Below are 125184 nucleotides of genomic sequence, written 5' to 3' on the forward strand. Positions count from 1 at the left end.
ATAATTCTGTGATACTTAACAAATTTTCTTGAAATGGTTTAAAATTAAAACATTATGATAATTGAAAGCTGATTTAGGCTGAGGAGTTAAAAATTATTTCCTTGCAAAATTGTAAGCAATATCAAGGAATTGCTTAGGGTATTTTAATTCTAGCCCAATGTCAAAACATTTCTGATTTCTTCATCAATAAATCCAGGACTACAAATACGAAAAGCTCTTAAAAACATAGACGCAAAGACTGTACGTTTAATATATATATATATATATATATATATATATATATATATATATATATGTATATATATATATATATATATATATATATATATATCTGCTTCGTTAGTTTCTTTTTCCAAGTGGTCTACTTTGCATAAGTGAACACACGTACCCGTGTTCTTATTAGCATATATATATATATATATATATGTATATATATATATATATATATATATATATATATGTATATATATATATATATACATATATATATATATATATATATATATGAGAGAGAGAGAGAGAGAGAGAGAGAGGGGGGGGGGGGGAGGGAGGGAAAATTGGTCATGTGTGGGTGGATAGGATTGGGACAAATAAAACAAACGCAACGCTCAAAGGTTGATAAGGGGGGTTGATTACAGAATATGAGAGTTGGGCTAGGTGTTCCGTTGGGAGGATGACAGCACGGAGGTGTGGCGTCTCGACAAATCCTTCGACTTATGTCTTCATTGCAACTCGTGTGGTGCTAATGCAGACTGCTTCCACAAACAGAAGGTGGTGTTTTCCTCCATGTTGATTATATCTGTGTTTTAGTGTAGTGTAAGGTGGGAGTTGTGTGCTCATGACTGTCACTCCAAACCGCCCCTACTCTCATTGTCACTGTTTCGACATCGCTCTTCACCTCAAGGACTTTCAAGAACTGAAGGATCATCGACGCCTCGGGGTTTTGGTTTCACTTTTGAAGAAGCCACTAAAGGTCGCCTCCGCTTCATTTTATTTGATGGTGTTACTCCACCAGGTCAACACTTAGTGTCTGCCTCCAAGCTTCTGCAGCCCTCACAAGGGAATTTTGTCCATTTGGGCGACCTGGGACATCTTCTAAATTAACCAGGACCATATCCAGTTGATGTTTGAAAGAGTCCACTGAGCAATCTGTTTTATCTCGTATATCTCTAGGTGTGCAGTTAAAGTCATAATCGACATACTTAACATACTCATTTACCCACACAACACAAGATTCAAACCCACAACACCAAGTATCTGACCGTAGGACAGTGCCTGAGCAGAAATAGGAAATTATGTCCCTGTGATCCACCATCAACATTTCTAGGTAGGCGACAGAAATTAAAGTATGTAGATACAGTGGCCTTGGTACCAGTATGAAATAATATATTTTTTACGTTTAGCACTACTTTCAACCTAATTCATCAACCCTTAACATACAGCACAATACAATAAGTAAAGAGGGACAAAAAATTATGTAAAAATATGACGATACCTAATAATTAAGTGTGGCCCAGAGTAGAAGGCAGGAAACAGAATATATGTTCTTAAGAGTTGAGAAAAGTGGCGATGATGATGAGTAGACACGTTGTTCAGCCAGGAACAGGGGGCGACGTTTACGGCTCTTGTGGTAGGGAGGCACAGGCACGAAGTCTTCAACCGTAAAAAAAAAAAAAAAAAAAAAAAAATCTTAAAAGGATGCCCACGTTGTAGGCTGGAGTGAACAGCACCAGGGGAAGTGTACAGGAACGATCAGTTACCGGAACCGGGGCAGGTATGAGCAACCATCTCCGAATTGTAGACAGTAACAGGTAGTAACTATAGATGGTGAAGGCCAGGTCACGGAAGGGAGACTGAGGAATCGCGCTCCGTTGACCCAGCATTCGGTATTTCCTCCGTTTCTTCACTTGCGATGCTTTCTACTGTGAGGATGAAGTCTTGATCGTTCGGGTCCTTTATATGTTATGACACAGGGCATGTAAGGCTATAATACCACCAGAAATCATGATACATTCTCCTTAGAGAGAAAGAAAGATAATTACAATAATTATCTAAGTGAGGCAGCACGGACAGGGTAGACGTGACGGTGAGCACACTCGGTTAAGGTGTCGGCACACTATAGGCGGTCCTTACTACGTCAGCAAACGGTCACCACTCTGTCCTCAATATTCTATGCTCTCGCTACGTTAATTTTGAGCAGAATCGAAACTGGTCCACGTTCATGCCGTCCTTGGAGTCCCCACTGTGTCCAAGCCGGTCCTCACCACGTTCTGGCAATTTTGTTAGGACGTGGGCGGGACAGGCTCTGGTGTGATTGCCCTATCACATCACCACACCAGATAAAAGATACTGGCCCACAACTGAAGTTACTGGACACAAGGCAATATGGTTACGTATCGTAAAGGTCTAAAACGAAGTTTTATAAAATTCTAACTTACTTTAACAGCTAACCTAACTTTGGTTACTATAATGAAGGTGCAAAATATGAGAGTAACCATGACGTCACGATTTCCTAGTACTGGGCGCGAAAATTGTGTTACTTCAATGAGCACATTATCATTCCCGACATACGAAAATGACATGGCTAGGTCAGGATTCAAATTGAAGAGGGGCATATACGACTTTCCTAGCTAACAATTGTTTATTTCTATATCCGTGCACCAGACTAACCGTTCCAGTTAGTGACGTCATCGTTGTGGGCTGGGCGTCCAGACTATGTTTCTCCGTCAACAAATCACGTAGGCATTTTTATTTTATTTTTATTTTTTTACTTATACATTTAATTGCCAGGTACGGCTGTTCTAGTAAACCATGTTCGTTTTCATTATTGCAATGCTAGATTTAGATCCCCATATGGGATACTGATTGCATAAATACGCAGCAAATATTGTAGAACCTGAGAAGACTTCGCCAGGGGATGTGGAGCTGCCTCCGAAGCTTGACATTTTGTCCTATACACTTGCACTGTTGGGACAGGTAACAATCACTACTGGGAAACGGAGAGGTGTACGGGATTCGAACCCACAACTAAGCAATTCCGAGACCAGCGCGCAATTTGAAGACTTTAGTAAAATCCCTTACGGCCCAGAGCTACGCAGCATTCCTCCTTAGAACTCTACCATCTCTACGACTCCACATATTTGATGCAATATTGTCTCAAACAATTACCGCTGACAGAATATTAATACTCCTTTTCAAAATATGTAGCCTATCACATCAGGTCACCACACGACAAGTAACCAATTATTTCACTTTGACTAATACATCCATACATGCTCAGACACGTGCATGCGCGGCTTGGTAGTGTAGTGGTTAGAGTCGGGAGCCACAAGGACGCAAATATGAGGTCGAACCTCGCTCACGAACGCTGCAATTTGTTACTATCCCCTTGAGCAAGGATATGGGTTGTACATGTAAGATCACTCACGGTATTGATCGTACATTTGTCAATATACGGTCTATGAGTTATCACCCGGAAGAGTAAAAGTTGTTGCGCAGAAATCTAGCAACGATGCAAGACCTTGATGAATCACACACACATACGCATGGAAGGGTTTTACGAGGTTATGAAAATAAACTGAGTGATATAACCCAAGTTAGAACAATACATGATTTCAAATCGAAGTATGACAATTAAGAAATAAGGATATAACCCAAATTGAAACCATACATGAATTTGAAGCTAATTATGACAAAATGGAGAATAAGAGACAGGACCCTGAATACTACAAAGTGGTCCGAATGCCTTGCCCCTACCAATAGAGATACAAGTATTACAGTAATACAAAATACATATCTTGGATTCAATTTATATACTGTAGGAACAATAGAACAAAATAAGAACACTGGAACAAAATGTTCCCTTCGCAGTAATGTCATCTTCGGATGAGCTGGTTTGCTGAACCTTTCAATGACGTCATGTCGCACAGCCCCAATGTTCTTGCCTGAATGCACACGCTCATGTGTCCATACACTTACAAGCAACCTGAATCCAGGACATGCATTTTGTATTACTGTTGGTAGGGATAACAAGATATTCGGGACACCCTGTGCAATTAGGTAAATATACACAAGCACCCTCAAGTTCTGTAAATCGTTAGAGAGTACTCGGTAGAGAGCGCCTATATCCTGTTTAATACTGAGGAGGTGACAGAAATCAATATGCTTGCCGGAAGGTGCAAGATCGAGACATAGTAGACTATCTTGGGGAGGTGGACAGTATTGATATGGGGAGTGGCTGCCAACCGCTAGGGAAGAGGCAAGATGAAATAGAATTTAACTTCTATTCTACCAGTGAATGCCGTAAAGATATTTCAATAGCTTTCAGGCGGCAGCTAGAATGGAAGGTATGGTGACACAAGGTACAGAAACAATTGAAAATCTACCCTTATCTGTAAAAGGCGTTTTCAATTAAATTTAGTTATTTTGTGTATAAATCTGTAATAACAAAATTGTAGTTTTAAATTTCATTATACAAAATACTGGTTTTCTCTTAAAAAAATTATCTCATGTTTTAACTTTTTTCCAATATAATCTTGTATGCATTAATAAAATTTGTGACGACATATAACCCTGCAACTGTAGTGTCAAGTCATTATGGTCCCTTGATCTACTAATGGTGGGCGTCTCATGAATCACAAATCACGTTTGAATTGTTTGAATAGTCTCCAAATCGAAGTTCGAAAGAAAAGAAAAAGAAAAGAAAAATCGTTACACCTCATCAAGGGAAAAAGTTGTCAGTCTTTGGAAACCGTATGGTACTGTGGGAGCCTGCACTGAATTACGTCATCGCTTCCTGGCCCGTGGATGAAGCAACAAATGATGTTCAGCACTCGTTTCCCATGCTCTAGCACACATTGTGCGTCGTGTGGGTTTTGTCGACGACTTCCGATTACAGTCGACTCAGGTGCCGCCGACGTCAATCCCACCTCCACTACCCCATCGCCACACTCCCATCCAGTCACCAACGGTCTGTTATGATCCATTTTCCTTCATGATATCCATCGGGTCAAGGAGGCGTCTCTAGTTTTGATAAAACCGATACCCAGTCTCTAAAACATATTGCCAGCTCTACGGATTCTATTCTGTCCAACGAAAGACAGAATTCTACTCAATTTATTAGAAACTCGTCCGATCTTTCATGTGTAAAAATGATCTCGATTAGCCCCTTAGAGCACATTATTCACACGGACTTTATTCTGGATAAGGTCATACGATAAACGTAGAGAAACCTCTGCCTTCGTGGGTGAATATATAGAAAACACACCACCAGTTCGAAGGACAATTCTGGCGTCGTTTAGTCCTTGCTGGACTTCCAGACGTTTCACCGGGAGCTAAAATGAACGGAGTGAAGTAGTAGATAGGAAGAGAGAAAAACAAAACAAAACAGGAGAAGCAGCAGATGTTTGTTAAAGAGAAGAGTGGGAGAGAGAGGAGTAAGGAGGAAGATACATACAAATAAAATGGAGGGAGGGAAGATAAAGCATGGCAGAGAAAGGAAACGAGACCTGGGGAATACGGGAGTGTGGGAGGGGAAGGACGCGAAGAGGTGACGGGAGAGACCGACAACTCACGAGCGGGGATAATACTGACTCTGCCGCTTCGTCATAAATACAACGTAGTTTCCAAGGAGCGTGGATGATAAAGTCGTAAGATCTTACTGTATCCTGCTTATTGTGACACGGTCTGACCAGATGCTCGAGGGTGTGCAGTGAGGAAGAAGGAAGAGGGACTTTACTGGACAGATATCTATTTATTATTATTATCATTACTATTGAGGTTATGATCACCATCTTATCACAATAATTATTAATATTATTATGACCAAGGGCATGGTTAATTAAATTCCACGTTACAAAACCCTCTGTAAGGGGCACCGTCCCAGCCTCCTCATCATCATCATTATTACTAATACTACTACTATCATTACTAGTGTATTGGTTGTATGGTAACAACCAGTCATTACTTTGGGGGACTGCTTTTAGGATATCACTACATACCAGAGGCACATTTTATTAGCCTATGTTAGAATAAAATCACTATTGATAAAGAAATTACAACAAGTTTTCTACTTCTGTCCTTCCTTTATGCTGTCCCCTTTGAATATATCCTTTGCCACTTCTATAACTCTTCTTCTTCCTTCTCTTATCCACATGTAGTGCCACCACAATATCCATTGTGTGTCATATAAAACAATTAAATGGGGCGGAGTGAGGGAAGTAGGGATCCCCCACTTTGATTTTTTTTCTCCTACCAAATGTCAAGGCATAAGAGTGTCTGGGAGGACTCCAAACAGAACACTATTAATTGGGTCACTGAATATGGGTGGGTGTGGTACGGATGAGATTCAAAGAAAAAATATATAAATGTTTATAAGAATAAAGAAGGATATGTTAGCGTTGAACGCAACGAAAACGAAAAGGGTGAGTTGGTATTTGGGTGTGGTGGTAGGGAGTCGGGACTGGCGAGGGGCCGGAGGGTCTGAAAGCGTATCTGTGTTTGTGTGTATGTGATTCACCATGGTCTTGGATCACGTGTTGGACTCCTGATCGACTGCTATTTCCCTCCCGGGAGAGAGCTCAGAGCTCGTATATGACCAATCTATGGGTAATCCCGTGACCTTACACGCACGCACACCCCTAACTCCCCGCCCACGAAAGTTGAGATAACAACCCGCAGCGCAGCGATACTGAAATTATTTCAGCCCTGGGCGGGATTCGAACCCGGACTGCCGTAGTGGCAGCCGGGAACTGTGCCATGAGTGTCTTTAAGTGTGTGCATGTAATATGACACCATTCAACGGCGATACCAATCGTACCACCAGGAGGCCTATTGCGTACATGGTAGTGCTGATAATGTCATCTTAACAAAGTAAACATGATGAATTGAAATAAAACAAATAATCCACCGAATAGTTGCAAGAAACGGAGCAAACCCAAGAAGAAAAGGGGTGAATAGGGGAGTTTGTGTATAGATGATGCTGTGATGCATGAGGGGGAGTGGGTGATGAGGAAGTATGTATGAGAAGAAAAAAATTGACGCAGCCTGAAGGGATTTCTCCCCGTCTTCTCCTTTTCTGCATGGGTGGACGGAGAGGGGGGGGGGGTCGCCGAATTTATGAAGCGGCCTTGTTGTGTATAGATGATGCTGTGATGCATGAGGGGGAGTGGGTGAGGAAGTATGTATGAAAAAAAATAATAATAACGCAGCCCGAAGGGATTTCTCCCCGTCTTCTCCTTTTTGTTCATGAGGGACGGAGAGGGGGGGGGTCGCCAAACTTATGAAGCGGCCTTGCTGTGGATGTGCAGTGTCTTGCGACACAGGGCAGTGGACAGGATACAGGGATGACCCGTCATCCAGGAGATGCCAAGATAAGAGGGAGGGGAGTGGAATATATAGGAAATGGAATGGGTCGGAGTGGTTTCTATGCCTTTTTCTTTTTGGCTACCCCCACCCCCCCTGTAAGGGGAGAAAAAGCCTCTGGTATATGTATGTATCTATCATAATAAAGTAGTAGCCTCTGTCTGATTGTTTATTTGTTTGTTTGTTTGTACACGAACTCCTCCTAGGGTTTTAGAGATAGACCCCCATAACCATATATATTCTGATACCCTATCACTCCAGGTACTTGGATAACTATATTTCATTTCGAAAAAAAATTGGTTAGGGTTAAGGGTTAAAGTTAGGAGGTTTATGTAGTATCCCCTGAAGTCGCGTAGTATTTTTTGTGACTTAAACAAACCATTGTATGTATCCATATTATTTACATTTGTGAAATTAATGTTGACACAAACCATGATAGCTTTTGTAAGAAGAAAACATGTTTATGGAAAATGATTGTATAATTTTACCAAATGTTGAAATATTGGTTATTTTCATTTAACTTTTGTACGGGCGGAAATAGTTCATTCACAAACTCCTACGTTTTTGCAGATAAACCCCTATAACTATATATATTCTGAAGATACATAAACTAGATACATTTCTTCACCTTTCAGCTGTAGACATTTATTGTCAATCCACACACACATTCACACGCACACAAAAGAATGTGTACCAGGGCTGCCGTTTCGTAGAATTTTGTACCAAAACGTAGAAAAACAGCGGCATGTGGCAACTGCACAAGGACATGAGGAAAAAAATTCTACATATCAGCGGGCTGTTCAAAACATTAAAAAACTCAAACTTTTGTTTAAAAATCATAGAACTATTTATCAAATAATAAATGGTACATCAAAATATGACTTTTATTGGTAATTGTGTTACTTATAAAATATTGTACCCCAAAAGATACGTTTTTACGGCGTAGAAAAAAAATTCTACGCTAAAGTTTCAGCTTTCTTTTAGCGATAATAATATAGAAAAAATATATATATATATATATATATATATATATATATATATATATATATATATATATATATATAAAAATATATATATATCTTACTGAATATTTAGGGCATGGGGGCCTTATATACATTCAAGAATAAAAAACTAGAACCAACATTTTGACCAAAGTTTGAAAAGTATATCTTGCTATGAAAGTCTGCATACGCCCGAGAAAAATGTATGCCCCGGTATGGCAACACTCCCATTCTACACGGCAGTGTAGAAAACGCGGCAACCGTGATGTGTACACATGATATTTGTGTTTGTGTATGCATGTATTTTCAAACTAGGGTTTCCCAACCTTCGGGTAAGGGGTCGCACATCTGGGAGGAGTGTTTAAAGCTATATTTCATTTAAAAATATATTTTGGTTAGGGTTAAGGGTTAAAGTTAGGTATGGTATGCAGCAACGCGCGGGTAATTGGCTACTGTAAGAATATAATGAAATCTGAAGGCAAGTGTCTGTCATTGTGTGCCTAATTGTGTGTATGAGTTTCCGTATCTGTGTCGTGTGTTTGTTGTGGTTCCGTGTGTTTGTTAAGCTTGTGTGTCTGTCCCTTGTGTTTGTTTGTCTGTGCTGTGGAGACGATGGGACTATGAATTTAAACATGGTCTTGAGTCACGTGTGTTGTTGCATATGCACGTGTATCGAACATATGTGTGTTTTGTATACGTGTGTGTGTGCGTGTTGTATACGTGTGTGTGCGTGTTGTATACGTGTGTGTGTTGTGTACGTGTGTGTGCGTGTTGTATACGTGTGTGTGTTGTATACGTGTGTGTGTGCGTGTTGTATGCGTGTGTGTGTGTGCGTGTTCATGTGTTGTATATATGTGTGTGCACGCATGTGTTTATGTGTTGTATATATGTGCGTGTGTGTGTGCGCGCGTGTATGCATATGTTTGTACTATCATTACTATTGCTATTCCCATTACCGTTGTTACTAATATCATTGATATTTTGGCCACCCCCTTATATTGGAAAGGGGACCTTTGGTATATTATTATCACTATTGTTATTGTTATATTATAAATTCTATTGCTATTACTACTATTATTATATCATTATCATCATTATTACTATCGCCATTAGCTGCTCTCGTATTCGCTTAGTTGCGGGTTTGAATCCTGCACTTCTGCCCCCAACAATCCAAGTACAAAGAAATATATCTTTATTATTACAATTATTTTTTATTGTTATTACTATCATCATCATTAGTAGCCCATCGTAAAAAGTTTCTAAATATTCATCCTAACTCTACGGTACACCGATAGACGGAAAACAGTCAAAGGTAGAAAAATAATGAGCCTCCCCCTTCCCTCCCCCCACTCCTTCGGGGGGAAACCATGCCCCCACCCAAACGATGGCAGGTCGCTCCCACAGGACACTTGTGATGTCACGGGTTGTACAAGGCGGTTTCCGGAGTCGGAGTAGTGAGTGCGTGGGACAGGATGCCAGCCTACGGGGACACGGTGGGAGTGCCACGTGAACAGTATTTTTTTTTTTTTTTAGTGTGCGCGTGTGCCCATGGGTACATACACACACACACACCTGCATGGAGAAATGCGTACATATGTTTATTTCTTGATTTATGCAAATACGCCACATGTTTATGGTTTGTATTGTATTGCCATACAGAGATTCATGCATTCTTTTGGAAGTGGGGGATGGTGCCAAATTCTGCTGGGAAATGCTTCCTCCATTAGCTACCGCGTTTTCCACAAAGGGAAACGGGTGAAATATCATGACTTCTTTATACTCTTCTATGTTTACCATACCATCAACAATGGCAAGTCGTTCAGGGCATGCAGCAGTGGAAATACCCTAAACAGGAAACATATGTGCATATGTAAAGTATGCACTAAAACACAATAGAGGCCAAATCAATGGATTCGTTGTTTCATGATGAGCCTTGAAAAAGAGGAAGCCCTGTTCCCATTGTATAAAATATATTCATTAGCACTCCCAGCCCGCGGTCCTCCCGCTGCTGGGTTGAGACCCTGTTCAAGGTGATGTCTCTACGGCCGCTGCAAGGACCTAAGAGAAAATGCACTGTTAATGTTTTCTCTATTGTACACCAATGACTTCTTTCCGTGCCGGCTGATCCTTGTTTCCTTCCCTTGCTCTGGCTGCCGCCAGCCTGTTCCGTTAATTTACGCGGCACCTTCCCCTTCGGTAGCGTAGAGGTGAATTTCTGATGGCAATCTCTTTTCTGATTCTCTAGTACAGTAACCCCCACCCCCACTTGTCATTAGCCAGACCAAACAGACAAAACTCCCCAAGTTCCTTAAATGTACTGTCCGGCGTGACGGCAGCCAAAGACTTCGGTTCTCCTGATCACAGCTATGGATGATCCCACAGAGGAGCTGGTGTCCCTCCCGCTCCATTCAGAGACCTTCGATCCGATGAAAAACTCGGTACTTCTTCTCCTGCACAATACGGGTAGTGAATTACTTAACTGTAACTCATTGCTTCCTTCGCTGTCGAGGGTGGAGGGATGTACCACATAGATGAAAGAATTAGCCGAAACATAGGTGGAAAAACCACACGGCACGGAATGGGTTGGTTCCAAACAGGCTGCAATAACAGCGTAGCTATTGAGAGGAGGAACAGGATTGATAGTCTGAAAAAGCCCCACCGAAGGATTAAACAAGATGTAATATACACATTCTGCTCTGGCTCCTGAAGAGCAGCCTTGGCCAATGCCAGCCTTAGTGATACAGTCGTGTTAGTGCAGTGGAGCTAGCGCGGGCACACGTACACACAAACAAAACATCCATATCTACCCGCCTAATCTAACGGTAAGAGTACAATAACTTTGCAAAATCGAAACAAACTCATTTGTTCATAAGCGTAACTAAGAAAATTACCAGAGAAGACACAAATATTGCTTAGAAGTTATCAGACCATTGCGAAAAGATAACGGGAGGAGGCAAGTCGATCGTGAGAAGAACGACGTGACTCTTCACCTAGACCAAGTGGGGGAATGACCGGTCGGACAGAAGAACCAGTCTTTTTTTTAATTAATGTGTTTTTGTTTGTTTCTGGTGTCTTCATGTTGTCACATTAAGGGCCGTAAAATGACACAAAAAAGCGAAGCGTATATTTACGTACTAAATACTGCATGGGTTAAAATCGAATTTGACAAAGACCGATGCTGTGGTGGGAAATGGAGAGTTGGCTCACTAAAAAGTGGGGAATTGGAGAAAAAAGGTTAAGAACCCCTGACCTAGACGGAAGGAAATGACGAGAAAGAACCACTAACCTCTGGTTGTGGAGGTTTGCATGAAAGACGACAGTTGGAAGTAAACAGGTAGCAAGTTTTCGCTCACTCTTCTGTATTTTGCTCAAGTAATTTTATTATTTTTAGCGCTATGATAGGAATATGTAATTTGTGATTTTAGATATCAAAACATATATCACCAACATTTACTAAATTCATATTATGGAATATATATATAAAATTATACGATAATGATACTGTAGGCACCGTAACGACGTCATAGGTTGGCTTGTACCCGACTCATGCCGGAATTTCCCTTATTTCTCTGATAATCAGGATGAAGCTGTCGCGAGTACTGAGAAGGGACGATGTCGGTGCGGTGGTACCGATATCATGAATGAACGGAGTAAATACAAATGTTGATAAAAATACAAATTTCTTGGTGCAGTCCAGCAGCCGTATTCGCTGTAGATAATTAAATATGGCCAAATGAATAATCAATAAATACATATAGACCTACATGAATGAATGAAATAATACAATTAGATTATTTATCACACCAGTATATGGTATCTGTCTATAAAATAAACAAAGGAATTAAATAAACAACAGACAAATGAAGACATGAACATGGAACAAATAAATACATACACAAATAAAGAGTAAACAGGTAAAAAATAAACATGAAAAATAAACTGATTGACATATAAGTAAATACACAAGTGAATAAATAATTTAAATAATTCATAATTATATGAATAAACTAATTGATTATAGCATATGTGTTTTAACACGAACTTTTGGCCACCAGTGTTCCGCGTTGTACCAGATAACCCAAACATATAAGAGGGGCTCGCTACGAAAACCTACCCCATGGTGGCGTCTCTGTCAATGACCCGACCTGCCAAGTGCGTCCAGGTCAAGTACACCTCGGGTGGCGGCACGTCGCATTAGCCATGTTGCCAAATCAAATTTAAATTTTACTGCCACTTTTTCCCTTCAAATCCCAGCCCGTTAACGCCATGCAGTCGTGTTATGGAATATATATATTCCATAAACAGATACTGAATAACAGTGAGGCAGATAGTCTTGTGCAGGTCATCGCTAAATATGTAACCAATGGGGGTTCCCCGGGTCACGGCAAAAGGGTCAAGTTAGGTTACATTTACTATAATAATTAATATAGGAATTATACATCCGAAGTGTGTCGTATTCTTCCCATGCCGCTTGCCTATTCACATATTTAAAATACATAATATATATATACATAAGCATCCATATACAACATAGAAAAATCACATAAATGCGATTCTGAAAAAATGCAGAAAAACCCGAAGGATAGGCGATTTCGTCTTATTTGGACACACAGGGAAGGTACTGGAGAAGCTTGTAGCTTCCACGCGTCACCGTGACCTGACACCATGTCTCTTCATAGGTCACGGATGTTTGGGCAACAATTTTCTAAACAAATGGAATTACCCAATTTGCACAATTCATTACTTAACTACAATTTTTCATTAGTTGAATGTGTTATTAAACGGAATTCACCACAACGATTTTCTTAAAAATAGAATTATCTAATTCGTTCAGTCCATGATTCAAATAAAAAAAATCCATTAAATGTATGTTTTATAAGACTGGATTCAATTACTGTTTCTACATGAGCAAGACTTACTTTTCACAATCTATTTTGAATCTTTCCAGTGGATAGAATCCCTTGTGGGCACAAAGAAATCGTTGGATATTTGCCCACCTCCAACGCTATATTTGTATTGGTCTATCCTCATTTCAAATTCTTTTCTAGTCTGATTCATACAACATTTGTCACTGTTTACATGGTGTCCGATTGTCCGATCCACATCCTTATCATTCGAGAAATTTTTAATGATAAGGTTTTTCACTGTGTTGAGGAATGTTGCTTCAATGTTGAAATTCTTAAGAATATGACAGAGTATCACTAAATTCTCTTGAAAAGGTAATACTAGAAGATTTCTATTTTTTCATAATAAGTCTTCCTGGCTATTTTGAGTTAACTGTCTACAAATGTATTAGGATATTTCAACTGATACTGCATTAGACATTTTTAAAAGTCATTAAAAAACTCCGGACTAGCTGGTTCTTACCACTATCCCTAAAGATGAAGTACCGACAATATTTAAATAATACAATTATAAATGGAAATAAAATATTTCAATATTTTATCTACTATCCACGATATTAGGCCTATATAAATGAAATCTAGACATATGTACTAAACATGATATATCCCCCAAAAGATGAAAAAATATGCAGTCCAAATTGTAGCCATTTTATTAATTTCACTTGTGCTTTGTAAAATATGTCAATATTATTCTTTGATAGGATATAAATGTAATTGTTTATTACAAAAAACATTTGCTATTTTCATACTACCTCCCGTGGCCCAAACGTCCTGGATTACAGAAAACTTACAGAATTGAAAGACAAATGTTCAAACAATGTAAACATTAATCAAATAATGCTCCACACTGCATATTTGTGTCATATCCTGCCTCTGGTCGGTTTTGGTAGGTTGTTTGCGAGACAACCACCATAGAATATTAATAAATGTACTGCATAAGAATAAATAGTGAGAATGAAAACAAAAAATATATAAAATAAATATTATATATTTTGATATGCGATCTACATGGCCAACATAATCTACACGACAACACCCTTCAGACCATATAAAACAAAGACCTAAAGACAATTACAGGCTGCACAAGTACTACACCTACAGACCTTTTACACCATGAAACAAAAGTCCTCAAAATCAGGAATCACCATGACATGAGAAGCACACAAACACTTTCTGCAGCCTCCACAAACACAGCACTTCCACTTCACTACATAGCAGAACACCCACACACACCAAGAAACATTAAAACTACACCCAAAGACCTTTATTACGCACAGATTACTCTCTTCTCTTCCTCCACAACCACCAAAATACCAGCCTCCGGAAACATATTCATAATCATATCACTCACCGCTCCATTAACACACTGAAAGACAAACACACTGCTGCATGCCAGACCCCCTGATATCCACCCTTGGCCAGGACTGCGATGCGGTCACCACCCAGCACTTCTAAGCTACCAGAAGAGGCTGGACGACCGTGTTGTGAACAGCTGCCCAGGATGTAACACTTCACCCCATACCATACAACACATAATGGAAGACTGCATTATACACAATCATGCACGCAAACAATACAACATACACTCTATAAAGGATTTGTGGGAAAACCCAGTTTCGGCTGGGGCCTTCCTTGGGGAGACGGGACTGCTCGGACAGACAGTCTAGGGAACGACAACAACAACAACAACATAATCTATGTATAACTTGCGTGGATACCACCAAAGAATGTTGATAGATTTATTGCATAATAATAAATATTGAGAATGAAGACAAAAATCATATGATATAAATATGATATACTTTGTTATCCAATATAAATTGGAGATTGAATACCAGAGTACCTTTATTACAGGTACATCGCAAAAGATTTTGAACATTTGTCGCTTTTTCCATGAGCCTGCAACCTAGATATACAATTTCTCTACATATTTTGTGTTGGTTATAATAATCTAGTCCAGATAACTTGTTTGTACACATTATCTACAAGCTATTCATATTTATTTCTGTAACTTAATTATTATTGCTATGCTTTTATAATGTTTTCGGTATTTTGGGTTTCGTTTCATTTGAATTCGTTATTATGACGTTCGGTATTGAATTTCGTCATTCCGAGATGATACCGGATTAGCATACAGTATTTGTAGTCTGGAGTATTTGGATGGTTAGCAGCTGTATCGTTTCCTAGTGTATAGCTACGTCTTGCATTGGAACATTACGACTAATCCTAATATACTGTATACAGGTGTATACTTTTACGCTTAACGTCGCTGAAAACATTAGGAATAATAATCGGGTGAACTAAAAACACCCTAACTGAACACCTACAAAAAAAAAAAATCTCCCCAGAGTCTAACGCATGAAAATGATGGACATGCAGTTCTATGGAAGAACACTCAACAAAAGGCCACTTTTTAAATATGGTAGTCACCCTTTTACTTTTTTTTCAAAAGTGGGCGGCAGAGAGGTTTTTGCAGTACGTAAGACAGAATGAGTGGTAGGGTGGTGAGGTAAACTCCAAAAATCGTTGGAGTTTTATTACTGACGTTTCGTCCTAGAAGGACTTCTGAGTGTACGCAAAGAAATAAATTAACAGCTTAAATACTCCCAGCTTATCCTGGTGATCGGGGAGGAACAGGATAAGCTGGGAGTATTTAAGCTGTCATTTTATTTATTTGTGTACACTCTGAAGAAGTCCTTGGACGAAACGTCAGCAATAAGACTCCAACGGTTTTTGGCTTTTACCTCACCACTCTTTCACAGAGAGGTTTTTTATTTTTATTTTTATGAGAATCTAGGGTTTATGATCTGATGACACCACCCAGCCTTTACATAAAACTTGCCCTTGCGATAGAAAATTAAGGGGGAACTGAAATCCCTAAATGGTTGTGCATGGAACTACAAGAACTAAAATCAAGATTCAAAACATATAATATCATTTCAAGATTACATGCTAATCACTAATGAAATAATATAAAAAAAAATTGGGAACTAATTTCAAGGTTGGTTTGATCCATGGAGTTCGGCAAAATCAGTTTCTGCAGTGACCCTTTAAGAATGTTGTAAGACATCAAGAGTACAGTAGGCGGCAAAGACTTATGATAATAATAACAATAAAATGGTCGGGCGTATTTTTATAAACGGGTGGGGACAATCACCAATTATTTTTTCCTATGGCCTAAATATAACCAACTGCACGCAAAAGAACATACTACTCAAATATCTAGAACTTGCTACCTACTGTATATCTTACAACGCATCACACTCCGATCACAAAACAAGTGTCCTTGTATCTAAAATGTATGAAGAAATATTTTAAAACTATTGGACCCACCAAAGGGAGGGGTTATTGTTGGTGGTGTTGTTTTGGTGGCAGTGTTCGGGTCATCGATGAGAGCAGGTAAAAACATCTCTTGGGCCAGTAACCGAAGAGTCACATGGTCATGGAAACATTGAGAGATCTCATGTCTGAAGGACGTCGAGATTTTTTTTTTTTTTTAATATAGATGCTTCAACTCAGACGAGTCCAAATTAATATAATAAAAAGGACCAAAGAGGTGTTATACTTGGGGTAAAAGAGACAAGACTCTACAAGTGTAACCCCTGTCTTTTATATGTTACTATCTCTCTTGAGCAAATGTATAGGTATATGTATACAGTTGTACTAATACGTACTAAATTTTTATTTGGAAGGTTAATAGTTGTTGATCAAGAGTCCAGCACTAATAAAAAACATTATGCGGATTAATAAACTATCGGGCATTTAATTTCTCCCACGGTAATCCTGAGATCGTGGTGTTATCGGAAATTGGTTCCAGCAACACATCGAAAAACCGCGTTGGGATTACTTTTCGTGTTGTGGGAACTGCTCTCGCATTCGTCATGGCGGGGTTACCCAGCACAGGACTCTGTAAAGGTTGCCAGAGGTAGGATGTTGTTCTTTTTATTGCTGAATTCTATATAAAAAAATATCTAAGATCATCACTGTGTTAATAAAAACTGATTATATTTAATCTCGTACTACGAGTCGTTCATATAGAATGTTCTAGTCTAGCGCACGACTAGAATGTGTCACTTTTTGACAAGATATACGATGCGCGCGTACAAAATTCTGTGCACGGCAACTGTTACGACCATAAATACCACTGTGCAGGTTTGTACCGTCACAGTCTCCCAAGCTTACGCAGTAGCAGGGCAGTGAAATATCGAAAAGGGATACAGCCTTTGGGTCAGAAGTAATCCGAGTGACATTATTTAGTGACAACATTACCCTTACTTGGAAATAACTTTAGCAAAAGAAGAAGACCTTGCGTACTACGGAACCAAAGACTACAACGACTGGCAAGGAGCGATCCAAGGTGAAACTTCAGTTTATTTATTGAAAACCACACATAAGGTCATTATTGTGCCGGTAAATTTCTCCCTTCTAGGGCGTCCGATGTGTGGGGCGGTGGGCAGTTGTCCTCCCCCAGGAAAATTATACGATGTTTGTGCCAAAAGTTGTTTAAACCAGTCATGATTCATGTGAGAATGGTCGTGCTCAATATTCCGATTAAAATGATTGTTGATCTAGAATTTATATAGACAAGAGGTAGTGTTTATTTACAGGGTTCCCCCATCCTTTGCGAAAACTCCAACAACGGGTGTTCCCTCTAGTCAATGTTCATAGTATTCAGTTTCCACCCTGCTAGCTCTAGTACCGCGACTCAGGTTTTTTGTGGTTGACGAATTCACTCTGATTCACCTCGGTCATGACTTACCTGATGAAATCTGCTGCTGTCATTTTACCTTTGATATTCACAAAGAACGTATCGTGCGTGTGTATTTACCTAGTTGCATTTTACGGGAAGGGGAGCTATGCTCGTAGTGTCCCATCTTCATATCTCATTTTATCTAAAGTGTGTGTGTGTATATATATATATATATATATATATATATATATGTATATATATATATGTATATATATATATATATATATATATATATATATAAATATATAAATAAACACACACACAAACCATTCAGCGTGTCTTGAAGAGTAGATCTTTCAGTCCATAATTCAGTGTTTATGTGCTTGGCCTTACCCCACTTGCATGGAACCCAGTTATGCCTCATATTATGCCAGCATTTTTTTTTTTTTTTAGCTAGACTGAATGTGTATGTGTTTACCTCATTAGCAATATACAGGGAAGGAGTTGTGTCCATTATATCGCCCTTTAGTGTCTCCATCTGTCATGTGTAGCCTTGAAATAATTTAGGGATTTCGTTTGGGAAATTATTAGCATAGAAGTTACTTCTGAGGTTTATGCCTGTGGAAAGCTTTCTGACACCCTTTAGCAACCAAGGTGATGACACTCATCGATTTTATTATCTTTAATATACCCAACACTATCAAGTAACCTCTCTTCCACTGGTGATTTCCTCTACATATTATAGCATCTTAATATAAATACATTTATGGTTCCGATCGGTTTATCTTCTCCGAGGTTACTGCATTTCTCGATGCGCGTGTGTGACCGAATGAGTGTACGCGCGTCTGTGTCAATGTACGAGCTCGCTGTAATGTGTGTGTGGGTGAGTCGAGAATGTTACCAAGACTAGAACTGTTCCTTCCCCCGTTACACGACCAACGGAGGAATTCTCCTTGCCCCATAAACAGACCGTACTAACGTTGCACGAGAGCTGACCTGTACTTAATACATTCATAAGACCCTTTGCCTCACACTAAAAGTGAATCTCCCCCAACTACATATACCCAAACAACACCGGTGTTCGGTCAAGCTGGAGAAAGTAGTGGTGAGGCGGGGTGGGGTGGGGGGTGGTTGACCGGATGCCCTGGAGATGGATCGAGTGGCCAGGGATTGTTTGGACATCAGAACTATTCCCTGAATGTGTGAAACGATATACTAGCCCCCTAGTAAATTGGTATTTTCATACCCACGTATCAAAACCAAATCCCTGGTCAACAGGGCATGTTTGTATCTGAAGATCGAATCGTTCGTCTGTAGTCTTGTGTATGTCTTTTATGAAATAATGATGGGTGTGGCGAATGAATATACATGAATTTGGAGAGATCACTACATAAATATTTTCATGCTCAAAGTGAACCACAATAACTGAATGAAATCCATGCTGATTGGTTAATGTTTGTATTTACCTAGGCTAATTTTAGTATACACGAAAGGAGCAACGATAGTCGAGTTCTGTATCGTTGTGTTCTCATACAATTGTAGGCGGGAACAGTCATCGGGCTGTATATCACAGATGTGATCGTAATATACGTATCTTCATACGTTTTCCACTTTTCTCCGATAGTGGAATCTACATTTCATCTTACCAATGTGATAGAACACATATCGCTTGGATGTATTGTACATTTTCGGGATTCCCTGAATCAAGTTGATAACGTAACCTTTTACGATTGTGTATAAGTTGGTAAACAAAGGAGAATATTCAGTCACCCTGTTCTGTCCACTCTTGTCCACACTTGTTCACTCGGGTGTAAGACAAAACTAGACAACCGCTCAAAATAAGACGTTTTATTTTTGCTCTCATAAAGGTAGATAACTGTGAACCCTGGAACGATTGTCATAAAACTAAGCACCTGGTTACCGACACTTCTATTTCCATTATTACCCCCACGCTTGCGCGCTCAAGTATATCACATAATGTCGGAAGTGGAATGGTGTCAGAACACCATTCATCCTCAACAGTTAAATGAAAGATTTACAACGTTTCAAGTTCTCATTCTAGAACAATTTTATAAGTCTTGGTGGGAGAGAAAAATAGTTTAATATCTAACGTGTTCGTCCCTCTGTAGCATAAAATCAATTGGCTTTTGATAGGTGGAATATATACACAATTGTAGTATACGTGGTTGGACTGGACTACATTTGCTCTGGGTTGTTCCATCTATAAATCTCAATTTGTCAAACTTTGCTGCTAGCCTGGATTATTTCTTCTTTTTTCCCATAAAAAGATGCATATGTGTGAAAAACTACTGTCTTCTCATCTACCATTTTGCTAACCTCTTCATACTATACTTACAGCCTGTCATTTTTCCCTTTTTTCAATTCTTAGTATACCTATCCTCTTCTCTTCTTGCTCCTCCAATATGTGGAGCAGCTTTCCCAGTCTGCCCAGTCTTGTTAGACAGCCTTCTGGTTGCCACACTTTGTATTCTAACATTTGTGTGTTTATCCATATTTATATAATTTTCTTTTTTTTCAGATACTGGATCATGGCGAGATATCTTCTATTAGCTGTGCTTGTGGTTCTGGAAACCTGTTGGGCCATGCCACAAGTTGGGGACTTCAGCAATTCTTTCCATGCCTTCACACAGCCTTCCCCTCCTATAGTCCCCAGGGCTGTGCAGAGCCTCACCCTCGACCTAGCGTTTGAGTCATGGGCCGCAGGCAATACTGGGAACGTGATGATGTCACCCTTGAGTGTGGCCTCTGTGTTAACACTGCTTATGTTAGGGGCCAATAATTCCACTCACAATGAGTTGCAGGTTCTCCTTCACTACAGTGGAGCAGTAAATGAGGATGAACTTCATGAAGAGTATGCCGACATCCTTAGTGAACTAGCCCGCACAGACCGTGGTATTATAGTAAACTTGGCCAATCGTATCTATGTACAGACCGGAATCCAGGTCAGATCATCATACACCAGAATAGCTGAGTCACATTACGATGCCAAGGTGCGTGCTCTCGACTTCAAGAGGCAACCTAATGAGGCAAGAAATACCATCAACACTTGGGTCAATAAGAAAACAAAGGGTAAAATTCCTGATCTCCTCAAGCAGCCACTGTCTTCTGATACAAGTGTAGTTGCTGTCAATACATTATTCTTCAATGGTTCCTGGTTGTACCCCTTCCCAGTTAAGGACACTGCTATTGGAAACTTTAGGGTAGGGAACAACAACAATGATGTTGTAGAGGTCCCAATGATGAGAGCACCTATCAAGGCAGACTATGCAGTCATTTCACAGCTTGATGCAGAGATCATTGCCCTTCCCTATACGGGCAACGAGTTTGCCATGTACATCCTTATGCCCAGAGGGGATGACAACCTCTTGACACGCTTGTATGGAATAGAACAAAGTCTTACACCTGAGAGCCTCCAACACATCTTAGCCTCAATGAAGCCCACACTTCTGAATGTTCACCTGCCACGCTTTAGCCTCCAGCACGAGATATATCTAAAGGACACTATTTCCAAACTACTGGATAACAAAGTTAGTATGTTTGGCACATCTGCAGACTTCTCCAATATGGTGGTGAGCAGAGATACGTATCTGACTGACGTTGTGCATAGGGTAGTTGTGGAAGTAACTGAGACAGGCACAGTGGCTGCTGCAGCAACAGCAGCCACCCTTACACGCCTGGGCCCTTCTGCTGAATTTATTGCCAACAAGCCCTTCCTAATTTTCATTAGGGATATCCCACAAGATCTGACCCTCTTCTGGGGTCGTGTTGTCAACCCTGAACCTGTAATCTAAGTCAGGCACTATTTGATAGACTGCTGTGAAGGTCTTTCCCCTCCATCCTCTTACCCTTTTGTGTGAAGACAAGACATATCCTGTCCCTGCTGGATCCCAAGGAGCACCCTTGCACCTGGAGGTGCCGCCGGCCGGTTAACCCTGGCCTTAGTCTAGATACAGCCAGGTTCCTCCTTTGTACATATTTATATTTATTCATTGAACATAAACACTGATGTAGTGAGTCTTTGGTTTTGCACACATGCACCTGTGGTGGTAACAGTCTTCTCTTGTTAACAAATGTATACCAAATCCCACAGTTATAAACAGTGGTGAAAGTTTTGACTACAGTGTGTACAAATTATGTGAGAAAAATATAATTTTTTTTATATATTAAGGAGTTTGATTTAAACCAAGTAGTCAACAGAAAATGACACATCCTTCCACTGTCATTTGTTATATTAATAAATTGGTCTGGTTTTATCCTGACTACTATCAAGCAATCTGATTCAGTTATATACTGATGTAGGGGTGTTGCTATACTGGTGGGCCATCAGTCTATCATAAGTCTCTTCAGTATGGTGATATCCTATGTCAATTTCATTCTGGCTAAAATTTAGCTGAGATGTTCATGTAACTGCCATCTAGCTTTAGCAAAAATATTTGCACAATGGCATTTCAGTGTTCGTGTTAACACTGAGGTCTCGCTACAAGACTGAAATGGATAACTAGATAATGAGGGAAGAAGGTTACCACATAAATGAAGTGGTAGATGATGAGGGAGGAATGTTGCCATATTAAAGAAGCCATACAGATGGCAACATCTAATGGAATCAATAACGTATTATGCTAGAGGTGTAATAAGAAATCCAAAGTCAGCTGAAATGAAGGACAGTACATGTTGAAAGTGGCCAGCATTATTTTTTGAGAGTTCCGTCTCCAATTATGATGAAATTATGTCTATGGTTTGAAGGAATGTCAAGCACAAAACATGCAGTCCATACCCTGTATAATAGGAAACAGGAGTGAGGGTTAAGATTGTTCTTGATTTCCAAAAGCAAAATTATACAAAGTTCAGTATTGTTTTCAAGTAGTTATGAACCTGAAGCATCATTGCTAATGATTCACCAATTTCACAATATGCAGACTCCCAAGGAGTGAGGAGCTTATGCCAGAAGGCACACAGCCATGGCAAAAGCAGTATTTATCTACTCACCTGGTTGTAAGGAGCTCCATATGAATATCTGTTACTATCAATAAAACTTAACCTTATATTTATTTGTGGATTTTGACTGGGTCATTTCCCCTTTCACTGTTACAGGTTTTTTTAAATCTGTACTGAACTTTTTTTTATGTCATTCCAGCATGAAAGACATTTTCCCCATCCCAAACCAAGATACCATCTTTGTCAATTTTGTCTATTTCCATTCACCATGGTTCTTCAATGCATACATGGATTAGGTGGTACAGGAAGTAAATGATGGTTATGGTCGGGATTGGAGATATTTAGTGTGAATTGAGGGAAGGGGAAGGTGAGCCAATAGTCGTTTGCACATGACACTGCCTGGGTCAGAGAGTTTACCTCTCGCACCACCCCATATATACATTGAACAGCCATGGCGACATGACACATCCCTGGTGAAGTCCCATCTTTACCTCAAACTACTCACTCTCTCCATTTCTAATTCAAACATAGGCTCCACTACTCTTGTAAAAATTCTTGACTGCTCTCAACAGCTTTCCACCTATCTCATATATCTGCAATACCTACCACAGTGCTTTCCTGTTTACCCTGTCATAAGAGGGAGTTGCTGATTAAATGAAGCGGTCTTGCTGTGGATGTGCTGTGTCTTCCTGTATTGCTTCTGACCCAGGGCAGTGGGCAAGATGCAGGAATGACCTGTCATCCAGGAGGGGCCAAGAAAAGAGGGAGGGAGGAGTGGAATCTGTGGGGATGTAATACGAGGGATTGGATTTATGCCTTTTGACTTTGCCTACTCCTATAAGGGAGAAAAAGCCTTTGGTATATGTATGTATGTATGTATATACATATATGGAATGGGTAGGAGTGGGTGTGTGCCTTTGACTTGTCTACCTCCCTAAGAATCCCTTGTTGTCTGTATATGAATAAATGTATTACTATATTTTGGCAGAAATTCAAGCATAAGTACACATGGGAGAGGGTGGTGGATGGAAGGGTGGTAGTGTTAATGGACTATATAGTGGTGACCAGGAGTATAGTAGGAAGAGTTAAGGATGTACATGTTTTAAGGGGAGAAAGTGGGGGAATATCAGATCATTTTTTGGTGGAAAGTAAATTGAGAGTGGAGAATAGGTGGAGAAAGAGGAAAAGGGCAGAAGGTGGGGAGGTACTTAGAGTGAACTGCTTAAATGAGAAAGAAAAGGAGTATAAGAAGAAGCTGAGAGAAGAGTGGGAGGGAGTGAAGGATAGAGTAGAACTAGGAGTGGAGGAGGAATGGGGATGGTTCAAGGAGGGAGTCATAAGGTGTGCAAAGATGGTATGTGGAACAAGGAGGGCGGGAGGAAATAGAAGGAAGGGTAGTGAATGGTGGGATGAGGAAGCAAAGAAGGGTGTAGAAGAGAAGAAGCAGGCTTTCATAGATTGGCTACAAATTAGGATGAGGGAATCAATCGTATGAAAGGTCAAAGTAAAGAGAAGGGAAGTCAATCATAAGATAAAGGAGGCAAAGAGGAGAGCAGATATTAAATGGGGAAAGAGTATGACAAAATTTTGAAAGTAATCAAATGATGTTTTGGAAAGAAATTAAAAGAGGAGGCGAATCAAGTAGAGAGGAAAAGGTAAAAGGTGCAGATGGAGAGATGATAATGGAAGAGAAAGCAGTGAGAGGAAGGTGGGCAGAGTATTTTAGTGAGTTGCTAAATGTGAAGAAGGATGGGGAGGGAAAGGTAGTTGCAGTGGGAAGCGCTAAGAAAATAAGAGTGATGAAGAAAATGGAGGAGAAATAGGGAAGGATGAAGTGAAAGCAGCTGTTAAGAAGATGAGAGCAGGTAAGGCACTTGGGTTGGATGGATGTCATGCAGAATGTCTGAAAAAAGGAGGTACAGTTATGGTGGACTGGCTAGTGAGGTTATTTAATATTTGTTTAAGAGAGGGTAGAGTGCCAGAGGAGTGCCTGTATAGTTCCACTTTACAAGGGAAAGGGGAACAAGTGTGAGTGTAGTATTTTCAGAGGGATCAGCTTGTTGAGTGTAGTTGGGAAGGCTTAGGGAGGGTCTTGATTGAGAGGATTAGGAGAGGAACAGAGGGAGTAATTGGTAAGGAACAGTGTGGTTTTAGGACAGGCAGGGGTTGTGTGGATCAGATTTTTGTGGTAAGACAGATATGTGAGAAAGCTATAGGAAAAGGTAAGGATGTTTTTTTGGGCTTTTATGGATTTGGAAAAGTCTTACGACAGAGTGGACAGGAGGGCACTATGGGAGGTATTGCAGATATATGGGATAGGAGGAAAGCTATTAAGAGCAGTCAAGAGTTTTTACGAGAGTAGTAGAGCTTGTGTTAGGATTAGAAATGGAGAGAGTGAATGGTTTGAGGTAAAAGTGGTACTTCGCCAGGGATGTGTTATGTCGCCCTGGCTGCTCAATCTATACATGGATGAGGTGGTGTGAGAGGTAGATGCAAGGGTTGGAGATAGTTAAAGAAAATGGAGAAAAGTGGGGAAATATGCCAGTTGTTGTTTGCTGATGACTGTGCTTGTAGCTGGATCAGAGGAGGGATTGAGGAAGTTAGTGACAGAGTTTGAAGTGTGTGAAAGAAGGAAACTGAAGATAAATGTGGGCAAAAGTAAGGTGATGAGATGTACAAGGGGAGAGAGTGGCAGCAGGCTGGAAGTGAGTATTAAGGGAGACTGGAGGAAGTGGATAGTTTTAGATACTTGGGTGCAAATGTGGCAGGAGAGGGAGGAGTATAGGTGGAGGTAGAATGTAGATTGAGAGAAGCGAGTAAGTCTTGGTGGATTAAAAAGTGTAATGGAAAATAGACATTTGGGAATGGATGCTATGAGGAGGTTATATGAAGGAGTAATTGTGCTGACAGCACTGTACGGGGCAGAAACATGGAACATAAGAGAAGAAGAGAGGAGTTTGAATGTGCTTGAGATGAGGTGTCTGCAAAGTATGATAGGGGTTACTAGACTAGATAAAGTGAGAAATGAGGTGAGGAGGAGAACAGGGGTGGAAAGGGAGTTGAGAGATAGGGTTGATGAAAGAGTATTGGGATGGTTTGGACACATGGAAAGAATGAGTGAAGAAAGATTAGTAAAAGGTGTGGAAGGCAGAGGTGGAAGGAGTGAATATGAGGGGGGCATCCTAGGATGAGATGGATGGATGGGGTAAAAGGAACATTACGAAAGAGGAATGTCTGTTGAGGAAGGATGGGAGAGGACAGAAGATAGGAGTGAATGGAGAATGGTTGTGTATGGATGATGCTGTGATGCATGAGGGGGTGGGGGATGGGGAGTGAGGGAGTATGTATGAGAAATAAATTGACACAGCTGCAAGAGGCCAGTAGATAGAGTAGATCGAGGGGTAGAAGGACAGGAAGGATACATTTATAGTCTTTTTATTAGGATGTTATGATACAATCGCCAACAGGAAGGGCTTGTCATCCACGAGCTTGCTTGCGCCTTGTATATATAAAAAAAATGCTGAGTTGCAGGTTGAAGGAGAGTGTCGCCTGGTGTTTTGCAATATTGTTCAACAGAGGTGACTGTTTGTAATATCGCTTATGTAGCAAAAATTGTAAGCGTACAAGCCATTTCTGTTGCGACATAATGCTTACATGGTGGTATCGTTTGAAACAGTATAACAGCCTCTCTGATTGGAGAAAAAGGTGTAGAAAAATTATTGGCGCAGGGAGGAAAAGTCACGCCCTTAAGGTGTGGCACTTCATTGAGAAGTAAAAGACTATTGGATGAATGAAAGAGTGACGTCAGAACGAAGGTGGCTTGATGTAATGTAGAGGGATCCCAACGGGACTCTCGGGGTGTATATCACAAGACCAAGAAGCATATCTAAAATACACCCTCCTTTTATTCACCCCTTAAGCTTAAAGAAGAAAAGGCAAGGGGCCTTAAGAATTGCACAAGAACCACTCTAGAGAATTACTGAATCGGGTAGTGACAGCGGTGATGGGGGTGACACAGCCCAAAGGGGTTTCTTCCAGTCTTCTTTTCAGCATGAGGGGACAGAGAGAGGGGGGGGGGGTGGTGGTCGCCAAATTAATGAAGTGGCCTTGCTGTGGATGTGCTTTGTCTTGTGACACTGCTTCTGACCCAGGGCAGTGGACAGAGATGACCCATCATCCAGGAGGTGCCAAGATGTGAGGGAGGGATGAGGGTGGAGGGGAATGGAATATGAAGGGGATGGAATAGGTGGGAGTGGTTTCTATGCCTTTTTCTTTTTGGCTACCTCCTGTGTAAGGGGGAAAAAAGCCTTTGGTATATGTATGTATGTAAATTTTCTTGTAGACATGTCTTCTTAAAGACCAGAGGTAAGTCAGTTTTGATTATCTTATTAGTCCTTTTTCCCATTCATCTTAATGTTTTTTATATTCCAGGGGTAGATTAAACACAAGTGTACTGAGGTACATGGTATATTGACACTAATTCTATAAATACAATGGCAAGCTTTTGGTTGTTACATATAACCAGCACATGACTTAATTCCACAACAGAAATCCCACAATAATAGACTTAGTTAACAATACAAAAATACTCAAATACTGTAACAACCAGAAAAAACTCACAACACATACCAATCATTAACATATAAACAAACACATTAGGAACCCTACTCCTAACAAAGAATCCACAGCATCTGAACAAAAACCTCTGGACAATATAGTCCATAACAAAGAGTTCATCACTATTTATCTATATACCAAGAGTATTTTCCCTTTTATAAGAGAGGTAGCTAAGTTAGAGGCACGTAACTATTCACATCCATTTCACTCCCCTCAACCACCCTTTCCACTCCTTCCTCCTTCCATCTCAGCTCCTCATGGATGACAGGTCATCCCTGCATCCACCAACTGCCCTGGGTCAAACGCAATGCAGTAAGACACAATACATCCACAGCAAGGCCACTTCACTTAATCAACAACCCCCCTCTCCATTTCCTTATGCAGAAAAAGTGAAGACAGGGAGAAATCCCTTCGGGCTGCATCAAAATATCATTCACACATAAGTGACCTCTACCCACCCCTCCCCCTTCCTTGTATAACAATGTCATCCATACAAAGTCATTCTCCACTCATCCCTATCTCCTGCCTTCTCCCTTCCTTGCTCAACAGACATTCCCCTCTTACTCAAAGCCCACTTTACCCCATCCATCCATCTCATCCTCGGCGTTCCCTCAAGTCACTGGCTCCACCTCTGCTTTCCATACCTCTTTTATTAATTTTTCATCACTCATTCTTTCCATGTGTCTAAAACATCCCAATAATCCCAATAAGGGTCCAACACACCTGGACAAAACTCCCCAGACAATATGGCACATAACAACAACTGACGAACTGACGCTAACCTTTCCCAGTTCGCTGTCACCCCCCCCCCCCCACCCTGTCCTTTGATCTGACTCTAAACTCTCCCAGTTCCATCTCAGTTTGAACCATGAAAGGCCTGCCAACTTATAACCTTTTAGCATATTTGACATGGACCTTTTCCTGTCAATTTATTCACTTGAAAATGTGAAAATGGTTTTATGTAACAACAGAAAGCTTGCCATTGTATACATACATATGTACCAATATATAAGTATACAATGGTGAGCTTTCCGTTGTTATGTACAACCATTTTTACCAGCCAGTCCACCATCACTGTACCTCCCTTTTTTAGACACTTTGCATGACATCCATCTAACCTAGGTGTCTTACCTGCTCTCATCGTTTTGATAACGGCTTTCACCATTTTCACATTCACACCAGCCAGTCCACCATCACTGTACCTCCCTTTTTTAGACACTCTGCATGAAATCCATCTAACCTAGGTGCCTTACCTGCTCTCATATTCTAATAATTGATTTCACCTCACCTTTCCTTATTTTTCCTCCATTTTCCTCATTCATCACTGTCATTTTCTTAGTGCTTCCTACTACAACTATCATTCCCTCCCTATCCTCCTTCACATTTAGCAACTCACTAAAATACTCTGCCCATCCTCTTCTTACTGCCATCTCTTCCATTATCATCTCTCCATCTGCACCTTTTACCTTTTCTTCTCTGCTTGATTCGCCTCCTCTTCCTCTCTTAATTCCTTTCCAAAACATCTTTTTATTACTTTAAAAATTTTGTCATATCCTTACATTTTATATCTGCTCTCCTCTTAGCCTCCTTTATCTTATGCTTTACTTCTCTTTTCTTTGTACTTCTCATATGATTGTCTTGTCCTATTTTGTAACCAATCTGTGAATGCTCCTTTCTTCTCTTTTACAACCTTCTTTGCTTTATCATCCCACCACTCATTACCCTTCCTTTTATTTCCTCCCATCTTCCTTGTTCCACACACCATCTTTAAACACCTTGTGACTCCCTCCTTGAAACATCCCCATTCCTCCTCCACTCCTAGTTTTACTCTACTCCTTATCTTTTTCTTTCTCATTTAAGCAGTTTACTCTAAGCATCTCCTTACTTTCTGTCCCTTTCCTCTTTCTTCATCTATCCTTCACTCTCAACCTACCTTTCACCAAAAAATGATCTGATATTATACCATTCTCCCCTTAGAACATGTACATCCAAAACTCTTCCTGCTCTTCTACTGGTTACCACTATATAGTCCATTAAAGCCTTATATACCACCCTTCCATCCACCACCCTCTCACATGTGTACTTATGCTTGACTTTCTTCCTAAACACTGTATTTACTATCATCAATTCTCTATATACATCTCCACCATCATCTACAATTTTTTCCTGGAACTCCACACTTCCCAACCACTCTGTCTATTGGTTTCTCTCCTACCCTAGCATTGAAATCTCCCTATACCACTACACTGACATTTCTCCCTAAACACTCATTCAAATTTATCCAAAAAAGACTCCCTTTCCTCTACACTCTTCTCACTACCAGACCCATATGCACTTAAAGATTCATATCTCCCTTCCTAGTTTCACCTTCATCCACATTACCTTGAAGAAACCTCCTTCCACTCTACCACATACTTACCTATCTCTTCACTTACTAATATAGCCACCCCTTCTCTCCCTTGTCCTCTCGTCACTCCTGACACCCTCCTAACTACACTCCCAAACTCAAACTGACCCCTCCCTTTCAACTTACTTTCACTCAATGCCAATGCATCCATCTTCACACAAACATACTGCCGATCTCTTTCCTTTTACTCTCATTTGTACCACATCCATGCACAATTAAAGACCCAAACCTTAGGGTTCTGGTTGGAAAACTCCTCCCAGACCTTCTAATGCCTTTGCTTTTTAAAGGAATGTCTCCTTCGGGCCTACAGAGAGTAGGATGCCTAGTCCTGTCTCTTGTCCTGTTTTTGTTGCCTTTTACACCTCAAGTAGGAATATTCAGTGGCAGTATTCTTTCTCCCCTACCAAAGGGTTTGGCAAAAAAGAAAATGAATATCCAGAGAAGTGGTACAGGATAGTATTAAGAGTAGGGGAACAGTATAACAAAGGAATAGTCACAATATAATACATATATATACCAAACCTTTTTCCTCCTTACAAGGGAGGTAGCCAAAAAGAAAAATGCATAAAACCATTCCCACCCATTCCATCCCTAAAACACTCCACTCCCCTCCACCCTCCCTCTTATCTTAGCACCTCCTGGATGACGGGTCATCCCTGCACCCTGTCCACTGCCCTGGTTCAGAGGCAGTGTTGCAAGGCACAGCACATCCACAGCAAGGCCACTTCATTAAATCGGCAATCCCCCCTCTCCGTCCCCCAATGCAGAAAAGGAGAAGACGGGGAGAAATCCCTTCGGGCTGCGTCAAATTTTGCTCATACATACTACCTCACCCCCCATCCCCCCACCCATTCCACCTCATGCATCACAACATCATCCATATACAACCATTCTCCATTCACCCCTGTCTTCTGTCCTCTCCCGTCCTTCCTCAACAGACATTCCCCTCTTCCCAAAAGCCCCCTTCACCCCATCCATCCATCTCATCCTAGAATGTCCCCTCATGTTCACTCCCTCCACATCTGCCTTCCATATCTCTTTTACTAGTCTTTCTTCATTCATTTTTTCCATGTGTCCAAACCATCCCAATAATCTTTCATCAACCCTATCTCCTAACTCCCTTTCCACCCCTGCTCTCCTCCTCACCTCCTCATTTCTCACTCTATCCAGCCTAGTAACCCCTATCATACTTCTCAGACATCTCATCTCAAAGCTAACACATCCATCTTTCTTCTCACAAACATACTACCTATCTCTTCCCTTTTACTCACATCTGTACCACATCCACGCACATTAAAAGACCCAAACCTTAGGGTACTGGTTGGAAAACTCCTAAACCCTCTTATACCTTTACTTTTTTTAGGAATGTCTCCCGTAGGGCTACAGGGAGAAGGATCCCTGGTCCCAATCCCCGTTCCTTTTTTCTTATAAAGTAGCATAATTTCTCTATGAATAGAGATTTCCTCTATCACAGACATAATGATGTGTATCTCTGGTCCATAGGGGTGCCCCATGTAGGACCTAAGGTATCAGCTGCATGCTACTGAGCAACTTTTAACTCCACAATAAAATGCAGCCAATACCCCAGGCAGGGACCATAGGGGACTAGACAGAAACCATACTACTGATGCATATTCCAGTCTTGGACATATCAGGGTTTTGATGAGTTTTTTCATCATCTCTTCATCCATATAATGGAATGCCACTTTAATCTTCTGCAGTAGTTCATATGTCTCTCCCACAATCCTGCTGATATGTCTGTCAGGTGACAGGTTGTCTTTTATCAACACTCCCAAGTCTTTCTCCTCTTTTGCTTTTGTAATGGGTTCACTTCCCAAGGAATAGTTTAAGGATGGTCTTTTGCTGCTATTGCCCATTTCCAGTACTTTGCATTTTTTGGTATTGAACTTTATTTCCCATTCTTGGCTCCATGCAAAAATAGTATCTAGATCTTTTTGCAATAGTCTACTGTCCTCCTCATTTTTCACTCTTCTCATGATTTTTGCATCATCTGCAAACATGTTGGCATAGCTTGTTGTTCCTTCCATCATGTCATTAACATAGACAAGAAACATTATTGGTGCAAGCACTGAACCTTGTGGAACTCCACTCATTACTGCTCTCCAGCTTGACATCTTGTCCTTTACTACTGTCCTCATGTATCTTTCCTTCAGTCTTTAATCCATTCTAGTAGTTTATGAGGGTGGGGTTGCGCTGGGGCTGTTATGCCACCACGGCATATGTACATGGACATAGGTATGGGAAGTAAATGTAAGGGTGATGGGCAGAGATGGTTAGAGAGAGTGCAGGGAAGTGGGAGGTAAGCCAGTTGCTATTTACCAATGACAGTGCACTAGTGGCCACAACCCTATGCGTACAACTACTTTCCTCTCTTTTTCTTCTTTGTTTATACTCCATCTTTTCCTTTGCTTGGGACTGCACTTACTTATCCTCCTTAAACTTGTTCAGTCCAGTGGTAATGCTCCATAGCTCCTTTCATGTGGACCACAATTATGTAAATACACTGAAGTCCCAAAAATGTTATCTTCCATGGTCCTGCACTCTCTCATTCTAGAGTTTCATAAACACTCTTCAATGAGTGATCTACAGGCTGAATCAGTGACCAAAGCCATTTCCTAAGGACTGTAGATCTCTTAGAGACAATTGGGGCAATGGGCTGATCACAAAAAAATAAATAAATAAATGAAATAGAATAAATAAAAAGTACAACAAGCAGACGTGAATTAGTCACAGGACAGAGTATAGTTGATACATTCAAGAGTGGAAGTAAAACCATGCTGAAAAAATAATTAAAACACAACACAAAGTCCCATTGGTATAAGTAAGTAAATACTAAAATGATGTCCTGATGTAGAAAAAAAAAAGTAATCTTGATTTTCAGTTGAACTTAAGAATTCAGAGAGTTGTAGTTCCCAGTTTGAATATTCACTGCTTCATCCCGTCTTTGTGCATTGAAGTGTTTAAACTGATTTCCAAATTTCCTTGCCCTTATTCTGCTTCTCTGTTCCTTCCCCTTGGTTTCTCTTGATGGTGGCCATGATATAGTAGAGGGGTGGGAGGTAGAAACTTGAGGTCGTGCATGCTGTGGGAAGAAGTGCATAAGTTGAGGAAGAGACAAAAGAGTGGGATTTATGACACCATTTAATCAATCTGCTACCCTGGTTCTCTATTGCTGGTGACCCATTGTCTCAAGGAAACTGGCCACAGCTACCACTTCAGTCTAAAAGAGACTTGGTGAAGAGATTCATGTTCCTTCTGGAAAGAGCGAGTGTATAACAGCATTGTATAAGGTGCTTCAACTCCTCCATGTGGTGGTTGCATCTGGGGCAATTACTGAAAGGATGATTCTGTGTTGTTACTCTTTTAATGCTGGGTGGCAACCTTAATGCAACTGTGCCATTGCAGTTCTCAGTTGTCTTGGAAATTAATTTCCCTATTAGGTTGACTTATGAGGGCATTAGAAGTGCTTGTTTTGTGATCCGAGTGTTTTTGTACAAGTGATATGTTTTGCTGCATACCTCTGAACACAGCAGTGAGGCAGGAAACATATACTCCTTTGTAAAGACAGATTAGAAAGAGAGTGGAAGGGCTAAAAATTTAGCCCTTATTTTGAAACAATCAACAACAAGGACCTGTTAGTGGTGGTCTTGCAGGAATAATAGCAGAGAGTTTCATCTCCTTGGTACCCATATTCCATATCTAAAACTCATCCATACCCTCACCACCTGAAGGTGCAGATCCAAAGGGACACCTGGTCTTCAGACTAGTCCAAAGATTGTTTGCAAAATATGTTTATCAACTCAGGACACATTTACTGTATACTAACCACACTAATGGAATGATGAATGAATTCTTGCTGCCAGAATATCTGAGATAGCTGTACATCCCTTTATGATGTCCATTGTCAGTCATAATTATACCAGTCAATTGCAGCAGCCAAGTTGAATAACTATCATTTGTTTGCATAATCAAAACCCAGCTAAATAGTCTGTGACTCAGCTTCACTGGTTCCGTATTATACAAAGTTTAACTGTAGAGTGAACTCAATGAAGTCTACATGAACTGTGAACTAAACAGATCCTGAACTGGTACTGAGCTGTCCTAATAACTGGATGGACTCCACTGATGAGTTAACTTACCAATATGGTGATAATCTTTACAATTATGATGAATGTATGTATAATGGTCAAAAACTTAACAATCTATATCTAATAAAGAAATTCTCAAGCTATGCTGTTTTGCATTTTCAACTAAACTTGCTACAATTCTTATGCAATTTAACATTGTTCTCTATCAGTTTTGGTTGTATTTTATCTTTCATTATGAAGGGCTAACATTTAGTGACTGTTCCCCTCCTACTGTTATAACCCAATGGTACAAAAAGTCCCAAACTAAAAAATCAAAGGCAACAAATGAAACTCAGAGGAAACAATTATTACAGTCAACTACAAATCAAAAGAATAAGTAAACTTTTGTTTTTATCATTTGACAATTTTTGGAAATAGACTCATCCACTGGGATTCGAACCCTTGCCTAGGCGGCTTACGTCTTATAACGCAAAGGTCTTACTGACCATGCTATCACGACCCTTAAAACGAAACGACTTGGTTCACGGTCCAGTCATTCCGCCAAGGGCACTTGTCGGAAGACTAACCTGCATAAAGGATTCGATGAAATACATTACGTAGCATGTTCTGTCCGAGTGCCCTTGGCGGAATGACTGGACCGTGAACCAAGTCGTTTCGTTTTAAGGGTCGTGATAGCATGGTCAGTAAGACCTTTGCGTTATAAGACGCAAGCCGCCTAGGCAAGGGTTCGAATCCCAGTGGATGAGTCTATTTACAAAAAATAAGTAAACTGTCAAGCAAATTTAACCATATATTTGTGCACTAAGGAACACCTAGATTCTTGCCTTAGGTTTCTTGTTGAAATGATGTGTGAGGTGAGAGATGACATCACACCTAATATCACTGAAGGGCTCCAGAGGGTCTGATTTCAAAGAGGACAAGAGCTTGTCAATCTCTTCCTCTACCTGTAATGATAAACCTAGATTACCTAACAGCATATATTGAGGCTTAACTGAGTTTCAGTAAAAATATCTATTACTGAATTTGTAATTCTAATCCCTTCAATTTATGAATTACATATCCATTTGTTATCCTGGATCCCCCTAAAACTGGAAACCCACAAGTCCAAAATCCAGCCAAAGCCACCAGGTGAACCTACATGTTACACACTGATAAGATTTTGTGGAATTATCTCATGTCATAGTATTTTTTCTAGTTCTACCAATGGATAAGGGGTGAGTTTATGCCTGGACTTAGCCACCCCCTCATGAAGAGAAAAGGTCCTTTTGGTATATGTATGTACATATCATCTATACATATAAACTAAAAGCTCACTGGACAACAAAAGTAACATCCACCTAAAACACCTCGGACCACATGGAACACAGGGTGTTCGGGATAAATTGGATAATTTTTTTGAGAGGGTGGGAGATGGGGGTTAAGGAGTGGTTATGTGTGAATGATATTTTGAAGCAGCCCAAAGGAATTTCTCCCCTTCTATTTTTCTGCATGAGGGGATGGAGAAGGGGTTCATTGATTAAATGAAGCAGCATTGCTATTTACATGTTGTGTCTTGCTACATTATTTCTGACCCAGAACATGAGGAGCTAAGATAAGAGGGAGGAAAGGGTGGTGGATGGGAGTGAAATGGGTGGGAGTGGGTATATGCCTTTTGACTTTGGCTATCTCACTGTTGATGGGGGAAAAAGCCCTTGGTATACAGATAGATATATTCCAAACTACCCAACCACTCCATCTATTGGTTCATCCCCTAGTGCTTAGAAAGTTTTGTGAGGTATGCCAATATAGCAGTATTAGGATATGAAGTAGGATGGAATGAGAAATATGGCAGCGAGGCAAAGAATGTAGGTAGAAAGAGAGCTATTGCATATGGTAAATCAAAGAGCAAGAAGTAAATGATGTAAGAATTACTGACCTGGCTGCTCAGGTTCTCTGGTAGAAGGGCTGGAATGGGTAGAAAGAGCTGAGTAGGGACATGTGCCCGAAGAAGGAAGGATCCATCTACACCTGAAAACACCAATTCATAACATAAGTCTTGATGATGAGGAGAAGGGTTTCATTCAAAATAAGGAGAAATATGGAACCCCAGAGAAATGCAGCCACCACAAAGAAGACACAGAGCACATTATATTACACTGTCCCATGCTCACTGACTATACAGCTCAAGAAAACCTCTTCATTGAGAGACTTGTGTCCTGAAACTGTGGCTATGACTAGTTTCCTGTGGGCCATGGGTCTCCTACAAGAGACAATGGACTGATTGATTAATAATCATACAGAGCCTGCTAGTGGTGATACTGCAGAGGAAAAACACTTTTCCTTGCCTCCATTTGGTGTTGCTCCAAGAGGCCTGTACATTTTCTCCAGAAGAGCTCCATAAACTTATTCATTATCTCCCATCCCAGTTTCACCTTTGCCTACATTAATCTAGAAGACATTTCCCTCCACTCCACCACATGCTTTCCTATCTCATCAATTATCAGCTGAGCCACTCCTTCCTTCCCTGGACCACTCATCACTCCCGACACTTTCCCCACTAACACTCCTACACTCAATCTTGCCCCTCTCCTTTACCTTAGTTTCACTTAATACTAACACATCAATCTTTCTCGCAGTCAAACTGCCATCTCTTCCCTTTTGCTCTCATCTGTACCACAACCTTGTACATTTAATGAACCAATTTCTAGGCTTTTGACTGGGACCATCCTTTCAGACCCTCTTATGCCTGCATTTTTTGTAGGATGATTATGCAGAGAGCAGAATCTCTAGTCCCATCATTATGCCCCATTTTTACAACAGGCACGGGAAACATGGCAGACTTCTTCCCCTTGCCCCACCACAGGGAGATCCAGAAGAGGTACAGTCATAGAGGCAGTACAGTAAATAGCATAGAGGAGCTGTAGTACAAAGGAAGCATCATTCCTCTATGAGTGGAGATCTCATCTCTAACATAGACAAATGATGTACAGCTCCAGTCCACAGGGGCACCCCAAAACAATGCCTAAAACATTGGCTGTATGTTACCATGCCAAAAATGGAAATTAAATTTGAGTACAAGGAAATGCAAAGTATTGGAAATGGGAAATAGCTAAAAAAGACCATGATTGAATTGTTTACTGGGAAGTAAGCAAATTACACAGGCAAAAGAGGAGAAAGCAAGTTTGCCAACTGTGTAGTTAATGAATGGAATGAGCTTCCTGCAGAGGCAGTGTAGTATAGTTCAGTTTGAGGCTTTGGAATTAATTTACATAAGCATCCATAGTTGCAGTGAGAGGCACTGGGAAAATGACTGTGGTGAGGAAAATGGAGGAGAAATAAGAAAAGATGAAGTGAAGGCAGTTGTTAAGATGATGAGAGCAGGTAAGGCACCTGGGTTAGATGGATGTCATGTAGAATGTCTGAAAAAAGGAGGTACAGTGATGGTGGACTGGCTGGTGAGATTGTTTAATGTTTGTTTAAGAGAGGGCAGAGTGCTGGAGGACTGGAAGAGTGCCTGTGTGGTTCCACTTTGCAGGGGAAGGGGGGACAGGTGTGAGTGTAGTAGTTTCAGAGGGGTTGGCTTGTTGAATGTGGTTGGGAAGGCTTATGTGGGAGGGTCTTGATTGTGAGGATTCAGAGAGGAACAGAGGGAGTAATTGGTGAGGAATAGTGTGGGTTTAAGACAGGTAGGGGTTGCATGGATCAGAGTTTTGTTGTAAGACAGATATGTGAGAAAGCTATAGGAAAAGGTTAGGGTGTTTTTTTGGCTTTTATGGATCTGGAAAAGGCTTACGACAGGGTAGATTGGGGGGACTGTGGGAGGTATTGCAGATAAATGGGATAGGAAGAAAGCTGTTAAGAGTAGTCAAGAGTTTTTATGTGAGTAGTAGAGCGTGTGTTAGGATTAGAAATGGAGAGAGTGAGTGGTTTAAGGTAAAGGTGAGACTTTGTCAGGGATGTGTTATGTCACCATGGCTGTTCAATTTATACATGGATGGGGTGGTGCAAGAGGTAGATGCAATGATAGTGGGTCAGGAACTGGGGATGGTTAAAGAAAATGGAGAAAAGTGGGAGATAAGCCAACTGTTGCTTGCTGACAAAACTGCATTTGTGGCAGGATCAGAGGAGGGGTTGAGGAAGTTAATGACAGAGTTTGGGAAGGTGTGCAGGTGATGAGATGTACAAGGGGAAAAAGTGGCAGCAGACTAGAAGTGAGTATTAAGGGAGAGAGACTAGGTAAATACACAGAAGGCAATGAGCATCTTATATCCTGTCCTATGTTCACTCTTTCCAAATAGGAACAAAAAATATATTCCCTAAGTGACTTTGGTCTGAATCAGTGTCCATGGCTTGTTTTCTAGATATTAAGGGTCTCTTATGAGAGAAAACTGATATGTTTTCATAGTGAGGGTTGGAACTACTGAAAGAATGATATTAGGTGGCTGATCAATCCACTGATCTCTCTTGCAGCAGGTTATCGGACTGACATGGTCGATTCTAAAGAGACAAAACCAGTTGGTAACTGAATTTGGCAGGATGTGTGAGAAAATAAAGATATATGTGAGTGTGGATAAAAGTAGCCTTACTATGATATAAACCATCTGACATGAGCCAAAAAAAAACATGACAGATCACCTTTATACAAGTTTCTTTTGGGACTTCAATTGTGCAGGCATCAACAAAATCTAATTCTTTCTATTTCCTGGGATTTTCACAGGAACTAAAGAGTAAAAAACATGTATGAAGTGATAGAAGAAGAACAAGTTATACAGCATATCTGTGCAACCCAAAATAATTAATAAAAACTAACATATTGTTAACTGATGTGCAATACCTGGAACCAAAATAATTGTAGCAAAAAGGTTGTCCTGCTGGGAACTAGATGAGTTCTTTCCTCGTCCAAGAGATGCACCTCTTAAGGCACTTTTTGAAAGAACAAGGTAACCAACCAATACTTCCCTACACGCCTGCAGCTTTTTAGAAAGTCCAATGAATATCTGCAAGAAAAAAATACATGCACATTCAATGAAGCACACACAATCGTTGTTTGTCATAGTGACAACACGCATAAACTGGTGTTCCAGAGAAATGCATTAATAACAGAATGTCTTAACAGTGCTACAACTATAGAATACCTGGGGTGTGATATATGGGAAGGGGAGTGCTTGTGGATACCCAAACAGTTAAATCATAATGTAAAAAGTGTGAAATTGAAGCAAAATGGAAGAAAATGTTGACGGGTCAGAGAAACCCCAAGATGGCCATTTCTTGTGTTCAAATGTAAACAGAGGTATCAAAAGATTTCTATATAACAATGGTGATGAAAGTAGTTTTTCTAGATTATGGGTATGAAAGAAGACACTTTAGTAGAATTATAGGTATAAAAAAGAACATGAGAAATATGAATGATTCATAGAAGAAACAATTTATCTATGGAAGACAAATAAGGAACAAGGAAGTGACTGACTTAAAAAAGTAAACACTGAAACAAAAGAAGAGATAAGTGTACTAAAAAAATAACTGGCCAAGTTGAAAGGTGAAAACGAGAGGTTGAAAAACAATGAAAAACAAATAACGAGACCATAAGGAAAGAGATAGATGAACGAATTAAAGAAAGGACCGTGGAAGCGGGAAAAAGCATAGGAGAAAATTAATTGCAGCAACTCAGGAATGATTGGAAAACAGACAATGAAGATAATAAGGTAATTTTCAAAGAAATAGTTCATCAACAGATGTACGAAAAGGCCAAAGATACAGTTATTAAGGTAATTAAACAAAAAAAAAATCCAGTAAGAGATACAGTAGACAAAAAAAAAAAAAGTATATTAATTGATGGTCTAAAAGAAAGACATAACCCAAATTGGCTCCTGAGAGAAAAAGAGGACAAAGAATTTGTAAAAAAAAAAAAAAAATCTAAAAGTAGTACAAGATAATAAACAAGAAATAGATAAGGAAATAGAGGAAATACACAGAATGGGTATGTAGAAGAAGGAAAAAGTCAACCACTAAAGATCAAATTAAGGTCACACATGGCAGTAGAAGAAATCTTAGCAAGAACAGGAAAGTTAGCAAATAAGCAAACACTACAAAAATATATGGATAAAAAGAAACATGAATGATGAGGAAAGAGAAAGAATTAAAACATTAAGAAGCGAAGCTAAAGAAAAAACGAGAAGGAAACAGACTGAGAAAATGGTTCTATTGGAGAGTGTTAGACATGAGACTGAAAAAATGGTATACCCAAGGGAAAAAATGAGAACAAGATGGAGGGAGTAGAAAATCAAAATCAACTTATACTAACATAAATGGACTGATCTCGGGATTAAACGAGCTTAACAATTACCTGTCAGAAGCAAAACCAGACATAATGGGAATTGTGGAGACAAAATTAGTACCAGTGTTGGATATGGATTATATAATCACTTAGAAATAGATAGGAGAAACAGGGTGGAGAAGTCCTGTTCCTGGTTAAGAAAATGTAATGAAGGTCACATAATGGAGAGAACAGGGTGGAGATGATCACAATAAGAGTTGAAGACAATGATGTGAAAACCAGAAAGTTTGCAGTTATTTATGTGCCCCCAAAAACAGGGTCTTGGAGAAAGATTACTTCATAATGTTAGATGATACAAAATCTCAATCAAATGAGATGCTGAAGGATGGAAGTAATGCAGAACTCATAGGTGATTTTAATTGCAAAGAAATATGTTGGGAAGAGATGACAGTGAAAGGTGGAGAGGATCAATGGGGAAATGTATTACTCAACATGACTATAGAACATACAATGACACAATGGGTAAAAGAAAACACTAGATTTAGATATAATAAAGAATTATCAATCCTAGATTTATTATTTATGTCAGAACCTGAAATAGTAGACAAAATTTAATACAAGACACCAATGGCGCAGAATGACCACATACTACTTGAGTTAGGACTAAAGGAGGAAATATATATATAAAGAGAAATAAGAAACACAGAGAAGACTGATGTATAGTAAAACAGACTGAGAAACTTAGGATATTTTTTCTTAAAGTGAGCTGGGAAAAATTCTACAAGGAAGAAACACAAGTGGAAGAAAAATGGATGATTCTGATGAAAATCTATAAAGGAGTGGATAAATATGTCCCAAAGCAAAAACAGGAAAAGGTGTACATTAAGTGCTGGTTTAACAGAAGGTACAGCAAAGTGAATGATAGAGACAGAGCTTGGAAGAGATAAAGAAAAGACCAGAAATCTAGAAAGTGGCAATTATATGTTCATTAAAGAAACATATATGTACAAATATGCAGGGAAGAAACATGTAACTGTGAGAAAGACAATAGAAAAATGTATGGATCACCCAAAGCTATTCTATAGATATGTAAATGAGAAACTAAAAAACAAACAGGAAATAGTGAAGCTACGCCAAGGAAATACTGTGCAGAATACAGAGAAGATACCAAAATGGCTGAAGTCATGTGCAAATACTTCAAGTCAGTTTTCACTAGAGAAAAAGTACATCTAGATGAAGGGAGAAAAGTGAAATCCCTCCCATGAAGGAAATAATAGTAACACAGAAAGAAACAGAAACAATGGATCAAATAACAAACCTCGATATCAGGATATCGCATGGCCCAGAATAGCAAATTGGATATTAAAAGAAAGTAGAGGAACTAGCAGACAAAATATACAACATAATAAGTTGCCTCCTCAAAGGAAAAATGCCAGAAGACTGGAAAAATGTTGATATCATACATGGAACATAAGAGAAGAGTTTAAATCTGTTTCAGATGAAATGCCTGAGAAGTATAATAGGGGTTACTTGGCTGGATAGAGTGAGAAATGAGGACGTGAGGAGGGAGAAAGAGAGTGGGGTGGAAAGGGAGTTGGGAGATAGGGTTGATGAAAGAGTATTGGGATGGTTTGGACACATGAAGAAAGATTAATATAAGAGGTGTGGAAGGCAGAGGTGGAAGGAGTGAACATGAGGGGGCAACCAAGGATGAGATGGATAGATGGGGTAAAAGGGGCATTGGGAAAGAGGGGAACCTCTGTTGAGGAAGGAAGGGAGAAGACAGAAGATAGGGGTGAATGGAGAATGATTGTGAATGGATGATGCTGTGATGCATGGAAGGGAGTGGGTGGGAGATGGGGTGAGGGAGTATGTGTGAATATTTTGATGCAGCCCAAGGGGATTTCTCCATCTTTTCTTTTCCTGCATGAGGAGACAGAATGAGGGTGTCACCGATTAAATGAAGCGGCCTTGCTGTGGATGTGCTGTGTCCTGCTACATTGCTTCTGAGATGAGTGGGCAAGATGAAGGGATGTCCCATTATTCAGGAGGAGCCAAGATAAGAGGGAGGGAAGGGATTGAGTGGGAGTGGAGTATGTGGGGATGGAATAGGTGGGGTGGATTTTATGCCTTTGTTTTTTGGCTACCTCCCTTATAAGGGGGAAATGGCCATTGATATATGTATGTGTATAAACAACATGTATGTGTACTTCACAATGAAGTAGCTTTTTGATCAAATATTATTTAATGCCTCTCCTGAAATTTTCTCATTACTTACTGAACATACCTCATATACTACAATTGGGTAAATACAATTAGGCAAATACACACACATTCATACATAAATCCACTGACCTGTCTGTTCTTCCAGAGCTGATCCAGGGTGAGGGATGTGCAGGCTGAGGGATGCAGGACCAAGGAGGGACCAACAATCCATTCAAGACCAATGTTATCATGTGACACACGCTTCAACACTGTGATCACATTCTGTGGCCCTTTGAATTTCAGAAAGAGATGAAAAAAGTGAAATACAGAAGTATACAACTCCTCCTTCTTTGTTTTAAAGAAATATTTGCAACACTTGATTACAGCACTCTTTAATTTGTAGTTTTAGAACCTCGTCTACAAGAACCCTGCAACATTCAGAGAGCTAGTGAAAGACACCAACTGAACTTGATGATCTCTTAGTTGAGTTCCTGAACCTGCCATAGGAAATGAATGGTTGTCCATGGGGCTGCAATCCCCAATAAGACTGAGGAAAGGAGGAAATGTCCATGGGAGGGAGGTACCTCCAACTCCTGGACAGCTGAGGCACAAGTGCAACCCCTTCCAGTTTCAACCAGTGCAGTCATTAAAACAAAAGCTCTAAGAGTTTTTATTCTTGCGACACTGCCTCTGACCCAGGGCAGTGGACAAGACGCAGGGATGACCTGTCATCCAGGAGGTGCCAAGACAAGAGAGAGGGTAGAGGGTGGAGGGGAGTGGAGTGTATTTAGGGGTGAAATAGGTGGGAATGGTTTTTATGCCTTTTTTTTTGGCTACCTCCCTAGTAAGGGGGAAAAAGCCTTGGTATATGTATGGAATTGAACCTAGTATTGAAATAAGTAAGAGTACTAACCACATATTCTCTGCAGTGTAGAAAATAATGAAAACCTATGGGGAACAAAAAAAAAAAAATGAAAATAAGAATAATAACAGGTTACACCAAAAGAATGGAAGAATTGAATAGTCTTTAGTATTTTGGGTCACATATAAAGTCTGTAAGTAAGCTCTATTGGATTTTCATTTTTGACAAAATGACAGAAAGACTTGAACAACTCTACTGCATCAAATTTTGTGTAAAGCTTGGCGATTTTCAAGTGAAAACAATCCACAAGAACCAACAAGCTTTTGGGGTCAAAGCAATGGGCACCACACAGATAAAGGAGTGGTACAACTGAGCAAAAGTTGACGCAGCCCGAAGGGATTTCTCCCCGTCCTCTCCTTTTATGCAATGGGGGGACGGAGAGGGGGGGTCGCCGATTTAATGAAGCGGCCTTGCTGTGGATGTGCTGTGTCTTGCGACACTGCTTCTGACCCAGGGCAGTGGACAAGGTGCAGGGATGACCCATCATCCAGGAGGTGCTCAGATAGGAGGGAGGGTGGAGGGGTGTGGAGTGTTTTCAGGGATGGAGTGGGTGGAAATGATTTTGTGCCTTTCCCTTTTTGGCTACCTCCCTTGTAAGGGGGAAAAAGCCCTGGTATATGTATGTATGTATGTATGTATGTATGTACAACTGCTTCAATAATGGCCAATCAGTGAAGAGTTGTTGTTGTTGTTGTTGTTGTCGTTCCCTAGACTGTCTGTCCGAGCAGTCCCGTCTCCCCAAGGAAGGCCACAGCCGAAACTGGGTTTTCCCACAAATCCTTTATAGAGTGTATGTTGTGTTGTTTGCGTGCATGATTGTGTATAATGCAGTCTTCCATTATGTGTTGTATGGTATGGGGTGAAGTGTTACATCCTGGGCAGCTGTTCACAACACGGTCGTCCAGCCTCTTCTGGTAGCTTAGAAGTGCTGGGTGGTGACCGCATCGCAGTCTGGCCAAGTGGACTCTGTCCTTTCGTGGGAGAGAGGATTCAGAAGGGTGGATATCAGGGGGTCTGGCATGCAGCAGTGTGTTGTCTTTCAGTGTGTTAATGGAGCGGTGAGTGATATGATTATGAATATGTTTCCGGAGGCTGGTATTTGGTGGTTGTGGAGGAAGAGAAGAGAGTATCTGTGCGTAATAAAGGTCTTTGGGTGTAGTTTTAATGTTTCTTGGTGTGTGTGGGTGTTCTGCTATGTAGTGTAGCGGGTGTGATGTGTTTGTGGTGGCTGCAGCAAGTGTTTGTGTGCCTCTCATGTCGAGGTGGTCCTTGACTTTGAGGACTTTTGTTTCATAGTGTAAATGGTCTGTAGGTGATGTATTTGTGCAGCCTGTAATTGTTTTTAGGGCTTTGTTTTGTATGATTTGAAGGGTGTTGTGGTGTGTCTCACTGAGATTAGGAGCCCATGCAGGACTCGCATAATTCATCACTGAGCGTATGCATTGTTTGTATATTGTTATATTAGTTTCTTTGTTTTGTCCAAATGTTGTTCCTGTGATTGACTTAAGTGCGTTAAGTCTAGGTGTGCATTTGTTTTTTATGTTTGTGAGGTGTTGTTTGAAAGACATGGATGTATCGTATGTTACACCAAGAATTTTCGGTGTGTTTGTGTGTGGTATTAGAGTGTTGTTGATGTAGAGATGAGGTATGTATTTGTGTTCTTTTGTCCAGTTGGTGAGAAGTGTTGCTGTAGATTTGGTTGGAGCTATTTTGAGTCTGTTTGTGATGAACCATGTGTTGAGTGTGTCAAGGTAAGGCTGGATTATTTCTGCAGCTTTGTCTGTGTTACGATGTGTGCATGTGATTGTTATGTCGTCTGCGTAGGAAGAGATTTGTATTTCTGAGGTGTCTGGCGTGGGTAAGTCATGCATGTATTTACCTAGTTGTATTTTGCGGGAAGGGGAGCTATGCTCGTGTTGTCCCGCCTTTGTATCTTGCAGTGTCTAGTTTGTTTTTAAACTCATGAATGGTTTTTGCGCATACTATTTCATTGTCCAGTTTGTTCCAAGTGTCCAAAACTCTATGAGGAAAACTGTTTTTCTTCAGTTCTCTTCTATAGCTATGTTTTTTTATTTTCTTTCCATGTCCTCTTGTGTTTCTTTTGTCCCAGTTAAGTAAGTTCTCACTATCGAGTACCTCTGTGCCTTTCATGATTCTGTAGATGGTCAATAGGTCACCTCTCTCTCTTCTTTGCTCCAGTGTCGGTAACTCCAGTTTAGCCAATCTCTCTTCGTATGATAGGTTTGCAAGTGCAGGTGCCATTTTTGTAGCTGCTCTTTGGATTCTTTCTATTTTCTTTATATTCTTTTTGGTACTGGGGGACCACAATGTCGCTGCATACTCTAATCTAGGCCTTATCAATGTAACCAATATTTTTTTCATCATGTCTTCGTCCAAGTATGTAAACGCCACTTTTATTGATCTTAGCAAGTTGTAAGTCTCCCCGACAATTTTGTTAATCTGTATATCATAGGACAAGTCGTTCGTGATAATTACTCCCAAATCTTTTTCGGATCCTACTTTCTTTACTTCTTTGGTTCCAATTGTATATTTTCCTGATATTCTGTTTTTGCTTTTTCCAAACTCCATTATGCTACACTTCTTAGTATTAAAGTCCACTTCCCATTTCTGACTCCAGTTCCATACCCTATTTAGGTCTTCTTGCAGTGCTTCACAGTCCTCATCAGTTTCTATTTTCCTTAGCAGTTTGGCGTCATCGGCAAAGAAGCTCATGTAGCAGTTCACGTCCTCATCCATGTCATTCATATAGATAGCAAACATTATTGGTGCCAGCACAGATCCTTGCGGTACTCCACTGATCACCTCTTTCCAGTCTGAATATTTTTCTCTGAGCACTACTCTCATCTTTCTACCAGTCAGAAAGTCCTCTATCCATTTTAGTAGGTTTCCCTGTATTCCTCCTATGTGTTCCAGTTTTTTTAGTAGTTTTCTGTGTGGTACTTTGTCAAAGGCTTTTTGCAAGTCTAGGAATGCACAATCAGCCCATCCATTTCTTTCTTGCACTATGTCTATTAGTCTTGAGTAAAAGCATATTAAGTTTGTGGAGCATGATCTTCCTTGTCTGAATCCGAATTGTCTTGGGTTTAATATGTCATTGTCTTCCAGATGTTTTACCCATCTATTCTTGATTATTTTCTCACAAATTTTGGCAATGGTGCTTGTTAGTGATACTGGCCTATAGTTGGTGGGTTCTTCTTTGTTTCCTCCTTTGTGTATTGGTACAATGTTAGCGTTTTTCCAGTCCTCGGGTATCTTTCCTTCTTTGAGTGAGCTGTTTATTAAGATGTGTATTTTGTCTGTTAGTTCTTCTTTGCACTCCTTTAGAATCCAATTTGCAATACCGTCCGGGCCATGTGATTTTCTGACATCCAGCCTTGATAAATGTTCTGATATTTCCTTTAGTGATGCTGTAAACTCATTCATGAGGGGAGATTTCTTGTTTTTGTCTATGTCACAATTCGGTATTTTCTCTCTGGTGAAAACAGATTTAAAGTGATTGTTCATGACTTCGGCCATCTCTAAATCTTCTGTGTATTCTATGTTTCCTTGGCATAGTTTCACCAATTCCTGTTTGTTTTTAAGTTTACCATTCACATACCGATAGAATAGTTTGGGTTGCTCTTTGCATTTGTCTATAATATCCTTCTCATGGTTCCTTTTCTCCTCTCTTCTCACATTAACATACTCATTTCTATAGTTAACATAAATTTGCCATTTGCTTTGTTTTTTGTCTTTTCTCCACTTTTTCCAAGCTTTGTCCCTTCTGTCTTTTGCCTCACTGCATCTTTTGTTGAACCAACATTTAATGTACTCTCTCTCTCGCTTTTGTCTTGGTACATGCCTGTTTACCCCTTCATTGTAGTTTTCCATCAATATATTCCATTTCTCTTCCACTGCTGTTTCTTCCCTGTAAAATATTTCTCAGTTTGCATTCCGGAAGAATGTCTTTAGTTTTGTAAAGTCTGTTTTGTTGTACCTCAGTCTTCCTTTCCTATGCTTTTCGTTCCTCTCTATGTCTATTTCTTCCTTTAGTATAGTTTCGATGAGTACATGGTCACTCTTTCCAATTGGTGTCTCATACTGGACTTTATGCACTATTTCAGGCTCTGTTGTAAATATTAGATCTAGTTTCGATGGCTCTTCATTATTTCTGTACCTTGTGTTTTCACGGACCCATTGGGTCATTGTGTACTCCATGGTCATATCTAGCAGTACATTGCCCCACGAGTCATCTCCTCCTTGCACTGTCATGCTGTCCCAACAAATTTCTTTGCAATTGAAGTCCCCCATAACTACCAGATTACCCTTACCCATTAGTATCTCATTGAGTGATTTTCTTGTGTCATCTAGCATTTTTGTATGTTCAATTTCTTTCCAAGCGCTTGTTTTTGGAGGCACATAAGTCACCACAAACTTTCTACTTTTCATATTCTTGCCTTCGACTTTTATCATGATCAATTCAGCATTACCTTTGCCCTCTGCAATTTTTGTCACCTTTAGGTCTTTCTTGGCCAAGAACATGATTCCCCCTCCCTGTTTCTTGTCCCTGTTTTTTATCCAGTAGTTGTATAAACCTTGTCCGATAACAGTGGATGGTATTTCACCTCTTAGTTTAGTCTCTACAATTCCCATTATGTCTGGTTTTGCTTCTAACAGATAATCATTGAGTTCGTTCAGTCCCGAAATTAGTCCGTCAATGTTGGTATAGGCCACTTTTAATTTTCTTCCTTCTCCCTGGTTTCTTCTTCCCTTGTTTTGTTCGTTTTGAAGCGCCATTGTCTTAATCTCAAGTCTATTACTCTCCACTGGAATTCTTTGCATTCTGTCTCCGATCTTTTCAAGTTTTTTTCCTTTGCTTCTTCTCTTAGCGCCCTTTCTTTTTCTAATTCCTCAGTACTCATTTCTCTTTTTATCCATATCTTATTGTATTTTTCACTCTTTGCCAAGTTACCTACTTTTTCAAATATGTCTTCTACTACCACTTGTGACCTTAGTTTTATCTTTAGAGGTCGATTCCTATCCTTAGTATAGCGACCAATTCTGTAAGTCTCTTCTAAGTCTGTGCCTGAATCACTATCTCCCCCCTGAATTTCATTAAGGATTTCTACTGCTGTCTCTTTTTCTTCTTTTTCTCTCATGTACCTCGCCAATCCTTGTTTTTCTTTAAGCCCATAAACCACAATACATTTCTTCCTATCTACTGTGTCCCTGACCCAATTTGCTTTTTCGTTAAATAATGTGGGGGATAGAACTGAGCCCTGTGGTACTCCGTTCTTAATGTTTCTGATGTGCGATGATTGGCCATTATATGACACATGAGCATTCCTGCCTGCCAGATAATTGGCCAGCCATCTTTTGGTGTTATTGTGCATGTCTGTGTTATATATTTTATTTGTTAGGTTGTGGCGGGGGATAGCATCAAAAGCTTTACTAATGTCCAATGTTATAAGAAGTGTTCTGTGGTGGGGCCTATCTGAATTGATGCCATCAAAAATTCTTTGTGTGAGGTTTGTCAGAAGAGTGTTTGTGGAGTGTAGTGGCCTAAAGCCGTGTTGTGAGTCAGCAAGGGGAATATATGGTGTGACAAGTTGAAGTATTAGGCGTTCAATGACTTTAGAGGGGGTGCAGAGAAGTGTGATTGGGCGGTGCGATGTTGGGATTGTTGGGTCTTTGTACGGTTTTGGAATGGTGATTATTTTACCATGCTTCCAGATGTCGGGTATAGTGTTGTGTGAATAGCTGTAGTTTGCAATGTTTGTGAGTGCGTGTATACCTTGTGGTCCAATGTGTTTTAGGTGGATGTTGCTTATGTTATCAGGGCCACAGGCAGATGAGTGCTTGAGATTATGCATTATGAGTTTTGTCTGACTGTCTATGAAGGGTGTATAGTCTGAGTCTGTGGGGAAGTCTTTCTTACGTCGAATGGTGCGTCGGTCGTCAGGGTGAGATGTAAGATGGCTCGTCTGTGCAAAATGACGTATGAGTGCGTTTGCTTGTTGTCTGTTTGAGGGTAGATTATCTGTTGTTGTGATTATTGCTGCGTGAGAGCGTGTAGTGTTAGTGTTGGATAGTGTGATGCTGTTGAGTGTTTTGTACAATTTGCTGGTGTTTGTTTTGTGATCAAGTGTATTGATAAAGTTTTGCCAATTTTGTGTTTTTTGTTCATGTATTTTATTGGCAATCACAGTGTTTAGTGTTTGTATTTGGTCTGCTATGTTTTGAGGGATAGGTGTGGGGGTATCGTGTTTAAGTGTGTCACGTTGTCTGATGAGGTCTTGGATTTCTGGTGTGAAGTTGGGGTTGTGTGATTTTCTATTGCCTCTCGGGATGTATCTCTTGTCTGCGTTTTGTATGATTGTATTAAAAGCGTGCACAGCATTGTTTATGTTTGTGATTGGTGTACTGTTAAGTGTTTCAAAATGTTGTTCTGTCTCTTCAGTAAAGGCTTCCCAGTTAGCTCTCTTGTAATTGGTGTAAGTGTGTCTGTGGCCAGCTGGGGTGCATCTTGTTTTGGTGGTGATGATGATTGGAAGGTGGTCAGAGCCAAGGGCTCCGACCACTCTCCATGATGTTGTTGGGGTTAGGCAGGGGGAGCAAAAGGTGATATCAGGAGAGGAGGGAGTGTAGAGGGCTTGGTATGGGATATGTGTATGATTATGTGTGTTGTTCATGATAGTCAATGAGTCGAATTGAGTCTGTATATCAAGCCCTCTGTCTGTGTCAGGGTTGTCGACAAACCAGGCAGACGACTTGGCGTTGAAGTCACCACCCATGATCAGGTTGGGGATTGAGGTTAGTTGGCTGAGTTGAGGTCTGAAGGTGTTTGGAACTGTGGGGGATGATTGGGGGGGAATGTACATGTTAACTATTGTTAGTGTTGAATTGTTGCCTGTGCGGATACGAATGGATTGGGTTTCTGTTGTGTTATCTGTGGTAGGGAGGAGAATTTTGGTTGTGGCACTTGTGTCCACAAAACAGATGGAATGGTGGATCAGGGTGATGAGTCCACCGCCATTGCCGTCAGTCCGGTCTTGTCTGATGGTGGTGTAATTATGAAATGATGGTGTTTTGTGTGAGTGTCTTAATTTTGTTTCTTGTAAAATTGCAATGTGTATGTTGTGTTGTTTAAGAAAGTGTTCAAGTTCATGTTTTTTAGTGTTAATACCGTCAATGTTGTGTTGTAATATGTTGATGTTGTGTGTTTTGTATGTGTTGTATGTTGCCGTTTGGGGTTGAGGTTGGGGTGGTAGTGGGGAAGGTGTAGGATCTGGGTCAGAGGGGGGGAAAGGAGAGATCGGGGACAAAGGAAGGGGAGTACTAATCGGGGGTAAAGGCAAAGGGAAATTGGGAGTGGGTAAGGGTGTTGGCTGTGGTTGGGGAGGTGGGATTGGGGTTACTGGAGGGCAGGTAGAACATGTCCAAGTGTTTGTGTATTGGTTTGTGTCAGCAAGTGTTGTACAAGTGAGGTGGGCCCAGTTTTTGCACATATTGCACTGAACTGAGCCCCTTGTCTGTCTGCTCGAAGTAATGGGTTTAGAGCATGTTGGGCATGTGTATTTTGTGGTGGGCCCAGGATTGCTCTCTACATCTCCGGCTAAAAGTAGAAGAAGAGGGGTGATCGCCGGAAAATGACCCCTCAGTGCAGAAAAAACGTAACATTGTGTGTTGGAAAAAAAGGATTGTGGTACTCCCCCAGGTAGGCGTAGTTCCTCCTTGGGGATCGGTGCCATCTGCGTAGAGCTGATGGCCAGGGGTGGTTGCTGCTGATTGGCCCCCAACTCTTGGGGTTGGGGGGTGGTCCCACGACGTAAACGTTGCAGCACACTGGTAGGCCTTCAATATCCCAAAATGAAATCATCATTAACCAATTGAGGATCCTAGTGATGCAGGATTGTCTAATCATGATCAGATAACTTGCAGATGAGGTGGGCATCAGCATTAGATCCATTCATTCCATTATGAAGGAAGATTTGGGCTTCAGGAGAATATCAGCAAAGTCCATTCCAAAGCTGTTAACAATTGAGCAGAAGCAACCCTTTTGGAGATTGTACAGGACATGCCGGAGACTATGAACAGCAATCCCAACTTCTTCAACACAGTCATCACTGGTGATGAGTCCTGTGTTTATGGATTCGATCCAGAAACCAAGTTGCAATCATCACAATGGAAGCATCCAACATCCCCAGGCCTAGAAAAGTAAGACAGGTCCGCAGCAATGTCAAAGTCATGCTGACCATCTTCTTTGAATCCATGAGGAGCTGAGATGGGAGTGATGGAAAGGGTGGCGGAGGAGAAAGAAATGGATGGGAACAGGTGCCTCTGACTTAGCTATCTCCCTAATAAGGGAGACAAAGCTCTTGGTATATAGTGTAGCTTTAATGATTCTTTTCAACAGTGCCACAATTATCATTATTATCTTTTTATTCGGTAGGATGTCTTCTACCTATTATGAAACTAAACCTACATCAATCAATCTGTTATCCATATCTCTCATGCAGAAGACCCAAGGCTTCCAGGCAATCAGCTATAGCCACCTGGCAGGCCCATAAATCCCTAAGGGAAGAAATCTTGTGTTGTTGTTTAATGATTGTTAATGTGAGGCATTGTAGGATGAGGTGTTCAATGCCCTCTGTGTGGTGGTTGCAGATAGAACCTATGACTAGACCTTTTCTGTGTTGATACTGTTTTCATGCTGAATGGTATCCTGTATACAGGCATGCCAGTGTGGTGCATACTTCTCTTGAGAGGGGTTTTTCTGTGGGGTCAAGGTCTGAGGGTTGTAGGTTCACCATACACCATGGTCTTGGATCACATGTTGAACTCGTGATAGACAGTTATTAACCTCCTGGATGAGAGCTCAGAGCTAGTATGACCAATCTATGGATAATACTGTGACCTTACACGCACACACACCGCCAACTCCCCACCCACAAGAGTTGGAGTAATAAACCACAGTGCAGCAGCAATACTAAAATTATTTCAGCCCTGGGTGGGATTTGAACCCGGACCACCGTAGTGGCAGGTAAGAACTCTAACCACTGTGCCACGAGGTTGTGTCAGAGTACTCTGTTGGTCTGAGTGAATGTGTTTATGAGTGGATGCATTGTGTGGTACTGGTGGTAGATTGATGTATATGTTAGAGCAGTGGGCATTCCCCCCCCCCCCTCCAAATTCAGCTGGTCATGCTTGTGTGATATAATGAAATGGAAGATTACAGTTTAGCACTCTAGCATAGAACTATGTACCCATCATATTCATATATCATTCTATGAGGTGGATTTTTGTGTCTGTGTTCAGTTTAACCCTCAATCTTTACCATGCAATATAATTATACTAACTCATTTTAGATATTGCCAGGCAAATTTGTAACAAAGATTATCTTCTGATCTCAATACAAGAGTAAATCATACATACATACATACATACATACATACACCAAAGGCTTTTTTCCCCATTACACAGGAGGCAGCCAAAAGAAAAAGTCATAGAAACCACTCCCACCCATTCCATCCCCTAATACTCCACTCCCCTCTACCATCTTCCCTCCATCTTATCTTGGCACCTCCTGGATGACGGGTCATCCTTGCATCTTGTCCATTGCCCTGGGTCAGAAGCAGTATCGTAAGACACAGCACATCCACAGCAAGGCCGCTTCATTAAATCAATGACCCACCCTCTCTACGTCCCCTCATGCAAAAAAGAAATGGAGAAGACAGGGAGAAATCCCTTCGGGCAGCGCCAATTTATTTCTCATACATACTCCCTCAATCCCCATCCCCCACCCACTCCCCTTCATGCATCACAGCATCATCCATACACAACCCTTCTCCATTCACCCCTATCTTCTGTCTTCTCCCATCCTTCCTCAACAGACATTCCTCTCTTTCCCACTACCCCTTTTACCCCATCCATCCATCTCATCCTTGGATGCCCCCTCATGTTCACTCCTTCCACACCTCTTTTATTAATCTTTCACCATTCATTCTTTCCATGTGTCCAAACCATCCCAATACTCTTTCATCATAACATCATATAATCAACATCAAGGAATCTAAACGAGTTAAAATGGTTTCTTTTAAAAGTATTCAGTATGATAAACTCTATTGGCAAAAAAACTTTACAATGGGAAACTATAACTGTCTACCTCACCTGTAGCTGGCATTGCCTGAACCATAGTACAAGGCTGTAGCGCAGTGTAAAAAGCAAGATGTGCTGGGAAAGATGACGGGTCTATACAGTTTTCCTTCACATCTGCAAACACTAAAAGCATATGTACTAACATTATTAACGAAATAATCAATTGGTGGTTATGCAAGGGATTACAAAGGATTACAAAGGCGGAGCATGCTGACAGGAGACCTTTTGGTCCATAACTAGGTCGGATGCAAAAAAATATATAATAATGATAAAAAAAATAAAATGAAAATTATGATAATATAAATAATAATAAATAAAATAAATAAATGCATGGGTATAGTTAAATAATAAACAAATGGGTAAATAATAATAAATTGACATAACTAATACTAAATGAAAAGCAAGCAAATAATAAATACAGAGAAGGAATCATCTACTTGCCACCTGGTCTTCACATCCCAACTACAACTTTACTTCCATCAGGATGTGCAACCCTACACCCAGGTCACCATCCATCATTAAGACAGTACAACACAGTGTAGTTGTACATGAGTTACCTCTGGATTCTGTCAACTGGATTGATCATATTTTCTATGTTTATTATTACTTAGAGTAAAAGAGAATGAGTAATACAGCAGTGACTTTATATATTTTATGATACAAGTAGTGTGATGCATCTTACATATGGCAGCTGATGCTGTGTGAGAATTTGACTCGTACTGAAGTGATCTTTTGTGATTTGGTTTTACGTCACAGACTCCTCCTATCAGGAGGCTAGGACGGTGCCCCTTACAGTGGAATTTGTAGCGTGGAATTTAACGTACTATGCCCTTAGTTCAACTCACTCCGAGCAGGATTTGAATTGTCATCATCTCAACCTCCACTGAAAATGATGACGCCCTAACCCGCTCGGTCAGCGAGCATCCTTATCGTACTGAAGTGGTTAATAATAAAAGGTTCAGTGGCAGATCTAAAGGGTCTTTCCTGGAGCAGCCACTACACCAGGTAGGGCAATTGGTTTTAGGAACTACAATTTCACCAAAATCAAGCCGACTCCAGACAGAAGTAATGACAAAACCACTACCACCATTCATCCCCTTACCTGGAAGGCACAACTTCTGATTGCAGCTAAAAACTTCTTATTGTAACTAAAAACTCTTTTCTTTCCTAGGCACTATTACTAAAACTTACATGTGCAAGGTTCCACAGCTTGGTCAATAGAACAGTTGAAGTGAATATTGACATCACATTCAGTACTAGGTTCAGGCTGAAGCCATTGCTGTAAATAAAATTTTCCAATTAAGTAAAAGTCCATTATTATCAATAGGTATTGTGAAACATATACTGATGGAGCTAATACTGGGTTGATTGGTCTGTATAAAATTATTTCTATCTATATACCAAGGGCCTCCCCCTTATAAGGGAGGTAGCCAGCCAAGGCATACACCTACTTCCACCCATTCTCCTCCCATCCATGACCCCTCCTCTTAGCTCCTCAAGGATGAAAGGCCATCCCTGTCTCCTGCCCACTACCTGGTTCAGATGCAATGTAGATGACACACTCTGGTCAATGGGTAGAGTTTCAACCCATTCATTTCAGTGATATCCCCCATGCAAGTAAAATAATTCAAATATTACCACATTCAATTCTGCAAAACCAATGTAAAGTCTAAGTATACAAAGACATAACAGGACCAATTCTTACCCTGAAGTAGCGTTCAATTGAATAGAAATCACAGGTGATCTCTGTCTTGGTCACTGTCACATTGACTTGAGAAAATAAATCATAACTCAGGTTTGCTGAGGAATTCTTTTTCTCCTCACTGTAAAAGGAGTGAGAAAAAAAAGTAAGGATTGATGTGTTACCATAAAAAAGATATAGAAAAGTAGTGATTTTAAAGAATCTCAATGCCAGTGCAAGAGATGAAAAAATAGATGGTAGCAGGGAGGTACAGGGTGTCAGTTAAGAACTATACTGTAGAGATATTGGAGATGCATTTAGAAAAGGATTTCATGACAGTGAACACAGTGTATAAGGAGAAATACAATCCAAGTACCCAAAGGAAAGGTGGTGGATGGGATGGTGGCTGAAAGGGCATAATCATATTAAATGGTAGTACCCAAAGGGAGATTTGGAAGAGTTCTGGATGTAAATGTTTTCGGGAGAGAAAGCAGGGGACTGTCAGATTTATATCTAATAAAAGGTGAATTAGAAATGGAGGTAAAGTGAAACAGGAAAACAGAGGGAGACAGAGAAGTGAAGGTGAAAAAAAAACAAGACTAAATACCAGAAGCTGAGACAAGCATGGGAGGTAGTGAAGGACTAAAGAGAAGCATTGAATGAAAAGCAGGTATGTTTCAAAGAGGAAATGAAGTACACAAAGATGTTGTGGGAAAAGGAGAGGTAGTGAATGGTGGAATGAAGAGGTAAAGGCAATGATGAGCAAAAAAAAAAAAGACCTTATGAGGATTGTTTACAAAATAGAAGTTGGTAAGCACATTAAATGTACTGAGAGAAGAACCAAAATTAAGAGTGAGGGAAACCAAAAGGAGAGTAGGCAAAGTTGGTAGGTGTTTGGTAATAAATACTTAAAAGAATAATATGTTTTGGAAAGAAATGACAAAAGTGAGGTGAGTCAAGTAAAGAGAAATAGATGGACAGATATTAATGGTTGCAAAGGTAGTAAGGGAAATGTGGACTTAATATTCCAAGGACTTGTTGAATGTGGAGAAGGATTAGGAGATTTTGATTGTGGCAGTGGGAAATGCCAAAAAACAACTGTAAATGAGCCAAAAATGGTAGGGCTATGTGAACTCCTCATCTACACTCACTGCACTACTCTTACCCACCACATACAACACCACTACACTCTCTTTCTCAAGTAATTTATGGGCCTATTTGATGGTTGTTGCTGGTTACCTTGGAACTATGAGTCTCCTAAATGAGCTCTCAGGAAGTGCTGTATCTCACTGCCTTGTATGATCTAAACAGAAGGGCAAGGGACAGGAATGTTCCTTCATCCAAGATTAGGTGAGATGGGAGATGTATTAAATTAATTTTAACTATATATGGGATGAGTGTCTCCTTTGATTTGGCCACTCCCCTTACAAGGAGTGGGTTATTGATGTATATAACTAATTGTTATATACAAGGGCAGAATTAGTACAAAGAAAGCTATCTTGTAAGGCAGACTAGAGTGATAAGATGGTTTGGGCGTAAGGCTGCGTTTAGAATTGAAGCAAATGACAGGAATGAAAAGAGAACAGAAGGGGAAAAAACGAGTTTTTTTGGAGAGTGCTGGACTTGAGACTGAAAAAATGGCATATCAAGAAAATGGAAACCTAATCCAAAAAAGAAAAAAAAATGCAAAATTAAAAGTGGCATATACAAACATTGACAGCATGATCTCTGGATTCAATGAACTGAATGACTACTTAGAAACTGATAAACCTGACATCATGGGCGTAGTGGAGACGAAATTGAAAGGACCACTATTAACAACCATTGTGGGACATGGTCTATATAACGTATGGGCAAAAAACAGAACCGAAAAGAGAGGAGGAGGTGTCATGATACTAACCAAAAAAGGATTAAATGTAACCAAGGTTATTGAAGGAAAAGGAAACACAGAAACTATCATGATTAAAATTGATTATAAAAAGACAAAAAGCAGAAAGTTTGTAGTACTGTATGTACTATCAAAGACCCATGCATGGTAAGATGGTGATCATTCCAACTTATTGGAAGAAACAATGGAGGTGCTTAATGAGTTGCTAAAAGAAGGTGGAAACTTAGTAATCATGGGCGATTTTAACGCAAAAGAAATAATTTGGGAAGAAATGACAGTCAAAGGAGGAGAGGAACTTTGGAGCAACACCATACTGGATATGACTATTGAGGACACACTAACACAATGTGTTAAGGGAAACACTAGATATAGAAATAAGGAAGAACCATCAAAACTAGACCTAATATTAACATCTGAACCGGAAATTATAAACAAAATGGAGTACAAAACACCTATTGGAAAAAGTGACCACATACTAATAGACTTTGAATTAAAAGACCATTATAATACTTACAGAAATGATAAACATAGAGAAGGAAGATTTATGTACAACAAAACAGACTGAAAAACTAAGGAAATTTTTCCAAGACGCAAATTGGGATGGGTTCACTAATGACGAAACAAAGACGGAAGACAAGTGGAACATGTTTAAAGAGAAGTACAATGAGGGAGTAAATAAATATGTACCAATAAAGAAGCATAATGAGAAATATATAAAATGTTGGTTCAACAAAAGATGTAGTGAGGCTAAAGCTAGGAGAGATAAAGCCTGGAAAAAATGGAAGAAAAATAGAAAAACATCCAAATGGCAAACATACAAAGTACTTAGAAACGAATATGTAAACATACGCAGGAAGGAAAAAAGGGAATATGAAAGGGATATTATAGACAAATGTAAGGATCAACCGAAACTCTTTTACAGATATGTAAATGACAAAACAAAGGACAAGCATGACATAGTAAAACTACGTGAAGGAGACAAGGAATACACAGATGATACAGAGATGGCAGATGTTATGATCAGACATTTCAAATCTGTATTTACAATCGAGAACTCTCAACCCTGGGAGAATGATCAGTTAGAAAGTTCACCCATTATGAAGGAAATAACAATAACACAGAAGGAAATAAGAGAACAAATAAAAAGCCTAGATGTCAGAAAGTCGCACGGACCAGACGAAATTGTAAATTGGGTATTAAAAGAGTACATAGACGAACTGACAGATAAAATACACAAGATAATAGATTTCTCATTAAAAGAGGGAAAAGTACCACAAGATTGGAAAAATGCAAACATAGTGCCAATACACAAAGGAGGAAACAGGGAAGATCCTACAAACTTTAGACCGGTGTCCCTCACAAGTAGGGTTGTGGAGTCAGATGGTATAAGGACCGACGTATATTCATATAAACATATATATATTAAATATATAATGGTATTATTTATGCTCATGATCATCTACTGGCTTATGAGCACTTTCAAATCTGTCATGGCAGAGTTGCCACTTCAAGCTATATATTTTCTTTTTCCTTTGTGCCCCTACCCTCCCCCCAAAAAAAAATCATCTGTTATTTCATTTGTCCATTCTCATAAACCTTCTATCACAATATTAGGAAAAAATGTGAGGAAAGGTTAATGGAGGATGCCCTACCTAGTACTTACTACAGAATTAATTTCACCATGTTATCATAAAAACCAGGAATCAGTTCAGGAAAGAGAGACAACCTTCACCTGTACACACTGTTCATAGCTGCTGTTGTTCCTCTCCTTTTCAGTCATCACCAAATGCTGTGACATATGCTCTAATGTCATTCCTATCTGGTCTCTGAGACTGGTAAAAGTTTATCTCAGGGCATTATCCCAGCATGACATAGCTCCTACAAAACAGTAAACCACACAAAAACACTTCCATTGACTTTTACATACATGAAGATGTACGTGCATAGTGCATACGTAGTGGATATTTATTGGACTTAAGGAGTCGGAGTCCGAAAAAAAATTCCGACTCCGACTCTGACTCCGATTCCCAGCTAAAACCTCCAACTCTCTCCGACTCCCCAACCCTGCTCACAAGTACAGTCGCTAAAATATGCGAAAAGATCATTAGAAGCAGATAGATAAAAAATTTGGAGGAGAACAATATAATAAATCCCAAACAATTTGGTTTCAGAAGTGGAAGATTGTGCACCACAAACCTAATATGCTTTTACTCGAGACTGATTGAAGTAATACAAGAAAGAGATGGTTGGGCGGACTGTGCCTTCCTGGATTTGCAAAATGCTTTTGACAAGGTGCCACATTAAAAATTAATAAACAAAATCGAAAAAATAGGAGGAATTCAAAGCAGGCTGTTGGAATAGATGAAGGACTTTTTAAATGGAAGGAAGATGAGAGTGGTTCTTAGGGATAAAAACTCGAAATGGGAAGAAGTAAAAAGTGGCGTTCCCCAAGGCTCTGTTTTGGCCCCCTTAATGTTTGCCATATACATAAATGATATGGACAAAGGAGTGAATTGTTACATGAACTTTTTACCGACGATGCTAAATTGCTCAAGAGAGTGAAAAGGGAAGGTTAACTCAGAGAGGGACCTAGGAGTAATCATCTCAAGTGACTTGACTCCTGACAAACATGTAAACAAGATATTTGGAGAGACTTACAATCTGTTAAGATCTATGAAAATGGCCTTCGACTACATGGATAAAGAGATAGCTAAGAAACTAATTGTTGCATTGATAAGACCGAAACTAGAATATGCTATATCATTGTGGGCACCAAGCACAAAGAAAAACACAAAGAAATTAGAAAGAATCCAGAGAGCGGCTATCAAGATGGCACCTACACTATCAAATTTGACATATGAACAAAGATTGGAGAAATTACAACTGATAACACTAGAGCAGAGAAGGGAGAGAGGCAATTTGTTGACCATCTTTAGAATTATGAAAGGAATGGAAGTTCTTGATAGAGATGACCTATTAAAATGTGACAAAACAGAAACAAGAGGACACGCAGAGAAACTAAAGAAAGACAGTTACAGAAGAGACCTGAAAAAGAACAGTTTCCCACACAGGATGATTGATGTCTGGAACAAATTGAACGGTGAAACAGTTAATGCCAGAAATATACACGAATTCAAAAGCAAACTAGATGTAGAGAGATACAAAAACAGGTCAACACGAGCATAGCTCCAGTCCCATAAAATACAACTAGGTAAATACACCAAGCGAATTGAAGAATCAACATGACTCATGAATCGTGTTGATTTGGCACACTAGTTTCAATGTAACTGTTTACACCAGACAAATCAGCAGGATCTGAATTAACTCAATTCGCCTGGTGTAAACAATTAAATTGAAACTAGTGTGGTGAATCAACTCAATTCATGAATTGTGTTGATTCTTCATGAATTGAATGATTCACTTTGCTTGGTGTAAATGCAACCTACGGAAAGAATTAACATGAAATGACAAGCAAAGCACAAATAGGTGGAGTGAACTCAAAGAACAAGACAAATGGATGGATAGGGTAAAGGGAACTTTGGATGTATGTGGTATATCTGATGAGCAGAGAAAAATGAAGGGGGAGAAAAATAGTAAGAGACTGTGAATAGATGAAAGGATGATATGGGCTCTGGTATGTTCTTATCTTAATGAGCAGATAAGGACGGGCATCACCATATAGTGAGGCAATGATGATAAACTAGCCTTTGGCTACCAGTCCCTACTATACAAGAGCTGTGCCTCATTGCCCTGCTTATGACCCATTCAGTATTACCCAGGGACAGGGCAACCCTTCATCCCCAAGGTACTAAAGTAGAAAGAGTGGTTGAGTTTTGTTTATGATGAGGGTGTGTGCTTTGATTTAGCCAGCTCCTTTCAAGAGGGAAAGAGCCTTTGATACATATATACCACATATGGTCACAGGAGAATATGGGAAATGCTGACCAGTGTTGTTGTCACAGACCCAAGCTAAAGAAATCTTGAGATTCCCTTGACCTATCATAGTCACTGTTCCATTTTCCCTTACCTGTTAGAGCAATTTTCGATACTGGAAGTACAAATGTCTGGACAATTTTCAACACCATTAGAACTCGCAATTGAGGATGAGGCTGTGACCAAAAGGTTCTGAAGAGGAGACAACATTTGTACAACCTGTAAAGATAAGATCTCATGAAATATAAAAAAATTCAGTCAAACTTCAGGACAAGGGAAATTAAAAATAGAGAATACACTTTTGTAGGGACCAATAACAGACACTTGCTAATGGTTGTCCAGCATGGTGGTCACTAAAGTATAATCTTGTTGTTGTCTTTATCAAGACCAGTCTATCCCCTTGCAATAAAGTGTTATTACTACATGGTACAGATATTCGTCCATGAGAGAAGGATTAGAGAAATTCAGAGTCTCTCAAGACTTGTTTATTGGAAACACAATGCAACTCTGGGTGAATCAGACTGCTGACTTAGCAGTGAAACTCAAAAAGGGCATATGTTACATTTAGAAAAATAGTGCAAAAATTAGTTTACAAAATATAATTATTACACACAGAATATTAGTATATACACTCATACATATTTACATATTGCTATTGGAAGCATGTAACTGTTACTAAAGATATAGTTGCATAATTAATTGATACAGGAAATTATATATGCTGTGCATAAACTAAAGAAAACAATTTCTTGAAGGCTCGACGTTGCTACACCCTTCCCTCCATGTGGAGGTAAAGCCCCAAGGGAACGACATTTAGAGTCTGGGCCAGGCCAAAGATTCTCTATCACCTTAACCCAGGGCCCTCACATAGGTGGGGATGGGGGTGGGGGCATATGCCCTGGGGTGGCACATTTAGGGGGTTGGCAATTCTAGTCTGGACATGCCTGACAAGATAATTATAATAAAAAAAAGGTCAAAGGAGCCCTGAATATTTTACCGTAATATATGAATTTTGCATTAGAATCAACAGAATATGAAATATTTTTTCCCTTATCCTTCCTGCAATAGGGACCTTGAATACAAATTTTAAAATCCGTTTAATTATTTCGCAAGCCAATAGCTAAAACAGGCTGTAAGGGATGGTGGAGGAGAGGGTGTCACTGAGAACTTTGCCATGGGGTGGCACTTTGCCCCGGGGTGGCATTTTGCCCCCAGGCAGCACTTAGGTACCACTTCGGTACGATGACATCTATGTATTTACCTAGTTGTATTATACGGGAAGGGAGCTATGCTCGTAGTGACCTGTCTTTGTATCTTTCAGCATCTGGTTTCTTCTTAAATTCTTGTATGGTTTTTGCACATACTATTTTTTCATCTAATTTGTTCCAGACATCTATCACTCTGTGTGGAAAGCTGTTCTTTTTCAGATCTCTTCTATAACTATCCCTTTTGAGTTTCTTTTCGTGTCCTCTTGGTTTTCTTCAATCCCACTTTAATAGATCTTCTCTATCAAGGATTTCCATACCTTTTATGATTCTGTAAATGGCCAATAGATCTCTTCTTTCTCTTCTTTGTTCCAGGGTTGTTAATTTCAGTTTGGACAATCTTTGTTCGTATGCCAATTTTGAAAGTGTTGGTGCCATCTTTGTCATTGCTCTTTAGATTCTTTCTAATTTCTTTATATTCTTTTTTGTGTTGGGTGTCTATAGTGTCACAGCATACTCCAATCTTGGTCTTATCAGCATGACTAGTATTTTCTTTACCATTTCCTCATCCATGTAGTTAAAGGCCATCTTTATTGTCCTTGGTATATTGTAGGCTTCTCCACCTATTTATTTTATATGCTTGTCTGGTGACATGTCTTTGTTAATAATTACTCCTAGGTCTTTTTCTGAGCTAACTTTTGTTACTTCCTTTGTACCAACCTTATATTGCCCTGATATTCTATTTTTACTTTTTTCCAAACTCCATTATAGTGCATTTCTTGATGTTTAAGTTCACCTCCCATTTTTGGCCCCATTTCCAGTCTCTATCCAGAACTCTCTGAAGTCATTCACAGTCTTTCTCTGTCCTTACTTTCTTTAGTAGTTTTGTGTCTTCTGCAAAGAAGTTCATATAACATTCAACACCTTCATCCATGTCATTTATATACTGTATATGGCAAACATTATTGGAGTTAGTACAGAACCTTTTGGAACTCCAATTATCATTTCTTCCCAAGTCAAGTTTTTGTCTCTAACTACCACCCTCATTTTTCTCCCATTCAAGAAATCTTCCATCCATTTCATTAAGTTTCCTTGTACACCTCTTGTTGTTTCAAGTTTTCTTATAAGTTTTTTGTGTGGTACTTTATCAAATGCCTTTTGTAAATCTAGAAAGGCACAATCAGCCCATCTATCCCTTTCTTGTATTATGTCTATTACATACATACATATACCAAAGGCTTTTTCCCCCTTACACGGGGGAGTAGCCAACAAGAAAAAGGCATAGAAACCACTCCCACCCATTTCATTTCCCATACACTCCACTCCCCTCCCTCCCTCCTATCTTAGCACCTCCTGGATGACGGGTCATCCCTGCATCCTGTCCACTGCCCTGGGTCAGAAGCAGTGTCACAAGACACAGCACATCCACAGCAAGGCTGCTTCATAAATTCGGCGACTCCCCCTCTCCGTCCCCTCATGCAGGAAAGGAGAACACGGGGAGAAATCCCTTCGGGCTGCGTCAATTTTTTTCTCATACATACTTCCTCACCCCCCCATCCCCCACCCACTCCCCCGCATGCATCACAGCCTCATCTATACACAACCCTTCTCCATTCACCCCTATCTTCTGTCCTCTTCCGTCCTTCCTCCACAGACATTCCTCTCTTTTGTAAAGCCCCTTTCACCCCATCCATCCATCTCATCCATCCATCCATCCTAGGAAGCCCCCTCATATTCACTTCTTCCACCTCCGCCTTCCATATTTCTTTTACTAATCTTTCTTCACTTATTCTTTCCATGTGTCCAAACCATCCTAATACTCTTTCATCAACCCTATCTCCCAGCTCCCTTTCCACCCCTGTTCTCCTCCTCACCACCTCATTTCTCACTCTATCTCGCCTAGTAACCCCTATCATACTTCTCAGACATTTCATCTCAAACACATTCAAACTCCTTCTCTCTTCCTCTCTCATGTTCCATGTTTCTGCCCCATACCTTTCTGTTGGCACAATCACTCCTTCATATAACCTCCTCTCAGCATCCATTCCCAGATGTCTGTTTCTCATTATACTTTTTAATCCACCAAGGCAATTACTCGCTTCTCTTAATCTACATTCTACCTCCACCCCCACTTCTCCCTTTCCTGTCACATTCACACCCATGCATCTGAAACTATCAACTTCCTCCAGTTTCTCATCCTTAATGCTCACTTCCAGCCTACTGTCACTCTCTCCCCTTGTACATCTCATCACCTTACTTTTGTCCACATTTATCTTCAGCTTCCTTCTTTCACACACCTTCTCAAACTCTGTCACTAACTTCCTCAATCCCTCCTCTGATCCTGCTACAAGCACAGTGTTGTCAGCAAACAACAACTGGCTCACCTTCCCAATTGGTGTCTTGTATTCCAATTGATCCACAATTTCAGGCTCTGACATAAATATTAAGTCTAGTCTCGACAGTTCTTCATTGTTTCTATATCTGGTATTCTCCTTTACCCACTAAGTCATTGTATATTCAATGGTCATATCCAGTAGTATATTTCCCCAAAGGTCCTCTCCACCTTTCACTGTCATCTCTTTCCAACATATTTCTTTGGAGTTAAAGTCACCCATAATTACCATGTTTCCTCCTTTTAGTAATTCATTTAATGCATGCTTTGTGTCTTCTAACATTCTGGAGTAGTCACTCTCAGTCCAAGAATATGTTTTTGGGGGTACATATATCACGACAAATTTTCTACTTTTCATGTCGCTGTTTTCAACTTTTATCATAATCAATTCCACTTTTGTGCCGTTACGAGAGGTAACGGGGCTTTTTTATACGTCCGTGTATCCCCATGTTTACATATTTTTTGTCGCAAGGCTCGCTTCCCCTCGGAAGAGGTTTTCAATTTTGTTTTTTGTAATGCTTTAATTTAAGTATGTTGCGAGCAGAAGCTTCGTCTGCTTAAGAATACTATCATTGTAAGTTGTCTGCAAGCTGTGCTGCAAGATAGCATCTCATTATTTGTACAATGTTCACTTTAAGAATTAGACTTAAGAAGGTGTGTAAGAACCGGTTGCGGTGGTGTGATGTCACGTCACACCTCCAGCCAGTGTGGTTTGAAACGCCTTCAGTTGTATACCCGCTCCCTTCGCGGCCTACTCGGTGAGTTTTTGAGCCGAATTTAGTTTTAGATCTGGTATATCGTTTCTTGTATGTCATAATGAATTTAGCCTTAAGCTGCTCGTATTTCATGTTCAGATTATTTGTAATTCTGTATAAAAGCTGTTAGTAACGAGCGTCGCTCTGGATTGTTTTACAGTTTTTTCATCTACTACTTCTACTCTTCCTCCCAATTACTGTCTGCTGCCATAGTTTCAATGGCAGCACCTGTTGTGTGAAGATGAGAAAGTCGTGTTTTCTATTGCCAATAAACGTTAGCGACGAGCACTCCGTGGATCCTTAACCCCGCGTTGTTTACGTTACGTAATCCACAAAAGAGGGCACTCGTTACGCTAACCCCCTATGCGTAGCAGAGTAATCTGTTAAGCCACAATGAAAAAATGATGGCCATTGGCGCTCCCTGCCAAGAAAATCGCTTTCGTGAAGAGGTGAATGAAAAGAGCCGCTGCGAAGGAGTTAAAATGTAGCCATGCAGTATGCCAAGTCCATCTTGAGGATATGGCCAGACCACGCCCTGCACGCCGTTGCCACGTCTAGATTCCCCTCGCCATCACCACATAAATAACTTAATGTGTCGCTTATGCCAGGAGCGACAAGTTGCGTGTGTATACTTAAGTGTAGTGGCGATGCGTAAGGAAGTGTAGTGGCGCCAAAGTGTAGTGATCTTGTGTCGTCTTAGTAATCGTATCGGCGCGCGAGTGTGATGTGGCAACAACGTATGGTTGCGGAGTTCTACCAGTGTTTACATAACAAACCTCGTCGCAGTTAAGCATGTGTTTTTCCTTTGAAGGCAAGCTACCTTGCCTAAAATTCTGTCATATGTTAATATATGCATGCGACTAATGTGCATTTTTAGATTGAACCAAATGTAGGGTTTAATCTGTTGTTGTCTACCTCAATAGTCGTATAGTTAGGAGTGTGGTAACGTACTCCGTGGTTTTCGATTAAGTTCGAGTTTTCCTTGTCTTCTTTATCATATTACTGTCTTGTCTCTCACTGTTTCTCTCGCTTGGCAATATGTCTTCCAACCACAGTATAGATGAAGGACCCGTCTCCGGTAGGGTCAGAGTCCTCACGGCTGAAGGGCAAGAGGCTTTTCAGAGAGCGTCTGATCAGCATGAAGAGAGGGTAAAGGCGAGTAGAGAAGGAGTACAAGCCTTATTGGAAGAACCGAATCATAGTCCTTGGTTGTATAAGGCCCACGCTGTGTACCAGGATACTGTAAAAAGGTATCTGGAATTCTTAATGCGTGAACGTACTTCAGAAAGTCTGGCTCGTGCTGAATCAGTGAAGCACGAAGACAGGGATTTTCAGGCATCTTTTCGTCAGGTAATCAGTAATTATGCTTCCTCTTCCTCAGTTGAAGTCACGGAAGAGGAACACCACACTGAACCGTTTTTACAAGATGACCCGAAGTCCAGTCAAGTTCCTTTATCCCTCGTCGACCACTCTGTGTTTATTGCACCCCCTTCCACGAAGGGCAGTTCAAGAAGGTCGGTTAGGTCAGGTCGTTCCAGTAGCACCAGTGTTAGTGTTGCAAGGAAGCAACGAGCCAAGGTGGAGACCGCTCGTATCAGAGTCAAGTTTGCCGAACAGGAGGGTCAGCTTATGAAAGAGAAGGCTGACAAGGAAGCTCAAAGGTCAAGAGAAGAGGCTGAATTGCAGGCCAAGTTCAAAGTTATGACACAGCAAAAGGAGTTGGAAGAAGCCGAAGCCGAACTTAGGCACTTAGGAGCCGACGATGATTGGGAAACGTGCAGTGACTGGGACCAATTAAAAGATACAGTTGCTACCCGCACCCATCTATATGTGGAACAACAGGGTGGTATAGTTGATGTTTCCGCTAGTCGGAAGGATCCGGTAGGCTTGAACCCTGAAAGCCCTGTCTTCAAGCCCTGTTCTGATTTCAGAGTTAGCTCACAGCCTGCTAACAATGTTCCATTCAGTTTTGAACCTCGTATCGAAAAAGTAAAGGTGAGATCTGTGCAACCTGCGCAGCAACCTGTTGCTAACCATGTTTCTTATGCGTCGCCACCTGTAGTAAAACCTCCTCGGAGTGCATCTCCTAGATTGGGGACAACCTCCAATTCTGCCGATTTGAGCAAGTTCTTCTTGCGGAAGGATTTACTTCTTAGCAGGCTGTCTACGTTTGATGATACTGCGGAAGACTATGCTGTTTGGAAAGAGAGTTTCAAGGAAGTCGTGCAAGAGTTAGGCACCTCATGTAAGGAGGAAATAGACCTGTTAGTTAAGTACCTAGGTCCTGAGTCTAAAGAATGGGCCCGTACAACCAGAAACTCAAATGCCAAGAATCCAAACCTGGCGTGCAGTAGAATTTGGGAGCGCTTGGATGACAGGTTTGCTGCCCCTTCGATCATTGAGACTTCAATTAAAAAGAAGCTCGCCAACTTCTCTAGGATTTCACCTAGAGACACCTTAAGGTTATACGACCTGTGTGACATTCTGTACCAGATAGAAGCCTTGAAGGCTAACCCTGTATACAGTACACTGTTTGCATATTATGACGCCTCGTCAGGCATCAATCCCATTGTCGCAAAACTTCCACCCTGTATACAGAAAGCGTGGACTGGCAGAGCCATGAACTACAAGACTGCTTACGGTGTGCCGTACCCACCTTTCTCCTTCTTCATTGAGTTTGTGAAGGAGATGGCAAGGGTCGAGAATGATCCATGTTTCTCCTATCAAAACCTTGGAGCTGATGGTTTTGTGAAACCAGAGAAGCCACCTCCCTCTAAGTTTCCTCAAGTGCGTGTGAAGAAGACTGACACCATGTTGTCCAGTGGCAGTAAGATCGACCACGGGCGCTGACAGGTCCGTTGGCGCCGCTAGTCCTACCGAGCAAAGAAAGGCAGAAAAGGGAGATTTTTGCGTCTACCATGATGCCTACGTACACCATTTGGATTTCTGCAGGGCCTTTTGCACCATGTCTGTGAGCGAGAGGAAGGTTTTCTTAAACGATAAAGGAGTGTGCAACAAATGTTGCAAAGGTAACCATCCTCCTTCCAGCTGCAAGGAGAGAACCTTCTGCAAACTCTGTAAGGCCCATACTCATGTGACTGCCTTACATCACGATGAACCCAGGTCGAAGAGGAGTTCGACTCAAGCGGTTACACAGCATGGAAGGGAGGTTGCTCAAGATAAAACACCTCGCTCCCCTGTAGTCAATCAAGTGCCGCTTCCAAATGTTCTTACCCCCATAGTAAAGACTCAGGGAGGGGAGGATGCCGCGGTCAATTCCAAATGTACCTTGATATGCAGTAACCCCACCTACATGAGTAAGTCCTGCGCCAAGACCTTCTTGGTAAAGGTCTATCCTGAAAGTAAGCCAGAGCTCGGAGTGTGGTGTTATGCCATCCTAGACGATCAGTGCAATTGCTCTTTAGCAAGGTCTGAGTTTTTCGATTTGTTTGACAAGCTGAGCAAACGGGTTTCATATCGTCTAGCTACCTGTGCAGGTGTAACAGGCGCTTCTGGGCGCACCACCAAAAATTACACCATCGTGTCTTGGCATAACTCACAAGAGGTACATATCCCTCAGTTAGTGGAATGCGACAGCATTCCCAATGTAAGAGAAGAGATACCCACCCCCGCCATAGCTCGTGGTTATCCCCATCTGTCCGACCTGGCCGAATGTATTCCACCTCTGGTTCCTGAAGCTGAGATTCTACTCATCATTGGTCGAGATGTGCCTTCAGCTCATTACATTTTTGACCAGAGAATTGGACCTGTCAATGCCCCTCTAGCTCAACAGACCAGTCTGGGTTGGGCAATCATTGGGGAAGTGTGTCTCCATGGCACTTGTATGCCTTCTGTCATTAGCAGTTTCAAAACATCCTTTGTACATGATAGACGTCCCTCTATAGTCGCACCATGTGGTAACTAGATTCATGTTTCTGAAGTAAAGGATGATTTGTTCAAGGTAACCAAAGATGATGACAAGGCTGCCCTGTCGATTGAAGACAGGAAGTTCTTAGATGTTATGAACTCCGAGTTCCGCAAGGATCAAAGTGGTCATTGGGTCGCGCCACTGCCTTTCCGTCCCAATGTTGTAGCCACCAGTAATAATAGAGATTTTGTGTGGCACCGCACTCTGTCTCTCCATCGTAGCCTCAGCACAAAGCCTGAAAAACGTCAGCATATGATGGCCTTCATGCAAAAGATGTTAGATCGTGGGCATGCTGAGGTTGCACCACCATTGAAGTCTGATCAGAAGTGCTGGTATCTTCCATTGTTTGGGGTGTACCACCCTAAGAAACCTGACAAGATCAGGGTTGTGTTCGACTCTTCTGCCAAATCCAGAGAGTTCTCCCTAAATGATATGCTGATGTCAGGTCCTGATATGACAAACAGTATTCTCGGGATTCTTCTACGTTTCCGTCAGGAAGCTGTAGCAGTGGCAGCTGATGTAGAACAGATGTTCTACAATTTCAAAGTGAAGACTGAGCAAAGAGATTACCTCAGATTCTTTTGGTACAAAGATAACGACCCTGATAAAAGGTTGATTGAGTATAGGATGACTGTTCACGTTTTTGGGAACACGCCATCTCCCGCCATTGCCACCTATGGTTTGTGTAAGTCTGTAGAAAATGCCTCTCCTGAAGTTCGCTATTTCATAGAGAACAATTTCTACGTGGATGATGGGTTAGCATCTCTGCCAGATGCGGAGACTGCTTACAAGTTAATCCAAGACTCTAAGTCAGCACTCCAAGAAGGAGGACGCCTGCTCTTGCACAAGATCACTTCCAACAGTAAGGAAGTGCTGGAAAAGTTTGCCACCAGTGAGCTGGCTGATAACCTTCAGGAGCTGGCTGATAACCTTCAGGAGCTGAACCTAACTTCTGACTCTATGCCTATGCAGTCTAGCCTGGGCCTCTTATGGGACATCCAAAGAGACGTTTTCGTCTATAAGTTCATGGATTCAGACAAGCCTTCGACAAAAAGAGGGATACTGTCTGTTGTAAATAGTCTGTTTGACCCCATGGGATTCTTAGCTCCAGTAATAATAGTGGGAAAACTACTCCTAAGAGAGATAACCAATCTAAAGTGTGGTTGGGATGAACCCATACCAGCTAAGATCCATACCAAATGGTCCAGATGGCTAACGTCCTTAAGGAACCTCAAGGACATAAGCATCAATCGTCAGTTTGCTAGTATTTCTTTGTCTCAAGCTCACAGGATAGAGCTTCATACCTTTTCAGATGCTTCCAGAGTAGCAGTAGGAGCTGTATCATATCTTAAAGTTTTCAGTGATACCAAAAGCTACCAGGTGTGTTTTGTGAGGGGACAAGCTAAAGTAGCTCCCAACCATGGTCATACTATTCCCAGGTTAGAGTTGTGTGCTGCAGTGATGGCAGTTAATCTTAGCAACTCCATCACAGATTGCTTAGACAAAACCTTAGACGCAAGGCATTTCTATTCTGACAGCATGATTGTCTTGGGCTATATTCATAATGAAAGGCGTAGATTTCATGTCTACGTGAGTAACAGAGTAGACCACATTAGGTTGTCCACCAAACCTAACCAATGGCATTATGTACCTACAGATTGTAATCCAGCAGACCTGGCTACCCGTGGTCTTGAAATAACCAACCTAAATCAGAGTGATTGGTTGTCAGGTCCCTCAAGCTTATTTGAGGATGTTGTATCCACCCGTGGAAGTTTTCCTCTTGTAAGCCCTGAGACAGATAAAGAAGTAAAGGTATCAGACTACACAATTGAGTCTGAACCCCTTGTTAGTGCAAACAAGAGCAATGTAGAGCCTGCAATTGCGTCATTAGCTCAGAGGTTCTCTAATTTCTCCTGTTGGAGGAGACTTGTAAGAGCGGTAGCTCTCCTTAAGCATATAGCCCGTTCTTTCAAACAAGGTAACAAGTGTTGTTCAGGTTGGCATATGTGCAACAAACATAAGTCACCCGATCAACTAGAAGATGCAGCTGATCTCATTGTTCAGACATACCAAAAGGATTATTTCTCGTCTGCCATGACTAAATTGCAAGGTGAAGTTTGTTTACCTCCTTCCAGTCCCATTGCATCTCTGTCTCCTTATTTAGACCAGAAGGGCCTACTTCGTGTAGGAGGCAGGTTGAGTCAAGGCGGTGATGTACTTGGTATGCTTGCAAGGCCTATTATTATTCCAAAGGAATCCCACTTAGGCTTGTTGTTGATCCGTCACTACCATGAGACAGTGCACCACCAAGGGAGAGTGATTACAGAAGGAGCCGTCCGTACAGGTGGTTTCTGGATTTTGGGAGGGAAACGTACCATTTCTAAGGTCATTTCCAAATGCGTCACCTGTAAAAGGGTAAGAGGTAGGGTATGTGTTCAGAAGATGGGAGACTTACCCATCGATAGACTTACTCCCAATCCGCCATTTTCCTATGTAGGAGTTGACCTCTTTGGCCCCTGGCATATAAAAACGCGGCGCACTAGAAGTTCCTTCCTCGAAAGTAAAAGATGGGGCGTTCTGTTCACCTGTCTTGTTTCCAGAGCTATCCACATAGAGACTGTAGAAGAATTGAGTACTTCTTCCTTCATTAATGCCTTAAAGAGATTCATCTGTATTCGTGGCCCAGTTAAGCTGATGCGTTCTGACAGAGGCACGAACTTTGTAGGTGCTGTCAAAGCACTGAACTTGCTTGCCATTACCGATGAAGGTGGTGATGTCAATAGTTTCTTGTCAAGTCAAGGTTGCACTTGGTTGTTTAACCCTCCTCATGCTTCTCACATGGGTGGAGCATGGGAGCGTATGGTGGGGATAGTCCGCAACATCATGAATGTGATACTGACTAACCATCACCCCAAGGCATTAACACATGAGGTGTTAGTAACCTTCTTTGCAGAAGTATGTAAGATCGTGAATTCCAGACCTTTAGTTCCTGTTTCCTCGGACCCTAGTAGTCCTTTCATTTTGTCTCCGTCCATCCTTCTCACTCAGAAAACTGATATTCCTGTAACTCTTCCTGAAGAGATAGATATTAAGGCAGTATACAAATCTCAATGGAAGCATGTTCACCACCTTGCTGAGGAATTCTGGAAGAGATGGAAGAAAGAGTATCTTTCCTCTTTGCAACCCAGAAGAAAGTGGGTCAATTCCTCTCCAAATGTAAAGGTGGATGATGTAGTGTTGGTAAAAAATCAAGAGTGTCCCCAAGGACAGTGGCCCTTGGGTATTGTAAACAAAGTATTCCCTAGCAAGGATGATTTAGTCAGGAAGGTCCAAGTAAGAGTTGTGGTAAACAACAAAGCCCATGAATATGTAAGACCCATTTCTGAGCTTGTGTTGCTAGGTCAATAGATTTGGTAATTTTTCCCCCTAGAAAATTAGGAAGGGAGTGTGCCGTTACGAGAGGTAACGGGGCTTTTTTATATGTCCGTGTATCCCCATGTTTACATATTTTTTGTCGCAAGGCTCGTTTCCCCTCGGAAGAGGTTTTCAATTTTGTTTTTTGTAATGCTTTAATTTAAGTATGTTGCGAGCAGAAGCTTCGTCTGCTTAAGAATACTATCGTTGTAAGTTGTCTGCAAGCTGTGCTGCAAGATAGCATCTCATTATTTGTACAATGTTCACTTTAAGAATTAGACTTAAGAAGGTGTGTAAGAACCGGTTGCGGTGGTGTGATGTCACGTCACACCTCCAGCCAGTGTGGTTTGAAACGCCTTCAGTTGTATACCCGCTCCCTTTGCGGCCTACTCGGTGAGTTTTGAGCCGAATTTAGTTTTAGATCTGGTATATCGTTTCTTGTATGTCATAATGAATTTAGCCTTAAGCTGCTCGTATTTCATGTTCAGATTATTTGTAATTCTGTATAAAAGCTGTTAGTAACGAGCGTCGCTCTGGATTGTTTTACAGTTTTTTCATCTACTACTTCTACTCTTCCTCCCAATTACTGTCTGCTGCCATAGTTTTAATGGCAGCACCTGTTGTGTGAAGATGAGAAAGTCGTGTTTTCTATTGCCAATAAACGTTAGCGACGAGCACTCCGTGGATCCTTAACCCCGCGTTGTTTACGTTACGTAACCCACAAAAGAGGGCACTCGTTACGCTAACCCCCTATGCGTAGCAGAGTAATCTGTTAGGCCACAACTTTATTATTTCCTTCTGTTATCTTTGTCATCTTTAAACCTATTTCAATCAAAAACATGACTCCTCTACCCTGTTTCTCCTTTCTATTTCTTATTCAATATCTATATAGACCTTGTCCTACAGTATTAAGTGGATCTTTTAGTTTCGTCTTTACAATTCCCATTATATCCAGTTTCTCTTCTTCCAGATAGTTGTTTAATTCATTTAATCCTCAAATCATTGGTGTATATTATTTCTAATTTTTTCCTTTCACCTTTTTTGTTTTTTGTTACCTATTTTTGATATACCATTTTCTCAGCCTCATGTCCAGTACTCTCCAAAAAAAAAATTCTTTTCAGTCTCTGTTCTTTTCTCATTTTTATCATTTGCTTCAATTCTTAGTGTCTTTTCCTTCCCTTTTTCCTAATCACTTATTTTTTTCTTTTTTGCTTTTTGCTGACTTTGCTGTTCTAGATAGTACTTCTGCTGTCATTTGAGATCTTAGTTTAATTTTTAGTGGTCTTTAGTGGTTTAATTTTTAGTGGTGTGAATGTGTTATTGTGCACATGTGTGTTACCTAACCACAAAAATGTTATCCATACACCCTCTACCTTTCCTAAACCCACACTGCTCCTCCCCAATCACTCCCTTTGTTCCTCTCTTAATCTTCTCAATTAAAGCCCTCCTAAAAGCCTTTCCCACTATGCTCAACAAACTAATCCCTCTAAAACTACTACAATGATATTTATCCACTCTTCATTTGTAAAGCAGAACTATATAAGCACTCCTCCAGTCCTCTGGCATATTCCTCTCCTTTAGGCACACATGGAACAACCTTATCAGCCAATCCACTCTAACCTTTCCTCCCTTTGTCAGACACTGCATGACACCCATCCAACCCAGGTGCCTTACCAGCTTTCATTACTTTCAATGCTCATTGAACCTCATCTTTTCCTATAGTCCTGTCATTTTCCTCTCCCAAGACCCTATATATTCCTCTTCCTGGCTCACCCTACTGCCATAATCAATCAATCCCTAATCTCCACATTCAACAGCTCTATGAAACACTCTATCCCTCTTCCCCTTACTACTTTCACTTCCATTAACACCTGTTCATCTACATCCTGTATCTTTTCCTATCTTCTTGACTCTTCCTACTCTTCACTTCCTTCCAAAACACCTTTATATATATATATATATATATATATATATATATATATATATATATATATATATATACACATATATATATACAGTGAGACCTCTCATTAAAGGACGTTAATTAGCTGTGTTTGCGGTGTTTTGGCTGTGTTTTTGGTGTTGTTGTTTAGTGCACAGAATTACTATGCCACCCAGGAACCACTCCAAAACACTGAAAACAAAGCGAAAACACTGCAAACACAGCTAATTAATGTCCGTTAATGAGAGGTCTCACTGTATATATATATATTTTTTTCTTTTTCTTTTTTTTCTTTCTTTTTTTTTCTGTCAAACTTGTACCCCATTTTACATCTGCACTCACTCCTCTCTGCCTCCTTTACCATATGTTTTGCTTCTCCTCTATTCTTGTATTTCTCATGTATTTTCCTGGTTCTACCTTGCAACCAAGCCTCATATGCTTTCTTCTTCTCTTCCAACACCAATCTTCATCCCACCATTTACTACCCTTCCTTCTTTCCCCCCCCACCCTCCTCATCCCACATACCATTTTGTCACTTCCTCCTTGAAACATACCCATTCTTCTTCTACTCCAACTTCTTTATCCCTCACATTACTGCAGGTTTCCAGTCAGCAGAACCCAAGGGTACAATTAATATGACTGAATTCTCTGCATGCAACACTTATTCACATTTCTTTTCAATGAGACTTCTTGTATTGGGGAAGATCAAGCGTAGGTCAAATATGAGCCCAGTACAGTGAGATTTTTGTTCGGTGGTAGTTTCTGGTCAATCAATTGATAGAATACTTTTTAGATTTGTGGCTGTACAAATTGAGTAGTGTAAATGGATGACATCCTGTTTTGCAATAGCCAATGTTTCTGATCTACTGAAATTAATTATTGCCTTAAGTTTCACTGACGGGAACAATTCATAAGAACCACTCAAGTACATTTCCACAACTTGGTTCCTAACAATCAGTAAAACAGATATTTTGCAAACTACATAAAATAATGAATTGAGATGCTCCAAATACCTGCACTTAAGATACCAAAATCATCCCCATAAGATATATGAAAATAATAGGTACACACTTCAATGCTAGAATCCTCAAGCCCACTCACCAAAATCATTACATCATGCAAGCACAACAGGTTGAATGTAAATAAAAAAAATAATATATAAATAAATCAATAAACAAACATATAAATAAAATACAAGCAGCTTACTACTTGAATATATATAACCTACTACCTGTACCATACAATATATCCATGCAAAAACACATTCACACCCAGATTACTAAACAAAATTTTAAGACAGACTACCAAATTCAATACTCCAAAGCACCTCATCAACCCCCACCCCTGACATCAAGAGAAGCAAGAACAATTCTAGCATGCTTGTGTTCAAGACATCCTCCATCTCTAAAACAGTACCAGCAAAGAACAAACCTGGCCAAAGAATAAAACTGTCCTAGATGCAGTCATCACATAAAGGACACTGAGCACCCCATCTTACAATATCCCATGACAACATATTTCTTATAAAAGACCTATGGGTCTTCTAAAACAGTACCAGCAAAAATAAGGCCTGGCCAAAGAATAAAACTGTCCTAGATGCAGTCATCACATAAAGGCTACTGAGCACCCCATCTTTCACTATCCCAAGACAACATAATATTTCTTATAAAAGACCTATGGGTCCGTCCAGTGGCCAATGCTGGTTAGCTGGAAGGCATGGGTCTCCTGCAAGAGAGATTTGGGGCAGTGGATTGAGTGATTACTCGCTAAAAACATGAGGCCCCACAGTAATCAGCAGCTGTTCTTGGGCCCTCCCACAGATCTCTTTGGAAAGAATTACTGAATTACTGTCTGTGCTGTGTATGAGTGAGTATATCTTCATGCCACCAACTAGTATGAGATGGTGTTGCTAGTTGTCAGTTTTTATGTGAAAAAGGGTAAGAAAAACATAGGTGACAGAAATAATTTATCATAACTATCACCTAAGTTTCAGTGACAGGGAATCTAAAAACCTACAGTAATCAGTAACAGTCCTTGGGACCTCCCAAAGGTCTCCCTGTGAACAAACATAGGACTGTTTTCTGTATTATCCAAAGTTTCTCCCTGTGAACATAGGACTGTTTTCTGTATTATATTAGTGTGGGTCTGATTTTGTGTCTGGTTGGTAAGAGGAGGGGAGGAGTCATCAGTCATCATTTCTTTCTGTAAAAGGTGGAGGAAAGATAACTGAAGCTAATGGAGATCTAAGCCCCAGTCCTGAGACAATGTGCCACAAATTTTATCTCCAATTGGAGATGAGGGTGTTGACAGGGTCTGAAGACAAAAGATGGTAAGATTGTTTCTTTTTTATTACCGTCAAGCAGGAACATCATAAGTAGGTACCAATTAGTTGGTCCTTCCAAATCTGATGTGATGTATAATATCAAGATGAAGAAAAACCACAAGGTTTGAAATGAAAACCCAAAGGATAATTATGAATTATGTGAATGCTCATCCTATATGTTTTTACCTTTACAGTAAAGAACTCTAGAGAAAACTTACTGAATCTCTTCTTATTCTATAAAAGAAAAGCCTCAGCAGATAGGCAATTAATTCAATCAATTCTATAAACAATTCCCACATAAGCTTCTTACCTCAACAGATGCAAGAAATGAAGAATGCTCTTGAGTCAGAACTTGGCCAAGAATCTCAATTACAGGAGCATGGGAGTCCCAAGTGACTACAGTTAAACGTGAGTGCTTTACTTTACCATTCAGATGATTTGCTAAAAAAAAAAAAAAAAAAAATTATGCATAATTTCCTTAATGGTTAGTGGGTCAACAATGTTACCAACTACATATACACATCAAATATGATAATATAGGCTTCAAATATATATATGAACATATTCTAAAGTGAGCAATAATTACATTCTCTATTTACTGAAACCACCAGGAAACTTTCAAAAGTCTATATTAATTATAAAGCAGCCCCTACACAGATGAGGTTCTGAGTTAAGTTCTTTAGTCCTGGGCCTACTCATCACATGAATAAAGTCAACTGGTATGGGCTGGACCATAAGTTATGCAGTGCGCCATCATGTTGTGAGGATTAACAAGACCAGGATTACTTGGGAAGGCAGAAAAAGAGAATGATGATGAGTATGAGGGCAAACATAGTAATGGAGAAGGAAAGAAATATGTCATACAAGAAAGACAGCTAAGTGTCATACATGAAAGACAGCTAAAGTGTAAAAGAAATGAGAGGGAAGATGAAATTATACAGCAGCACTGGGCAGAAAGGGGAAGGAGAAATTAAGTGCTTCACTTATGGTCTTGGGGTTCCTATCACAGAAATCCTCCAACACTGAAAGCCAGCAATGGTCATTACCAACACATATCTTTTATCAAATTTCTATTCTCAGTCCAGGGAATGATAGCCAAGGCTGCCCTACTCACCCTCAGTAGGGGTCAGGAAAGATGGTGACAGCCTCTTACAGGTCTGTAGTATAATAAATTGAGAAGGAATAGGAGGGAACGAGGGCAGTTGAATTAGGTACAGAGGATAAAGTAAAATGTACAGATGTTAATAGAAGTGAAAGGACTAAGGGAAAGATGAATAAAGCATTTCAGAGAATTGTTGAATGTGGAGGTGGACAGGGAGGGATTGATTGTGGCAGTGGGAGGGGCTGAGAAAATGACTGATGGAGGAAGATGAAAGGGCAATAGTAACAGATTGTCTAGCAAAGAGAAGACCTCATGAACAGGTGGTCATGAATTTGATTCCTGGGACCCACTGTGGGTTTCCTTTGCTGGTTCCTGACAACCCTGGCCAGGCAATGAGGCAACCAATCATGGACCAAAACAAAACAGTGGCTTGCTGCAACTGATAGGGCTTGCCCTATCAGGAATTTCTTTCTTCCCACTTTGTGCTAGTGAGAGTGTGAGTTTTTGTTGTAATAGATTGGCTAGTGAGGTTACTTAATGTGTGCCTCAGGATGAGGAATGTGCTGGAAGACTAGGAGAGTACTTGTAGTTCCATTTTACAGAAGAAGAGGACAAATTTAAAAATAGTAGTTTTTAGAGGACTCAGTTTCTTGAGCATATGGGAGGGTTAGAACAGAATTAGAAGAGAAACAGAAGGAGTAATTGAAGATGAAAAGTGTGGGTTTAAGAAAGGTAGAGGCTGCATGGATCAAGTTTTTGTGGTAAGGCAGATATATGAGAAGTTTTTGGCAAAAGGTAAAGAAGTTTTTAGGTCTTTTGTGAACCTAGAGAAGGCTTATGACAAGGTAGAGACGAAGGCATTATGGGAGGTGTTGTAAATGTATATATTAGGGCAGCGGTATCTTTTTTTGGCACCTATACCCCTTGATATCTCAGAAAATTTTCTCATACCCCCATCCAATATAAATACAATGCAAACATATGAAAAGGATTAGCAATACAAACCTTGCTGAGAAATTATTAGATATATTCAATTACTGAACAAAGGTACTTTTTTATTTCAATTCAAAAATGTCAATAGTAGGATACAATGAATGTACTGAGAGGTGTAGCGATAAAGTTAAATAAAAAAAAAGTTAACCTGGATACATTACCTTGAGTATTTGTGTCATCACATATAACATTCAAAACTTCTATAAGACCAGTGTTCAAGTCCTCTGCCTGGTAAATTCTATCTTTGGTGCCAATCCTGAACATCATAAAGCACTTGTTAAACTAATTACAAAGTCAAAGTTCAGTAATCAACAATGTAAATGGGTATGTAAACAGGAAAATTGAAGAAATTATGAGAACCAAGCTGGAATGGTAACTTTATATTAATTACAAGCTACTATGACACCACCTTGGTCATGATGAATCAATAATAATGAAACAAGATGGTAGGCCATCTACGGTATGATTCAAGTTAAATTGCCACCATCTTTCAAGGACATAAGCATCGTTCTCTGACAGTTGATATTCAGCATTTACAATTTTCAATATTTGGCCATAATAATTTTTCATGACTTGTTAAATTTCCAAAGCGTTTTTTTAAGTCAACTGGGAGTCTGTTTTAATAGATTTTAGGCACAATTTTCATGCAATCTAGCTCCTATAATTTCATTGAGATGCTCACTAGCCAGAGATGGTGGAGGGAGATGGGAGGTAAGCCATTTGTCTGCCAATGACAGTGAGCTTAAAGTGGGATCAGAGGAGGATCTATGGCAATTAGGGAAAGATTTTAGGAAGATATGTGATTGGAGGAAGTTGAAATGAAATGTGAGTGAAACAGAAGTGCTGAGATGTGCAAGGGGAGACAGTAGCAGTACATTGGAAGTATGTTGCAGTGGATGGGGGTTAGAGGAAGTAGATATTTTTAAATATTAAGGGTCACATGTAGCAGGATATGGAAGAGCAGAGGTGGAGGTAACCTGTAGAAATGGAAGGAAGTAAATGTCTTGTGGGAATGAAAAGTATCATGAGAAACTATCTGGGATTGGACACAAGAGAAGATATAAAGGGGTGACTGTGCTTACAACTCTGTATATAGTGGAGACTTGGAATTTAAGAGAGGTAGAAAAGAGAATTTTATATGTATTTACCTGATCATAGTATACAGGAAAGGAGCAATGTTCATTGGGTCCTGTCTTGTTCTCTAATTTTTTAGCATACCTAGCCTCGAATGCATTTCAGTTCCAACTTCACCTATATCCTTGATTTCCAACTATCATAATTAGATTTGAACTCATGTAGTGTTTGAGCTTGTGGAATTCCACAAGTGTTTGCAACAATAATGTTTCAGGTCTATCAATGACATGATGGAGGGTCCAACAAGCTATGCCAACATGATAATTTTTATGACAGTCACATGTACAATTCGAACCCACTGCTTTCAGCCACCGTAAGATTAACCTTCATGGGTGGCCAAAAGCAGTGGGTTTGAATCCTACATGCGACTGTCATAGAAATTATCAGACTGATGCTGCTGTTACTAGCAAATTTCTCTCTATGCCAACATGTTTGCAGATGACACAAAAATCATGAGAAGAGTGGTAAATGAGGACAGTAGACTATTGCAAAAAGATCTAGACACTATTTTTGCATGGAGCCAAGAATGAGAAATGAAATGCAAAACCAAAAAATGCAAAGTACTGGACATTGGCAATAGTGGCAAAAGGCTACCCTTAAACTACTCCTTGGGAAGTGGACCCACTACAAAAGCAAATGAGGAGAAAGCTTTGGGAGTGTTGATAAAAGACAACCTGTCACTTGGCAGAATATCAGCAGGATTGTGGGAGAGACATAAGAACTACTGCAGAAGATTAAATTGGCATTCTACTATATGGATACAGAGATGATAAAAAAAACTCATTGAAGCCCTGATCTGCCCAAGACTGAAACATGTGTCCACACACAGAGAGAAGGATATAAGCAAAATCAAGAGGATACAAAAAGCAGCAACCAAACTGGCTCCCAGCCTGGTAGGTAGATATGAGGAAAAATTAAAAGTACTGGGTCTGCCAATTCTGAAAGACTGAAGAGAAAGATGTGACAGGATTACAGTATTCAGGTCACTAAAGGCGATAAATTGTATGGACAGAATAGATCTGATTAAAGATTGGAGGGCTTTAAAAGGTCTTGGAAACAAATTAAGGAAGACCATATTTCTACAGGATGTGAAAAAATACAGTTTTCCATATAGATATATAAATATGTGGAATAGCTTAGACTATGATATAGCCCAACCTCAAGCAATACACGAGTTCAAATCTGAATATGATACAGTGAGTCCTCCTTATACAGTAATTCTTTATCCGGTAAATTCACAGTTATGGTATTTTGTAATTACTACCCTTGATTCTATCTACAGTAAGAAAAATTCACAGATGCGGTATCCGCTAGATATTTTGAAGAGGAAAGAGCAGGGAGAAGGTACGTCTGCTATATCCTATTATTACATGTTATAATGGGTTCGGTATACAGTAATTTCAATTTGCGGTAAGGTTTTCAGGAACATATGTACTGTATAACGAGGATTTACTGTAATTGGAAATCAAAGATATAGATTAAGTTGAAACCATACTTGAACCTAAGTCTAGGTATGTTAGAAAATTAGACCCAACAAGTATGGCTCCTTTCCTGTATACTACAATTAGGTAAATACACATATGAGGAAAAACTAAAAGTTCTGGGTATGTCAACTTTGAAAAGATGAAGATAAAGAGGTGATATGATCGCAATATTCAGATCACTAAAGGGAATAGATTGCATTAACAGAAGAGATCTCCTGATTAAAAATGGGAGGGCTTTAAGAGGATATGGGAGTAAATTAAGAAAGACCACATGTTGAAAGGATGTGAAGAAATACAGTTTTCCATATAGATGCATAAATACTTGGAATAGCTTAGAAGGTGATATAGCCCAAGCTCAAACAATACATGAATTCAAATCTAAATATGATAACTGGAAATCAAGGATATAGATTAAGTTGGAACTACATGAATTTGAGTCTAGGTATGTTAGAAAATTAGAGAATAGGAGATGGGACCCAACGAGCATTGCTCCTTTCCTGTATACTACAATTAGATAAATACACACACACACACATGTGGACATGACTCATGGAGCAGTGGTAGAGTTCCCACGTAACACTATGGCAGTCCGGGTTCGAATCCTGCCCAGGGCTGAAATCATTTCAGTATTGCTGCACTCCAACTCTTGTGGATGGGGAGTTGGGGTAGGTGTGCATGTAATGTCACAGCATTATCCATGGATTGGTCATATATGAACTCTGAGCCCTCTTCTGAGAGGGAAATAACTGTTGATCACAGGTCCAACATGTGATCCAAGACCATGGTGAATCACACACACATATATATATAATATATATATACATATATATACATATATATGTATATATATACATATATACATGTATACATGTACATATATATATACATATACAGTATGCGCGGAAAGTAATGACGCCGCCCTTAATGAAACCTGTAAACTGAAGGTGAAGGTTAGTTTGCATGTGAAAATATATGAAATAATGCAAATTATGGTACTTACATATAGAAATTGGTTAAAATGAATATCCCTTCCTCTGTATCACCTTCTGGAGACGTCCTGGAACTGATAGTGCAAGGTTCTGCAGGGTTGTTTCAGGAATGGAGGCCTAGAGCTGGCGAATAGCGGATTCCAACTGTGGCACTGATGAGGTGTCCATGTTACGTAATTTTCTTTTCATTAAACCCCAAAGGTTTTCTATCGGGTTAATATCGGGACTGTTACCTGGCCAGTTTTTAATATAACTCACTTCACAGTCTCTTAGCCAGTCTGTCACAAGTTTGGCCATGTGACCAGGTGCTCCATCCTGCATAAAATCCTCGGCCTTGGTCTCCTCAAAACAGTCAGGAAGATAGTCAGCCAATAACTCCAGATAGTTATACTGATTTACTTTTTCATTAGCAGGGAGTATAACCAGCTTGCCAACACCATAATATGTAAATCCTGCCCAAACCATAAGCGAGGCAGGGTACTTGACGACCTTGTTCGTGAAGCAAGGTTTCAAGGGGTCATCACCAGGCTTGCGGTAGACCTTGGCTACTGGGGTGCCAGTCACTGTGAAAGTTGATTCATCACTCCACAAGACTGTTTTCAAGTTACCAGTGCGGGCACATTAACTTTTATAATTCAGGTCATCATGTAGTTGTTAAACGTCTAAAATTTGCCAGTCACTGTGAAAGTCGATTCGTCACTCCAGAAGACTGTTTTCCACTGTTCATCTGTCCATGTTGAATATTTCTTGACAAATTTTAGACATTTAACAACTACACGATGACCTGAATTATAAGTTACCGTGCCCGCACTACTCCTTGGGTTACTCGTCGGCAAGTTGTTAAACATCTAAAATTTGCTAAGAAATATTCAATATGGACAGATGAACAGTGGAAAACAGTCTTCTGGAGTGACGAATCGATTTTCAGTGACTGGCACCCCAGCAGCCAAGGTCTACCGCAAGCCTGGTGATGACCCCTTGAAACCTCGCTTCACGAACAAGGTTGTCAAGCACCCTGCCTCACTTATGGTTTGGGCAGGATTTATGTATTATGGTGTTGGCAAGCTGGTTGTACTCCCTGCTAATGAAAAAGTAAATCAGTATAACAATCTGGAGTTATTGGCTGACTATCTTCCTGACTGTTTTGAGGAGACCAAGGCCAAGGTTTTTATGCAGGATGGAGCACCTGCTCACATGGCCAAACTTGTGACAGACTGGCTAAGAGACTGTGAAGTGAGTTATATTAAAGACTGGCCAGGTAACAGTCCTGATATTAACCCGATAGAAAACCTTTGGGGTTTAATGAAAAGAAAATTACGTGACATGGACACCTCATCAGTGCCACAGTTGGAATCCGCTATTCGCTAGCTCTGGGCCTCCATTCCTGAAACAACCCTGCAGAACCTTGCACTATCAGTTCCAGGATGTCTCCAGAAGGTGATACAGAGGAAGGGATATTCATTTTAACCAATTTCTATATGTAAGTACCATAATTTGCATTATTTCATATATTTTCACATGCAAACTAACCTTCACCTTCAGTTTACAGGTTTCATTAAGGGCGGCATCATTACTTTCCGCGCATACTGTATATATATATATATATATATGTATGTATGTATATATATATACATATATATATATATATATATATATATATATACATATATATTTATTTATATATATATATATATATATTTATATATATACATACATATACATATATAACAAAACAGTACATAAAAGTGATGACTTACACTGTTTGTAACTCCTCACAGAAAAGCTGGAGTTTTGCCACAATACTGTTAGGAAATCCTTGAATTGATGTGTAGGGCAAAACCATTCTAAAAGGTCCTACTACTCCTACTGCAAGGCCTGCCAACCGTCCCCCTCCATTTGCCACTCCACCAAGAATGGCTGTATTCATCAATGCCTTAACAAAAAATAAATAAAAATATATAAACAAATTATATTAATAGTAAATAAAAGTACAGTATAATGCAATTCTTCCTTTAAACTACACATAAAGATTTTTTTATATGTATATTGAATTGACCCATCTGAACAGTTAGTATATTGAAGCCTGTCACAAACATTGTTGTGAACAGCCTCCACCTCAACAAAATATCTTAATTCAGATCCCTGGGCCATTGGTGTGTTCTCTTCTGCCACTCAGGCATGGCCTACCTTCACCCAGAAATGCCGGGGTAGGTCTGGGTGAATACACAAAAGGCATGAAGGTGGTGCACATGTAGTGGGAAGGCGATGGACTAGCTTTGTGTGTGCATGTCATGTTGTCTGAATAGCTGTAAGACACAAAACCTCCACAACAGAGTCTGACTAACAAAACTGGGGAACCCCCACCACTTCTTTTTATGACAATTTCCCACCTCCTCCCAACATCATCCACTCAAGAAATATATAGAGCAGATAAGAAATATCATTGGGTCCCAGCATTTCTTCATCCATTTATAATCACTTTCCATTAACAACTATCTTTTGCCCTCTTGTTTCCTTGCTTGAAAGACATTCTCTTGCATCCAATTACCCCTTCACCCACATCATTCTTGGTCTACCTCTCAGTTAAGTTCCCTCTATCCATTTCTGCTTTCCACACTTCCTCACTAGTATTTCTTCACTCATTCTCTCCATATGTCCAAACCAAGTGAGGAATCTTTTTATTATTTAATCAGCCATTTTGAGTCCATTCCCAAACAAAGGCCCCTCTTAAACCATTCCATGACTCACATGACTTCCAACCTCTGCTACATCACTCTTATAAATTTCAACCTGTCTCTTACAATAAAACGACTTATCTTTTGCCAACACTCCTTCTTACACACTTCCCGTCTCATGGTGTTTGGTCAGTAACAAACTTGCTCCATCACCATTCTTCTTATTAGCTTCCCTAACCTATTCTATTTCTTCTTTTTAAGTCTCCACAATATCTTGCACCCCAATCCACTCTCTCACCCAACATACTTTTTTCCTGTCTTTCACCATTAGTCCCAACACAGATTCTCCATCTCAGCACTATTAAGTTTTGTCCCTATCAGTGTCACCCTCATCAGTGTTCAAGACCAAGTCTAACATTCATAGATTTAAGGTTGCATTATACAAATTGAATGAGAAGGAAAAGGAGAAACTGAGAGAAGTGTGTGAGGTGGTGAGGGATAAAAGGGAAGCAGCAGCACAAGAATGTGTATGTTTCAAGGATACAAAGATCATGGTATGTGGGACAACGAAAGAGGATGGGACCATGCCGGTTGAGGCATATTCCATTCTCGGACAGATCAGTACTTCCTAGAGCCACCGAAAATATTTCGGTAAAATCCAAATGTATATCAAACAAGGTTATTTTCGCTAATAATAAATACATCTGTATTACTGGTACTAAAAATAGTTGAATAATCATAATGTAGTTCAACCACTAGATCATCCAGCTATCAATGATTTCTGAACATCCTAATTGACAACAATGCAATTTGGGCATCAGGAATATTTATAATTTCATACAACACTACATCACTTACCCTCAAAAGCATGATAAAGTCACTTTTCTGTTTAGTGTCGTTGTAATAAACCAGTATATACCTAGGAGACTGCTTTGATACAAGAAACCTATTCAAAAGCAACGCCATTGTTCTTTTTTTTTTTTGCAAGTCGTTGAAAGTTAATTAAAACCGAAATTTGGGCGAGTCAGTGATTGATTCATTGAAGTGATGATGATGATGATCGAATTGGATGCACGCATGGGACGTATGGGATGCAAGTGGCGTGTTTTGGTAAGAAACAAGGATATATAAACTATTTCATAAACTATTTCATCATATATTTTCATCATATATTTTCTTCATATATTTTCATCATTTCAACATATGATATATGTCATCCCCCTATTTTTTTTTTTTAGCCTGAGGGCCGATGCATTTTGCTCCCCACACTTTTCTAGGCGAAACTTATCAGTACTGCGACGATAATCCGTGAGTGCTTGTTGAGTTTATTACGATGTAATATTGTGTACAATATATATGTATATATATATATATATATATATATATATATACATATATATGTATATATATATAATATATATATGTATGTATATATATATATATATATATACGTGTATATATATATATATATATATATATATATATATTATATATATATATATATATATATATATATATATATATATATAGCGGCCCAAGGCTGGCATTTTTTTTCTATTGATTTATTTATTCATTTTATCTATTTATTTTTATTTATTTATATATTTATTTTATTATTTTTATCTATCTATTTATTTTAATTAACCCTGCTAAGTGGAAGACATGTTATCCTATGTACCGTACACCTACTGTCCTACAGTCCTACAGGATAACAGGCGCATGCGAACGGTGAAATGTCCCCGTCAGACAATCTTATTTTGACCTGCATCCATATACATGCACACTGTACGAATCCAAGCGCTAGCTCATACATAAAATTGGAAGCTGCCCACGTAACCGAGAAATTCTCCCCCAAAATGTCCCTCCACGTGCCAGTGAATGTTGAGGTAGACGAAGAAACTATTACTGCAGTTCTTAACATAGAAATAGCCTTTGGTGAGTGATCACCAGAAAGGTCAGAATTGGAGATAATTAGGTTAGAATTAGAAATAAAAAAGTTTGAACAGGACAAACTTTTGGAAACAAAACGTTAGATATGGAACAACGAATATTAGAGTTGAAGAAATAGAGCTAGAACGGAAACAATAGGAAGAGACAAAACTTAGACGGTTAGACTTGATCTTATAAGGAATATACCTCTTGTTCCTGAATTCAATGAAGCTTGCCTTGGCGGTTACTTAACACTTTTGAAATGACCGTCAAACTACCTGGCCATGGTTAATTCAGTCCTAACTCACGGGTAAGGCCCCTACTACTTTTAACAATCAAGATGAGGTAACTGATTAAATGTTTACCCCAGATGGTTACAAAGATTCAGGTTTTATAAGATTCACGATACTTTACGTTGAATTTACTATCGAAAAACTGAGAAAAGGTAAGAAGTGGCTTGGAAGCACTGGGACTACCTATGACAAACTAGGTAACTAAATGGTTCTCGAAGAGTTCAAGAGAAATATACCACTTATCATTATGACGCGTATCGAACAGCGTAAAGAAACATCTCCTAATGCTTGTTTGTTTAATTCATAGTCAAAGCTAATTTTTGCTGACGTCTCATTCTGCCAGAGACAGATCTAGGAACGAAAATGTAGCCTTTCTCTAGCTACTCTGGGGTACCAGGAGGTAGGCAAACCAAAGCAGTATACTATTTTAAAAAAAAAAAAAAAAAAAAAAAAAAAAAAAAAAAACATTCTATGGCAAATCGTCTAGCTATCTCCCCCCACCCCCCACTTCGTACTAGGGAGCTAGATTAGTCAAAAGACAAGTAGGCTACCTACCACACACTCCATTCCCACCCATCACCCTTTCTTCCCTCTCATCTTAGCTCCTCACGGATGACGGGTCATCCCAGTATCCCGCCCACTGCCTTAGGTCAAAAACAATGCAGCGAGACATAGCACACCCACAACAAGGCCGCTTCATTTAATCGGCGACCTCCATTTTTGTCCTCTTATGGAGAAAAAGAGACGACGGGGAGGGGGAGAAATCCCTTCAAGACTGCGTCAAAATATTCATACACAACTATTTCCTAACCCCCCCACCCAATCCCACACAACCTAACTTTGCATCACAGTATCACAGCCATTCTCCACTCATCCCTATCTTCTGCCTTCTTCCTCCCTTGCTCAACAGACATTTCTCTCTTACTCAACGCCCCTTTCACGCCATCTATCCATCTCATCCTCGGTCGTCCCATCAAGTTCACTCCCCGCACCTCTGCCTTCCACACTTTTTACTAATATTTCTTCACTCATTCTTTCCATGTATCTATACAATCCCAATACTCTTTCATCAGCCCTATCTACCTTCTCCTTTTCCACCCCAGCTCTCCTCCTCACCTCCTCGTTTCTCACTCTATTCAACCTTATAATCCCCACCATACTTCTCAAGCATTTAATCTCAAACACATTTAAACTTTTCCTCTCTGCCTCTCTTAAATCGCAGGTCTCTGACCCATAATGCCGTCGGCACAATCACCCCTTCGTATAGTCTCCTCTTTGTATCCATCCCCAAATGCCTATTTCTGATGACACGTTTTAATACCCCAAGGCATTTATTTGCTTCTCTCAATCTATAATTTTTAATTTATTTCCACCGCCACTCCTCCCTTTCCTGCTACATGCGACCCCAAATACATACAGCTATCCACTCTCTCCAGTCTCTCCCCCTTGTACATCTTATCACCTTACTTTTAGCTACGTTTACACTCAATATTCTATCGCACAACCTCCCAAACTCCGTCATTAACCCCTTAATCCCCCTTCCGACCCTGCAAAAAGCGCAGTGTCGTCAGCAAACAACAACTAGCACACCTCCCACTTTTCTCCATTTTTAACCATCTCCAGTCCCCTGCACATTAGCCTCGCCTCTACCTCCCGCACCACCCCATCCATGTACACATTGAACACCCATGGCAACATAACACATTACTGTCGCAGTCCCACCTTTACCTCAAACCAGTGATCCACGCAACCCCTACCTTTCCTAAACCCGCATTGTTCCTCACCAATTACTCCCTCTGTTCCTCTTTGTAAACTACTGTTTTTCATTATGTGGTGTTCATACTGTTATGTTTTCATTCTGCATTTGTTTTGAAACAAATATTGAAAAAAAAAAATTCTTATGGTGTAATTACCTTTTTTAAACAAACTTATAGTCTCTAACGCAAAATCTTACTGCAAGACACCACAGTATACTGCTTGACAGGTACTCTTTTCATATTGGTATACTGTGACACCTGAGGACGATACGGAGTGGTCATGAGTTAGGCAAATTGATTGAAAAAGTCTAGATTAATATGAATAAACACATTTTTCCGTACAAAAACGTCAAGCCTAGAAATTCAGTGTCGCCACTGTTAGCTATGCCAATTCCCACAAATAAGTGAGATTTTTACCACAAGGAAATCTGGATTTCCGCATTTTTTCCCACAAAAAGAAGGAATTATTATATGAACAAATAAATTCATTGCAACATAATTTGCTCACAAAACATCCCATGCGAGCAAATTTCTCCCACAACTTTGTGGAAAATTCCCACAAAATGGCATCGGTGCCTGGAATAGCCCCGAAGATGTAATCTAAAAGCATAAACTATCTAAAAACTAGCTATGGTAGATGAAGAAAAAGAGACGGTAGGCTACCTTTACAAACGCAGATATTTTACTGTCTACTATCAAAGTCTTTGGTCTACTATAAGTGGGTATATGCAATGTAAATACAACCTTGTCTTCATACATACAATGGAAATGGGCATATATATATATATATATATATATATATATATATATATATATAATCTATATATATATATATATATATATATATATATATATATATATATATATATATATGTATATATATATACACATATATATATATATATAAATATATGTATATATATATATATATAAATGATAATAACAATAATAATAATAATAATAATAATAATAATAATAATAATAATAATAATAATAATAATAATAATAATAATAATAATAATAATAATAATAATGATAATGATAATAAATAGATCAGTCAAACCAGCTACTTATCAGACACATTCAACATGTAGTCTAAATCTCGTCTAAGAGTTATCGTCATTTATCTAATCTTTACAACCAGTAAGTATCGCGTCATTGTGAGCGTTTCACAACCATGCCCTTCCTCGACTCATAATGTAACTCGTAAAAAACTACTACGTACTATTGTCCTATATTTTTCATTTTTGTGGTGTCTTAGTGTAGTCCAATTGGTGAAATATTTCTTGTGTTGTTTCCGTGTAGGTGTTCGACAGAGTACTTTCCTCTGATCTCCAAGAACGCGGTACTTCACCGGTGGGCCACCAATCACACCAGAAAGCTTAGTAAGACAATTTGTTATTTGCTTACGGGATATTGTCTTATATGCTCAATATTTTCTCATTTTTAATGACACCCCCATTGATCTTAGTCAAGCAGCATTCTTTTGTGACTAGGAACTAACTTCCACGCAGAGAAGAATGTCATTCACCAACTTCAGCCATCTTCACTTAGATCAGCGTTTCCCAACCTTTTCCGACCATAGCAACCTCCGTTGTCCTGTCTAAGCAGTCCAGCAGCCCTATCTTGTTATTAGAAGGATAAAAGAAAGTGAAGTGTACTGTTTGATGATTTATTTTCTCGATTCCTTAGAATTGAAACAAATTGACAATATTGGTTGTAAAAGAAATAAGAACACCCTCACTCACTCACTTACACCGCTGGATCTTGAACCTCGTGTAGATTCTGGTCCGCCAACAGTAAGGTTCTGAGGTATTCTGAGGTATTCAGGGTTGATTCACACTATCGGTCCGGTCGCGCTTCGCTCTCGGTTCTGAGGTATTCACACTATCGGTCCCCTCTCGTTCCCGTCATCCCCCCTCCCTCGACACCAGTAGAAGTCTTACCATCGGTTACGAAGGATGTGTGACTTTTCTGACGCCGAGTTGGCAATAATCGCTATTGCACTTGATGAAGAAGAAGAAGGAAAACAAAATAAAAAAAGAAAGAAATTGTGGGTTCATCCTATGTTGCAAGATAGGAAGACTGAAGGAGAATTTCATACTCTGTATCCTCGTCTTATTGATGATGAGAGTAAATTCCACAGCAATTTCAGAATGAACAAAGGAACATTTGAGAAAATACTATCCACAATTGAGGATGACCTGAAATGTACAAGAAGATGCTGCACTTCCTGACACTGATGTGCTTGCACCATACGTTATAGTGGGAGATGAGGCTTTCCCGCTGAAGAGAAATTTGATGAGGCCCTACCCAGGTTCACAGACTGAACATAAGGTAGAGAAGAGGATTTTTAATTATAGATTATCTAGAGCCAGGAGGATAGCTGAGTGCACATTTGGTATTCTAGTGCAAACCTTCAGAATATATTTAAGGAAACTTAAAGCTATGCCTTCTAACGCTAATGCGATCATTACAACAACATGCATACTTCACAATCTGATACACCCAAATGCTGTTGCATTACCAGATACTGTTGTCATGCCTCCATCAAACATAGTACGTCCAATGAGAGGAAGAGGGGGGAAATGCTACGAAGGAGGCTTTTGGCGTGAAAGAAACACTGAAAGATTATTTCAGCTCCCTAGCTGGTTCAATGCCTTGGCAAAAGGATGAAATATAAGTAGACAAACAAACTTGTGTAAGAATATTTGTTGAGTGAGCTAAGGAGATGCATTTCCGCAGTGGATAATAGGTTATTATACATATGGAATTTCTTTCTTCGGTTAATAATGTGTATTTTTTTCTCTCAGTACCTTGGCAATATGATAAGTATGCAAACATTATTGTATAGGAAAATTGTTTAGTGAGGATAGGAAATGCATTTCCACAGTGGACATTAGGCAATTGTATGGAATTTCTTATCTTCACAACCCAGCTGCCTGCTTATTTCAACACAGCTTCTTCTTTTCGCCACGTTATCACTGTAGTGCAGCGAAGTCAGGTCATACAGCTCTGGTTTACCTTTTGACTAATTCTATTAGCATTTCATCTGAATCCACAAAATTAAAGTAAGTTTTGTAGGTTATATTTTATTCAGTTGGTGCTTATGTATATCCTCGCTGTACGCATTGTCATTGTATCAGTGATAAATAAAAAGAAAACGTATTTTTATAATTTTTATAACATTCTCATGATCCCATTGTGGTGTTTCCTTTGGATTACCCATGGTTTGGTAGGACAGCAGGTAACACTACTTGCTTATATGAAGGCTGAATCTCGACTGGAGTGGACCAGGACCGTGGCAACTGAGTTCACACTGGCGCTCACGATCCAGTCACGCTCCGGTCTCGCTCCAGTAAAAATATCTTTTGACGGAACCGTGACCGGAGCGAAACCGGAGCGAGACTGGAGCGAGAGCGCCAGTGTGAATGCTTCCATTGAAATTAATGAGACAATATTGGACCGGACCGAGAGCGGAACGGGAGTGGAGCGCGACCGGACCGATAGTGTGAATCAAGCCTAAAGGTCTTGTGAGCCGCCTCTTCCGCCTTCAAAGCCCCTATGAGCTCCGTCAGCTACTAGTGTCCGCCGCCGCTCTAATAGCTTCTCCATTCCATTGCCCCTCCCCCAACCATGATCCTCTGACAAGCTACACCAACCCACTTAATGTCTGCAAGGTGTGCCTTCCATAAACATTCACCACACGGGCTCAAACAAAGCCCGTGGGAGTGACAGTTCACTCCCCCCCCCCAAAAAAAAAAAAAAAAAAGTGGCCCCCATCACCACTTCCCACCTCCAAAACTGCACACAACTGAGCATTACTATAGAAAATTACATATTTATGAACAAATATCTAAGGCTACTACACTTTTAGGTTACCAGGTTTATATGCGATATAGGCTGGAATACAGTGGATCCCCACTTATCTATGAACATTTGCGACCCTGCATATCTGATTTTTATCATGGAACCTAACTACCTCGTAATCACGATATTCCTGCCCATCGACGAGGGTTGCACATCTAGGAGTTAGTGCTTGAAACCTTAAAAATATTTTCCTAATTTAAAGCTTAAAATTTATTATCATTTGATTTGTAAATACATATAATGATTAAAAACGAGCAAAAGAGCAATGTACAGTATATAAGTTAATACTAAATTTATATATCAACAATAAAAATATAGTGTGGGATAATTCTGTGTCGATGTTTCTCTCATCATTGTGAACAGGTAAATTTTATTATGTTATTAAAACGTATTATTACATTTCAAATATAACTTTAGAAATGGAGTATTAACAATTAATTACATCATAAAATGATATGAAAGTGTTAAAACAATGTTGTTAAAATGGGTATTCTAAGGTGTTTGAAAGGACGCGTCCATGATTTTCTGCTATTTGTTTCGCTATTCACAAGTAGTCTTGGAATCTATCCCTTGCGAATAACGGGGATTGTACTCATTATACAATGAAAGCCTAATTTCACAAAAGGAATCTCTGCCTCGCTAAATATTAGAAATTCGTTTACATTATATAGGAAGTTCCACATACATTGTCATTCATCATAAACTTACCTTAAAATGGTCTTGTCATTCTAATTCATGAGTAAGATTGCTACAGGGCACAAAATTGTCATATATTTAACTACTTCACTACGGGACTTAAATCTCGCGGGCAGGAGCCAATGCCAGCCGTACAACGTGTCGTAATAATACTCGCATCATAAAATATAGCCACCGCTTATATCGATCGTTCTCTCTTTCATCCGCGAATTTTGAAAACCACAGAGAATGGGATTCAGGGCACATTTGGGAGAATGTAAAAATTGTAAGTAGTTTGAAGTGGCTGTTCTCTCTGGGTAACTGTAATTCCTCAGTTAATCTCATCGGCTTGTTTTGTTGTTGGTTGATCAACTTGATGGAAGGAGGGGGAACGAGTCTAACCTAACCTGACATAGTGTAGGAATAGGCGATGACAGGTTAGGTTAGGTAAGGCTGGTGGGTAATATACTTTTCATTGAAGATTATAAAACTATAGTGTTATGGCTTCCAGTGCTATTTCTACCAAAATTAACTTATGTGAGTGCCCCCTGACAATTTTAAAGAGTTTAATGGTAGAAGTCGGTATCGTATTCACAGGAATCACGCTGAAACATCAATATTTGAGATCCTTAATATGTGGTGGACCTGTGCAGATATGTTACTATGAAGGAGGGAGATGATGAACCTATACCAAGTGGCACATGGCTGCAGCCAAAGCCACCACCATTGCCATATGGATATGTGTCTGCACTGTAGGGAGAGGTAATTAAGTCACTACTGGGAACTGGAAAGAAGTACAGAATTGGAACCCACAATTTAGCCAATGTGAGACCAATGAAAGGATGTGGGATGGGTGGAAGGTGAGTGTATGCTTTGACTGCCACCCTCCTTTTGGGAGGAAATTGCACATTGGTATGTACTATCGCTAGGACTTATATCCAGTATAGATATCCAGTACATTGGTTGGACTGGCTCATATCGGAGAGATGATCTGATACTGTAACTACTAACTGTGTTTCTTTACATTGTTGTGAAACTGTTTGAATGGGATGGAGCAAACACCATTATGACCAGCTTACCATTTTCAGAATTTCCATTGTATATATGAAGTTTATATGATATGTGTGTATAGATATAATGTGTATGTATAAATATGATAGTATATCTATATGTACTCTTATTAAGTTCTTTTATCAAGTATTTATATGGGAAGTATCCATTTGAGAAGCAGTGGTGTGGGAAATGCTGAAAGGAGACAAAAGCCTGCAGAACACCCAACTGTACAATGGTTAATGTTGATAAGCAGGGACACCTAAACTGAGATAATACTAATATCAGAAAAAGGTTCCATAAAGAGAATGAGGACAACTTTTTATTACCAGTATTATCACAAGTGTCACAAACAGTAAGGGAGATGTCACAGGCATCCTGAAAGATGACTAAATTTGTGTATATAATGCCTCTGTGTTTAAACAACCTATAGGCTGAAAATGTTTAAAGTACAAGTTCTCCCATTATTGTCTTCTTGCTATTTCCACATTTTGTGGGATTGCACCTTTGATAGCAGTTCCTGCCTGAGTATGTCATGATTGTTGTGGTAATTTCAGAAGGTCCTGTATATTTCTATATACTATCTGTATACGAAGGGCTTTTTTCCCCTGTACCAGGGAGGTAGCCAAGTCAAAAGGCATATACCCAATCCCACCCATTTCATTCCCACCCACTCCACTCCCATCCACCACCCTTTCCTCCCTCTCATCTTAGCTTCTCATGGGTGATAGGTCATCCCTGTATCCCACCCACTGCCCTGGGTCAGAAGCAGTGTAGCAGGACAGAGTGCATACACAGCAAGGCTGCTTCTCTTACTCAGTGACTCACCCCCCCTCTCCATTTTCTTAAGCATAAAAAGAGTAGATGGGGAGAAATCCATTTGTATTGCATCAAAATATCATTTACACATAACCACTCCCAAATTCTCCCCACCCCCATCCCACACCCATCCCATCCATGTATCATTGTATAATTTATACCCAACCATGGACAACAGAAATTCCCTCTTGCTCAATGCCCTTTTCACCCCATCCATCCATCTCATCCCCTGAAGTTCATTCTCTCCGTCTATGCCTTCCACACCTCTGTTACTAATCTTTCTTCACTCATTCTTTCCATGTGTATAAACCATCCCAGTACTCTTTCATCTTTCAGGTACCATATATTTTATCTCAGTTTTAAGGCGACCCCCTAATTTGTGTTCAGAAAATGCAGAATTTTTCATGCATCTTCAATAAAAAATTGGCCTAATATTTATATGTCTGTCTTCACTTCTTCCATAAGATGATGCCTAGGTAGGCATCATGAGGGGAGAGTGGATACACGAGGATATATTTATTAGTAGTTATAGCTGAATGACCCCCAATTTTTTTTTAAATGTCTTGAATACATTTTCTGTGCTTATTATTACTCAGAGTGAAAGAGAATGAATAAATCAGTAGTGACTTGATATTTTATAATGCGAGTATTGTAATGCATCATTGAATCATCAACAGGCATCTGATGCTGTGCACAAGAATTTGACTCTTATTGAAAAGGTTAACAGATAAGGTATCTAGAATAGAAAGAGGTAAGAGCTACACCTCCTCGGTATGGAAATATTGTTCTTAAAGCAATTGATGTGAAGAGGCAAAATGGCTTACACATGACACTAGCATTTTCCCTGTTCTATTCCAGATGCCTCATATATGCACCCAAGTATAGTATATCATTACATGTACAACATGATCTACACTTTCTGGCAGCCAAAGTGTAGACACACTTCTCTGTCAACAAATCCAGGGAAGGCAGAAAATATTCAAGAAAAACTTTAGTTACACAGATGTGGAACATATCACCACTAGTTGTTATTGTCGAAGGTTTTGCCCTTGCAACAAGCTGTTAAAGAGCAAGGTTAAATATTTATGAGAGCAAATCACCATGGTAATGATTCATCAGTGAGAGTTTTTTAATATTTTTTTAAATATATATCTTCATATTTTTATGTAATGATTTATACATAAATTGGCTTTTGCTAATTAAGATTTCAACCCAGATTTGACATGAATTTCATCCCTGAAAATGTAGTATCCACGTAAAAGCCTTAAAAAAAATGGGGTGAAAAACTCTACTATTATTTGGGTATATACAATATACCTGATGGTTTTTACAGTTAGACAAATAGGTATTTTACTAAAAGTGACAAGATAGATAGTACTATGGCAAAGTGTGGTTGAGGGTGAGGCTAAATATAAACACGGGTTCTGTGTCTTACTTTATTGTTGACCTTGGTTGTGGTGGAGCAAACTAGTTATTTACAAACTAAGAGGATGAAATACCTTGTTAGCAGAAATGAATGTGCTGTGTTTGTATAGTGTTACCAGCATGCATGCTCCCTGGAGTGATAAACCTCTAACCTGGGCAACCCACGCTGGGCAGCTTGGGTCACTCAGGGTCTCGGCCAATCATATCCCAGAGGAGCAACCACATAACCCAGCTTACATAAAATGGGAGCAGGGCCTGCATTGCTGGGCACACTTGTTGCTATGCACAGGGGAACAAAAGGACAAGGCATGTCAACTCACCATAGTACCTCTATAATTTTGTAGATGACTTTCATATATTACAATTTAACCCAGTTATACCACTTACCAGTATATCTTAATGTGACTTGCATCACTTATTTGAGTCAGAGGAGTGAGATGAACTGAATAAGCCTTTCTAGAGTAGGTCATGCTTAGATTCAAGTCCTGTGAGCCCAGATGTGAAATGATATGGAGTTCTTTTGATGCCACTTACCAGTATATCTTAATGTGACTTGCATCACTTATTTGAGTCAGATGAGTGAGATGAACTGAATAAGCCTTCCTAGAGTAGGTCAGGCTTAGATTCAAGTCCTGTGAGCCCAGATGTGGAATGATATGGAGTTCTTTTGATATATGACTGCTGTGGCCACCTGGGCCATTAACCCCCTTCCAAATCTTGTGACTAAATGAAAAAACTGGGGCAAAATTTGAGTCATTCTGATCATGGTGGGGTGGGTATATGTAGCTATTAGATTATTTTCACTGCATTTCTAATGAAAAAGCAGAGTGCAATACATCATAGCACTTATCAGTTCGTGTTTCTACCTATTATATGTTAGGTGATGGTGTGTGCAAAGGAACTTAAGTATGAAATGGTGTGTGTACAAAACATCCACAAGTCTATTATTGCTTAAATTTAAAGAATTATATGTCACTCTTATAATTTTTTTTCCAGGATGATCCACACTGGAGAGAAGCTTTTCCAACAGGACCTATGAGATTCTTTCTCAAGTAAGGGTGATCTCATTTGCTACAAGGTGACTCACACCGGAGAGAAACTATTCCAGTGTGACCTGTGTGATGCAGCCTTCTCATGAAAGAATGGTCTCCAATATCAAGTTAACCAGAGAGAAGCCCTTCCAGTGTGACTTGTGCAATTCTGCTTTCTCATTTAGAGTATCCTCACACAGCATATGATGACCCATACTTGTGAGAGGCCTTTCTAGTGTGACTTGTGTGATTTTACTGTCTCACGAAAGGGTGATCACAAATGTCACATGATGACACACATAGAGAAGCCTTTCCAATGTAACCTGTGCAATGCAGTTTTCCCATTAAAGGATGATCTCAATCAGCATATGATGACCCACACAGAAAAGAAGCCTTTCCAATGTGACCTGTGCAATGCAGCTTTCTCACGAAAAAGCAGTGTCAAATATCACATGAGGACCCACACAGGAGAGAAGCCTTTCCATTGTGACCTGTGCAATGCATCTTTATCACAAAAATATAAACTTAGACTTCATATGAGGACCCACACTGGAGAGAAACCTTTCCAGTGTGACTTGTGTGATGCAGCTTTCTCACAAAAGAGCAGTCTGAAACATCACATAAGGACCCACACAGGAGAGAAGCCTTTCCATTGTGACCTGTGCAATGCAGCTTTCTCACGAAAACATTACCTCAAACTTCATATGATGACCCACACTGGAGAGAAACCATTCCAGTGTGACCTGTGCAATGAAGCTTTCTCACTAAAAAAGCACCTCAGAAGTCATTCGATGACCCACACTGGAGAGAAACCTTTCCAGTGTGACTTGTGTGATGCAGGTTTCTCACAGAAGAGCAGTCTCAAACATCACATGTGGACCCACACAGGAGAGAAACCTTTCCATTGTGACCTGTGCAATGCAACTTTCTCACGAAAGTATTACCTCAAAATTCATATGATGACCCACACTGGAGAGAAACCATTCCAGTGTGACCTGTGCAATGCAGCTTTCTCACTAAAAAAGCACCTCAGAAGTCATACAATGACCCACACAGGAGAGAAACCTTTCCAGTGTGACTTGTGTGATGCAACTTTCTCAAGAAAGAGTTCTCTCACAGTGCATATGAGGACCCACACAGGAGAGAAGCCTTTCCAGTGTGACCTGTGCAGTGCAGCTTTTTCACGAAAGAATCACCTCAAAGATCATATAATGACCCACACTGGAGAGAAGCCATTCCAGTGTGTCCTGTGTGATGCAGCTTTCCCACAAAAGAGTAAACTAAATTGTCACATGAGGACCCACACAGGAGAGAAGCCTTTTCAATGTGACCTGTGCAATAAAGCTTTCTCACAAAAGAATGGCCTCAAAGTTCATATAATGACCCACACTGGAGAGAAGCCTTTCCAGTGTGATCTGTGTGATTCTACTTTCTCAACAAAGAGTAATCTCACACTGCATATGAGGGCCCACACAGGAGAAAAGCCTTTTCAATGTGAATTGTGCAATAAAGCTTTCTTGCTAAAGAGTGGCCTCATAGTTCATATGAGGACCCACACAGGAGAGAAGCCTTTTCAATGTGAACTGTGCAGTAATGCTTTCTCATTAAAGAGTGACCTCAAAGTTCATATGAGGACCCACACAGGAGAGAAACCTTTCCAGTGTGACCAATGTGATTCTGCTTTCTCAATAAAGTATTCTCTCACAGTGCATATGAGGATCCACAGAGGAGAGAAACCTTTCCAGTGCAATCTGTGCAATGCAGCCTTTTCAGTAAAAAGCTATCTCAAAGATCACACGAAGATCCACACAGGAGAGAAGCAACTCCAGTGTGACCTGAGCAATGCAATATTCTCTCAAAAACAATATCTCAAAGGCCACATGATGACCCACATGAGAAAAGCCTTTCCAGCAGTGAAAAAAATACATGGGAGCGATGAGCAAATTTGTTCTGGAAAGTTAGACAAAATTCTGGAAGAGAGTTCAAAATTCAATTAAAAAGGTGATGGCAAAACCCATTATCATCCCCTTGATTAAACTGTGAAGGACCTATAAATTTATTGTATTATGGCAGTCATAGACAAGTTGTAACATAGTAAATTATGATGGCATGCGACTTGAATGTATGTGTGTGTGGCAGTGTCCAATACCTCCCAGGCTCCCTTTTATGTCAATGTTTATACTAAAAGAAGAGATAGACACAGTGCAAGCAAGATAAGAAGGTACATGAAAAGATAAGAAGTGTACATGTAATTTAGATTGTCTTAACCCCTAGAATACTGTGACACCCACTTAGGCATCATGGAGCATGAATGGGTGTGCAAGGACACTGGCATCGGCGTCCTGATTATATTATATTTTGTAGTTGTAGCTGAGTGACTGGCTTCATCTTGTTTTCAGTGGTTACAAAAATTCTGGGTGAAAAAGAACGAGTATAACAGCTGTAACTTTATATTTTATAATGTGCATACTGTGATGCATCATCATACATCAGGCAGCTAATATTCACACAAATATTTGACTCGTATTGAAGAGGTTAAGGTATACAATATATATATTTAAAATGAATTGTGTTATCAAAGCAAAGTGCACAGATACAGTGCTGATGACATTCCATAAAGGTTGCAAAACAGCAAAATATCTCTAGAAACTGTAACCATGGAAAGTGGGAACCTTCAAGATTTCTGGAGTAATTAGAAATAGATAGTCCTGGGAATGAAAAAAGAAAAAAATTCCATTGTGACCTGTGCTATGCACCTTTCATTCAAAAGAGTGATCTCACATGGCTTATGATGACTCATACTCAGAAGATGCCTTTCCAGTGTGACCCGTGCAACACAGCTTACAATTGTCTTCTCAAAAATCACATAGTGATTCACATTGGAGAGAAGCCCTGTCAGTATGATCTATGTTATGCAGCATCCTCATGAAAGAGTTTTATCAAGCTGCATATGATGACCCACACTGGAGAGAAACCATTCCAGTATGACCTATTTGGTGCAGCTTTCTCATGAAAGAGTGGTCTCAAATGTTGCATGTTTACTCGCATTGAAGAGAAACCTTTTGAGAAGATTCATCTCAAATTTCATGGGCTTACTCTCTATGGAGAGAAGCCTTTCCAGTGTAACCTATGTGATGCAACTTTCTCGTTAAATGATGATCTCAAATATCACATGACCCATGTTGGAGAAAGGCATCGCCAGCTGCATGACCTGTGACATGCAGCTTTCTCATGATAGGGTGTTCTGAAATAGCATGTGATGTCCCACATAGAGAAAATCATTTCTACTGAGACATGTGCAATGCATCTCTTCCTTGAAGGAGTAATATCAACACAGGAGAGAAGTTTTTCTGTTGTGAATTGTGTGATACAGCTTTCTTCCAAGATGCTTTCAAATGTCACTTGATAGCCCACTCAAGAAACTTTTGTAGTGTGACATTGCATTGCACATTTCTAACTAAAGATCAGAACCATGTGAAGACAGTTAGATTCAAATTCAGACCTATGTCATGTGAGGCCGAAAATGAATGTGACATACCCCCCAAGGGTAGAAAAAATTATACTAGGTTCTTTTTTTTTTATGGATATTAATTTAGAGTTCAGGGTGATCAAGTAGAGGTATTAAAATGGGTCAGGGGTTTTAACAAGGGTGATGAAAGCAAAGTCATCATACTAAGACAGTAGGTAGGACTCATGGTAATGGCTTTAAATTGGTTTAAAAAGGAAACGGACAAAAAACTTATTTACCAATAGAATGTTTAATGAATAATATAGACTTAGTAACTATGTAATGAATGCTGAGACTAATGGTTGTTTTAAGAGATGATTAGATAACTTTATGGATGGGGATGATAGGTGGTAATGGACATAGAACTGCTTAGTGTAGCCCTTTTGGTCTCTTGCAGATTCATATGTCCTTTACTTTCTACCAAATTCTTTCAATACAGGTGGACTGTAAGAGGCCGGTAGTTGTACGAATGGTAATCAGGTGAAATACACGCTGAGTCAACAAGTCAAGATTCGACGCCTACTGTTGTTATTAAACAAAGATTGGAAGGCGTCGTTCAAGGTGTCGTTCTGTCTATGTAAACACACCGACGGTGGTGACTGTTTTATAATCGCTGATGTAATCAAAACTCTGTAAGCGCAAAGTTATTTTTCGTTTGACAATGCTGAGGTAAACAATATTGCTAGTGACATTGTAACGGCTTTCCGGATTGGAGAAAAGGTGGAGAAGGAGGAAAAAACTATTGGTGCATGAATTCAAAGTCACGCCCATAAGGAGTGACATTTATTTGAGAAGTCAGAGGAGATTGGATTAGAAAAATTAGTGACGTCAGACGAAGGTAGCTTAGCGTAGGATACGGGGATCTCGAGAGACGGTGTGAGCAGACGAGAGAGAGAGATCCTGAGTGTACCAAGACTGTGAAATTACAGTGAAAGAAGAAAAGTACCAATTTCTTTATCCCAGGACTGATTTGAAGTACATGACAAGAACTAGGCATGGGGCCTAATGAACTTGGAAACTAGTGAGACTAAAGGAAACTAGGCATGGGGCCTACTGCTTAAAAAGGACTGGAAAACTTATAAGAAAAGACGTGAGGGGAAATTAAGTGACTACTAACAGAATAGAGGAAGAGGTCTGACAGTGGTGGTGACATGGGATTTTCATGATTTATTTGATGATACAGTGGTAATGTAATACATGCCCTAGTGGGGAATTTTTAGTGGATGTTTTATAGGACCAGAAAATCAAAAATCTGTTCATCATTCAATTTATATTTGGTGGAAATGGTCCAATGTAAACTTGATTCTGATATGTTATAGAACCAGTGGAATGCCTCTTGATTTGTACAAAGTAAATGAAATACAGTAGATGAATAAACGAATGTAAATAAATGTAACATCATAAGTATTGTGAAACCTCACAATGTTATGCCATAACCAGTCAATTTAATAATGGCCTAAGTTAAGGGCTTTGATATGGCATAAGCAAAACAAAATATAACTACACATGTGAGAGGACAGTCCTAAAAATGATTAAAGTCTTTACACTGAAACATTTACAGTTTCTTGAAATGTATTTCTTTTCTCACTTCAAGATTATAATTCATTTGTATTGGTTGGATTTTTCACCTTTTACAAAAGTGTGGTGTGAATGTAGCGAATGTGACACGAACGGGGACGCGCTGTTGGCACTCCAGAATGGGGGGCGGGCTGTCAAAGAGGGTGCGGGGTTGGTGACCACCAGACGGGGGGAATGCCCGCGCGTCTGTATGGGTGGCAGTACATAGCAAGGGCCACGGGTGTGTGGATGTGTGCGAGTGGATGAAGATGGGAGATCCAAAAAGGGAGTCGTGTTAGCGGTTAGACGGTAGGAAAATCAGCATAGGGCCCTATGCCGTGCGTGTCCAAGAAGAATTAAGGACTGACGCAGAAGCAACCACAGGGACGGAATTTCTACGGAAAACAAGTAAATCACCCTTCCCAACCACAAGCTATCTAGGCGCCAAGATGACCGCGCCAACGAGCTCCAGGAAGTCATTGAAGATTAACAGTATCACCCTGAGGCCGTTTGACGGCAATGGAGACGTCGCCGGGTGGCTTGAAAAGGCGGAGTTGGTCGCGAAGCTGACGGGAGTAACGGACGTGGCAAATTATATTGCCCTTAATTTGGAGAACGACGTGTCAGCCATCTATCTGGAAATGGCCGATGGTGAAGTAGATGCGGGGAAGGTGAAGAAAAGATTAAAAGAAGCTTTCAGTTAGTCAGTTTGATGCGTCTTGTCAGCTGCAAAGAATGCGGTGGGCAGGTGAACAGGTTGATGTTTTCACCAACGAAATCAGAAGGTTAGCAGGCCTGGCGACGTTCGAGGAGGGCGAAGGGTTGGAGAAACTAGTGAGGATGGTGTTTGTGAATGGTTTTCTAGATCGCATATCTGTTGGACTGCAGGAAATAAGTAATGCGGCGACGGCGAGTATGGACGAATTGATAATCCACGCTAGGTTCCTGACGAGGACAAAGGATGGAGGGCCGTTGGGGAACGCGGACAAGGACGGAGGGCCGTAGGGGAACGCGGACAAGGATGGAGGGCCATTGGGGAACGCGGACAAGGATGGAGGGCCGTTGGCGGCTGCGGTGAGAGAAGGGAAAACTTGGGGGCCCAGGGGTGACTACAGCGGATGGCGGGGGCCGTCTCGGGCCCGTTGTTACGAGTGTCGGCGACTAAGTCACCTCGCGAGGGACTGTAGAGAGATGGAGCTCGTCTGTTACTCGTGCAATCAGCCAGGACATATAGCCGATCGTGGATGTCTGGCTGAGAGGAAGACGCGTGAAGGCGCTGATAGATTCCGGCTGTTCAACCACGATCGTAATGACCGACGTGGTACAAGAGTTTAGACAGGGAGATGTAGCCCTGATGACGGGAGGGAGACAAAGTGCGTAGGTGACCAGGAATTTGAAATGATGGTAGAGGGCATTCCGATTTGACTAAGAGTGCTCGTCATTAGAACGGTTCTAAAGGGAACTGACGGGGTGCTGGGAATGGGTGCAATTGCCCAGCCTGGAGAAGTCGCGTTTATCGCCGGACAAGTAAGGGTAGGAGCGATACGCGACTCGAGTACGGAAGGGAGGACGAGGACCCGGCTGAGGCCGAAAGTGGACGTAGGAATGGCAATGAGGGCAGTGCCACCACGAAGCTCGACCCTGTCAAGAGTGTGGCACCTTGCACGATTGAGGACGAAGACTTCCTGGCGGAATTTGATGGCCAGAAGTGGGAAGTAGAGTGGTACCCGAAAGAAGGCTCACCTCTTTTGAAGAACAAAGTCGATTGCTACAAACAGATTCTCGGAGAGGGGGTGAGGGACAACTTTGATTTTGAATGGAGCACTGGATTGATGAGGGAATTTTGAGTCCTTGGGAGTAACCGTTGGAGGGTAGAATCTTGCCCTTGATGGTAATGGTACAGTCAACCAAGAAATTAGTGATATACAAAGGTAGAACTTATTGCTTAACCAGACTGGGGTTTGGGCTCTGCTCGGCCCCGAGGATCATGACGAGAATCCTGAAGACAGTACTGGAGAAGACTGAAACGATGAAGAAGGGCACTGACTCGTACCTCGATGACATACTGGTGGATGATAGCATGGTATCAGCGTCGGACGTAGTGGAACATTTGGCTCGGTACGGATTAATAGCGAAGGAGCCGGAAATGGTGGGAGGAAGAACAGTGTTGGGACTGCGACTGGTAAGAGACAGGACCGGAAACCTAGTGTTCAGGAGAGGCAACGAGATCCCGTGATTCGTGATTGGAAAAACATATGTTAGTTCCTGCCCCTCACACTTTGGTTTTATTATTCATCACAAAGGCAGCAAACCTTACATCTATATCGCTGACGATCCAATATAACAAAACTTAGAACCTATTCCAATATAAATCATTGCACTTAATATCACTGACAATCCAATATCACTAAATTTTGAACCTATTCTAATAGATAAATCACTTTGTATCACTGAGGATCAAATACACAACTCGTGTATACTGTACACCTCACTCCCGTGTTCACGGTCTCGAAAGACTCTCGAGTCCTAGCATATGGACCTCTCACTCCCTTCCGTGTTCATGGTCCCCAGTCCTGAACGTATGACCAAGTAACTATCCCCAAATGAGCTGATCTATTTTTATATTTCTAGGAGGCGTTAATTAAGCTTTGTGGGATATTACTACACCTAATCTCTGGCCGTCTCACTCCTCACCTCTTGATAACCATTACCGCTCATACTGAGGGGACACGATGGGTCACGATCATTACAATATTTCGGGCATGGTCCACGTCCTGGACATGTACGACACTAATGTTTAGTACACCCCTTTACTACCTGTGTATTCTCTTCATTCCACCTAAGGGTAAACTTTGTAATATTCTGTTTACTCCCCCCCTCCTTCCCTATCACTTATATATATGGCGTCTCACTAGAAAGTCGCGCTTCCCCTTTCAACAATGTAATTTGTAATATATTCTGTGAACTCTCCCTCAATCATTTTTATAGCGCCTGCAATATTCATGGCGTGTCACTATACTGTAAAGTCGCGCTTCCCCTTTCAACAATATAATTTGTAAAGTATTCTGTGCACTCTCCCTCCATCATTTTTTATATCGCCTGCAATCAGGCTCTACGAGATGTGGGTGCAGCCGGTGCGCCGCACCAGGGCCCATGAATATCAAAGTTCAAAATTGAAATGGGTAATTATGTGTGACATATCGTCCTATAAAATAAGTCTGTGTAAGTACTTTTGCAATATAAATCTATCTCAAATAAAGATATAAATAATGGCTGTGGTTAGTACTTTTCTTAAACTGTTGTGTTTCCTAGTTTTTGACAATCTCAGGTTTGTATCACTGGATTCAGAAGCATTTTGCAAAGTAAATAATAAGTCACTAGCGGCTGTCCATAACCACAACCTAGGAACGCTCGCAAATATCGCTCAACGCACTCTTAACACTGCTGCTAGGTAAGAGATAATTTCTGCTGTCCACCTAGATCAGAACCAAGTCAGGGCCCAATTTAGAGTTAAAGCTGCCACTGCTGCTGCTGTGAGTTTGCAACCGAAGTGCAAACTGGCTTACAGGGGTGTGTGTGTGTTTAATTGGGAGAGAGGCTCCCACGGGCTTTGGTTGTGAGCCCGTTTGGTGGGTGATATTACGTACGAGTGTGTGTGGGCCCAGCCACACACACTCGTACATTCACAAGATGTGCACACGCATAAGAATGCGCATGCACATCTCCGTGAATGCACCCTTCTCGATATAGCTGTATTATATTGTAACTGGTGACATCTTCGTATTATAAAGTAGATAAGGGGGAGGGGGGTGATCCAATGTATGAGTGTGTGTGACCTTGGCCACACACACTCATACATATATTGGATGTGCATACGCATGCAATATGCGTATGCACATCACCATGAATACACCCTTCCTGACAATGAGCATATATTGAAATAAATGGGGGGGGGGTGATTCAATGTACGAGCGTGTGTGTCCTTGGTCACACACACTCGTACATACATTAGATGTGCACACGCATGCAATATACGTATGCACATCGCCATGAATTCACCCCTCCGAACAGAGACACATATATATAATAATTACAGGGGGGGCTGGCACTCCACCAGCCGACGCAGTTCGTAATCGCTAAGGTGGCGGCATAGGCGACGCACAAGACCCTCAGATGTTGTCGGAGGCCCTCTCCTCAGAAAAGCAGTTGCGGGGCAATGCTGGAGGTAGTGGTTCAGGGTGGCTTCGGGGTGGCGGCAGTGACTGCATCTTCTTTCCTCAGGAGTGGAGTTGCTTTTAATTTCCCAGAAACAACGGTCCTCCAGCCGCAGACGGAAGAGCAGAGTTTCCACTTTTCTTGGTGTGGAGCGAGGAAGTACAAGGGGCTCATAGTCTGTGACTGCCCTGTACCACCTCGCCCTCTCTGACACCTCTGCCTCCAGTCTGTGCTGAAGGAACCGTTGTACCTGATTCAGAGCCCTGGTGCGTAGGCGCAACTGATTTCTACTGAGAGGGACGACAACATCGATTTCGGGTCTTTTGCGCGCCGCTTCAGCCGCGGCGTCGGCTAGCTCATTTCCTGGGACGCCTACGTGGCTTGGCACCCAGTTGAGCGTAACACTCCTGCCTTGCTGATGCAGCTTCAGCAGGAGTGCTAGGATGGAGGTCAGTAGGCGTACATTGTCGCTGGGCTGTATCGATTCTAAACTGCCTAGCAAGGACTGTGAATCCGTGTGGATCACCACAGGACCAGCTCGAGATATTAGAGCATGCTCTAACGCTCCTTGGACCGCTATGGCCTCAGCTTGGAGAGTGGACGCATGATCGGATACTCTCCTGCCGTAGGTCAAACCATCCGTCACAAAAGCAGATCCCGCACTGCGAGGCCTGTTGGGGTCTACGGAGCCATCCGTGTAATAGACCGCCGTTCCAGGTCTCGACAGTGCGCGGACGCCTTGTAGGGCCTGCGCTCGTACTCTCTCCTGGTCACATAACTTCTTCTTATTGGGAAGCTTTGTGACAACGAAAGTTGCAGGTATCGACAGCCATGGTGGTGGGGGCTCGAACTCTGGATGTGGAGAGTCCCTACTTTGCTCAAGGAGAGTGCTGGTGAGCTTGAAGGAGTCCAGGATCCCTGCCGCCTGTGCCAGCCAGGTATCGGAATGGATAAAAGTACCCAACCGTCCCAGAGCTGTCACAAGGCTCTGACTCAGCTCAGTTATCCTGGGGCTCTGGACCAACTTGGCAAGAAAGTCAACCTCCAGCCTTCTGACCCGTGATGTTAATGAAGGCAACGAAGCCTCCATTCGGAGGTTAACGATCTTAGTCCAAGGTTGAGCTCCTAGGATAATCCTTGCTGCGGCATTTTGGCAAGGCTCCAGGTCTTCAAGCTTGGCAGTCGCCACATTTATGAGAGCTGGGGCAGCGTAGTCCACCAGACTGCGGACTGCGTGCACATAGAATGTGCGAAGGACCCGATGCGTGGCACCGAGTGCCTTCCCCGTCATTGCTCTCATAACTGTGGTTCTTGCCTTCAGTCTCTCCTGGACGGCGAACTTGCTTTTTATCGAGTCCCATCGCCTCGAGACGATGGTCCTCGTGAAGGGAATTCCTACACGCACGTCCTTAGTGACTGATCTATCGATGTACGAAACTTCAAATTGCGATTTCACACTCAAATACATTTTTTATGTAAATATTATGAATTATCTGAATTAAATATTAGTTTAACAAATTAATCATCACAATCTAGACATTTTCTGTCCCCCCATCCAAAAAGGGGGCCCTAGAAAAGGTCTCGCACCAGCACTTTTTTTTTCTCTCTCTCTCGGGGGCCCTGCCTGCAATATGTATAGTGTCTCACTATAAAGTCTGAATATTATATATATATATATATATATATACATTATATATATACATATATTAATTATATGTGTGTGTATATGTATGTACGTTGCCGGCGGACACGCTGTACCCCCTCCACTCGTCCGAACGCCTTATGGCATCCTGCTACAGTTCAAGTGTGGGGGAATGAGACTCTCTATTATAGCCCATCAATGCGAAAGGGACCTTAAGAATTGTTCCCGAGAAATCGACTGACTGAAATTCTGAACCATATGGCGAAGGGCGGGACGAGCCATGGCGCGAATCGCCTTATTCACGTACGAAAAAAAAAAGTAGCAATACATAACAAAATTATAAAAAAAGAAAAAAAAATAGAATTTCCATTCTTAAAAAAAGGCTCACGTGTAGAAACCCAGCAGCCTTTGAATGAACATTTAGGCACATAATGATGATAAGAAATAGGTAAAGTTCAAGTTTACACTCGCCAAGTTATAAAGTTGCACAATTTCTATTAAATGCACTTGGAACATTAAATTTACATGTAATTGACCAACCTTAGATAAGAATGCGGTGTTCAACACCCCCCCCCCCCGGAGAGGCAACATCACCTTTACCAATGACTGACCCTCCAGGCATACTAACTTTTCCAGCATACTCTGTCAACTTGACGACTTTAATATCACACTGTGATATATCATAATTCAGTTGCAAGTCACTTTCGTAATGAATGCCCCGTTTTTTTTTTTTTTTTTTTTTTGTTTTTTAATGTGTTTACCATTCTGCTCACCTCTATGCCAGCGAGGCTCGTAAGACTACCTAGGTGAGAGGATTTAGCAAGAGAGGTGTACAATTTCTTGTGTAGTAGCAAGCGCCAGAGTGCGTTTGTACAATTTCAGTCTTTCCTTCACTTGAAGCCCCACAAGATGCTAATCCCATCACAGACGAGATGGTTGTCATTGGAACAATGGGAAGCTCTTCGGTTGTTTTTCTCAGACATGTGGTTATCTGAGAAGCTATATAGTTGCTGCTGAACTAATGTTCAACTGTCTACATGACCCTTTCATTAAGTTGTACTACTACTGTACTTCCCAGATTGGATTTTGCCAAAGTTCATTATTTTTGATAAGTACTTTCAGTCAGATAAGCCAGTGATAACAGTGCTCCATGAAAAAAGTGTTCTTTTTAAGGGGATTCTCCTTTCATTCATGGAGAGAGAATATGTAATTGTTTGGGGTTAATCAAACACCATAGATCAGGCGACGGTGGTGAGAGCAAAACCTTCCCTTTCGGGAGAGGTGAAATGCCTCCGCATTTCACACATTACATAAATATGATATCATGGCATCACGGAGGGAGAGGGGGGAAAGGGGAAGAACAGATAGAAATAACGGAAGGAAGAGATAGATAGATAGGCTGCCGGGCTTCCGGCACGCAGGTATTTCCTACGTCGGCAAATACGGGGGTGGGAGGGTAGAGTCCATGTCGCCCAGATGAAGGTGGGCAGTGGTGTGTATGTATGTGTGTGTAGTTAAGGCAAAAACTTAAATCTAATGACTTAAACCCATGTATATTTTTTTTAATCTTAACTCTAAGTTTTTTAATATTGACGTGTGCTTTTTATTATTCATGAAAAAGGGGGTTATAGTTACGTCTAGAAAAGGGGGAGGTTGTGGTTACATTTGAGATAAAAAAGGGGGGGATACTTCCCTCGGTCATGATTCTACTCCTGCGTATATATTGTGTATAGTGAAGTGGGTAGATTACCGATTTGTGTTCTTTCGAAGCTCAGCGGCAATCTAGCGTGTTCCACATGTAGTGGGAGTGTGTTGTCTGTGAGTGAACGTGTAGTTTCAGTGTTGATTTGTATGAGCTTCTCCCATATACGGGAGGCACGCTCGTGTAGGTAAATGTTCAGTGGTTGAATGTCAGCTTCCTCGTGTAGTGCTTGTGCAGTTTTTATGTTAGGGTAGTACGTGTTTGTAATGAATTTTAGTGCTTTGTTCTGAACCACTTGCAATGTTTGCATGCCTGTCTTTGGTAATGTGTGTAACGGTATTATCGGGTACGTAAGTGTGCTCCGTATAAGTGCGAGATACAGGTTTTTCTTGTATTTAACAGATAGGTTTTTGAATCTCTGCAGCCGTTGTAGGCCGAGAGATGCACCTTCCTGTCGCGTACATGGGCCGCCCCACTATTAGTGGTAATTGTCCAGCCGGTGCGCGGACAAAACCCCAGCGGACAAAAACCCAGCGGACAAAACCCCAGCAGAGGTAGGACAAAACCCACTATAAAACCCCAGCAGATTTAGATTGACACAGCTTTGGTACTATAGGAACTTAATATAAAGGCACTAACTGCTTACGTTATTCTAAGTATATTTTTTGTTAGAAACACATAGGCCTAAATAAGCCTTTATAATTTATAAATAGTTAAATTGTAAACATATTTGATTCTTTGAAATAGAAAAATAAAATTTACAAGTAATATAAATTTATAAATTCGTTATTCTTCCATTATCCAATCAATAGTATAAAATTAGTACATGTATTGTGTATTGTATGTTTAGATTAAAAAGAATAATTAAGAAATTATTTTGCACTTTTATCATAAACACTTTGCTGTTCACAACAATATATCTTGACTTCAGCTCGCATTTCTAATATGTAATGTAAATACCTCTGCTGGGGTTTTGTCCGTTTGGAGTGCTGAGGTTTTGTCCGCTGGGGTTTTGTCCGACATTCGGGGGAGTTGGTAATGAATCGTTCCCAATGCAATAGGGATTGGAGCGAAAACTTATCATGTAACAAGAGGTGTATGTGTATGTGTGTGTGTGTGTGTGTGTGTGTGTGTGTGTGTGTGTGTGTGTGTGTGTGTGTGTTTTCTTTCTTCGTCTTGATGTCAGGGAAGGGATTTTGTATTAAAGTGTCAATATATACTTCTTTCCTTACCCGATTCTTTTTTCAAGAGGGTGTGGAGAAGGAATTGCATCTCATTAATTTTAATAATAATTTTATTCAATTGTTTCCTTCTTCTAATTTATTTTTTGCTTGTTTTGTTCGTTTGTGCCCTTGGTAGATCTCCGATATTATATTAAGTATAATGCCAGACGTTTATTCAGTTGATCGGGGATTCCGTTCATTACACGTCCTCTCCTTCAATCAAGAACTTCAAACACTTCCCTTGTGACCGTCACTAGTGGCGGTCACTAGTTGCCTAGTGTGAAAGTCTCGGGCAACTGCAAGCAACCAGTGACTGTCACCGAGTTGTGGAATCCTTTCTCATCATCTCATTAGTCGAAAGAATGGCTTCAATGGAGGAGGTGCTTCTGTTGGCTTTGCTGGTCATGAAAAAGAAACGGTCGGTGACGGCAACTGCCAGTGACGGTCACTTGCTACCGGAGCGGGCAACAGCCATAGCCTGTTGCGCAACCGGGCAACCGCAGTGACGTAGTGTGAAAGGCTCAATTTAAAATAATGGTAGGCAGCTAGTGACCGTCACTAGTGGCGGTCACTAGTTGCCTAGTGTGAAAGGGGCCTTACACTAAGAGTGTCGTTAGAAAGAACATATGTCAGAGAGTTGCAGAAATCCATCAAGGAGTTTTAGCTCTAGAATTAAGGCCGCCGGCTGATGCATTTCAACTGAATAGAATAATCTGGAACAAGCTACGAAATATCTGTAAAGTAAATCGATTTGTCGCTCCTCTCTCTTTCTCGGTCTCTCTCTCTCTCTCTCTCTCTCTCTCTCTCTCTCTCTCTCTCTCTCTCTCTCTCTCTCTCTCTCTCTCTCATAAATCATTTAAGCAGCATTTTAGTTTTTTTAAGACATTGATTCCTTCCTTGTCCTCTCCAAGTTAACATAGTTGACCTACTGCCTGTTTAGCCAGACGATTTTATTCATTGAAGGAACAACGTGCCAATTAATCATGTGCTAATCTTCGAGCCTGATTAGAGTGATTTTGACGTAGGAGTCTGAGGGGTCTTCTTTGGGGCTGTTGGGTGTCATGTTTAACGGATCGCTTTCCTCAGCCCATTCTTCGGTGGACGTCGGCGTTCGCACTCTGAAGGAAGAAGTCTCAGCCGACGGGAGGTACGTCTACATTACCCAGGCTATCAAGGACGAATAGGGAGAAGTGTATGTTAGGAAATATACATACAAGCTTCAAAGTGTAGAGGCCCTTGTAGAACCTGTTGACAAGGAGTTAGGCGATTTTCTTTTCAAGGTGTCCCGGCCTTCAGCAACTGATGATCCTGACAGGAGTTCTGTAAAGGAAGAAGAGAAGGCAAAAGATATGAATAAGTTTGATAGTTAGAGAAATCAAGAGGAAATGGCAAGATCAATAGGGTCTCAGACATATGCAGTTGAAGTTCACAACGATGGTCCTGTAAAAGAGAGAAGTGTTATTAGTGGAAGAATAAAGAGGGAAATTGAAAGTGAAGACACTGGTAATACAGACAGGTACGTGAGACAGGAAAATGTTATGTCAGTGAGTAGAAACGAAGGAAAGAAAGATAAAGAAAGTAAAAATTCAATAGGAAAGAATGGAAATCAAGTAAAAGTAATATACATAATTCCTGGGAGTAACGGCCTTCGACGAAGTGACAGCGCGTCTTCTTTTTCAGATGTTCCTTGGCAGACATCCCGGTTGGAGAATCACACACTTCAGAGGACACCTCGAGTGATTCCTACTCCATCGAACTGGAAGGACAGAATGAGTAGCAGTTCCAAGAGCTCTACTTCTTCCGAACAGGAGCTACCAATATATTTCGGCAAAGAGACTTCAAGATTAGGACTTTTTAAATCGTTGTTGAACAAACTGTCTCCCAATAATTTCGAAAGGGTTTCTGAGCAAATTCGTGTGTTTCTCAGTAATAACCCATCGACAATAGAGAGTGCGGCGTCATTCGTCACAGAGTTTGCTACTCGTTAGCAGTTCTATTCAAGAACGTATTCCAAACTCTGTAAATTGCTCCATGAGAAACTGCCCAATGAGAGCGCCCAAGGTTACATCAACCATCTGGCGCAAGAGTGTCAACGCCGGTTTGAAACGGCAGAAAGTCTGAATTATTCCGAAGAGACTCAGGGCAAGGAGTAGGAACTAAGCTCGATAAGAAGAAGAAAGCAATATACAGCGCTGTGCACTTACATTGCAAACCTCTGCCTGGATGGCATTCTTCGGCCGAGAAGAATAGCCTCTTGTATAAAGTCTCTGTTGAAGAAACGAGATGAGGCTTCACTAGAAGCGGTGTGCGCCATCCTGGAAACGGCGGGTTCGACACTGGACCAGGCAGCCAAGTCCTCCCCCGTTGGAAAGCAAGCTGTCAACGCAATCTACGCCTCCATCAATGAAATCACGGAGAAGAAGTTGACAAGCAACCGCATGAGGTACCTCTTATTGGACGTCCTCGAGCTTCGACAACGTCACTGGAGTCCGCGAAGGACAAAGGAAAATCCTCAGAATGCCAAACATAATTGAGGGGAACTAACAAGAAACCACAATGAAGAGAAAATCGTAACTAAACGATAATCGCAATCAAAAGATCGTAGCCGAATCAAATCGTACCTGATGATCCGTCAATAGAAAAATCTGAACTAAGGAAATCGTGAAAAACATCGTAACTAGAAAATCGCCCATGAAAAAAGTTGGTATGGCAAAAGATGGTATGGCTGAATAAGAAATCCAGTGTTGGGCTAGAATGAATAAAAAAAAAAATACGTCACAAACATTGTTGGGTTAATCCCGTAGCTCTGGGAGCTTTCCCTCAGCTGAATAAAACTGCTTGGCGACACGCTGAACAAAAATTAAAGTCAGCTATTGCAGTGTCGACTAATAGAAATAGCCCTAACCCATCGGTGTCTTAAATTTCCTCTAAACTAAATAAACTTGTCTGATATTATCTCTATAATGGGAAATGAAAGAGTAATAGGAAAAGATGAGGTAAAAGGAGCTTTGAAATTTATGAGAGCTGGTAAGGCACCTGGTTTGGATAGGTATCATGCGGAGTACCTGAAAAAGGGAGGTACAGTTATAGTGGATTGGCTAGTGAGGTTGTTTAATGTGTGTCTAAGGGAAGGAAGGGTGCCGGAAGAATAGCTTTGCATCCGACCTAGATATGGATCAAAAGGTCTCCTGTCGGCATGCTCCGCCTTTGTAATCCTTTGTAATCCTTTGTTTTAGAAGGATCAGTTTGTTGAGCGTAGTATGAAAGGGATATGGGAGGGTTTTAAATGGGAGGATTAGGTGAGGAGCAGAGAGAATAGATGATGAGGAACAGTGTGAGTTCAGAAAAGGCAGAGGGTACGTGGATTGAGGCGGATTCGCAAGATTTTTTTTTTTTTTTTTTCAAAAAAGGTAAGGCTATTTTTTGTCCCTTTGTGGATTTTTAGAAGACTTGTGACAGTGTAGACAGGAATGCAATGTGGAAGGTACTGTAGAAATACGTGGTTGGGAGAAAGTTGTTAAGGGCAGTCAATCATTTTTACGAGAGTATTTATGGGTGTGCATTGTTGCCATGGTGGTACAGTAGGGTGATGTACAGAGGATTGGTGATCGTTAGAGATGGAAAGAAATGGGAGGTGAGCCAGTTGTTGTTTGCGGATAACTCTGCGCATGTGGCGGGCTCAGGGGGAGGATCTAAGTTTCGGAATTTGGGAAGGTATGTGATAGGAGGAAATTGAAATTAAATGTAGGTTAAAGCAAGGTGATGAGATGCACAAGGGAAGAGGGTGGTAGCAAATTGGAAGTAAGTCTTAAAGGAAAGAATGCTGGAGGTAGTGGATAGTGTATTTGGGGTCACACATAGCAAGAGTTGGAGGAATGGAAGTGGAGGTAGACTGTAGATGGAGGGAAGCAAGTATGTTTCTTGGGGAGTTTAAAAGTGTTGTGAAAAATAGACATCTTGGAATGGGTGCAAAGAGAGAATTATTATATCTAATACACTATAAGGTGTCGTGACTTGAAATTTAAAAAGAGGCAGAAAGGAAAAGTTTTAATGCGTTTGAGATGAGGTGTCTGACATGTATGATGGGGGTTACAAGATTAGAAAGAGTGAGAAATGAGACGAGGAGGAGAGTAGGGTTGGAAAACAAGCTGGCAGATAGGTCTGATCAAAATTATTGGAATGGTTTGGGCACATGGAAAGTTTGAGTGAAGAAAGATTAGCAAAAAGAGTGGGAAACGCAGAGGTGAATGGAGTGAATTTAAGGTGACGATCAAAAATGAGATGGAGGGATGGGGTGAAAGTGTCCTTGAGCAAGATGAGAATGCCTGCTGAGCAGGGAAGGAAGAAGGCAAGGGAAAGGGGTAAGTGAAGAATGGTTATATATGGATAATGTTTCTCCACGTCTTCTCAGTTTTTTTTTGCATAAGAAGACGAGGAGGTAGGAGTAGCATGTTAATGAAGCGACACTGCTGTGTATGTGTTCTGTCTTGCTGCATTGCCTCTGATCCGGGCAGTGGGCAGGAGACAGGGATGACCCTTCGTCGACGAGGAGCTGGGAGTAGAATGGGTAGGAGTGGGTGCATCCCTTGGCTGGCTACCCCCCTAATTAGGTGGGAGAGGTCCTTGGTATATAGATAGAAAGATAGCATTATCTAGAAGAAAATATTTTACGGTGCGAAAATGATTAATAGAAGTCTTGAACACCAGATACTATCATGGTAATGAGGATTTTTTTTTTTTTTTTTTTTACGATTCAGTCAGTCTGTTTGTCCTGTTCTGTTCTGCTCTGTCTCTTCTGTCTATTTTTTCCCGTCAAGCTAAACCGGGAGAAAGTCAGGTGAATATACACAGGTACAAACACAAACCCACACTGAGGCACGTATGGAATAGGCTTGTATGTGTTATCCTGTCCCTTTAGCGTTCACTTGACTGGCAGGACATAAGAAATGAAAGAGAGAAAGGGAAGGGATGGGGGAGTTGGTAATGAGTCGTTCCCAATGCAATAGGGATTGGAGTGAAAACTCATCAAGTAACAAGAGGTGTATGTGTATGTGTGTGTGTGTGTGTGTGTGTGTGTGTGTGTGTGTGTGTGTGTGTGTGTGTGTGTGTGTGTGTGTGTGTGTGATTCACAATGGTCTTTTTGATCACGAGCTGGTCTCGTGATCGACAGCTATTTTCCTCCCGGAAGATAGCTCAGAGTTCGTATGACCGATCCATGGGTAATGCTGTGACCTTACACGCACACACCCACACAACTCCCCGCCCACGAGAGTTGGAGTAACGACTCGAAACGCAGCGATACTTAAACTGATCTACAGGACTTTCGCTTAATTTTGCCTCCCAATCTGTAAGCTGAAGCTCCTGACGAAGTCCTATGAATTGAGCTTTATTGAAATAGGGTATTTTAGAAACACAAGTATCTATTCTAATTTTTTTTAGGAGTTTGAATCTAAGTTGTGATCGCTATTTGCAACAGTTTCACCGACTTCTACATCAGTTACCATGCTTTCGTGACTAGTGATCAAAAGATCGAGTAAGTTTCCATATCTTGTGGGCTCTTTTATATGCTGAATTAAGTAATTGTCACCAAGGAAATCAATCAAGCGACTACCTATATGGCCATGTTCAAGGGTCGTCCAATTAATGTCAGTAAAATTGAAATCACCCATTATCAATAAATCCCGATTGCAGAAACTACACAGTTCTTGAAATAACAGTTTGTCGTCTGCTAATGATAATGTATTTGGCCTATATATTACACCTACATTCATTTTATGTCCATTAGTTTGGGTTAACTCAACCCACAAACTATCATATGCATCCTGTTTCACTTTCTCTAAAACACAAGCATGAACATTGTTTTTAACGTACAACAGAACACCCCCACCTTTCTTGTGGTTTCTATCCTGATGAAAGTGTTTAAATCCCGCAATATTAAATTCAGCTTCGAACTCTGTACCATTTAACCATGTCTCGGTTATTCCTATCATATCGAGATTTTCGCTTGTGACATACGCCTGTATTTCTTGAAATTTGCTCCTAATACTACGAGCATTAAAGTACATGGTTTTAAGAGACTCGTGATTATTTCTTTTTTGGCACATTTTGAGTTTCAATATCATGTCTTACATTATCATTTTGTTTTTGATTTATACCTTGCTCTATATTATTATTTGGTCCTTCATTGACATTCAATGCCTCATTAACATTTCCCCCATCACGGACATCTGGTCGATCACGGTCATCCGATCTCTTTTGTACACTTTGTCCCCCTACGTCACTGTCATTCACACCGGCCTCCCGTCGTTCATTGACATTATGTCCGGCATCCCTTCCTAAATTTATATTTTGTCCTCCAGTGACATTATATCCTACCGTGATATTTTTTCCTCCACTATAATTACATCCCATCGTGATGTTTTGTCTTCCACTGTCATTACATCCCATCGTGATATTTTGGCCTTCATTGACATATTGTCCGGCATCCTTTCCTAAAATTATATTTTGTCCTCCACTGACATTATATCCTACCGTGATATTTTCTCATTCAGTATCATTACATCCTATCGTAATATTTTGTCCTCCACTATCATTACATCCCATCGTGATCTTTTGTTCTCCACTGTCATTACATCCCATCGTGACATTTTGTCCTTTGACATTACTTCTTAATGTAACATTTCGTCTTCTACCGACATTATATCCTAAAATTATATTTTGTCCTATATTGGCATATTGTTCTACATTAATGCTATACTCTACACTGTTTTCCCAAGTACACTCTATTCCCCTTCCCTTTGGGCTTCTACCCCAAAAAAGGAGCTAGTTCATTACAAACTCCCACAATGAGGTTTGTAAGAACATCTTTGCCTCTGCGGGTAAGGTGGATCCCATCAGAGGCGTAAAGGTCATGGCGCCTAGAAAAGAGATACCAAGGATCAAGAAAGTGGTATCCCAATTGTGTGCACAATTGCGATATCCTATCATTGATCCCTATGGCTCTACTGTTCCAACACGAGCCTGCGTAGATCCTCGGGAGGATCCCACAGACTACGTGACGGCTCCCACGTTCCTTCATCTCCTGAAGGAGGACCCTGTAATTCCGAACAAGCTCCTCTGATCTCATCCTACCTACATCGTTACTTCCCGTATGAACAATCGTAACCGTGTTCGTCCGTCCTTGCTCCCTGATGGACTGGGTACAATCGGCGATCCCACGGCCCGATTGACATACAAGCTTGCAACGTCGCTTAGTCTTCCGCTGCAGGATGTCGTCATAGCCTCGCACCATGGAGTCCCCCACCACCAAGAACTCCTGGTTTTCAGCCACTTCATCCTCGAGTAGAGCAAAACGATTGGCTAGAGCCAGCGGTTGCTCCACAGGGCACACGTCTACCGAATATGGGCTCGACAAACGGGACCCCACGGAGCGCCACTCGCTCACGGCAGTAACAGAAGGGGAAGAAGTGGAACGCTCTTTGGGCTGTGGGGAGGGTTCACTCTTCTCACGGAGCGCACTCCTGAGAAGACGAATTTCCTCCTCACACATCCTGAGATGGACCTCTAGGTTCACACAACCTTCACAAGCCATTTCGCTCCTTTAGCAATACAAACGGCAAAGAGAAAATACAAAACAACAACAAAACAAAGCGGTCTCTAATAAAAATAATACACGAAGCTTACTCTGCTTACCTTATACTATTTCTCCTACCTCTGGAGTACAGTAACAGAATACTGTTTTGAATTTAAATAGAATACTACACTTTATCTTATATCTGTAACTGTATAGCGCTCTAGGTATACAATTACAAAAACACAACACAATCACTTAACACTATTCGGAGATATAAATTTCACAGGTGTTCACTAGCTGGAGCAAAACGATTGGCTAGAGCCAGCGGTTGCTCCACAGGGCACACGTCTACCGAATATGGGCTCGACAAACGGGACCCCACGGAGCGCCACTCGCTCACGGCAGTGACAGAATGGTGAGAAGTGGAACGCTCTTTGGGTTGTGGGGAGGGTTCGCTCTTCTCACGGAGCGCACTCCTGAGAAGACGAATTTCCTCCTCACACATCCTGAGACGGTCCTCCAGGTTCACACAACCTTCACAAGCCATTTTGCTCCTTCTTTAGCAATACAAACGGCAAAGAGAGAGAAAAAAAAGCGGTCTCAAATACACTAAATACACGAAGCTTACTCTGCTTACCTTATACTATTTCTCCTACCTTTGGAGTACATTAAGAGAATACTGTTTTGAATTTAAATAGAACACTACACTTTATCTTATATATATAACTGTATAGCGCTATACGTATACAATTACAAAAACAAACACTATTCGGAGATATAAGTTTCACAGGTATTCGCTAGCTGGTGTCTGTGCAGAAAAACAAGCTCTCTAGCTGAGGTCACGAGCAGATTGCGAGCAGACTGAGCTGAGATCACGAGCAACAAATGTGTCAAGGAAAAAATATATTGGCGCTGCGAGGATCATGCCTGTTCAGGAAAAGCTGTAACTGTTGATGATGTGATAGTAACCACAAAAACTCACTATGTACATGGACTAATTCCTGCAAGGGTTAAGGTCCAGCAATCGATGTCCAGGATTAGGCACACCGCCAAAGAAAGTTTGGAAGGGACGTCGCAGGTAATATGCCAAGAACTCTCCAGCCATCTTCCAGAAGAGGTTCGTGGATATCTTCCGGAATAGTCGAGCATCAAAACAAGGTCTAAATATACTCTTAGATCTTGCATCAAAAGGATGATTCAGAGGCTGCGTCGTAAAAACCAGCCGTGCTTACCTCGTAGTGTTACAGATAGGGTTGCCAACCGTCCTTTATTTCAAAGGGCAGTCCTTTATTCAGCTCCATTTGTCCTTGTCCTTTATTTAGATTTGAAATAACACTTTGTCCTTTATTATGAAATCGTTTTGACTGGTAGTTCAATACCATCTCACCCACAGGTTGAGTACGGCCAGGGTTGCCGTGGAGTTCAATTTGACACCACTTAGGCCGACGATATGGGTGCCAGAGGCCCAAAAGTCAATAATGGGTTAAAAGGCACAATTTTGGAGGGTTGCTACCGCCACGTCCTTGGGCTCAGGCTGATCATGTCTACCTTGCTGTGCACTGTGTCCGACTCTCTACCTGTGGGGCAGGTTTGGATCAAATCGGTCACCTTCGGATTTTCGAAAAAATTCATGGGGTTACTCCTTTGAGATTTTTACCTATGTGCATTACCTTGCATTTACTTGTGTTAAATTTCATCAGCCACTTTTCAGACCATTGCTGTAATTCATCTAAATCTTCATTCCGCAAAATATAATTATTCCAATAAACTTGACAATTTAACCAGTACAAACAGCATAATATGCATGGAGGTATTTTGGGCATTTTTGGAGGTATTCTGGGTGGAGGTATCTTGGGTGTGGGATTTTGGCCGGAGGTATTTTGGGTGGAGGTTTTGGGCGCCTTCCGAAATGTACGTATTCGAATATGAAAATTAACAAGAACGTATTCAACGTGCTAGATCGTCCCGCTCACATCTCGGCCCGCAGAGGCTCAGTACGAAATGTACCTATTCGATTAGTCAGCCTATGTGACGGTCGATTGAGGATCATAGTGTTGTGAGCTCCACAGATCTAGAAATGAAGAGGTGGTCAAACTACTCGAAAACGTTTCAGTCTGCCTGGTTAAAAGATCCCCTGTTAGAAAAATGGTTAGCGGAAGTGAAAGAGGATGGAAATAAGGCACGTTGTAAAGTTTGTAGAACGGACATGACAGCTCACAGAACGGATTAAAAAAAAAAAAAAAAACAGCGAGTCGTTAAAAAAACAAACAAAATGTATCGAAAGTAAGTGACAAGCAGATGAGCATCAAGCCTGTTCCATCAAAGAAGGAAGATATACTTAGTAATTTTGAAATTCGTGTCTGCATGTGTAGCATGTCATTCTTCTATTCAGTCAGTTGATCATCTGAGTGAACTCTTGAAAGTAGAAATGCCATCAACATCAAGTGCGAGCTCCTGCAATTTATATATATATATATATATATATATATATATATATATATATATATATATATATATATATATATATATATATATATATATATATATATATATGTATACTTATATATTGGACTATTTTAGCCAGAATTTGCGACTTTTAGTCCTGCAGCTCGCGACTTCCGGCAGTTTGCATCTGGCAACCCTGGACAGGAACTTCACAGGACCAATGTAGTGAACGTGTGATTACATGATTCACATCTCATACATTGGGCTGCAGTCCTCATGTGACCACGTGGCAGTGTGGTTTGGTAATTAATTTATGAGGTTAAGGAATCTGAAAATGCCGAAAAGAAAGAGGGCAGAAATACAAAAAGAAATAAACCTCTATGCAATCAATGTGAGGATACAACTAGGTTTTGTTTGTGTTGGAACTTGGTAAGAAATACAGGTATTTGTTTTTTGTCGGTTTCATTAGAAGTGAAAAATATTATTAACTTTCAGTTTTTTATTTTATATATATATATATATATATATATATATATATATATGTATGTATATATATGTATATATGTATATGTATATATATATGTATATATCTATATATATATATATATCATAATCGTCGATATGCAGTGTCCTCCTTTTTGGAAATTTGGAAATGGCCACCCTAGGCCAGGATGTAGGAGTCTCATCGCTGTGATTAGGTATGATACCATAGATCAAGTGCCCACCTGGAGACTACATAAAACCCACTTTGTTCACAGTAGTTGTTCCATACAAGAAACGTCCGATGAAATCTGCTCCTATCAATAGTTGGATATTATCTACTACATCGGAGTGTATATCCTTATCTTCCAATCGAATGCCTAATTGCTCTAATTTATTGGCAGTTGTCAGTAAGCCTGGAGTGGTTATCTGTTTGGGCATTTCCTCCACTACAGCCATCGTGACTTTCTTCCTACGTCTGCCTAAGACAATGTCGAGTTTCACTATTTCATAACTCTTCTGTCTTCCTTGCCTATCAAAGCAATCTAAAGTCATGTTCATGTTGGTTACAGATTTAAGCTCTAATTTACTAGCCAAATCTCTGAGTATAAAGGATCTTTGAGAACCTTGGTCAAAAAATGTTCATGTTCTTTCTACCTTTCCGGCTCTTGAACACACCGTCAATGTTGCTGTAGGCAAGGCTACACTATAATTGGCTCCATGGCTTTAGTCAGAGATGACCGACATAACCTGTGTGGCAGTTTTTGGACCTCGTGAGTTACTAGAATCTGACGAGTTATTTGTTTCAGGCATGGGTTTAGACTTTTCAGTCAGTTCAACGGAATCACTTTACTGATCATTAAGATTGCCGCTATTAGCTTTAGAAACATTAACTACATTAGAGAGTATTTGTTTGCTTGATAGGTTGCTTACGCACAGAAAGGAGTGATGTTTTTCTTTTTGACAGTGAGGGCATACTCCAAGTACGGTAGTGCATTCATTTGTGTCATGTGCCTTGATTATAGACCCCTTAAATAGAAGGACTGGTAAGTCCCCTGCTCGGCATCTGTATTATCGGCTGAAAGAAACCTGCACAGCGAAGCTATAGCGATAATCCCATACCACACTCCTGGTCATATGGCCATTTCCCGAAGGTTGAGTGTGGTTTGAATTTTCCGCCAAAATCATCGGAAATTTAAAATTCCCGGCTCTGTGCAGGCATGCGCATTGTCGACCCCACCTCCCCCTCCCTATCCCCTCCCTTCTTACCCGGCTAGCTCTAGCCGGGCGTCGCGTCACTTAGATCGCGGAAACGGGACAGAGTGGTTAACTCGCTGCCCACATGGGAGCAGGCGGTCCCGTTTCCTGCTGGTTAATCGTCTGTTAGTTTTATCGCTTTCCGCTTGGCTGCTGGTTTGTCCCATTCTTCGACTTTGATTTTATACGAGCACAATCCGTCCCCGTCTTCGAGCCGTCCCTGGTAAACAACCCGGGTCCTCTCGGAGGACAGGGGACGTGTCTTATGGTACGGAGTGTGGCGCCCCCCAGGGTCATCAGGCCTCTCGGCAGCGCCATACCTCCGACCATCATCGGTCCTCTATTGCCTCACGGTTTGTATCAGGCCCTAGGCGTAGACTTTGACCATATACGATCGCAATCCGTCCCCGTCTTCAGGCCGTCCGTGGTAAGAACCCGGGCCTCTCGGAAGACAGGGGGACGTGTCTTATGGTACGGAGTGTGGCGCCCCCCAGGGTCATCAGGCCTCTCGGCAGCGCCATACCTCCGACCATCATCTGTCCTCTATTGCCTCAAGGTTTGTATCAGGCCCTAGGCGTAGACTTTGACCATATACGATCGCAATACATCCCCGTCTCCAGGCCGTCCGCGGTAAGAACCCGGGCCTCTTTGAAGACAGGGGGACGTGTCTTATGGTACGGAGTGTGGCGCCCCCCAGGGTCATCAGGCCTCTCGGCAGCGCCATACCTCCGACCATAATCGGTCCTCTATTGCCTCACGGTTTGTATCAGGCCCTAGGCGTAGACTTTGACCATATACGATCGCAATACGTCCCCGTCTCCAGGCCGTCCGTGGTAAGAACCCGGGCCTCTTTGAAGACAGGGGGACGTGTCTTATGGTACGGAGTGTGGCGCCCCCCAGGGTCATCAGGCCTCTCGGCAGCCCCATACCTCCGGTCATCAATGGTCCTCTAACAGCCTCATAGCTTGCTTCGTCAGGCCCTAGGCGTAGACTTTGACCTTATACGATCGTAATCCGTTCCCCATACGTCTTCGGGTCGTCCGCGGTAAGAACCCGGGCCTCTTTGAAGACAGGGGGACGTGTCCTATGATACGGAGGAGGTGCCCCCGAGGGTCATCAGGCCTCTCGGCAGCCCCATACATCCGACCAACAATGGTCCTCTAACGCCTTAATGGCTCCCTTTGTGAGGCCCTAGGCGTAGACTTTGACCTTTTCCACTCGTAATCCGTTCCCCATACGTCTTCGAGTCGTCCGTGGTAAGAATCCGGGCCTCTCGGAGGACAAGGGGACGTGTCCTATGATACGGAGGGT

At 40.7% G+C, this 125184-nt stretch overlaps 3 protein-coding genes across 3 annotated transcripts; 2 read left to right on the forward strand and 1 right to left on the reverse strand.

The window, feature by feature from the left end:
- Positions 1-17365: 17365 nt before the first annotated feature.
- On the forward strand, positions 17366-22141 carry LOC143032288 (leukocyte elastase inhibitor-like). Its single transcript, XM_076196762.1, has 2 exons — positions 17366-17624; positions 20497-22141. Exon 2 carries the CDS (start codon positions 20507-20509, stop codon positions 21767-21769), a length of 1263 nt encoding a protein of 420 aa, XP_076052877.1. The 5' UTR covers positions 17366-17624; positions 20497-20506; the 3' UTR covers positions 21770-22141.
- A 5043-nt stretch (positions 22142-27184) lies between these two features.
- On the reverse strand, positions 27185-86485 carry LOC143032289 (uncharacterized). Its single transcript, XM_076196763.1, has 13 exons — positions 86281-86485; positions 84505-84680; positions 79302-79396; positions 77356-77486; positions 61181-61305; positions 55290-55407; positions 54776-54863; positions 53597-53707; positions 42655-42794; positions 38860-39022; positions 35962-36053; positions 34871-34990; positions 27185-33040 (listed from the first exon to the last, which is right to left on the reverse strand). The coding sequence occupies exons 1-13, from the start codon at positions 86386-86388 to the stop codon at positions 32846-32848; spliced, it is 1662 nt and encodes a 553-aa protein (XP_076052878.1). The 5' UTR covers positions 86389-86485; the 3' UTR covers positions 27185-32845.
- An 8522-nt stretch (positions 86486-95007) lies between these two features.
- LOC143032098 (uncharacterized) lies at positions 95008-100268 on the forward strand. The gene is made up of 2 exons (XM_076196553.1): positions 95008-96919; positions 98237-100268. The coding sequence occupies exon 2, from the start codon at positions 98559-98561 to the stop codon at positions 100266-100268; it is 1710 nt and encodes a 569-aa protein (XP_076052668.1). The 5' UTR covers positions 95008-96919; positions 98237-98558.
- The last annotated feature ends 24916 nt before the right edge of the window (positions 100269-125184 follow it).

The sequence above is a fragment of the Oratosquilla oratoria genome, chromosome 13 (assembly GCF_046742065.1).
Source record: "Oratosquilla oratoria isolate Oo_2021 chromosome 13, ASM4674206v1, whole genome shotgun sequence".
NCBI lineage: Eukaryota > Metazoa > Arthropoda > Malacostraca > Stomatopoda > Squillidae > Oratosquilla > Oratosquilla oratoria.

Bases quoted from the DNA above. Each gene is read 5' to 3' on its own strand.
- LOC143032288 (XM_076196762.1), top strand. From the start codon at position 20,507: ATGGCGAGATATCTTCTATTAGCTGTGCTTGTGGTTCTGGAAACCTGT.
- LOC143032289 (XM_076196763.1), bottom strand. From the start codon at position 86,388: ATGGCGTTGCTTTTGAATAGGTTTCTTGTATCAAAGCAGTCTCCTAGG. The intron at 79,397-84,504 runs GTAAGTCATCAC...TATGATGTTCAG, and splicing joins TGTGAGGAGTTACAAACAGT to GATTGGCACCAAAGATAGAA. The intron at 55,408-61,180 runs GTAAGGGAAAAT...CTCCTTTTACAG, and splicing joins ATCGAAAATTGCTCTAACAG to TGAGGAGAAAAAGAATTCCT.
- LOC143032098 (XM_076196553.1), top strand. From the start codon at position 98,559: ATGATGACACACATAGAGAAGCCTTTCCAATGTAACCTGTGCAATGCA.